Source organism: Solenopsis invicta, chromosome 5 (assembly GCF_016802725.1).
Source record: "Solenopsis invicta isolate M01_SB chromosome 5, UNIL_Sinv_3.0, whole genome shotgun sequence".
In the NCBI taxonomy this organism is placed as follows: domain Eukaryota; kingdom Metazoa; phylum Arthropoda; class Insecta; order Hymenoptera; family Formicidae; genus Solenopsis; species Solenopsis invicta.
The window spans coordinates 275,461-393,855 of record NC_052668.1 but is presented as its reverse complement, the minus strand read 5'-3'; the positions used below and the strand labels follow the sequence as shown (position 1 = coordinate 393,855).

Sequence of the window (118,395 nt, the reverse complement as noted above, 5' to 3'; positions counted from 1 at the left end):
GTGCAACATGAACCTTGAAATACCCAATACGATGCTGATGAATCAAATTTATTCCTAAAAAATGTTGGTTAATTTTACTTAAAACTAGAATGTAGTTACTACTTCCAGCCTCAACAACTCAGTATATAGTTACTGAAATAAATAACATTCATGAGAAAGGACATGAAATCGTTCAACAAAAATTACAAGAATCTTTTTTGGATGAAAAAATTTCATCTGATAAAATAAATCAAATTATCAAAAACGTTTTCAAATGTGATCCTTGAATTAAAAATAATAACATCTTTCAAACAGATTATAAGAGAAAAAATTTTTATAAAAAAAGAGTTTGATTATGTCGATCCAATCTTTATTGAAATCGATAAAGAAATCGGTAAACAAAAAAATATTTTGCTTACGTGCCTGTGCAAGAAACGTTAAACAATTTTTTCAAAAATAAATCGTTGCAAAATGTAATTGATCTTAGATTGCAACCCCAACACGATAAATTTTTACAAGATTTTACAGATGGAAAAGTTTTTAGAAGCAACTTGTTTTTCAAAGATAATCCAGAAGCGTTACAAATAATTCTTTACCAAGATGCATTTGAAGTCGTTAACCCAATAGGTTCAGCAAAGAAAAAACATAAATTGTTGGCCATTTATACGAGTTTGGGTAACGTACCAGACAACTTTCGTAGTCACATTAACTTCATTGAACTTGTTGCTCTATGTAAAGAAGCAGATTTTAATCATAAAAGTGTTTATGGAAAAATAGAAGATTTAAAAATTATTGAAAAAACAGAAATTGAAATTAATAGTAAATTTATTAAAGGCTGTCTTGTTTATCTAGAATATATTATATTTCTGAAGTTTATTGTTTATATTGATTTAATGGAAGAGAGAAACATTTTAACAAAAGAATTTTTATATTAATATAGAATAAGGATTTTTATTGAATACACATTTATTATTATTTACAATTCACAAATAATATAATGCATATGGCCTTTAAAAGATAAATTTACATGAATTCTAATTTAAATAGAATATACAATTATATTTGATTATAATATATAATTAGACAAATTTACATGAATCTTATTTACGTAGAATATATAATTAGTGAAGTATTTATTAAGATATTTATTTAGGACTCAGACTCGAAAATGTGACCAAGAATTTCAGCATTTATTTTATTCATCATTTTGTGATAATTGTCACAATATAATTAATAATAAATTTTAAGAAATAAAATTCCACTTTTTCAATAAAACTTTAAACAGAAACGTCGTATATATAAAACTTGACGTTACACTTTCGCGTTCTCCTTAATAAGCCTACACTTTACACTCTGAATTTACACGACGTTTCTTCCACTCACGAAAAATCAACGGTGTAAAAGTGTACAGTATACACACTTTACAGTTTTCGTGTAATCAAAAAGAATAAACCTATCGTACAAATATTATAATACGAGAACACCCTTGTAGAGCGAACAATAAGCGCACCTCTAATACCAAGAGAAAACTCAAGATAGAAAAGAGGATAGCACAAGTTAAAGCGAGAAAAACCGCTCGAGAGAGAAAAACTGGCAGCAATGCCACCAACCATACGCCACTGAGGGCAATAAATAATCGTAGCGTCGCGACTCTTATACTGTAGTCGCGGAATCTTAAACGCGAGTAACTATTCGTAGCTACGGCCATCTGTCGCTATGCGCGGTAATTAGCGCACCTGCGACGACCCTGTTGCTCTCGGTCTTGCCAGGCTGCCATTCGACAGGCGCTTGGTGTATGTATGTACAACTATCAGAAGCATTGCGACACTTTCTTTTTCAAAGAATTTAGAACACGCAATACAAATCAAGATGCGAATTCCTGTTATGCGCTTATGCGAATAATTATGATGATGTTAAATTTGTGTATACAATATGAAACAAATTTAAACAATGTCATGTGCTGCGCGCAAAATCTATAATAAATAAATATTAAGTTTATGAGTTTTGTACATTAAAAATTGTATATGTTAATAAAATTTTTTCATTTGTTTCCTTTTTAATTCTTTGAGATTAAATGTTATATATTTTTATTCATTAAAATTTTTTTAAATTAAATATATCCACTTAGATTAGAACAAAAAGATTTTTTAATACAAATACAAAGATATTACTTGAATTTTATTTAAAAAGAAATTAAAGATACCACTACTTGAATTTTATTAAAAAGGTAGATTACTACCACTTAGATTATTTATTAAAAGTACAACAGTTATTTTAAAAGTACAACAGTTATTTTAAAAAGCAACATATTTTCTTTATAATTGGCGCAATTTAAAAATTTCATACACTTTTTTGGAAAAATGTATATTATTGATTGCATTAAATTTTAAGATATTATTTATTTTCAATTAAATACCACTCGGGTTGGAATAAAAAGATTTTTCAATGATAATACAAAGATAGTACCGCATGGGTTTTGTACAAAAAATACAAATTTTGAAAGGTACACACATTTGGCGCCATCTTTTACTTTTTTTTCAAAGGTAAAATATAATCGCGAGTTTGCTTGTGAAAACCAAAAAAATTTGAATAATGAATGTTCTAAGCAGGCGGTTACTGTATGAAATACTTCACATTTGGTTGCACAATCTTAATTTGAAAATTGCTGTATTGATAACGAGTGCTGTATCATGCATACCTATCTTAATTGAAAAAATTATAAGAAATTTGTTCTATTTAATTGAACATTATGTAATTTATTTTAATTTTTAATGACTGACTTATCACTATTTTATTCACATTTTATTGTCTATCATTATACTTTTATATGTTTGTTATCTCTTTCAATTCTTATTTATTATTTATGTTTCGACATTTTTTTTTCTTGTGTTCTGTCAATTTAACTGGATTGACTCTATATTTAACGTTCAGTTATTAGTTTAGTTTGAGACAACAAGAACGTCTCTTTACGAAGCGTATAGTTTTTTATATCCACTTGAATCTTTAATAGAATATTTTTCGAAGATATTTATTATCCAAGATATTCACTAACTTTCATTTGGGTGAGCCACTTTGTGATAATCTTATATCATTATTTTCATGGTTATTTTGAGAACGGTACATACAAATTTACTGAAAAATTTTCAGTTCCTTCGTACCCGGATGTGTGAGAATGTCACTTCGGATTTGGGGAACCGTGTGACTATCTCGTTTTTTGAACTAATAATAGCTAAACAATTTTTTTGGAAATTTTGTTATTGAGTACGCTGAGAATGACTTCAAAACGTGTCAAAACATTCGTCTGTTTAATCAGATTAAAGATTAATAAACATTAATAAATTATTAATAATTTTGTTTCGCGCATCAATATGCGTGCTGTACTCTCATTAGTTTTTATTTAATTCTTTTGTTGTGTAAGAGTAAATTGCTTAGATCAAAATATAATTCGAATATGATTTGAGAGCAGAAATGAAATGTATATATTATATGTGTTATGAATGGGCACGTTCAGCAGACTTAACATGTTGAGATATTTTTCTAGATCATGCAATCAGATCTTTAGATCTAGAAGAATACACCAATAGCAGAGAACGCTTACTCAATTGTTGAGTGTGCTGAACACGCCCATTGTCGTACGTTCGGTTTTAAGAACTATTGTGACGTTACTTTGTAATTGCTACATATTGATATGCAATTTAATAAAATTAACTTAAAATAATTTTTGAGCCAAATAGAAAACGGCCGTCAAATTTTTTGTATTACTATGAAAAGTAATGTAAAACAGTCTGTATTTTGTTTTTATAATTTTGAAAATATCAGTAATATATGCTGTTTAAATAGTAATTAAAATAAGACTTGAATGATTTATAAGTCGCTTTAGGATCTTCAGAGATTTACTGTTGACTAATTTTTTTGTAAATTATTTTAATTCTCTTTCAAGCGGTATTTCGACGAGTTTAAATTTGAAAGGCTCTTTCAAATGTTGTTTAAATGCAACTGACAAAGATTGGTGAAGCGATAAGAGATGTTCATGAGATAGTTATGCGTTTCTTGCGTTTAACATCCGGTCAGCGTTCGTCCATTCGCGATCTCACTCTCTTCCCTCTTTTACCTTTCATCCTTTCGTCCAACGCGCCTTTTGCTCACGGTTCTTACTCTCGTCCATTTCAAATCAGATTTTTCGTTTTCGTCGCAGCTGTCGGCAGTAGACAAGAAACCTCGGACCAGCTGGTGCCAATGCAATGAAAGTTATCGAGACGGGCAGGTTTGCGATATTCGATTATTATTAGATTAGTATTTTCAAAATTCAAATTTCATGTAAATAATTTTGGTGATGATTGAACAACATAACTAAAAAGTAATCTATTTTGTAAAAGGAATTAGTTACAATTACAATTCTTTTTCTCTCAAAAAGTAGTTAACGTTACTACCCGAGTAAAAATTTTCATGTATAATCATGTATGAAATTTATCTCTATGTGACTATATTTATAATTATTTCTAATTCTATATTTTATATTATATATAATCATGTATGAATATGTGTAATCAAATTTATTCTGTCATGCGCCTTTAAAAAATATGCTTATCATTTCAATCTCCTACTAAACATGCATATGCATATGCATTAATCCCAAAAATAATTTTATATATAATTACATTATTGCATGTTATACCATTAGTAGTATAATTGTATAAATGTAGACATAGTATAAAGTCAAATGTGATCAAATATGACTATATAGAGATATTTTTATATGCATATAATATTGTAGAGCAGAAGAGTGTAACATGGCATCCATTTTCATTTTATTAAATAACTTTGTTTATAATCAATATTTTATATTTAAACTTGAAAAATTATATTTGTCAAAATGTTGTTTAACAGATCCTAGACTCAAAATATTGAAATATTTATTATTTAGAACGTAATTTATAAAAATATAACGCACTGCATAATCAGTGAAAGAAAAAAAGTGATGGTAATATGGTTAATCCAAAAATAATTTTAAAAAATTGGTTTAGTTTAAAAACTACACAGTATTTTGTTGCACAATTATATTTTTAATTTAATTTTGTTTAAAATTTTCTTGTGTTCAGAAACTTTAGAAGTATCATTAGAAATATTACTTTATTCATATTTTATATTAAACAACAACAGTAAACTGATATCTCTGATGTTTTTGAATACCGCTCTCTAGACTCTAGAGTAACGACTTAACGAAGAAATATTTCGATATAAAAATTTCGCTTAAAAGACAATATAGAAAAATCTATGTTATTGTTTAACTTTATATGACTTGAAATGTGTACAGTCGAATAAAATGTTAAGTAACAAAAAAGCACTCGATGGTACATACATTCTTGTAATAATACGCTTAAGTTTAAAAACGATGAGGAAGTATGTGTTATTAAATGTTAAAATGTATCTTGAAAAAGTTTAGAAATGCTCAAAAGTAAAAATGCCTTACAATTGATAACTATTATGTATTGGCATATAAGCGGCATATAATTAAAAAACGGCTACTGAATGAATAATTCTGTAAGTAATTGTTAAAATTCACCTAATATCGGAGATAATAGAAGCTGTAATGTCCACAATAGTTATAATACCCCCTTTTCTATTATTTTAAATTTTCGTAAGAATTTTATTGCGATGTTGTTATTTACAATTAGTATCAGACCACTTAATAATATTTATAAATTCAAACATTTTGTCTGAATTATTTTAGTCGTAAATGATATTAAAAAATAAAACAAAAAAATGCAAGATTAGAAACTTTATCGTTCTTCCTGACAAAAATAGAAAGCTTCTTAAAGCGTCATACAAGCATTTTACGTTTTGATGTTCCAAACTACGCTTTACCCTTGCTTTACGTTTTACTTTTGCCAATGATGAAATAAAAATAAAAAGTATTGTGCATCATAAGTGTCAAAGTTCATTTTTTTACATTTGTCTATCATCTAAGAGTTCGACTAATGTAACTTTAAATAGGAGGTAACTCTGGTATTTTTACTAGCGAGGATTTGCGCCGCAGAAAAAAATAAAATATAAATTGCTCAATTATACTTTTATGCTTTATTGGTATTATACTGTGATTTTTTGTGTTAATATTAACGAAAGTATCGTGTGTTAAATCAATTATTGTAGTAAGTAGTGCGAGCTTATATTACGACTTACGTAAAATCACTACTGAAAGAAATGTTGAAGGGTCAATGACTATTTCATGATACATTTAAAGATTTATAGATATAATTTATTTTTTTTTACACATAATAAATAATTGATAGAGAGATCTTCTCTTAAGAGGATGCTATAGTGACCGAAGAACTTCCTCGACGTCGGCATTGCAGATTATTTTTCGAGAGAGACCAGGCTATCGCTCTTTGTCCAACGCATAGATCTGTCTTTGTTTTTTGATTATTTCGCCATCTGCGAAAAGACCTATCAATTACAGCCGCTGCTCTTCTTGCCATCGTTTACGTGCGCTAAGCGAAAATTGGACACGTACAGCTGTTCACCTATTAAACTTTTTTGTTAGGTTGTTGACTGAAACGATATACAGTCAGTGTTGTTTGTTAGAGTTTTCTGAAGTCCGCCCTGGTCTCATTTTATATATACGAGCTACAGAACGTCAGTAAATAACAAAAATTAACCTTGGTTGACAGATCCATGAGTCGAAAATAAATGAATTTTTAACTTTTTAATCGATTTTCTCATAAAATTTACCAGAGCAGACTTTGTTGTGGTGTGTACTTTTATTTTGCTAAAAGATTTTGTGATCTGTAAAGCCAATTCGAAAATTAATGAACACTGTAATGGTCGGTAATTCCCGTCAGTATAGCATCCTCTTAAAGAAGAGAAAGATCATATAGACAGTTAAAAATTTTCAATATTCCGAAATTTATTGTAAAAAATATATTAAATCAACCTTCTTAAAACTTTTAATATACTTTATTACCTAATTGAAGATTTGAAAAATATTTTCGTTATTATAATATTCCATTAAATATTAGAATTAGAAAAACATACATCCAACTTAAGAAAAAATGGTGCTTTGTGTCGTGGATTGTAAAGTACGCTGCTTTTAATTGAAATTAGAAGTTTAAAATGGAAACTTTAGTTAATGAATATACGTTCAACATGAACCTGTTTTGAAGTTGAAAATGTGAAATTAAAAAAATAATTAATATGTATATAGTTAATTCAGGATTCTCTAAATTTAAACAATAAGAAGTTGGAAACAAAGTTAATGATAGTCAGCGCAGGTATAAATGCCCAATTACAAATATTGATATTGTAATAAATATTTATTCATCCTAAATTACAAAAGCGAACGAATGTTTCGATTCACTTTGGAGTCATCTTCAGTATATTAATGTAAAAGGTAACTCGACTATTTCCTCTTTTTGATGACTGATGACAGCTAGAACTCTATATTAATACGTTGAAGATGACTCTAAAGTGAGTTGAAATATTCGTTTATTTCTGTAATTTAAGATGAATAAATATTTATTATAATATCAATATTTATGATTGCGCATTTATACCCACGCTGACTCTCATTAGCCTTGTTACCAATTTTTTATTGTTGAGAAAATAATAACATTGGAAAGAAAAAATGCGTTTTTAAACAAATAGTGCTAAAAAATAAAAAAATCTTTATATATGTATTCTAATATATTCTATGATTTCTCATTCTTTAAATTCTCAAAAACCTTAATAAATCTGACAAATATGATTCTTTTTCAAAAATTTCTCTTCATAAATTTAGTACATAAAAATTTATTAAAAGTATTAAGAGACATTATAAGAAAAATTTTCGTCAGAAATATACTGTGGATTTCTAGTTTAATTCTTTGTCCATAAGCGACATTTTGATTTCCTTTAAATTAAAACTCCCATTGAGAATAATGATTTCCAACGGCGTCCTCTTCTTATACCTCTTACTGAAAAGGGCGCGGGCTGCTTAGAAACAATCGGGTATTCCGTCTGCATTGTCCAGTCTGCGCGCTAAGGTAGATGATGGCGAAACGGGAAAGAAAGAGATCGAAGATCTTGTCGGGATCGCGTCGCGATTCATTCATGAAGTCGTTCTTGCGCGAAATCGCACGTCTGATGAAAGAACCACTCTACCTGCGGACGGACGGAAGGCAACAAACAAGCAAGAATGCCATTAATTATACGCAATTGTGCAATCGTTCGTATTATTATAATTGGATGGTTTCTGTACAAAAGAAGTTGAGCGCCCCAGTTTCGGTGGTTTTAATGACGTTCGGTAAAATATAATTCTCGCCATGTACAAATTTAACGTTCCACACGCGTATTATCCGATGCAGGCAGATATCTCGGCGTGATACAGGCCCGTGCGAGACAAATTGAAGTTTTTCGCGAACGAACCTGTCCGTAGACCACCATGAACCCGTCTTCCTTCGCTTTAACTGGCTCCACTAGAAACGACGGGGACTACTTGATCCTGTTTATTCAACGCGTTTTGAAAATGCAGTGTAACCCTGCATAAAAAGGGAATTGCAAATTGATAAAAAAAACTTGATATTTTGCTGACTTTAATGTTTTTAGTCACTAACGCTTTTTTCTTTATTAAAAAATATATTTTGCTTTATCAAAGGGACTAATAAAGAGCTTGGCAAAGTCCGCAGTTTTATAAGATCATCAATACCGACATATTACTTTGTTTCCGACTTGTATTTCTTACACAAAAATTTAAAATAAAACTTTGAAAACCAATTAGAAAGTGTCTATCAGATAATATACCAATTGCCCGAAGAGAATTTCCTTCGGTGGAGAGTCGAGGTTCAGCAAGTGTACAAACACGCATTCTCTTTCGAAGAGGACGTTCCTCCACTCTCGCAGTCGCTGCCGTTAAATCTTCTGAGATATCCATGATCTTTCGTGGTCTGAAATCGGACGAGCCTCCAAAATGTTGTACTCGACGAGACGAGCACACAAAACCCTCGCGAAAGAAAGAACGAACGCACGACACGAAATGATTAGACACTCTTTTATAAAAAGGAACACTGACTTTAATCTAATGACTTTGTATAATAAAACCGTAGCGGAATTATTCAGAATATCTTGTGACAGCTCCGCGTCCCAGAACAGAACAAAAGCCGGCCGCGCTTCTTTTATCAAATCGATCGATCTTCCTTCGGCCAGCTTCTCAAGCTCAACCGAAAAGCTAACAATATAGTTCTTATATCATTTCGAATTTTGCAATAAAGTTTTTCATAAGATAAGCAAAAATAAGTGTTCAGCAAAATAAACATCAAAACCGACATAGAGAGTAGACATTTATACTTTTCTTTTTTCCCTTTCACATGAGTCATCAATCTAGAAAATCTATGAAACACAATTAAGATATATGAGGATTTCTGGAAGCCGTTCACTTCGATGTAAAACGTTTTACGTCGATTTATACAAATAATTTATGTGGGTAATTGAAAAGGAATGTAAAAAAATGCATAAAATTGTAATTCCTGAGAAGACATAAATGTTAGATGTATATATAAATATTTTTTTCCGTTCCGCACGACGCAATAAGTAGCGTGAAGATTAATAAACCGCTGTCCTAATAGTATATATCTTATTCTGCTCTATATAGATTTTACTATCTTATAGTCTCTGTCTTATTGACACACAGGGATCGGACAAAATAATATGAACACCTATTCTGACTCCGGAAAATAGGCGTAATTCAAGAGAGTGTAACTTTGTCAAAAATAATTGTAAAAAAATTAAAAAAAAACATTTTAAAGCTTGAAATCTCTAATTTTAAAATTGATAAGTCATTAGACGATTTGCAGATTGTTTACGAAGTCACGCGGATTTAAATGAGGATGCGTCAAATCTCAAAATATTTTACAAACTTTGCAAAGCTCCACGACGCGAAATAAAAATTGCACGCAAATGCGGTTTACAGCATTCGAAAACGTGGATTTTTACCTTTAATTTGCGTTTTTGATGAGCGTTGTACGATATTTTTTCACTGAGTTGGACAACACTGAATCAAAAATGGCCTCGTTTGCTTCAATGTTGTATAATTCAGTAAATAAAAATCGTACAACGCTCATCAAAAACGCAAATTAAAGGTAAAGGTCCACGCTTTCGAATGCTGTAAACCGCATTTGCGTGCAATTTTTATTCCGTCCAACCTCTGTATGTAATAGATGTGCCAGTTTATCCTCCCAGATAGCACAGAGAGTTCAAAAAGAACTTGGGCTTATGACGTTAATTCAGAATACACTTTCAGATGTAAAAAGAACTCTTTTTAGAAAAAACTTTTTTTGCATTACAAAGTGAACTCTAAATGGATGACATAAATCTGAATTCCTTCTTGATTCTTTGTGAATCTGTGTGCTATTTAAGTTGCCGCAATTGTACGTTTAATTAGTCGCATTATAAGAAGAATAAGGAAGTAAAAAATATAAATAAAAGAATTTTAGAACGATGCAAACATACAAAATGATGTAACATTATCAATAATATACCTATTTACTAACGTTTTAAACTATGCAAAAGAACATTGTAAATTTTATTTTTATTTTGGAGTTTGTTTTTAATAAATTTTATATAAAAGAACCGTAAATGTATAAACTATGAATTGTTTTACATGTTACACTTAATTATCTAAGCAGATCATGTTTTTATCACTGTTAATAAAGTACAATGTTCAGTTTCTGAGATGTTAAAAAGATCTATAAGGAGATATCGCTTTAAAAGATTTATATCGGTATTGACAATTTTCGTCTATTATAAAAAGTGTCAAATTGTAACTTACAGATTCTCTGATAGAATAATAAAATAACATTTACTAAATTGTATGACAAAATCTTCCGTAAAAAATTACTTTGGAATTATGTAGGTATATTAATGAAAATATAATAGATTTAGAAGTGTTGACCTTTTACAAAATATTGATAACTGTTTGCGCAATTAATTTCGAAATAGTAATTTAAAAATATTTTGATAAAATTATAACAAATTATCTTAGCGGTTGCAAAATTAAATAAATATACATGTATTAAATTATATATATTTGCAAAATTAAATTTGTAAAAAATTGTTCTACAATTAAGAATATTTTAACTATATTTTGTATAAAATGTTTAGAAATATAATTAATCCATACAAAAAAGCATTTCCTAAATAAAACTAACTATTCATAAATTATAATGTAGAAATATTGATATAAAATATTGTACATTTATCTCGGTAAAATTTTAAATAAAAACTTAAATGGTTTTTTAAATAATTATAAAATATTTACGATATCAATATCCCACTCGTTATTGCACTGAGAAACTTAATTATTATTGATAATAATAATTAAGTTTGGATGAAATAATTTCAATGAAACGTCTGACTAATATAATCAAATATTATATTTAATAATACTTATTAATTTTATTAATAGTAAACAAACATGATATTAGTAACTAATCGGCTATTAAACGATTATACGATCACTAAATATTACTAAATATTTGGTCTTATTAACTAACAATAAGTATTGACTTTTAGAGTGAAACAACTTAACATCAAAGTTATCACACTGATTTATAATTTGAATCGATTTTATATTAACAAACAATGTTTGAAGCAACGTCGCTGTATTGAATGATTTTTCCTTACCGGTCGCAATGACCATCAATAAAAAAAGATTTGATAAAATAAACGCATCTTCGATTCTGAAAAAAGTTTTAATAGTTGCAATGTTTTGATTAATATGTAAAAGACCGAGTTAAGTTGAAATTAAGAATGAGACTGAATATTTAATGAATGATGTAGAAAATATTAACTACATCCTTTGATTTGCCTGTCTTTGACCTTTCTTGACACTTTTCAAATATTTATATATTTCAAATTTGCATTTGTCTAATTTTTGACAAATGTTATTCAGAAATTTTATTTTGATAAAACTGCACTGAGAAAAATTGTTATTTTAACAAAACTTATTGCGTGTTTCTAGTGAAATTAAGTAGAATTTCTGGTTATAATATAAAAAGATTCTGGTTATTATAATTAAAACGTTTGATAGCTTTTACTATAATCTGGTAATTTCTACAAGATTTCTGATTCATCCATCTTTCAAACAGATGTTATTAATTGAATCTATTAGATATCTAAATGATAAAACAAAACTCTTTTTCCAGTGTGCTGCGTTACAATCATCTTACAATTACTGCGATTATTACGAAATTTTTATCAATTCATGATGCCATTATTATACAAAACTTGCCTATCGAAGTTTAACTCATACTGAAGAAAAGTTATATAAAATATATATTTAGGTATTGAGGAGTTAATAGAAATTATATACGACGCACAATATCTGAACAAATTGTATCGTAGATAATAAAGTTTATTTTTCTGAATTTGTCACATATTTTTCTTCTGAATACTAAAATGATATTATCAAGTTTGAAAGGAGAATGCAACATACGTCAAAATGTTTAAATAAATTTGCTTATCACGAGATTATTAGCGCGTTTTCTGCGAAGGTTGTCAGTGTCCTCGCGATTTTAGCATTACACACGTAGTTCGCCTGTCTTTTCCGGATACGCGAGATGGCAACCAGTTTGCCGGGCGCTCGGTGGTTAACAGCATCGTCTTTTTTCATCGAAGCATATGTCGAGACTATATTAGGAAACTTGCAGTCACGTGTAAGAGGAGATAGAGCGCGTAGGCGCGCGAGGAAGCAAAAAAAAAGACGAAAATTCGAATATGAACCTCAATTTAAATTGTACAAGGAGACATCAAGCGCATTCGTATGACGTCGTTACTCTTTCCTAAATTCGATCGATTACAATCGATCCTACCGTGATTATTAAATTTTTGCACGTAGTCTAAGGCGCATCTCCTTCCCATTCCTCTTGCCAGACTTCTCCTCGCGCTTGCCAAAATTCCTCTTTTTTTCGGCATGCATCGCGCCTGTGCCCGTATTAGGAAACTTGCAGGCATTGTGTCTGGCTCTCCTGACAGCGAACGAACAACGATGACTGCGAAGCAATGAACGCATCGTTCCCTCCTTCCCTTTCGCTTTTGCGATTCGTAACAATTGCAAAAGTGACGAAGTACGGAAATATCGATCTCGTCGATCGTGATTTCTTTCCGTCAAATATATTTTCTTATTTTAGAAGACAGAAAGAATTATCGAACGTTAGTGTCAAATTAAAGCTAATATTCTATTCAATAAATCATTGATTCACATATACACACGAAATTATATTCCCAGATAGCACAGGACGTTCGTTGGATATTTTAGAACATTCTATGAACTATGAACGTTCTATGAACATCTGAATATCCATAGAATATTATAGACATCCATAGAACGTTCTGTGCTATCTGGTTAAATAATGATATAGCTTATATATATAATAATTTAATATTTTGTAAAGAAAATGTGATAAATCTTATATTTTAACAAAATATTACATTTTTATATCAATATATTATAATCATCTAATTTATTTCCATATTACAGTTATTGAAAGGGCACAATACGTAATTGTTTTAATAATATTATTATTATTGTAAGTTTTAATTTTTAGCTTGAAGTCACCACTATTTTCTTTTTGTTGTTTTTTCTTATCATAAAAATATTATTATTAAATAATGAGAATGTATTTTTTTTTATATACAAAATTATACAAATTTCTTCGTGCATACAAGTTATATTTGTTTAATACTATATAATCTAATGTCAATATTCAACATTTTTTAAATTAAAATATTTTAAAAGCAAAAATGTTATTCTTTTCAGCGTATAAAAAATTATACTTTTTTTTATATGAAACAATTATAATGTTGCTTAAATATAAAAAATTAATCTTATGATTAAAAAATATAATAATTTAAAATTTTAACCTTTATTTCAATATTATAAGTCTAAATGATAATATAATCATTTCGACAATTGTGTAAAAAAATTCTAATTTTTAGTTTAAAGATATTAATATTTCCTATTTGATATTTTTCCTATCATGAAAATTATTAATATTGAATAATGAGAACGTATTTCAGCATCAAAATCATATGACCGTCTTCGCTAATCTTCTATTGAATTCAAGAATATATTTATTTGATTATATAACTATACATAGTTCTTCGTGTAAGAAAGTTATGTTTGTTTAATATTATATATTTCATTTCACTATTTTGAAAAATAAAGATCTCAAAATAAAAATGTTTTATTTATGAGTTAGAATGATACCGCATATTTCTTTAATAAATCATTCAGATGCAATTCGAAAAGAATGTCGAGCAATACATTCAAACAGGCGCAATTTTCACATCTTTGCGTTAAACGCAAATATGAAGAAAGATCTTACTTATACGGGCACAAAAATAATCAGCGAATTTTCGATTTGCCAATGCGTGCGTGTGACAATCGCCTCCGCGAGGAACGCGAGTAATTTTCTTTTTTCACGCACACGTGAATGCACGCATGCACTCGCGTAAGTGCGTGTGCGTGCGCGTGCATAGCACGTATACATCAATGATAAAAAGCATTCAAGGTGAGCCGGACCGACATATGAATGGCCGTATGCATGAATGGGTAGCTGTACGCACTCCGAAGGGACTAACCGGTGGATGCTGTGCTTGTTATGTGTCCGGCTAGTGTATACATACAGGGTGTCTCAACTTAATTTTAAAGACACATTTTCTCTTTAATTACGTTAGTACAAATTATTCAACGTGTCTTCTAACAATTAAACAAAGAATATTCTCGACTATCATTAATCAACTAAAGTCCGCACCTAATTGTGCCAAGTTCTTTTAACTTATTTGTTTGATTGGTAATTAAAAAAAAAAATCTCCTTTAAACACTTGATCAATTTTAAGTATTTCTGAAACTTTTCGAAGGTTCTGATCGTATAATTTTTTTTTAATTCAAAATATAACTTTTTAAAATAGCATTGAATATTATGGGAAGGTGGATTTTAAATAATTTAACTGTAAATAAAATATAAATTTTTTACATAAAAAAGAATAGAGTTTAAACATTTTGGAATTAAAAAAATAATGTTTTACCGTATCATTTTTTACGTGAGAGTATGAAATTTTCATGAATTATATAATTCTCCTTAAATTTGAAGTTATATCAGTAAAAATGTAGCATCAAGCCTGTTACTAAATTTTTTAAATTATTATTATAAATAATTTTTAATTTTTGCCACATCAATATATTTTAGTGTCACCAAGATAATCATTTTTATTATCATTAACATTATCTCCACCATTTATTTTTATTATTTTTATTACCAAAGAAAAATATTTGTAAATGACAAATTATTGTTTCTATTCCTTCAATTTCGTTCATTATTTATTATTTTGAAAATAGCAATGCCAAACATTTCTTCTTCAACAGATATATATGAACGAAAAGTCATGACCCCCCTCCACATTTTTAAATTGGAAAAATCTCTTGAAGAAAACACTAATTCATAGGCATCTACTATTTGAATTACAGTCGTCAATTGCGCGACACCCTATACGTATTCGTATATGTGTGCATGTCGTGTTTCGTGGCCTACGTGCGCGCCTCTTTCTCCGCCCCGTGCAACGAGATCACAAACGTGATCCGCGATCGCAACATCCCGGCCGCTGGCGTCGCATCAATGAAGCCGATACGGGAAGAAGTACTTCAAAGGGTTTAATTAAGATTCCCCATAAAGCCGGTTGTTTTTTTTAAATAAAACTCGAATTTGATAAAAAATTGTGAATACAGTAACTTCACGAGAGTGACGCTCGTTATTGAACGCCGTGTCTCGGTACAGCCAGAGTCGTTCATAAATTCATCTGCGCATGTTGAATTTTATTACGACGGCGCATCCTCTTCTCGACGCACACAGTCCTTTTATGACTGCGTGGCTTATTTCCTGCAACACGAAACTTTGAAAAAACTGCTTCAATTTGACGGAGATTGAAATCAAATCAATCGCAACAAAAAGTATCGTAACTGTGTGCGTAAGAGTAAAGCTGCAATTATTTAAAATTATTTATACAATAACTTTCTTCCCGAAAATAGAATTATAAAAGTTCAAAATTAAATCTGACCTAGGACATTTATTAAATTATTTACCGAAATCTTGTGTAAAAATTATAATTAGCAATTATGTAAATGCTACGTCTGGCGGATAAAAATTTTCTTTTCCTCGTGCCATCCGTCTTGAACTTATTCTAGAAAAGCAAATTAAATTTATAAACGTCTTTCAATCATTCAAATAAAAATTAAAATCATATAGATAAAAATACTTAAACATAAAAATTTTGATTACATAATAATTTAATGTATAAGCCACTATCATAAACCGCAATCACCAAATTTATAATAAATATTTTCTAATTAATATTAAGCGCGGACTTTGAGTAATTCACATCACGGCTCTCACTACCCCCGCGTCGCGCGACTCACGCGTTGAAATTCCCTCTATCTTCACGATGTAATAAAAAACAGTAAAAACAATAAAACATTAACTTTTAAATCATATAACAATTGCGTGTATATGCTGCTACCGCATAGTATACGTTAAATCAAAATAACTTAAAAATTAGAACTGTTAAAATTATCGGCAAATTTCGGAATAAAAAAGAATTAAATTATACAGAAATAATGGTAAAACATTGACTCTTAGATCGCATAACAATTGCGTGCACATGCTGCCACCGCACTGTACACGCCGAATTAAGATAACTTGAAAATCAGAGTTTGTAAAATTATTAGATTTCTTCCATCTGTCGAGGTAAACTGAAAATAAAGTTATATCGTCGTAACAGTGAAGCATTAACTTTTTCAATCACATAATGATTCTGTATGCAAGCCACTACCATGCCGTATATATCAAACCAAGATTTCATAAAGATTATAATTTATATTAATATATAAGGCATAAAAAATTCTCATTGCGAGATCACGCGCGCTATTCCCACGACTCGCGACCTCCGCGAGTATCTACGAATACCCGCAGTTATGGAACGGTGCGATGACCTAATGGTTTCGCGTAATGAAAAACCATGACGCCGAATTTTTCGCGAACTGAGGAATCATCTCTCAATACCTCTTGCCTACGTACTCGCTGGCTATATAAGGATTGATTATCGAATCCTACATCCAATTTCCCTCTTTTTTTCTTATACGCAATAAAGTTGTTATGTTCTTGGTATAGAACTTACGCACACTCCGAACGTAACTGGTGACAGCTGCCTTTAAATAATAAAAATTACGCCCCAGATTGAAAACCGCGGACGTAACAGTAAGTTACTTACAAGAATAAATGTAAGAAGAATTAACTTTTTTATAAATTATTGATAATAATTTGCTCAATTAACTTCGAAGTAGTATATAGCAATGATATGGTGAATCCTTAGTGATATATTAACAAAATTAAATTAGGAAAGAAATTGTTCAATAATTAAAAAAAAATATATTTGTTGCTGTGTTTTTGCGAAACATTTAAAAATATAATTAACCCAAATACATGCTTGCAAAAATAAACTATGTTCTTAAATTATAATATAGAAAAATTACAGTGTGAAATATTCAGCATGGTAATATTTTAAATAAAGAATTAAATAGTTTTTGGAATAATTTTAAAATATTTAGTATATTTCTTTGTGTTTCTCTGATTTTTGATAAATATATTACTTAAAGATATTATTTCGACAAAATTGTTGCGTTATAACATATCATTGTATAACAATTAATCCAAATTTTCGTCAATTCGTGATGCTATTTTGATATACAAAATATTTGCACAATGTGTTTATCGGAGGAATTAATATATAATATACACTTCTCTTTTTCTATCATTAGAATATTTATATACAGGGTGTTTATAAAATCTGTTTTTACTGCTTAATATTTCGGAAACGATTAAAAATTATAAAAAATCGCGAAGTATGTGTTGGATCATTTTGAAGGCTTTACTCTAGCCTCTCAACTCCCCTGAAAAACAACCTTTGAAATAATCAAACATATATTTTATTTCAAGTGAAAAAGAATTTGTCGAAAGATTAACTTAAACGTCGCTAAAAATTTTCTGAAATTATTTTACGTTCGTAAACATTTTTCAACACAATTTCAACATAATTTTAATATAACTCGAGTATAATTTTAATGAACATAGTCATAAAAATTTTAATTTATTTGAATTTTAATTAAATTTCAAAAAAACTGTCTTAAAATTGTTATATTTTCTTTTACTCTAGAGTCCAATTTTAAGAACTCTCTTTCAAAAAATCTTTAGATGGAATGGAATTATCAGTAAATCAGCATCATTCAACATATCGATAACAATTTGTTTTATTATATTACAGACTATAAGGATTTCGATACAATGAGCATAAGTATAAAATAATTTTACTTGTCGCCGCAAGAAGAACAACAGGCACGAATATAGGACGGTCAATTTGCAGGTATCCTGCTTAATGGAGCATAGATATCACGACATATTCAGTTCGATGAAAGAATCACGTCTTGTAGCATACTTGGAGTTGGAAATCGAATAATTGGAGAAAGATAATGAGATGCTGTCAAATTTAAATAAACGTAACAATTCTTACGTTTTTCGTAATACAGGTTGTTTACTCAAATTTCATTTAAAAAAATGAGAATTTTCTTGCGAATTCTCTTTCTCGTCTAATAATTCTCAGATTTTCCAGAAATTTTATTGAAAATTCCAAGTAAGATTACAGAACTTTTTAATGCAAATTTGAAATAAATTAATTTTATTATACAAGTTTCTTAATTATACAAAAATAGTTATTTCTTTAATTATACAAATCATGAACAACAGCCACTTCAATTTTAAATATTGTAAATTTGTCCGTGGTAAACCGATATAGCTCAGCGCAAATATAAAATTCAAAAGTGATTCAACAACGCTAATCTAGAATAATTGTATTGTCTTCTATCGCAATTGACATTTTTTATAAAAATTCACACAAATTACACAAAAAATTAAAGAAACAATTATCCGAAAAAAAGAGATAAAACTAAAATTTAAAAATAAAATCTCCATGGATAACAAAAAAATTCTATAAAAATCCACGATTTTAACGAGAAAAAAATTCCAGGTTTTCATGGTTTTTCCTGACAGTAAACACCCTATAATAATGTAGTTGTCACGATTATTATGGCTTTCAAATATCAGAAATAAAACACGCAAAAATATCGGTTTTGAATGTCATTTTTTGGACGGCTCACGATCAGTAGACACAACGAATGAGCAGTTATAAGTTTGATAAAATATTACTGCATTCTTCCGTAATCTGTAAAAACTATTTTCTTATTGAACTCTATTATTATACTTATTAAGTATAATATATAAACAAATTGTGTTTTTATAACATCGGTAAATGTGTTCGCATATTGCTCCAAAGCGCAAATCGAAGAAACGAAGAATCGACTGTGCATAATATCGATACAGAATTATGTCGATTGTTGCGTATAAGCTCGCGTTTCTTTATATTATATCTGCGATATTAGCCGAGCTGCCGCTGTACCCATTGCTCCATATAAATATCCGTCGAACTCAAAAAAACCCATGTTTACAATTTAAAAAGAGTATAAATAAGACTAGATTTCGTTAGAGATATTTCGACGATTCGCTTAGAGAAGTATGACGGTATCGTTACAAATCTTACTTTGATACCATCCCAAATGCATCGCAGTTCAATAATATTGTTTAATAACGAATTATCACCTTACACGCACAACTCTAACTCCAGTATGGCGAGAGCAAAACCACTCTTTGGTTATCTCGTTTTCTATTGCGACTTTATGTACATTCCAGTCTCTCATCTTTGGCACTAAGCTATGATCAAGATTTACTTTATTATCGTGAGGCACGTCATGACACGATACTACAATAATCAAAAAATTTGTTTATATCATGATGAAAGGGCTTTCTACAAAAATCGAACAAGTCCAGTAAGTTCATAAAACAAAAAAAAAAACTCATTTTCAAATCATTAAAACCAAATGATGTAATTTTGCTCCGGATATGATCAGTATAAGAACAAAATTGTTAGGCTTTGATTAATATTTTAGTATCCATTAAAAAAAATAAAAAATAAAAAACTTTTGGATTTGTTTGGCCCTTGAGGAAATTTTATATATATTTACTATTTATTTATTCTATAATATTATATTTAGCTTTTTGTTATATAATAATAATAGTAATAATAAAGATAAAAAGAAGGAAATATTGTTTAAGGTATAAAGTAACAATTTTTAAACTTTGCAAACTTTATATAAATTGTTCTTAGAAATATTCTATACTTCTTTTTGTATAAATTTTTAGCTAAATTTATAATAAAGATATAAGAACAACGTTTCAGGCTTTGATCAATGTTTTAAAAACCCATTTTTAAAAAATTAAAAGACTTCTGAACTTGTACGTTTGTTTCTTGCAAATATTTTATATTTACTACCAATTTATATTTATGTTTACCATTTTCTTTGACTTTTACCGGAACAAAATTGTTCGTGATGTAGTGCTACTGATAAATAATGATTTGACGTCAGATTTAAAAAGAAATGTTTGATTGAAACTAATAAACTTATGTGATTTTTGTAGAAAATCCTTCATTAACATACATATGTAATTTTATATACACACACACATATATACACACACACACACACATATATCACCGATTTGCCATGATGATTAATATCAGATTTCCGAGATCATTCGGAGGAAAATTTTAATATCAAAAATGTCGACGTAATAGTTTTTAAATAAGTAGTTTTGAAAGAAATTCTTTAGTGTGTATAAATGAATAATTCAAATTTTTTAAGCAATTTTAAAATTAATTTAAATTTAAATAATACCCTTGTTTTTTTTTTAAGATATGTAGTATTGATATAGCTATTAAAAGGACACTTAATTTGACGAAAAATTCAACATAATGTTAAAAAATGTTGAATTTAGTAGAATCAAAAATAACAGCAAATAAAGTATATGTCTAATACCGTATTCTTTATGAATTCCAGCAAGGAAAAAATACTGTAGAAGCGTGCGAATTGATCTGCTGTTCTCAACAACGGCATTGTATCAATATGTAAGCATTTTGATTTAAGAGATAATTTCAATGTGATTAACGAATATCACTTTTGAGATCCTTGGAAAAATCTGATCAAGGGCGTAATTTATTACGAGCTGTTAGAATTGAACAAAACATTGCGAATTGCACCAACGTCAATGTACCAATTGAACCATTTGAATCAGGAACGAAAACGTCCATATAGTGTCCAAAGGAAAATGATCTGTGAAATTGTTTCGTTACAACGCCAGACCACACGTGTCTTTTAAGACAAAAGCCATTATAATGAATCTTGGCTGGTACTCAACACTGAATGCATTCACCAGATATGGCTTCTTCGAATTAGCGCTTAGTCCAATCGATACAACACACCTTGTCTGACGCACTCTCAATGAATAAAATGCAAAAATAACTTTATCATGCTCAAAAACACAGCATTTTTCCGAGATGGAATTCGTAAGTCATCCAAAAGATGCCTTAAAATTATTAGAAAACAATGGCAAATATTTTGATGAAAAAATTTCTATTACTTTTTTTAAAATAATTAAATTTAATTGAAAAGTTTGGATTATTCATTTGTAGTACAGCTAATATTTATACATTTGATAGACACATTTCATGTGACACCTTTGACAGTTCAATTATTCAATGAAATTTCAGTTAAAGATTAAACAGAAAATTGTTAACTTTTGAATTTTAATTTTGAGGAGTCTTTCAATCGTCTTAAATCCAGATTTAGAACAGAAATTATTAAAGAAATTAGCGTGTAAAATTAATTGAGATAAAATAGAGAAATTAAATAAAAACTCTCAAACGATTTTCACTGTTTTAAAATATATGTAGGCTTTGAAAGAAATTTTAAAGATTTGAAAAATTTTTTCTTAAATTTATCAATACACACAATATAGGTTTGTGCAAAAAAGAAAATTAACAACTAAAAAGCAATGCGAATGGCATCGTGTCATGATTTCGACTCGTCGCGAATGCGATTCAGGTCTCACGTGATAGGTAAAGTCCGATGATCTTCCACAAAGTTATTCGGCACATCCAGCAAATTGTTACGGGGAAGCGGCGAGGGAACGAGAGCGGCGTCACCGTCGACCTCAACATCAGCAACATCGCTATCGATAGCAACGGCAGCACCGCTACCGCAGCCACTCAATTCGCGCACATTACCAGGCAAATAGTCCTTCCAGCTTCTGAACAGATATCTGGTGAATTTCCTGAGCTGCCGGAACTTGCAATAGGTAGCGCCTTCCGCGGATTCCAATTGTTGCGTCTGAATAAGGAAGCCTTTTTCTTTGAAGGTCTGTTCCAACTTTTCGCGCTGCAGGGACTTTCTGGTTTTCCTCTTTCGTCGACCGTCGTCCTGGCCGACCGGACTCCTCTGACACGCCGTTGGCGGTGGGATCCTCTCACCGGCGGCGTTGAGAAAAGCTCCGGCGGCGGAAGTGGATCCAGATTGTCCCGCCGGTTGCTGGAGAGCCTCTCTGGGAAAAAACTCGTAACCGCGCATGCTCTTATCACCGGTACCGCTGTAATAGCGGAAATTACCCCCTGAGTCCACAGAGAGACTCTTCTTTTCTTGTAAACTGGGTTTGGCGCCACCTGTAAATTTGAATTTACATATGCTCACTTCCGTCGCCGGATTATTGTTGTTCTCGGTTGGCATCGGTGGTATAAATATGGCAGAACGCTTCCGTTTGGTTGGTTGATTCTGCTGCTGACCCAAGGGCGCATTCCTCTTCGGTCTAGGTGAAGTGGATGTAGCAGTCGACACTGGTACCGTCGGAGCTGTAGGCAACGCCGACACTTGAGCCGTGCTTTTCGTCTCCAACATTGAGTATATCGATTTGGGAACGATCTTTTGCTCTTTCGGCAGTTGATCCGTTGCCGGCGGTGGACACTTGTCGTTCTGGGCGACTTTCTGATAATACAACAACTGGGACTGCAACGCCATTGGATGAATAAACACACCAGCGTTCGGCCAGTACATGAAGCCAGAGTTGTGACCGACCACAGGATCGATCACGTTGTTATTGTGATTGACAAAACTGTTATTCGACCGAGGACCAACTGGATCCGAATAGTTGGCTGGTTCCGACAGGAAGCCAGTACCCAAACACTCTACCTCTTCACCGTCGCTGGACGTTTCGCTCTTTACCTGGCCAGACTCGTACACGTTTCCATGTTTCCGCAGCAGTCGAATCTTCAGCTGGTTGAGATCTCTGATGCAGAGGTTCAATGGCTCGTCTTGCTCCCGCGAATTCTCAGACATCGCGAAGCTTCGCCGGTTCTCCTGAGTCAACCGTTTTTCCAACAAACTACTGATTCTATTCTGCACATCAGTCCTTTGGAAAGGCACTTGAGGCGACACACGCTCCCGGGGATCCTGTTTATCGCGAGGCGACAGTCTCCTTTCCTCGTGGCCAGGCGTACCCGGCAATATCGTGCCATAATTCTTGTAGATCAAATGGCATATATCAGCCTTCTTCGGTTTTCGGCCACGTCTAGGTTTGCTGTTGTCGAGAGTGATTTCACCCATATACGGCAGATCAGAATATTTCATGGGAGGTCTACTAGACGTTTGCGATTGCGACTGCTGGATATGATGACTGGGATAAGTTGTGTTGCAGGTTTGCGAAGACACAGACGTGATGACGGATCTCCTGGTGCCGGTGGCTTGATTATGACCGAGGGCCGTTGGACATTGAGGCGGCGCGACCTGCGGATAGAGTTCCTGCTGCATAGCCGCGATTCGTTGTAGCCAACCATGAACGTCGGAAACGGGACTTGGAGTAGACGTCGAGTTCGTCGGCGCTGGACTGGATGCTGCTGGCTCGATGATGCGTGGCGGCGATGAATTTAGACTTTCCTGGGCCAGCGACGCTTCGTAGTGATCCAAGTACTCTGGCGGTAATGCTTGGTGGTGGAATTTGAGCTTCCATCGCGATTTCCTACGGCCACGACTGGAATATACGAAATTTTATAATTTGATAAAATAAAATTTGACACTTTAACTGGTAAACCACATTTTTTTTCCATTATATAGAGCATTTTTGTGATAAACTGACTGAGCATTAAGAAAATTACAAAAAACAATTTCTTCCTGTATTTTCTCCTTTGTTAAATTACTGCTTATTGATAAAAATAAAAGATATTAATTTTGCAAAATTCTTTAATAAGTTGAAATAAGTAAGAAATAAAAATAAAGTGAAAAAGGGACTTTCTTCTAACGAAAGAACATTCGTAGTCAACTTATTATTATTTATTAAAATAAGAAAAGAATAATTATATTCTTTATCATGTTTCTTCATTTATTAAACAGTTAAACCATGCAACTGCTTACTAAAAATAAAAAATTCTGATTTTTATTCAAAATTCTTTGAAAAATTAAAATAAGTAAAAAATTTAAAATCAAATCAAATAAAAAATTGAAATTTTTTTTTAATAAAAGAAAATTTGTAGTCAACTTTCTATTTTCTATTAAAATAAAAGGGGGAAAAAAAGTAAAAACTGTACTTTTAGTGGTCTCACAGATTGATGTTATGTTAACACATTATCTGAAAAAAAAATTGAAACTAGCGTTATTATTATATCGGCGATATCGCTCTTTCATTAACGCCGGACTGCATTCCGAACCACACCTTAATAGCATTTTGCACCGCGCGGTACGGCGCCTTCGCTCGTATGCAGAGAGCGTGTGTCGCGCTTCTTCTTCTTCTCTAGTCGCGACCGGGCCGTTTAATGAAATTCAATAATAACGGTAATCGACTCTCTCGCGACGCGCGTTTCGCTGATGTATATCTGCAAATTTTTTTTCTTCACGTGTACTCGTGCGCGCGCGCATCGCTTTAGAAGACTCGCTCGGCACGAACCAGTTTCCTGGCGCCTATCCTTCTTGTCAACGCGACGACCGCACTTAAAGCACTTTCCTGGACATCGGCCGGTTTTACGTTAAAGACGTCGTTAGAGACACGACAAAAAAGATAAGAGATAGCTCGAGCCGCGTTGCCGCGGATCGCGCTACCTGACAATGTAAGCCGTCGCGAGCATGCTCATCACGCTCTTCAAACGCATGGTACGAGATCTATCTAATCTAAAGACGAAATCAAAAGCGTTCTACTTGACGGAAATATTGTTTAAAAATGTTATATGTATTTTTCACTTGTTGCACAAAATTAATATGAAAGTCGCGTAGACTTGAGAAGATAAATATGAAGGATTCCCTATGAAAAACCAAACAAATCTATTTCTTTAAATCTTTGAAAATTATGGCACTAAATCGTTCTCTGTCAGTAACGTCATGTTATGAACAATTTATTCTAGCAAAAATCAAACAAAATAAACGGGAAAAATAAATAGAAAATTTCCGCAAAACCCAAACAAGTCCAGAAGTTTTCTAAATTTGTTTTACATGTGTCCTCAAAATATTAATCAAAGTTTAAAATTTTATTCTGGTGTTACGTTTGCGGTTTAGGACCGGAGCGTAATTTTTGGTTTTCGGTTATTTTGACCGCTGTCACCAGTTGTTACGAGAGTGGGTGTTATGTCCATAAACATAACAAGAATTATTAAGAATAAAAAGAGGGAAATTTAGAAAAATGTAGAGATTTTGATCAATAATAAGTGATAAATTGAATATAATTTAGCGTTTATTTAAAAAAAAAGAAAGAAAGAGAGTTCATTGACAGGCGTGTACGAGTGAATTTGCGTGGGATTATGTTTTAATGTATGTGCTCGTATTGTGGTATGTATATGTATAATTGTAAGAAAGATACAAATGTGTGAATGCTCGTATGAATTAATTATAAATAAATGTGTGCGCTTGTGTAAATAAAATAGACGTGTGTGCGCTTGTATAAATGAAATAAGAAAGCTCTGCGACCGTCACGTTTGGCGCGGTGTGTTCTTTTTTTGCTCATATTCTCTTAAATGATTTATTTTTATAAGAAATGATTTTAAATAAGTTTGCCACGAGAATAGAATTTTTAAATTTTTTAGCGTTTTTTTTTAATTTTAGAGTCAATAATCAAGATGAGAAAAGGCTTGAGAAAAACTTTTTAATTTTCTTTTTTATAATAATAAGTATATCGTTGTTTCTAAAGAATTTTGAAAGTGTCGCATATGGAAGTCTATATCTTTCATAGATTTTTAAATATCAGAGTTTTTATCAGACATGTATATAGTAAATTATTTATTTAAGTCCAAACTTCCATATATGGGTCTTCTTCGAAACCACAGTGCCATTTTTGAGAGATTCAGATAACTTTCAGGAGATTTTTAGTGTGAATTTTTATTAGCACTAGAACTGCGGTAAAATCTCTACCGAAACCGCGACAGAGGTTAATTTAACTGCTCATTAAAAACATGTTGTAAAATTTTATAAATAAAAAGTGAAATATAATATTATAAAAAAAAATGGCAAATGTAAAATATTATAGGATAAACAAATAGTAAATATAAAATCACCGTAAAATCTAACAAACTTACAAGTTTTTCATTTTTTTTTTCTTTTAAATAAGTCCGCAAAATATTAAATAAAACTGTAACTTTCTTTTTCTCTATTATATGGAGAAAAATTATCACATTTATACAACAAATTGTTTAAAAATGAAATGTATTTTCTTTGTTCCCTAAAAATTTAACTTTTTGAACTTGTTTGGATTTTGTAGAGAACCCTTCATACGTTTAACATTTTGAAAGGAGCTTTAAATTACTGCTCTATTTTATTTAATTATTGATGCTACATGAAAAATAAATCAGATAAAGATTGATTACCTGGTTCGTCCTCGATTGCCAGCATCCGGAGCAGTTAATATCCGATTTTCGTCCAGTCCTTGAATTTGATTACCAACTTGTTGTCCATGTTTGCTGTCCACTGAACCTGCCACGTTACCTGCGTCCACTTGCGGGCTATCAAAAGTGACAAAAGTGACTTTCGTTCACGGGCGTATGCGTTCATTTCTGATACATATCTTTTCTCTATCAATTTCCATATACGGAAACAGATATGTAAATTCATAATTATACACTGTAAAAAAATTCAGTAAATTTACATATAATAGATGAAAAAGTTACACGATTAGACCCGTAAATATAAAAAAAAATCACGTAGGTTTATAGAAATTATGTAATTCCACAAAAAATATGTAAATTTGCTTTGAGTAAATACTAGAGTAAATATATCATATTTTATACGAAAAATTACATATGTACATGATAGGATATTTTAAATACTATATGTAAATATCAAAATTTTTATCATATTTCGTAATACAACAATATCCCATACTATATATCGCAATATAATGCGATCCGCGTTCACTGTACATGCGTGAAAATTTCGTCCCGCTTATGTTAGTATCAGTGTGTACGGATAGTCATTGTTTACAACATTGTATATTAGAGACAATACTTGAATATGTGATAATATAATTACTATAATATTGTTACATTATAATTTCTATATAATTTTTCATAAATATTGCAAATTTACTTCTGCAATTTCCATTTTGCTTAATTACCAGTAACGAAATTAAGTTTATCCTTGTATACTGCAAACTTACAAGCGCGTGGAAATTTACAACTATTTAGTAACTTTACATCTATTATAGTGGGTAACTTTGAGAAAAATTTTTTACAGTGTATATAATTAATACGCGAAAAAAGTTCAAAGTATTTATTTAAATTTTATGAAAAATTTCCTTATAAATTCCCGGATTTTCTAGAAATTTTATTCAAAATTCCAAGTAAGAAAATTTATTTAATGTAGCTTCAAAATAAATTTATTTTATTATATTTTTAATGTTCCTTAAGTAGAAAATTGAAAAGAAAACTCAATTAAGTCTTGAAATGTTAAATTTAAGAGAATAATAAGAATAAGTAACATGAATATATGGCGTGTAACGATTTATCTACAATACACGGATATAGCTAACCATAAGTACAGAAATCAAATGGCGATTAAACATGCAATGCTAATTTAGAATAGTGTATTGTCTTCTGTTGACCTTAATCTTTTATAAAAATTCGCGAGTCACACGAGAATGTATGTGGATATGTATATTTAATGTTAATCGATTGTCGACGTCTTACAAATGAGAAATATGATCAAAGAAACAATGTTGTCAGAAAAAGAGATAGAATTTAAATTTAAAAGTAAAATTCTTAAAATTTTCCTTGAATATCAATAAAATTTCATAAAAATCCATGCTTTTCAAGGATAAAAAATAAATTCCCCGAAAATTCCATGTTTTTCTAGTTTTTTTCCAGTAGTAAACGCTATGCAAAATTCACTTTATTATCTAACTCGATTTGATATTCGATCATGGCACAGTTGCATTGAAAAAAATAAAAAGATTTTGCTGCCAGTTCTCAACTCACCTCAACGTGCTAGCATCGCGACTTCGTTCTTCTTCCTCCTGAGGCTCCTGCTTGACGGCCATGTGGATCAGAGGCGATAGCGGGCAACGTAAATGTGCCGAGTGATGCAAATGATGCTGCAAACCAGCGCCGTCGGTGAAACTACTGTCTATGCCAATAGACTGTGTGCGCGACACGACTTCCTCGGTCTGCATAGTGCCCCCTGAAAATTCCAACATTACGGGACGCTATTATAAAGTTGATCCCTCTTCGAATGATCACATTCTTTCAATACATTATACCACACTCTTTAGATATAAATGAATCATTAAAAAAATAACATGAATTAAAAAATATATCTCACTTTTGGAGAATCAAAAAATTGTGTAGTTTTTACAACCGTAATACAACAAAGTAAATATAGTATATTTGTAGAGTTGATTAAATCATTATTAATGATGAACGAACGTAAATTGTGCATTTAATTGGGTAATTTTATGAGGACGAAATAAATCTGCAATAAAACAGAATTGTTTCAATGAGTTTTTCTACAAAGTAACGAGAACTCAATGAGTTGTTGATGGTAACAATGTCGGAATAAATTCAACACTCAAGCTTTAGCCTGAAGTCACTGAATAACTTGTAAAACAGAATAAAGAAGGTTTTTTCAACCTTCCTATTACTTAACGTGTCATCTCACAACATTACTTGTGAAACGAATTGTTTACTTTGCATAATAGACGTTGGGACGTCACGTCGGAAAGAATTTTTCTACTGTCTTACATCTTACCGTCGGCCGAATCTTTTTACGCAAGTTCCGACTTCTAGTTCTATCTACGGAGCACTGCACGAAACTCCGACGCGATGAGATTATGTATGATTATGTATAGTTAAATATACCTTGCGAGTTAAACGAGCACTTAATATTACACATTTGATTCAGTTTCCTCAATCTTTTAATGTTAACTTTATTTTTTAGTACAATTTACTACGTCAAATTATTTGTCTGGTTTGCGTTTTATTTATATTGATTCTTTCCACCCTGAATTTCTTTATACTGCAAATGACATAACGATCCGTTTGCAATAACATCAGCAGAAATACAAAATTCAAAAGTTGAATCACGCAACGCCAATTTGAAACGATGTATTGTCTTCTAGGGTAGACCGAGGCAAAACAATTTTCCTTTATAGGTAAAAAAAATACAATAAAGAGATTAATTTTGTTATTAAGTTTTATTATAAATTTTTAATCTTTACATCTTTGGCTTGAGTTTTACATAATGAAATAAAAATAGATAAACATGGTATTTCTTATTGCACAATGAAAAAATTAAGAAAAAGTAATTGTTTGATTTTTCGTATCAGCATTGGGGGCAAAAGCGGATCACCATTAAGATAACTAAAAATAAATAAATAAACTTTTTGAAAGAGAGGCTATTAAGCTTTTCCGTTACAAACTCGCAAAATTGAAATCACGATCTTATATGAGAGACAAAATTTCTTCGCACACTCGCGATCTCTGCGCTTGTGTCATCGACTGACACTAAATCACAAGCAGTACAGAATTGTTTATTATTGTTATTGCAGAGGTAGCGTGCGGAAGTAACCAGCATGATGAAATAAATCGCATATAATAAAAAACTAATGATAACTGTCTCAAAACTATAATGATCCGATTGGCTTTGTGATCCGATTTGCCTCGCTCCACCTTATTGTCACTATTTCTTTTCTAAAACTCGCGAGTCATAAGAAAATGTACGTAGATTATGTTTATCTAATCGATTTTGCATTAATGAGAAAAAATGATCAAAGGAACATACAAATAAAATTTCAAAAATTGCTCCGAGTGCCAACAAAATGTCATAAAAACTTATAGTTAAAAAAAAAATCAATAAAAAATTAATGCCCTAAAAATTTTAAGTTTATTTTGATAAACATCTTGTATTGGAATTTTCGAAATCTCGAAATGATCACATAAGTTGGCCATTAACAGTTATCGTGTGAGGTCTGTTACATGTATAATCTTGTTAACTCGCGGCTAAACGCTAATTCAATTTTCACTGAAGGTTTCGACGTTGCGCGTGAATTCGTGTGTTGGGGCATTGACAATCCTACATATGCAACCGTTTTCATTTTCTGTGACAGTCTAAGAAATTCTGGACACGCCTAAAGGTGGGTGTTTCGAAAGCTGTTTACTACAATTTGGTTCAAGTTTTAAAAGCAGTTCCAAGTCGAGCATTCATCTAATTAGTTATCAGTTATTGAAACGTTCGGCCACTCTCGATTAATGAAAAAAAAAAAATAAATAAATAAATCAGTTCGGAAGTAGCTGCCATGCAAACAGCTTCCACTTTCTTATTTCGGTGTGTGCGAGAGCAGCGCGAAAGGTCGCGCGTGGGCCGTCGTGGAAGCCGGAGATCGTTGCCGGTGTGTACGAGCGCGAATTGCGGAATATTCATAACCGCCGTATTAACGAGCGGATTAATGTGCGCGCGCGCAGCGCAGTGAGTTGCGTTGCGTGGATTTGACGGGCGTGAGAAATGGCAGAAATTAAACGAATGTCCGACGCGCAAATGGATAAACGATCAAGCATACCTATTGCCGTCGTTGCACCATCGAGCAAACCGCGTAGGCGACCGCGTGTCCGTTCAAGGCTTCGAAATTGTACAATGGCGAGCTGCGAGCACCGAACGTTACGTGATAGAGATCCGCTTGGGAACGTCTCGCGAGACAGCTCGCAATATTTAATAACAGTCACCTGTCGCACGCGAATAATTCACTGTCGAATTCTAGAGTCGACTGTGTCGTTGTTTACACTTGTGCTTACTTATATGTCATTTGCAGAGTTGGGGAAAAATTAAAATAGATTTAATAGAAATATTTGTTTAAAGGATGTATAAAAACCACTAATTGAAAGTATAGTGTTTTGTGTAGTAAATATGAAAAAAAGTTACAAAAACTATTTAACATTTACAACGTATATATATATATTTACTTGACATAAGATTTATTTATGACATATCGATGTGTTATGGATAAATACATTTTCTCTGTTTTCTATTGTTTATTTACTACTTCTTATTTTTTATAAGTACACAAGCAAAAAATATCAGAATAAAAAATATCCCATGTAGATAGATGTAACTCAATTTTTATAAATATTTTAAAATAAATTTACTTGTCATACTCACGAACTCATTGTCTAGTTATTTAATAAGAAAAATAAATTACATCTATATATCAGAAATATTATGCTCTTTTTTTTATTTTGATCTTACTATTTTCTACTTTGTACTTTTAGGAAATAGAAAATAGAAAATTTATTTATCTATAATGTATTGAAATGTAAAAGATAAACTTTTTTCATATTTATTTCACAAATAATTTTTCATACTTATTTCAAATAGTATTTTTTAATACATACATACTTTAATTATAATATTTTTATTACTATTTTCTATTTTAATTATTGTAGCACTAGTTATTTCCAAAACTCAGTATGAATACATAAATGTTATACACGGAGAAAAATTTCTTTTAGAATTTACCCTCAAAATCATGATAATCACAAGATAACGTAAATTTTGAAGAATGTTGCTATAACATTTAATAAAATTTGTTTAAATAATTTTACTACATAAAATTTTACTAACAATAAAGTTATAGTAAATTTTTTCAAGTTCATATTGCCTCACTCGCAGAAAAATATTATTATAGTTAAAAAAAAAAATTATTTTATTTTATTTTCCTTTTTTTAAGTAACGGTTAATCTTTACAAAAAATAATATTTTCTCAAAACACATTTATTATTTGCTTGAAAAAAGTAATATTTATTTAAAATTGTTTGTACGTATACATACTGTGAAAAATGCATACTGTAAATTACTGAGTGAGATAAATATTACTTGATTTACAAGTATTTCATAAATTCATCAAGTATCAAATTTATTTAAAATATTTTATAAATTCTAGCAATTTATCAATACATCAAACAAAAATATTAAAACAAAAATTTGATGTATTTATTATTTTACTGTCTTTTTCAATAAAATTTTGTAATTTTGTGTCTTTAGAGATAGAAGAGAGATAGATTCCTTTTCTGAGTAGATAATAATTTATTTTAATTTGTAAGGAGTATATTTTAAGACAATTACACAAAAAAGATTTTTTATTAAAAATAAAATAATAAGGTTATTAAAAAAGTAAAGTAAATAATCGTTTTTCTATATAAGCAGCAGATTTGATATTCTTCTATGTATACGACTACAATAATTTTAAGAAAGTAAATTCTAAAAAAAAATTCTCTATGTACATTATATAGAAATTTAAAAATATATTGTAAATTAGGCAAATATTAAAAATATATTTTTTATACTGGTATCCGAATTGGCAATACAACTAAAAAGAATTTATGATAATTAATATAATTTTATTAATAAATATATAAATACACAGAGAAAGAGAAAAAGAGAGAGAAAGAGAGAGAAATAGAGGGAGACAAATTTAATGAAAGATCAGCGAAGTAAAAATGTCAGCGACTAGCTCGACGATGTCGGAAAGTGAAGCGCACGAAAGAGGCTAAAACGGAGAAAGAAGGAGACGCGCAGAAGACGAAGAAGCGTATTATACATACTGTGACTTTGCAGAGCACCGTCGGATAAAAATATTCCTGCGCGAAAATAGAACCGGCAACACTCCGGCACGGCCCACCGAACACCCGCAATTCTTGAGCCATACTTGGCCTAGTCGATCGGGTTTCAACGCGCCTCGCGAGAATCCGCCTATGTATCGACTGTCATTTGGTTACTTCGATCTTGATACAAAGCTAAAGCTATTAAGGTCTCGAAAACAATCGGAAACACGATCGAAACGTACTTGAGCTCTCTGTATTCGCGTAACATCAGATGTATCAGCTGAATTTCAAAGCGACACTTTGAAACAAATTTCTGAAATTTGTTTTAAAGTGTCATAACAAATAAAAATAAAAATATAATAAATACACATTGAAGGCAAAGGATCTTTTATATATCGATAAACGTGAGATGAATTTATTAATCGTAATTAAATTGAACATTTTATTAAATCTTAATGTTTATACATTTATAGGAATATTCAATAAGCAACAGAAAAAATTAAAATTCACGGATTTAAGAAAAATCTAAAAAACTTCTGATTTCTTCGAGAAAATTTCCAAAAAGTTTTAAAAAGTTTTCATATTTTTTAAGATTCGAAAATGTTCAGAAGACAAAAATTTTTAAAAAGTAAAATTTTAAAATTTAAAAGAATCAAATCCAAATTTTCTACAAACTCCAAAATTTAGAATTCAGTAAATTTAAATTTTGAGATTTTACAAATATAAAATATAAGTTTCTCCGAATTCTTCAATTTGTGCAGTTTCAAGAATTTGCTTGTATTAATTAAATTACAAGACAGAGTCCAAAGATGCGAGAGCAAATTTTCCAAGTTGTTTTAAAAGTATCTGCTATTTAAAATTGCGGCCTTAAAATATAAAAAGTTTGACATAAACATGCTTGAAAAAGCGAAATCAGTGGAAGTTATTAATATCGACATGTGCGGGAGGTGGCTCGTTTTCATTGAAGACCAGTTATAGAATGATGCAGGCGGGCGCGTAACTACAATTTATTTTTTGGCTATTTTTAGCGTTTGGCGTAGCGCCACTATTTTCGGTTCTCTCAAATTTCTCACTCCATATTTAGGATTATGGCTGATGGTATCGCACCGCACTAGGCATTTATGATTGCCGTAGCGTGCCGCATTTACGCACCGTCGCATATCTAATTTTATTCAAAACGCTAATCAGATTAAAAGATCTGCAACAAGTGACGACCTCGCTCTAAAAAATTATAAATGTATCCAGCTGTTTATGAAAAGTATATTTCAAGAATCACAGATAATCTTTTATCCAACTTTCCCTTTTACAGCTCGACATTTATGATACGTAAGAAGGTACAGACATAACGATTAATTTTTCTTCTTTCTCATTCTTTCATTGATATTTAGACATATGTCAAACTTGACTTATTCGCAGGCAACAAGTGGACAGATCGGAGCGGACGTTTGTTCCGCGGGAGAGCATGTGGTCTTCCGCACTATTGGCAGAGGCGCAACTAGGTTAAAAACGGAGAGTCGGCCGCAGTGCTCGCGAACATGTCAAGGTGATGCAACGGCCGGGGAAAAAGAAAACCCCTTGGAAAAGGGCTTTTCTCTTATAAGTGGCGAACGATCGTCAAAATGTCCTTAAAGTCCATAAAGTCACCGATCGATTTGCTCGTGCGTTTCGACCTACTGAGGCAAACCGTGATCCACTGGCCTGATTACGATGGCCGCTGTGGATCGGTAATTATGCGCGGACACCCGCGCAAAACGTGCGGCGTAGCGACGGCGTCCCACGTGGAGAACAGAATGACCCATTGTGAGGCTGTTCGAAAGGTCTGTTCGATCGAAACGATCTCATTTCCCACCAGTTGTCTTCTCGCACATATTCAGATAACGCAACTGGAAATATTCGTTTACTCGACTAATAGAAGACACGGGATATCAATGTTTCGCGATTGCTGCCACCGCATTGTTCGACTGGGAAAAAGAAAAAGTTGTCGACCTGACTAAATTTTTCGACTTCTTTAAATTTCTTCAGTTCACGCGTTCATGTATGTAAGCGAAATGTAGTCATTGTAATACCAAATCTGCGAATCTGTTCACTGAGAAGAAATGGAATTAAATTGAAAATTTCTTCAGTTTAAATATGCAATTACTTAATCTAATTCAATTTTTTCTCAGTGAAAACACAGCAGTGTCTGTTTCAAAACAGACTTGCAAACTTGCAAGGATTTCAAAAGGGATTCCACGATTGCGCGATTAATACACCATACCAGAAACGTACACGCGCTGCCCCGCTCGAGATCTTAAACTCACTCACTATCAAACACTGCTGATTACCTGTAACGGGAAAGTTGCTTTCTGGCAACATGAACGTATCGTTCCTTGATGACGAGTCCTCTTCTTGAAAAAGATCGCGGCCGATAATTGTCTTCACACGCCGCGGACGTTTCCTAACGTTTACGTTAATCGAACGATTTTCACGCACGATCGATTTCTCGTCAAACTGAATGGCACGACGGTCATTGTTGAACACGAGCGATCGCACAAATCACAGGGCACGATTAATCACGGCTTCTTCCGAGCCGTTCAATGCATCGCGATCGCCCACGCAATCAGCTCTGACTCGCGTGATCCCTCGGCAAGCGGAATATCGAATGTTTCGAAGGCAAGACTGGGAGATACAAAAAGAAGGAGGAAAATGTGAGCACGTGGATGAACTTTCACCTGGTTAAAAAGAAGAAGGAACTGTATCGATCGCGATCTATCGATCGCGAGAGAAGTAGGAAGGCGGCGAGCAAATAGGTGAAAAAAGGGAGCGGAGAGAAGAAAATGGGACCGCGACTGAACGGAGCGGAGTGTTTTGAAGCACTTTTGGCACTGTTACGAGCGAGAGTGAAGTGGACAAGCGACAACTCCACCGAGAGCAACGTCTACATCTCCGTCGAAGGAGGACGGGGGGAGAGGAAACGTCGACGACGAAGACGACAACCGCGACAACGACCAACCCTCCGCGGGCCAAGAAGAGCGCGAGCGGAGGCGCGGGCGTATATTCTCGATTTGGGCGGATGGAAATCTGAGATTGCTCCATATTGGGCTGTGCGCCACGGAGGTGCTCTGTAATAGCAGAACCCGACTTCTTCCCTCTCTTTCGCGCCCCTCAGTGTCTCTCTTCTTCTTCCTTCCCTTCTTCTATTGCTACTACTACTACTACTACTTCTTCTTCTTCTTCTTCTTCTTCTTCTTCTTCTTCTTCTTCTCCCTCTTTCGTATTCCCTCCCGTTCTCACTTTGACGTATAAACGTGTGCATGTGTGCTTGAACGCCCATCTCTATTTTTCTCTCTTTAGTTTGTCTTTCTCGTACCTCCTCTTTCTTCCCTTCTTCTCTCTCTCTCTCTCTTTCTATGCATGATGAGACCAACGAGGGTATATTTAACCCCGCGAACCACGAACGAGGAATCGAGCCGCGCACAAGCCACTTCTCGTACTTTGGTCCTCCTCTTTTTCTTCGTTCCTCGTTTCGACCACTCGCGATACGAATAATCGAAGGAACTTCTCTTAGCAGTCGCTAAACTCCCGCCTTCCTTCTCTTTCACCCCCTTCCTTTCTCTCTCTCTCTCTTTCTCTCCTTCTTATCGCTTCAGATATTTATTTTTCTGTTAAGTTTAACGAACTTAAGATGTTGTGTCTTCGAAAAATAATTGACATAAATTGTCTCATTTAAAAAATTAAAAAAAAGTTTTATTTTAGGATATTTTGGTTAACGGATTGATAAGTTCCCCATTATTAAAACTTAAATTATATTTTACTTAAAGTTAATGCATAGATGTCATAAATAATAACGATTCCATTAAGTATTACCTACTTATTAAATAAGTAACGTTATAAATCTGTGATATTAAAGCCATGATCTCCACGGTAAATTTGATACAGAGTGTATCGCAAGCATTGTAATCGTGATAAATCTTAGAGGTACAATTATTCTACAGCACTCTTTGGAGTAGAAAAAAGGGGGGATAAGATAGCGATCTTAAAGCGATATTTTAGTCTAGAGGGAGCAAAAATAGTTTATTTTTAGAAATTTTTTAAAGAGAACTCTTACACATTTACTGGTATATATTTAACAAATATCAACAAATTTTTGTGTGAGTAAATGTTCATTAATTTTTATGTTATGTTTTAGTAACAACACATTCAAGTCGACACGAGTTTTCAAAAACTACTGAAGCTATCGACTGTTGCATAGAACACATTTTGTGTAAAACACACTCTTTAAGTCTAAATCAGTGGAATTTTACTGATCTTTTTGCTATACTTATAACAGTATCATCAGTGACTATTCAGTGTTTTTCAGTAATTTTGATTAAAATTACTGAAGGGGGGGTACTTTCACTGACCAAAGTGTATTGTCACTGAAAAACAGTGCATATATCACTGAATGAAATAACTATATCACTGAAAACAGACTATTCACTACCTTTTTTTGAACAATACACTGATTCCAATTTAGAGAGCATACCTATATCTGCTTATCATTCAAACTAAAATTAATACAAAAATTTACAATTTATTAAAATGACACGGTTTTAATAAAACAAGTATAATTTTTCTTAACATATTTATTGAATTTAATATGAAAAAATAATATTAAAATTTATAAATAATATACGATAATATTAGAGAAAGTGACAAATAAATATTTTACAGTAGTAGAGAGAGATATTTTGACCGTTGCTGTATCAATACGAATTGAACAAGAATGCCTTTTACGGTCGCAGCTAGGTCTTCGTGCTTGTATTGTTTATGTGATTTTATATACTTTCCTCAAGTTCAATGAACTGCGCGCCGAATTAATTTTCAGTCACAACGCAATTCTAAATTAAACAAGATTAAGTAATATTACGTATTATTAAATATTAATCCTTTTTCCCCCAGACAAAACTGTAAAGAAATATTTTACATATAAACAAAAACTTATGTCGATTGTTTCAATAATTTCTGAGAAATGATGTCAACTGACTCGAAAAATGTGTTTTTACATTTACATAAAATAAAATTTCATAGACATAGCTACTCTAACATTTGAAAAAAAAAACAGTTAAAGTAAAAAATGTTTTAATTTAGATTTTTAAGAATGTGTTAATTGTCATTTTGTCGCCATGTGCGGATCATTTTTATTGTTTTTATTTATTTAATATAAATATTGCAATACGAAAAATAAAAAATATTAACACGTTACTATATATGTTTTCAGCTATATTATCAGTTTTGAGGAAAATAGTTAAAACAAAAAATAGTAATAAAAATGTTTATTTAAAGAATATATAAAAAAACTATTTAAAATATTTTGTAGAGTAAATATAAAACGCAACTAGTTTATTAACTTATATACATATATATATATATATATATATATATATATATATATATATATATATATATATATATATATATATTTAAAATGATGTATTTATTTTACATTTCAATTTGTCATAAAAAAATAAGTTTTCACTGTTTGCTTATTTATTACTTTTTAAAAGTTTGAAATAAAAAATAATAATACTAAAATAAAAAACAACACATGTTTTATGAATAGATAGCTGTAATCTAGGTACTTGGAAAACAATGACAAGTGAGTTTATTTTAAAATTTGTTTATAAAAAAATAAATATTTTTTATACGTATATCCTTAAATATACTTCTATTGAATTTATTTAAATAGAAATATTTTTCTCCACCACTGTAACATTATATCATAATTTTATAAAGAAAACAAAAACTATTTACTATAATTATGTCATTTCTTTATAAACAAATGTTAAAAACTACATATGGGTGTATCCAAAACATATTTCTCATTACATTATTTATATTTGTTCTACAGATTTCAATAAAATTATTAATGATTTTGACTGAACGCACAAATGCGCAATAGTGCACATTAAAGCCATGTACAAATCGATATAAAGATACGTGATATGTAATATAGTATGTCACTTTTACACTTAAGTTAAATTGATGTACAGCGGCTTTTACGTGTACCAATGCATACTAATCCAATCGTATTCGCTATAATAGAGACTGTTTATTATCATATAAAGTCTTTAATAAGTTGAGCAGCTCGTTATTTGTTATTAGCTTATTGTTAAAAAAATTAGCAATTCGTTATCTTACCCCTCTACATTGTTTTCCGTTTCACCGTTAGAGTAAAGATAGAATAAACGGCTTGGAATAAATGGCTTCATTAACCGATGCGAATGCGAACCCGAAAGAAATCGTTTTCGGGACATCTCGCAATATCACTCAGCTACATCGAATCGCTTATCGCACGTGCATTCCGAATAACAGCCGGCGGGACCGACGCATCGACATTCGCGCGGCCAACGGCACCAGGACGATAAGTGAGCTAACGAAGGAACGGAGTAATCCGGCATAACGCGTTATCTCCCGTTTAATGAGCCTCGAAGGCTCTCCTCTCTGTTGCCGGAGCAGGAGACTTCAGGTTTCCCACAGTGGCTACGCCGCCGCACCGGATGACGCCCGGTGCTCCAGGGCCTTCCTCGTGCACCCCGTCCATCTCGTAATGTACGTAATTTATTGCGCGTCTGCGTTGCACAAAGTGGCAAATGCATTTCGACCGCCGGATCATTGCCATATACATCCCGACGCGATTTAACGCAACTCGAAGGAAGTACACTGCAGACCTGGGATTCAGGCGCGCACACGAAAAGGCGCGGACTATATTAATGAGAATGTTAAAAGTGGAGCGAAAAGTTTGATAAGAGGCTATTTAGTACTTTCCCGGAACTGTTTATACATCTCTCTTTTTAATGCGTACGCTTTCAAAGATTTAAATTATAACCTTCTGTAAGATAATCGCCCGTGGTTAAATCAATTTTAGATAAAAAAAGTATCGTATGCGAACGTTCGATTTCTCTAATAGGTATTAACATTAACACCATGGCACGCCTTCACTGAAAAAAATAATCTGATTATATTAACAAAACTTGTATGATTGAGTGTTTCTGGTGAAACCAAGCAGAATTTCTGGTTGTTATATTTGTAATAGGACTCTATTTATTATAATTAGAACATTTGATAAATTTTACAAGAATCTGGTAATTCTTACAAGATTTCTGATTCGTCTGTCTTTGTTACAGACGTGTTGGTTGAATCTAACAGATTTCTACAATAAATGACGCAACAAGACTCTTTTTCCAGTATTATAAATGAAAGTAGACTATATTTAAAATAGAAAAAGGATAAAATTTTGTGATACTTTTAAATAAAAGTATTTTTAGTGCATTAAACAAAAACATTGAAGGCTTTCCTACAAAAATCAAACAAATCTATTTCATTTAATCTGGTTTGTAACGCCAAATCATTCTCTCTTAATAGTGTGTATACTATACTTTTATGCCGACAATAATTAAACAAAACAAAAAATATAATAAGATATTAAATGTAAAATTTCCATAAAAACCAAACGCAAATTTAGAGATTTTTTTCAATAGATTCCTCAAAATATTGATCAAAGTCTAACAACTTTATTCTATATATTTATAATTTATTGTTCTATATATGTCTAAAGAAAAATTATCATATTTGTATACAAAAAAAATATAAAAGTAAATTTTTATTAAAAGTAATTCATAAAATTTTGTAAATAAAAAAATTGTTATTTTACATTTTAAATAATACTTTTTTTTCCTTTATTATTATTAATGTTATAAAAAATGAAAATATAAAATATAAAATAAATTGATGGTAAATAAAAAATTCCCGTAAGAACCAAATAAGTTCAAAAATTTTATTTTCTTATTTTTTAAATACGAGTATGTAAATTTTCAAAATATTCATCAAAAATCTAAATATAAAAGCTATGTTTTCATATTTATTATATACAAAGAAAAAATACATTTATACAATCAACGGCTTAATGATGAAAAGATTTTTGTTTTTTGAAAATTTAATTTTTGAATTTGTTTGGTTAAAGAATTTTTTAATTATATATAATACTGAGAAAAGTGTTTGGTACTTGTGACTGTAATTACATGACAAAATAATTGTGATTAGAAGCTCCACTTTTACAGTTACATTACTGCTATAACATAATAGTCTCTTTATGTTTAGATCTCTACTATTTAATATAAATTCTACTATTTAAAATTATTTAATTTTAAAAAGAAGTTTTACTATATATTATGATAAATAATATACTATAAATTTTAAATATTATAATAAAATATTAACTGAATATGACATAGATCAAATATCAAATTGACGATGAAAATAAAATAAACATTTCTATATACTTAATAAATTGAATCACAATTAACTAATGTAACTTCTTTTTACTATTTTTACAATCGTTTACTATTTACGTAACAACGATAACTAAAAACTGTAAGTTGCATGGTTAAAATAATTATAAATATATAGCTGATATCGAAAATAATAATGGATTATAGTTAAATTATGGTAGTTGCAACCATTTTTTTCTTTCAGTGTAGAATATGAATATAGATAAATGCATTCAATTATTCATTATTTTACAAAAAAAACCCGATGAAATAACATTTATTAAATTGTTTTGATGAAATCTTTATAATCTACAATTATGTATATTTATAAAATATTTAAAAGTATTAGCCTTTTATAAATTACAGGTAATTGTTTGCGCAATTAATTTCGAAATAGTGTTTCGGCAAAATTACAATAACATGATATATTATTTTAATAAATAGTATACATGCAAAATTAAATTTAGAAAAAAATTGTTCAATTATTGAAAAGAATATTTTAACTGTATTGTGTATAAAATATTTAAAATTTTTAAAAACATAATTATTCTACATATATGTTTACTGAAAAGTAATTATTTCTAAATTTTAATGCAGAAATGCTCCAACGTGAAATATAATATTACATATTCAACATGGCAACGGCATTTATTTTAAATAAATAATAAAACGGTTTTTGAAGTAATTGTAAAATAAAATATATAATTTAGCTCATATTTAAAAAGCAAAACGTATGGGTCAATAGACCGAGATAAACGAGCAAAAGAATGTTAACAATTAAAAAGCAAAACGATTCGATTTTACCTCTTTAGTCTCAATACAAAAATTATTGTTACAAAATTGTAAAATATTTATACCTCAAACTTAGATTTGTCTAATTTTTGACAAATATTATTTAGAAATTTTACTCCGGCAAAACTGCTGCGTTACATCGTACCATCCTATCGCAATTGTTGCGAAATTTTTGTCAAATCACGCCATTATTGTGCAATATTTGTATCATGTGCTTATCGGGGAAATGAGAAGAACTTATGGAAAGCATTGTTCAATTTTATCTTGTAACGCGGTTTTTGCTCCTAGAACACATCGTGTCGTCCCCAACGTACTCGTTTAACGAAAATTCAAGAGATTACTGTTCCTTCGCGGCGTTCTGGGAACTAACGTTACTAAAAATACCATTACTGTTGTGCCGTAAGAACGACGTATTGTCGGCAAGAGCGCGGTTCGATCGCGGGGATTTAAACGCCATTCCACGAACGCGTCGGATAAAATGCGCGAGCTGGCGGAACGCGGAGTTGAAAGTAGTTGTTGACATATCGCTGCCAGGTATTGGGACACATCGGGCAAGTAGGCGGGGTGGTTTAACCTATACAGGATATAATATACGCCTCCGCAGAATCGACGGAGATGACAGTCGCATAAAATATCAACGCGTATCGTCCATGCGCGATGCGGAGAGAATCTCGATACAATGGGCTACGTAAGGCTCCAACTGGCCGACCGCGTCTGCCATTTAAAACTTAACGCTTAGACATTGATTTTGTATTAGCCGGCGTATAATCATCAACAGTGTAAATGCCAGCTGTCCGTCTTGCGTAACGCGACCCAGATACGTCTGGGAACAGCCACCTGATTCTCGACGCGCGAGCGGAAGTACGCTCCGACGACGCTGACGAAATGTGTTGCCGCGCGTGGGTGACAATTTTGGTGCTAAGCGTTAGTTACCATAGACGTCGAGGGCGAGAGCTTCATCGGTCGTTCGTGTGAACGCGAATCGTAGAGACGTTGAAGGATATTTGTCAAACGGTGAAGAAAACACAGAAAAAAATTTTATGGAAATTAACAGTTATTGTCTCATATACATACAGTGTAAATAAATGTGAAATATTCTGAGGACGTATTGATCATACAATAAAAAAAGTTCATATAAATGCGTCTAGATACGTTTTAGTTTGTGAGATAAAAATAATGTCATTGTGAAACATTTTGAAATATGGAATATCTTGGAAACGAAGTAATTAAGATAAGAGGAATCTTATTGAAACAAAAGAATATCTTAAAAACCAAGCTATTAAAGTTGTGTCGAAATATGCCAGAATAAAGCTAAAATGTCTCGTAAACTACTGATTTTATACTTTTCTTATACCTCTACTTTTATATGCAGAATGACTGGATGAATCATACTATGTAAAAAAATCATACAACTCGATATTATTAAAACATAAAACCTTGAAAAATCGATACTTTCAAGAATTAGTTTTGTCCCTCTTCAGACCATACAATTATTGTGTAAAAATATATTTTTGTCAATTGTTTTGTTTTAAATATGTTGCAATGTTTCACAATAAAATTTCCTCCTACCTCAAAAACTAAGCGTTCCTAGATCCTAATATAAACTCTTTTTCATGTTTGAGGACAATGTATGTTTCAAAAATGTTGGACACTCATTAATTTACATCCTGTATAAGCAGAAATACAAAATCTTTAAATGATTTAAATCTCAAATTTTAGCAAAATATTGTGTTTTTCTATAACTATACTTATCTGTAGAGCACACAATATTATTGTTTTGGTAATAAAAAAGTTCTAATTCTCACTTTGAAGATATTATTTCTTATCCAATGTTTCTTTCCTCACAAAAATTATGATTAAATAAAAATGAATGTACTTTCTTGATGTGTGTGAAATTTGATGGATACATTTTCCTTGATGAACGATACAAAATTTTAAATTCTAAGCAAGTTACGTTTCCTTGAGCTTATCAAATTCTTTAAAAATTTTATATTTTTTTACTTTATAAGACAATGATATTGATATAATACTAATTTTGTTCTATGTGCAAGCGCGAAAAATTCCGGCTTTCCAAATCGATAATTAAATCGATACTCATTTTTCGGATCTTTCGATTTGATTCTTTATTCAAAAGAAGATCGACACTTTATCGACACTGTACTACTGATGTTGACATCTACGGTAAAAAAATAAAATATTAACTCTCTCTTGACTAAACTAAATAAATGAAATAGTTGAAATTCAGTTTAAGCATTTAACTTAAATACATGAATATTTGAACTAAAGAAATTTCATCACATTGAAAAATTTAGTCAATTTAACAACTTTTTTTTCTCAGTGTGTAGATGTATACTTATTGATTTGTTATACAGAAGATATCATATAAGTATTGACCAATTATTGATGATTGATTGATATCTAGTAGATATTTTCAAAATCTCATACAGTGAAACGTCACTCTAAGATAGTGAAAATTGAGCGTGTATAATTTTTCGAGTGATTTTTCGCTACGAGATTTAAAGAGTATCATATTCAAGTTCAGTCGGTATATGAAAATGTTGATTCCACTTCGGTATGTCGTTGATGATGACTACACCATCGACAACCATATATAATAATATTTTCCAGATATCGTAATAAAATCTTCGAAATATCAAATTAATTATTGATTTGTATACGATCTCATATTTGATTTTAATATGATACTAGATTCTTCATCGATTTGTAAACCTGAACTGGAAGACCGCGTTATATATCCTGGAAATGCATAATAAAACGATTAATCCTTGATGACGATACACAGATTATGCTCGTGGAATATCACTGCGATGATAAAATCAGCAATCAAAAACGAATGCTCCATTGATTATTAGCAATTAACAAGGTTGAGAAAGAAAGTCCCAATTTGACCGAACGATTGGAACTTGAATGTCCGACGATAATAACTTTCCCAAGTTTATCCCAAACTTCGTCCTCCTCGAAATGCATCTTCCAGTAACCAGCATCATCTTTAACATCGCTGCTTTTATAGGGTCGTTAATCACTGTCATTGCGTTCGTAGTAGGCGATAAATAATTACAAAATACGCAGCTCGATCTCGCTGCATAATGTGAGAGCCCCGACACCTGCGAGAGTGCCTTCGAAGGCGCGCACGTTGTTGGCTTTCGAAATATGAACGCGAAGTAATGTGATTCAGCTAAAAGTGAAGACTAGTGCAGTCCTCGTGGAGTCATTTGAAGAAGAGAAAACGAGAAAGAGATTTCTCGAGGCGATGATGGGCCACCTTACAGCTAGTCCAATTGGATCGCCCACGTGGTAGAAATCTGAAAGGAGGAATATGAGGCTGTCTACTGATACCGTTATTTGCCTAATGTTCTTTTCCATATAAATTGTTTGATAAACGTCGCCTTTAATTTGGCAATGGGGCAACTCGCAAGTAACACTGTGGGCGTTTCTTATCAAGAGAGAGAGAGAGAGAGAGAGAAAGGTACGTTTGCGTTTAAATTTATTCCTAAATCGTTCCCCACTGATTAAGATTTGATAAATGTGAAGTCGTTTTAGAGACACGTGTTCTCCTATCTCACATCAATCTACTGGCTCTGTAACTACGAATTTGTAAGTATAGAACCAAGCTTTCTTCTAAAAATTATAGATATTCATAATTTTTGACATAATATAATATAATATAAAATTTCATGATAATGAAAAACTATAAACAAAAAAGTAGAAAATAGAAACAGTAAAACAAAAGAGAAAGCAATCATATTCTTTAGACAATTTCGAGCATGTTACAGTAAAATTTTAGTTTAAATCTTATTTTTAGTTACAAATATACATGTATATGCTCTTCGATAATGAATCCAAAAAGTATAACAAATAATTTTGTCGACATTTTCATTGAAAAAAGCTGTTATTAAATTGATCTATGGATAGACAAAAATAATATCAAAATTAATGTATTCTGTTTCACATGTGTCGTGTTTCGTATGTAAGTAAGAAAGTAACATAAGCAGGAAATTACATTCTTGCTAATATGGGTATCCCTCTACTTACGACGAAATTGCATACCAAAACTCGATCGTAAATTCAATTGATCGTAAATAGATAACATTTATATTTCATATAAATGAAACATTATTTATGCAAAATAATTATTTCATTATTGAAAACAATTAGACTTTTATTTAAGAAATGACAAAACAAATTTATTTAAAGATTATAATTAAGATTATAATTTTTAATAATAGTATTATTGCAATATTTACTGCTGTAAAATTAATATTTAACTTGAACACGGATTAAGTTCAACAAATGATTAAAAAGCAATATTATTCTTTATTAAAATATAACTCTTAAAATAACATTTGGCTTTATAAAAATTAATTAATACTTAGTTTAGATTACTACATTGAAAAAAATGATCTGATTATATTAACAAATCGTGTATGATTGAGTGTTTCTGATGAAACCAAGCAGAATTTCCGATTATTATAATAGGAATCTGGTTAATATAATCAGAACATGTGATAAATTTTGCTAGAATCTGATAATTCCTACAAGATTTCTGATTCGTCCGCTTTTGTACAGACGTATTGGTTGAATCTACCAGATTTCTAAATGATGCAACAAGACTCTTTTTCCAGTGTAGTTAATAAGTGCTTAATCAGCGCGTCGATATAATGTATTATAATTGATTTTAGTCAATAACATGCTCGTAAGTTTGAAAACTCATTAGTCAAAATAGTCGTAAATAGAAAGACATTTGCATGAAGCAATGATGAAAGCTATAATACATAATTTAATTTTCTTTGAAAAATTTAATAACTTCTAATTTCAGTAAAATATTTTATATTTTTATTTCAATATTACAGAATACGATTATTTTTAATAATAATAATAATATTACACAATTTTATTAATTCTCTTAGAGAAAATAAAAATTGTATAGAAGATATTACTATTTAAAGATTTTTAGGTAAGATAATTTTTCTTGACATGAAGTTCTTCATATGTAAGTTATGTGTGTTTAATTTTATATAATTTTATTACAACATTTAACATTTCAAAAATAGAGAAATTCTTAAGGATTTCTTTGCAGTATAGAACTACAGATAAAACGATCTAACGAAACATCCTGCATAAATTAAAATTCTCCATGACACCTGGCAGCCGTTTCGCAACATCACCTGCATGCAACAAGCGCACGATCACAAGCGAGCAGAAGAAATTATCCGCGCGAGTCAAAGATGCTACGCAATCGCATGCATGTATAATGAGAACGTGGCGCCTTTCTCGCGTTACATATTTTTCTAGCTTGCCGATCCGAGTGCGCGAGTGAAAAAGAAGATCGTTAATTGAAAGCGAATCTGGCGGGTGCTGATAATGATCTCGCCCCGAAGAAATGCCCGCAAGAAGCAGTTCAGTAAACGCGGTCCGTACGTACGTTTCTCTCTCTTTCTTCCTCGTCAATCAGCTCTCTGGAACTTTGATTGGTCGATCGAGGACCGACCAGTCGTAAAACTTTTCTCAGCTAGTGCGTCCGAATACGAAACAGCACGCTTTGGCGCAATGGAAAACGCGCTCGCCCGTTATTCCCCACCTATTCTGCTCTCGCCATCGCTTTAACATCCGGCAATCATGATTGGCGGTAGCATGTTACCGCTAATGTAAAATTTCTTTCATCTTCTTGCTCAATCTTACCTCGCTAGATAATTCAATTCATCTCACAAGTATGTTTGATAAAAAAACAATCTTATTTTGCAGATTTAGCACGTCGACATAAAGTTAGGTGAAGTTTCTCTTTTAAGTAATTTTGGATATTTAAGAGGGTACTTCCGTTTTCAGTACTTTTTTTAAGGAACATTTTAGAAAAAATATAAAAGCTGCAAACTTAAAATTTGATATATTTATTTTTTGGGTATATGAATTTATTACAAATTTTTTGAAACATCAGGAAAAATATCTTTGGCAATTATTTGCAAATCTGTACAGACGTGTCAAAAAGTACCAACTCATTATTATCATAATTCAAGATACATAAATTATTTGAAATAATAAAGAATTAAAAAAGAAAAAAGAAAATACTCTATTATAGTTCTGGTCCGACATAAGCAAACTAGAAAATTAATTGCAGTAATAGCCAAGTTTTGAAAAAAAATCGAGTTTTCTGTTTCTTATTCGAGACGTTTTCTTTTACCGGTAAAAATAAAAATTTTTGTTTGATTATAGGTCAGATGAGAAAAACATGTCAATATCTTCTAAAAGTTTTAAATCAATCGGATTAAAACTAAATGAAAGTGTTAAAAACTGGCAACAGTTTCTCAAAATGTTATTTTAAAAAAGTGTAAAAAAGTTTAAAAACTGTTTATGTTAATAAAAACCTTTTCAAATTTAACCTTTTCGAATTTGTTGCCTCCTGCCGAAAATTCCGATTAAAACTACTAGAAAGCTCTATTCAGTCAGTGAGATTGAATTGTGTTTTTGAATTTGCGTTCTCCAGTAAAACAAAACAACTTTCAAATCAGTTGTTTGGTGTGTACAATGAATTGAACTCCATACAGCTCAATTGAGTTGTGTTCTTAAATTTTCCAGTTGAATTATGAATCTCTGAATTTTTCAGTAGAACATATAGTATACAACTAATACAATACAATTTGAAAGTAATTTTTACTGGAAAATGTAAATTCAAAAACACACACACACAAACAATTTAATTTTATTAGACCGAATAGCTTTCTAGTAGTTTTAATCAAACATTTTCAACAAGGTTCGAACTATTAAAATGTAACAAAAAAATTAATCGATGTTTTGTAGTCTAAAAACGAGAACACTTTCTTAAGATTAAAAAAATACTGTTTGTCGCAAAATACTGCGATGTAAACAAATGTTATAAATATCATAATGTACTTGAGCCGAAAGTCCAGCATTAAATAAGACTCACTTTTAAATTTACCACTTAAAAACGCACTTCATGCTTAGAATATATGTTTAAAAGATGTGTCATAGGACGTAGATAAAGAGGAGCTAAGAAATTAAAATCGGCAGTAACCGGTTTATTTAATGTAACAGAAACTTATGACGACAAATGGGCAAATACACCGTTTTTATAAAAAATTGCTGCAAATTTATTATACATTATTTTACGATTTATTACAAAATATTATAATATTGTTTAATTTCCTTATAATAAAAAAGAATAAATTTCTATATCAATTTTTTGGAATAAGTATTAATTAGGCCCGTTGTTATTACAGCCATTGTCATGTTTAGTTCCTTTATTATTTTCAATTTATTTTTGCTTCGAGCCTTATTAAAAATATAAACATTTAATAAAGCCCAATGTCAGAGTTAAAAACAAACCTTTTTGTTTATTTATAAATGTTCTATATGGAAAATAATTTTGTTTATTTCTGAGTGATTAAAATAAACATTCTTCTCATTTAGTTTATTTCAATATTTCCATAAATGGAGTATATAAAAAAATAAAATAAGTCAGGTGGGTCTTAAGCTCAATTTTAGAAATAGAACAATTTTGTTACCATTAATGTAATGTAGTGTACAAAAAAAAATCAATTAAATTAGAGAAAAGTGAGCTCAAGAGCCACGCAGGATGTCGGGTGCAAATAAATAACAAAAAACTCCAATGTCAGGCAAACGTTTCGACCTTTAATGACGGTCTTCCTCAGTGATAATACAAGTCTATAAAACAACAATCGCACTAATTAAGATATGAATTTATCACAATAAGCAAATAAAGAACAGAAATAAGAAATGAAAACAAGTTACCGAATAGATAGAGATTGTGCAAAACCGCGGTTTACATCTTACTACAACGTCTTAGAATAATAATATTATGAAAGACTTTACAGAGCGTTTGCCGAAACAAAAGTTTTGTGAAACCACATAGTTGGTTGCTAACAAATAAATAAATAAATAAGAGAAAGATATTCAAATGATGACTTTAAAACTTGTGGCAAACAACCATAAAAATTAAATAATTAAAAAGGGTGAATAAACAGAAAATCAATAAAAAATTAAATAAATAAATAAAAAGAATAAAAATAGAAGCTGTACAAGTCATTAGATGCCGAGAGCTTTACCGAGAGCCTACGGTTTGCCTAAGATCCATAAACCTAACAATCCCTTAAGAATTATAATTTCTTCCATAAATAGCCCTGTACACTCTCTAGCTTATTTTTTACATAACATAATTTATAACAGTATACCAGAGGCAGATAGTTTCGTTAAAAATAGTTTCCATTTGATTAATAAACTCAATGGTCCTCACGTGGAATCGGATCACGTCTTAGTGTCACTGGACGTCGTGTCTCTTTTCACCAATGTCCCAAAAAACTTAGCGATGGAAAGCGTCACGACCAGATGGGATCTGATTTCAAAACATACTACTATTCCGGTCAATGAATTTCTCAAAGCTTTAAATTTAATAATAGATTCTACGTATTTTAAATTTAATAATACTTGTTATAAACAGATCTTCGGTCTGCCGATGGAATCACTGTTGTCTCCTATCTTGGCAGATTTGGTCATGCAGGATTTGGAGTACAAGGCGTTAAAACTTCTTTCTTTTCATCTACTTTTTTACTGTAGATATGTAGATGATATTATATTAGCAGCCCCGGCCAACTCGCTATCGGGCATCCTTGACACGTTTAATTTTATGCATGACCGTTTACAATTCACCATGGAGAGAGAGATCGAGGGGAAAATCAGTTTTCTTGATGTTATGCCTTATAAATGTGAATAATAGAATTATTTTTGATCAATACCGCAAAACAACTTTCTCAGGAAGATACTTAAATAAATTTTTTCTCACACCATCCCCTGTGTCATAAAAAAGGTATTATTTTTGGTTGACAAATTACTGTTATTATCACATCCTCAATTCCACCGTAAGAACTTCACAATTTTAGTTAACATTTTATTGGAAAATAACTATCCTTTAAATTTTATCTTCTCTATGATAAATTTCAGACTCAAACATCTTTTTTATAAAGATGACACCTGCGTGGATGATAAACGTGTGAGAAGATTTTTTACGATCCCTTACATTGAGTCCGTATCAGAAAAATTTTTGTCTTTCTCATGTAAGTTTGACTGCAGTGTTGCGTTCACAATCCCTTCCAAACTGAACAAATTTATAACTATTGGCAAAGACCATACAGATCGTCTTTCTTGTAATGACGTAGTTTATAAAATTAACTGTAAGGACTGCGAGTCTTCTTATGTGGGACAGACGAAACGCCAATTAAAAACAAGAGCTAACGAACATAAAGCAGACATTAGGAAGGCCAGTTCTCTTTCAATTATTTCGCTACACCGCATCGGAGAAAATCACGAATTCGATTGGGAGAACGTGGAAATTTTAGACAAGGAACCATTTTATGTCAAAAGATCTATATCTGAGATGCTACACATCAAAAATCAAATGCACGAATTCAATAAACAAAGCGATATAGAACTTCTCTCGGATGCGTATCTTCCTATCCTCGAGCGTATTCCCCCTTCTTATCACCCCTCCTCCTTCTATTCTTTTCGTTCGGGCCATCGAGGCTATCTCGTTTCGGTCCTTTTTTTCGTATTATTCGTATCTATTCTCACCGAGATGTAACATCCCATGTCAAGGCTGTGACACGAGTTTTGGTGCTTAGAGGTATTTTGTATATAATTTTTACTTCGGCTTATTTCCTTTTTCCCCCTTTTTTTGAATTTACATTAATTTATAAGGCATTTTTTTACATCTATTTATATCTTTTTATATCTAATGACTTGTACAGCTTCTATTTTTATTCTTTTTATTTATTTATTTAATTTTTTATTCATTTTTTGTTTATTCACCCTTTTTAATTATTTAATTTTTATGGTTGTTTGCCACAAGTTTTAAAGTCATCATTTTAATATCTTTCTCTTATTTATTTATTTATTTGTTAGCAACCAACTATGTGGTTTCACAAAACTTTTGTTTCGGCACACGCTCTGTAAAGTCTTTTATAATATTATTATTCTAAGACGTTGTAGTAAGATGTAAACCGCGGTTTTGCACAATCTCTATCTATTCGGTAACTTGTTTTCATTTCTTATTTCTGTTCTTTATTTGCTTATTGTGATAAATTCATATCTTAATTAGTGCGATTGTTGTTTTATAGACTTGTATTATCATTGAGGAAGACAGTCATTAAAGGTCGAAATGTTTGCCACACATTGAAGTTTTTTGTTATTTATTTGCACCCGATATCCTGCGTGGCTCTTGAGCTCACTTTTCTCTAATTTAATTTATTTATAAGAGCCTTAACTTTTATTTTGTTTTGTTTGTTAAAAAAATCATTTTACTAGAATTAATATTTGTTTAACAAGAAAATAACATTAACGTACTTTTTTTCCTCATAAAATTGATTTTTTAATTATGTATACGAAATATAAATAAATGTAACACGTTATTAAAATTTCTTATACATAATAATATATGAATAATAAGCATCCCACAAATATTATCATTTTTGAAAAAACTTCGAATAAAATATAAAAATTAATTATGCCATGTTATTACATAATAATGACCTTTACGTTTGTTAATAGATTTAATTAATCATTCAGTGATAAATATTTCCACACATAGCTACAGTATAAACGATAACGTTATTTATGAGATGAGGCCATTAATCTCTCATTAAACATATTTTGTAAATATTTTGTAAACAAATCTAATCGCTGTCAGCTGATAATTTAATCGTATGATTTAATTGCTCGCGTGATTGCACTCACGGGTAACGGGGCAATCGTGATTGGCAGTTTCGCCGATGTGAAAATTCTCCCACTCGGCTATGAAGCCCTCCTCTCTTTCGTTTCCTCGTGTGCGCGGCGATTCCCCTCTTCCCTCACGATGACCTGAACCGATCGTTCGAGATCGAGGAGAAAACCCTCCTCCGATCGCCATATTCGCTAATTCGAGAAAATATGGCTGTCTGGATCGTTAGCCGATTGGATCATGTCTGGCAGCGCCGTCGTCTCATATAGGTAGCAATCGATCTCGATCAATCGCGCGCGCGCTCGCGGATATCAGATATATCGGATATTTAATTAATTCTTTTGACGAGCAGAAGCGTGTTGGAACACGCGTTCGATTAAAATATCGTTCCCAGTCGATCACCCCGGCCGGCGCAGTCATTACTCGATTATTAATGGCTGCATATCGGCTATGTATCGGCTAACCGAATGAAGCGTTACAGCATTTACAGGCAGGCGCGCGCTAGATTTTATATTTAGGATGGTACCATAGGATGTAACTCTAGAACTACTGAATTAGGTTGGAACGAAAATACCAGCACCCACGCCGATGACGCTCTTCAGTCTTCGTGTGTGTTTTATATATTTATTTATTACTGAATTCTTACCCGTCTCAACGCGTTCACGCTCGCGTCGGAAGTATTACATAAGAAACGAAATCCAGAGATTCGGGTAATTTAAGAAATTGTGAAACTTTGGCAATAGAAGCTATCTTGATTTGGAACAAACTATTTTTCTTTGCTGCCCGAATTTACACTGAAAGAATAAAATCAACCTCCGAAACTTTGTCCGTTTTTCTTTTTTATTTATTTTATTGTTCATAACTCAATAAAAGGAGATAGAAAAAAATTTCATAAAAACAATTTTTTTAATAAGATTCGCCGACGGAACTTATCGAAACCTATCGAATTTTAACCCTTTTTGTGCCTGATTTTCTTCTTGAAACAATTAGCATCTAATTCACATCTTAATAAAGATTATAAATTTGTGGTTAAAATTTCAAAAAGACGAGTCAAAATAAGTTTTACTCAAATCCAACAAAATTTAGGTCCGAACATTAAATCCGCCATTTTTAATTATGAAACTGCAGATTCGTCATCAGCAGCCTTAAAAATGTATTACTAAATTGCATGTAAATACAACAAAATTTAACATTTTGGTCCGCCACATTAAATTTGTCATTTTGAAATTAAACGATTTTTTCTCATATATCGTATATTCCTTTAAATATATAAGTTAATTTTTTAAATCAGCTTAACTCGACCTCGCTATCTTAGTTTATGTAGAAGATGTATTTTTCACTTTTATCTCATTTGACGTGGTAGATCGTGAAACTCACAATGGTGTTGATTTTTTTTGTGAAGAGTTTCCTATCCTTTAGCCTTAAAATATAAGCCCAGAAAGACGTCTCGGTATTTTTATCTTTGTGTGGATGACAGGAGTTTTTGAAAGACCAGAACATATATATCTCACACCATTCGACGCGAGAGGCACAATAACGAAACAAAAAAGAAAAACATAAACTAAGTGGTCAATTTTACCTTTTCAGGGCATTTTCTGAATTTGCGCGAGCAGCAAAAAAAATAATTTATATCACGATATCCTCAATATATTGTCAAAGTTCCATAATTTTTTGGAATTTTTGAAATAAGGACCTTCCTCTGTTTAAATTCACATTTTTTACAAAGCACGGAGAGAAAGAGAGAGAGAAAGAGAAAGAGAGATTAATGACTTGTGAGCGTAATTACGAACTCTACGACCTTGTGAGACGCCTTGGCGATAAGCAAATAAGCTCGGCTCTCTTAATTAAAAATGATGGAGCGGGAGCTTAAAGACAAGCGCGCGGATAAGCGTGCACCGATGCCATCGATCATCGGATCTGTAAACGACTTTCGACGCTCTCGCCGTATCTCATTATTTTGTACCTGAAGCGGGACGGAGCCTGCGGCTGGGAAGAACGGCTGCAATTAGCAACGGTATTGCGGACAAGGGGCGAATTGGCCGTGCCATTAATCAAAACGAAAGGCAGAAAACAATTTGGGGACGGCCACCGAGCGCTTACCGAATTATTAACCGAATTATTATATATCCATCAAATAGTGTGCCGCTTACGCAAAGTCGGGCAGGCGGGTCAATTGGCGTCGCAGGCGATCTACGTTACAGCGACACCAGTGATATCGGGCACGATCGAAATGGAATGATTGTTATGATTAAACGTTGCGGTCTCATCTCGCGCGCGGTCTTGTTAAACCGACCGAAACGATGACTTTACGTAGTCGCAAATCAAGGCGAGTCAACTTGCGGCCTTTTCGATAAGACATTGAAAAAGAGGTGAGGTCCTTCGAGGCGCTCGATTCGACAACGACCGACTGATTTTTTTTTCTCCCGCGATGACTAATGGCTCGGCATAAACGTGTTCGCCCACCCGTCGATACACCGTCATACGATTTTTCAAATCACATGTGTAAAGATGTCTAATGACATACTCTCGTGATACTATGTGTTAGCAAGTCATTATTTTCAGAGCAGAAAATTTATTTTAAACTTGGATTCCTAGATTTTCGTAAAACATTTTACATGAAAGTATCCTGATGATACATTTCGATTGAATATATGCGACATTCAAATTACTGGGAGAAAAACAGTGTTCGTGACTGTAATTATACGGTAAAATAATTATGACTATGAGCTCCACTTTTATAGTTATTACTGCTATAATGTTAGTAATAATAATATCATATTTACAGTTCTACCAATTATAATAAAATTTTATTAAAATGACAATTTCAGATATCAGTATAGTAAAATGTTAAAATAGAATAGTAAAAATAAAATACATATTTTTATATAATAAACACAATCAAAATATGGTAAAATATAATTATATTTTAATAATGTTCTCTCTCGCTATTTACTTACAATTAGTAAACAATAAAATTGATAATTGTAATTTGCATGGTTAAAACAACTGTAAATATACAGTTGGCACCGGAAATGATTATAAATTATAATAATTACAACAATCTTTTCTTCTCAGAGAAATTTATTTATTTAAACTGAATTATTGTGCCGGCCGGCGCGACAGTGTCAAGTTTCTAAGTAATGATATCCATGCAATGATCGCGACATAAGTTACGCGTCTGCTCTTTGTGCCAAAAATTCAGACTCAAATCCATCCAGAACATCAAAATTTTAATTAATTGCAAATCCTTACGCAAAAGGCAATGGCAAACCATCGAGAATACCACCTTTGCCAAGTCACCATAAAACATGCATTGTATGCAAGTAGAGACTACGATCTTTAGTCATGAAAGATCAATTTAAGAGGGAGAGAAGGGCAAAGCTAGCGAAGACGCGATATTTGTAAATCAATTTCCGTTCACGCAAATCCGGTAAAATTATATATCAGCTGCGTGCAGCTCCGCTTGAAACGTTTTCCATGAAATTATCTGGATAGAACGAAACTGGGCGTTGTCTTACGCCAATCCGCGAACATGCCTATTCTATTTTCAAGTTGACCACACCTGCTTTAGCTATATTTTCGGGAGCAAATTCGTGCTATCCATGCAGACGTAACAAGATGCCGTTTTGCGTTTACAAAGTGAGGAATTAATTCGTTATTCTGCAATAGGAGAGGATTTCCATTTTAGCATTGTAAAAATGTAATACGACACTTTTTTTATCGAAGTGCATAGAGTACATTTTTATTGCATTCATTAAACAACAAACAACGATAGTTTCTTGGATCGGAGGAGTCGATTAAATCACAGATATAAGAAGTATATCATAGACATGTATTTTATAATTGAATAATAATGGCAGTAATATTTTTTTACTAATATTACTATCTTATTTTCTCAGAATTTCATCACATTTGATCAGTTTCATCAGTTTATCAGTTTAAACGCCAACGTCGCGTCAAAGAATTACACATAATACGTAACATATCAAAGCATTACAAATTTAAAATTAAATCTTATAGAAATATCACAATGCAATATTTTCATAATGTTTGTATTATATTGCAGCGCAATATAATTTTGAAGTATTACAATGTAACGAAGCAGTACATGTCGATATATATGGTGTCCTTCTATTTCGCAAACTATATAGGATAAAATAAAAGACAGTATTATAACATTTCTCAGCTGTGTTCTGCAAATAATTTTGACCTTTAAAGATGAGTCCCAAATATTAAACTTTGAGATAAAAGTAAATAAATTATATACAATAATACAATTGCAATATATTTGAAATATTAAAATATTAAAATGTATAGTAGTTATATTTCCATTAAAATGTAATATTTGTATTATAAAAATAATAAAAATATAAAAATCAATCATTCGCATATTATACATATAAATATTACAATAATACAATTACGATATTTTAATGTTATATTAGTGCGACTGTTTTTGATAGACATTTTAATATTATTGTGATATCTTTGTATATTCCAGCAATATTCATCAATTTCAGCATTACTAAATCTTATTATAATATTACGACAAAAAAAATTATTATATGATATTGTTGTTATATTACGTGCTGAAGCCGTTGGAGAAGTTATTTTATTGTGTATTTTTCATATGTGGCTAAAGAGAAACGAGAAAAGTCGAATTCGCAAAAAAATCATTTTACAATTGTCCAAATCAAAACACTTTTCCTTTGCTATTTAGAGACTTTTGTTTTTATGACTTTTTGTCGTCTATTTGTGTGCATCACGATTTCAAATTAATACATTGCAGCGAGGATGGACTCGTGTATTCTGCGTACATTCTGCGCATTTTATGTCAAACAACGCTATATACTGTCGCTCGTTCATCTTTGGAAACATGTTTACGGCATTCAATTTGAGACATGGCGTTATTCCACGTTCCAACGTAAAAATAAATTCTTGCCTTGTCTAAGCACCTCGTCTGTCTACCAGTCGTTACTATCTCTGTAATGTTCAACTTTCAATGACGCTATTCTGGCAATGCATTATTTTGCATATGTTTTACATGTACCGAATTAGTATAATTATTATAAATATCAAATAATGTGTATATTTCTTCTAACATTTATCAATTTTTATATCAATATTTAATAATATTTATATGATTCTTGGTGACTATTTTTTTTAATTTCTATATAAATTTCAGAATTTTTCCAAGTTTATAATTTTATAATTTTTTAGAAAATTTCTCAAATTTTTAAAATTGATTTATGAATTAGTATACTTTTTGTAGAAATGCAAAAAAAAAATACTTTATTTCTTCTAGAATTCTTTATATGTATATGTGAGTTCTGAAAAATTCTACGATTTCTCATTTTATAATTTTCGAAGAAAATCTTATAAAATTTGAAGAAGTATAAGAGATTTTTTTCAGAAATCTTTATAAACTTAAAATATAAAAAATTTTTTAACCTTTTCAAGACTCCAGGTACATGTGTACCATCTATTTAATATAACTGTTTTGAAAGAGTAAAAAATTTAAAAAATACAAGATATAAAATTTTTGTTACCGGACGTTTATAATTTTTTCCTCCTATAACATTTGTTGATTACTTATATGTATAAGTTTCTTGTATAAAGGTTAAATATTTTCTCAAATTATTGTGTTATATCGCAATGCTTGCAATGGAACAGCTCGTTTTCGATATCCGCTGCCTTCGACGGATTACAGAGAGCTAGTGGCGGAATTACACTCGGACGAGGGAGAAGAACGAATTGATACGAGTGGTCGAGCCTGTTGCTAGTCCATATACGGATCTGAGTGCTAAAATGAATTACCCGAGCTGATACGAGACCCGCCTTCGAAAGACACTGGATGAACTGGTCCCATTCAGGGGGAGCCACTTCTCGTCTTGCTTCGCTGATCTCTCATATCTTTTTCACGTTCATTCATTCAAGTATCAACGTGCCGGACGTTATAAAATTTCAAATGATTTTATGATTTTTAAATTAAACGCGATAATCGCGCATTTTTAGCTCACAGTGTCTCACGTCGTTTAAATTAACGTAAATAAAATAAATTTTTTTAAGGAAATGTATACATTGAAAAAAAAGAGTTTGGTAATAGTCATTAAACCTAGATGATAGCTTTAATGAAATAATTTCTTCAAAAAATGTTTGATTAATAAAATATTTAGAAAATTAGTAATGTTTGGTATAATTATTTAGTAACACCGATTGCTTACTATTGTTATATGTTTCAGGAGTTATTATTAATATTATTAGTAAACATTTCGTTATATTAATTAAACATTTAATTGAAATTATTTTAAAGACGTATTATTATTACTGAACTTTTCTTCAATGTGGAAAATAAGATAATGTTGCGCTAGTGCTCTTAATTTTTTGGAAAATTAAAAAAAAACTCGGTTTTTTCCATTTTTCCAGAAAATGTGGAAAAATACAATTGTGACAATAACAGTATTTTATCGGGGAATTATTTAGTTATAGAAATCTTATTATAGAACTCTTAAATATTTAAAAAAAAATCATAAAACTCTATACCTACAGAACAATGAAAGTGACATTATCTTGAAAGAAAGTAAAAACCGAAAAAAAAAGTCATTTTTTCTCAAATTTCCGACAATTTTTCGAGGCTGATGACTCTAGGTTGCGCAATCGTTATAAGAAATGACAATTCAAGACAGCTTGCACCGCCTAAGCCACATCTGATAACTTTCTCTTCTTTATATTAAATCTGACGAAATTATCATCACTTCCCCCACGTTTTCTTAACTTTATGCAAATGCATTACCTTTCACGTGATCTTGTACGAGAAACGCATACGTTATCTTGAATTGAGTTACTTCCTTCGTCGAGCAGAAACGAATCCACAATGAAATACAGCGCAACTTCCCTTATCTACGATGCAACGCTCACGAGTTTTTATCGTTTAGATTTATGATCGGCATAAGTCAGGACGGATCGGTCGAATGTTCGGTCAACGATCGAGAGATCTCCATCGCACTCGGATTTTGTTGGATGAAGTTTGTTCAAGTCGGAGCTAAATTCTCCGTCTTGACCAAGAGAGAAAGAGAGAGAGAGAGAGAGAGAGAGAGAGAGAGAGGCAAAGGAGAGTAAATCGTAAAATGTAGATCGCACCGCGCGTTTCCTGTACCTCGCGCATTGCAAGAAATCTATGCGGCAAATCGCCCGTAATTCCACCCACGTGGCCTACGTACGTCGCGCGAGCTATTCATCAAACCGATCCGGTACTTAGGTCTCGCCCAACGACCGGCCGGTCGAGATAAACGCTAGAGAGAAAACCGATCCGATATGAATACCTGCGCTACATGCCGGCGCGTAAGCGGTCCTTACTCCTTATAAAGACGAGCCTTCGAGCGAGGAATAACGACCGGACGGACCGAGATCTGATATAAAATCGAACCCGCGATTGAGTATTTATGCTGTGTGGTGTACATCCCCGCCATCGCGAAAAAGGGACCACGATGATTTTATCTGCCGTACCGATCGCCGTCTCCGATTTGACCGATTCTCCGAGAGCGGAGAAACTCTCGGCATTAAAGAAACGTATAGAAGAAAACTTCAAAAATGTAGCTAAACGAATTATAAGATCTCGAGGCTATGCTACTGATTTCTCGAAAAAATTCTTTCTTTCGCAAATAATTTGTATAATGAAATGTATCATAAAAATGCGGTTCTTAATATTGAAAAGATTTTAAGAATATTTATTAGTTTGGTTCCATTTATTACTTTAAGCTGTCTTCAAACGATCGATATTATTGTATTTAAATGTTGCACAATATTTTTGATTGGCTAAAGACTATACTGAATTTGTCTTGCATTATTTAATATTATACAATATTATCGCATAATATTTGAACATTGCGCAATATTATTAACTGTCTGAAAACTATATTGAATTGTCTAGAAAAATATTACACAATATACGTTATTATACAATACCATGCAGAGTCGCTTAAAAAATCACTGTATGCTCAATATTATTGCATAATATTATTGATCACTAGAAGTTAGATTGTTTTATACTTTATGGGATCTAAAGGAATATTGTATAATATTATTGCACAATATTTGAACATTATGCAATATTATTTATTGTTTGAAAACAAATTTGAGTTTGTTTTGAATTATCTACAAAAATATGGTACAATATATATTATTGTATAATGTCATTGATAGTCCAAGAGCCGTTTTAAAATTATTTTACATGCTATTATTGCACAACATTATGATTGTCTACAAATTATAACATATTAAATTTGTTTTACATTTTCTGGAGGAATATTGTACCATATCATTGCACACTTTTTTAAATATTCTGCAATATTATTAACTGTCTGGAAACAAAATTAAGTTTGTTTTGAATTAAAATAACAAATAATAAAATATGACGGCTGGTGTATGCTAAAGCAAAATCATAACTAGAATAAAGGTCAATTAACCGAGCAAATATATTAAGATGGAATATTATTGAAAAAAGTATTGAATATATTGCTTAGAATCTTACGTAAACAAAGTCGTTTCAATATTTTTATAATATTCTATCTTAATTTGCTTGGTTAATTAACCTTTAGGTATGAGTTTGTTTTAAATTGTCTAAAAAATATTATACAATATTATTGAGTCAACGAGCTATTTTAAAATTGTTCCATAGGATATGGAAAATAAATAAAAGAGTTAAGCAGCCTTAAACGTTTAATATTATTGCACAATATTTGAGTATTGTACAATATTATTGACTGTCTGGAATTTGTTTATTATTGAGTTTGTTTTGAATTGTCTAAATCCAAGCAAAGCAACGAGTCACAATAACGTCAAAATAACATCTCTGAATCGTGATAGATCGAAAAATTACAATACTTCTAACAATCATTTTGCAGTAACTTTGAGTCATTTTGACGCTGTGATGATTTCCTGTTTTATTTCGGAAGTCTGGAGAAATATTGTGCAATATATTTGTACATTTATATAAATAATACACTATATTATTATCTGTCTAGAAGCTATATTGAATTTGCTTTGAATTGCCTAGAAAAATATTGTACAATGTTATTAAGCGTTTAGTTTAGCCGCTTTAAACGCAACCAACGCACGGTGAGCTCATCGCGAGGCGCTATAGTTCGCGCGGGCCAATTGCCCGATCATGCCGACGCGTCGGCCCTTTGTAACGTCCGGGCCATTGTTTGCGCGGGAGATACGCGAATAAAGTCGAAAGGTGGGACGCGCCGCGTGGTCATATGTTGCGAGCAGCGGCGGCCACGTGAATGAAGCTCCCATTCATACGGATCTGCTGTTCCCTTCAACCCCCTCGCCCGTCCACTGTCCAGGACGCTGCACAGAGCGCGAGCGACAAGAGGCTACGCACACGCGTACGACACATCCGCGCACGTATACACGTATCGCGTTGTGTGTAAGCGCCAACCCACACGTGATCGCCATTGTCGATCGTCTCGAGAAAAGACGCTTGCCATCGGCCTCGCGGCGGTGGACGCCGCTACTCTGCTGCTCTTCATCTTCCGCCTTTTTTGCGCCGATTGTCGCGTCGACCAGTCGCGCGCGCGTCCCGGGACTCGGTATACGCATAACACATACGTGTATGTACGCTCACGAGCCGCTCTCATTCAACTGATTCGCGACAATGGCTTAGTTTACACCGAGCGTTTAGCCCACCACTTATACCTTATATTTGAAACAAACACGATAACTCACGGCGATGTAAATAATTGTGAACTTGTTTGGGTCAGGTAACTTTTTCGCGATTCCTAACCTATTTTAGGTGCTCTCAGGCCGTCCGAAATAGCGCGTATAAACGGAGATAAAGTGTACCAGTAAATTCTGATAGATATAGCTCTGTTATATGCAGGATTGTACAGAATTTACACTTCATCCGACGTATGACAGTCGCTATCTGAATTATCTAAAACTGTGGTACTGCGAATCGGAAATCCAAAAGTTTACATGACGACACTACCTATATTAGAGCTAAAGGTAGTCATAGGTCTAAACACTTTAAACGTTGTAAACGTCTCATTATAGTGACCTACTTTAGGTCAGGATATAAGTTAATGCATTGGTCAGGTTACATGATGTAAACTAGGCCATTGTGGCCCGGTTTTTCATTACTTGATTAACTTGTGGTTAAACTTAACCTGATGTTTTAATCAATGAGCTTCACCTATGACATCATTATGGGTGAAGCTCAATGGATAAAACATCAGGTTAAGTTTAACCATAAATTAATCGGCTAATGAAAAACCGGGCCTGTAAGATACATTATAGCAGGACTTAAACTTAAATAGTTAAAAGATAAAAAGTTAACTTTATAACTTTGACTTAACATAATTTCAATTGAGTTAATTTTTTACTTTAAATTATTTTTAAGACAACCAAACTTTAACTTAATAATTTTCTATCCAAGTTACAAATTTATTTATGTAGAGGAAAACATTTATAAAAGGAAAAATATTCTCAAATAGAAAAAAATAATATTACTTTAAATTATTTTTAAGACAACCAAACTTTAACTTAATAATTTTCTATCCAAGTTACAAATTTATTTATGTAGAGGAAAACATTTATAAAAGGAAAAATATTCTCAAATAGAAAAAAATAATATTACTTTACTATTTCACATAAATTTTATTTACAAATAAAATATTAAATTTATTCATATTATATTTGTTTTAAGTAATCTGATTTTTAAAAAATTACAATTTTCTAATGTAATATAAATCATACTTTTTTATATTAACTTTTAATTTAATTTAATTTAATCTTGACATAACTTTTAAATAAGTTAGTTTTTGTTGATGTAATTTTTAACGTAACTAAAATTTTATAAGCCATTTATTATAATTTTATTTAAATTACATAAAAAGAAATATTAAAACTTATTTAATCTTAAATCACAGAGTTGTCAGATTGTAAATTTTATAATAAATATAATAAAAGTTAATATATTTTAAATTAATACAATTCCTAAAAAATTACAAATCTCTATTATTTATATATAATACGTAGGTTATTTGATATGTTTCGAGCCTGAACATAAAAATAACATTATTCGTTGGAGAACTGTTATAAGGTGTAAAACCTGTATCTTTAAATTTTAAAATAAAAGTCCAAAATTTTTCTACAAATAAAATCCCATAAAAATCCAGAATTTTTAAGAAAAAAAAATTTTTCTGAAAATTTTGAGTGTTTTTTAATCGTAAATATCCTGGTAATTTTCCTATTAAATTACTGTTAATAGATGCGAATCCCGTATACATTAATAATAAACAAACAGCACATATTTAGTAAATAAATGTATTGAAAAATGCCGTCTAAACAATAAATGGTGAATCCATTTTATCTCGGCTTTAAAGTTTATCATATCAACAATTATTATTATCAATTAGCAATAATAACAAAAATATTTAATCAAAGATTGTAAAAATAACTCGTTTATTTCAGTGGTATCCGATTCGTCATTGCTTGCGCAAGAGATGACGAATCGGATATACTATATGTATATCAAAGAGGCTGTATCAGTCTGGCTGTAGTTGATTTTCGAAGCACGATCTTGCCATTGTTATGGTATATGTGTCATTGTTTGATATTATCTTTGTTATCACAACACAATATAAATATTAAAGGTATAAGTTCCAAACAAGTAAAAGTCAATTTTAGTTTCCTCGAAACTACACAACATATAAAGAAACATGTATGGGATGGTGAAATACCATATCTTATATAATTCGCGATTCTAAAAAAGCAACCGTTAAAATTATAATAATTCGTTACAGTCTATTTAGACATTGTAGAATGGTTACTGACCATTACTGTTCACTGTATTTTTATAAAAACGGAATTCCAGTTTTGCAGGTAGTAGCGAATTTTCATAGGCATATGCTCTCTATGTAATTTTGAAAATTATGTGGGTGTGTGAAGTTGGCACCCCTATGGTACACAATCATAGTTCCGTTCAGAGTTCTGGATTATTTACAATAAAAGGAAGAGTTCTTGATAGTTTTTACAAATAGTTCTGCTATTATAACAAAAAAAATGAATTTTGAAAAATGGGGATGCTAACTTCACACCCAAAAGTAGCACCGCATAGTTCTGAATAATTAATTTGATGCTTTTTAAGGAGTACTAGAGTTCTCCGTATAAAAAAAACTTTTTTGATTAAAAGAAAAAAAAATAAAAAAAAGTAAAAAATGCATATCAAGTCCGAATAGTTCTGAATAGCGCATACGATTCCTTTCGATGAGTTCTAGAGTTAGGATTTTTGATAGAACCCATCGGGAACTACCTAGAACTCTAAACAGAACTACCAGAACTCTTAAAAAATTTTTCGCACTCGGAAAATATAAAATCGACACACCTGCGATCGTCCGTAACATTTTCGTTTTCAATTCTACAGATTTTTGTCATTAGGATTTTTGATAGAACTCATCGAGGACTACCCAGAACTCTCAACAGAACTATCAGAACTCTTAAAAAATTTTTCCAAATTTTAAAAATACAAGGTCGACATCGTGAAAAAATTTTTTAAGAGTTCTGGGAGTTCTGTTGAGAGTTCTGAATAGGCGTCGCGGAGTTCTATCAAAAATCTTAATGAGAAAATTATGTAAAACTGATACTTTTGAAGTTTCTTTCATTTTTTGATACCACTTTCGAGAATTCAATTGCGATTTTATTTACTTTTTTGAGCAGATCTGTTTCTAAAATGTATGGAGAACTCTAAAACTCATCGAAAGGAATTGTATGCGCTATTCAGAACTATTCGGACTTCATATGCATTTTTTAATTTTTTTTTCTTTTTTTTTTAATCAAAAAAGTTTTTTTTATACGGAGAACTCTAGTACTCCTTAAAAAGCATCAAATTAATTATTCAGAACTATGCGGTGCTACTTTTGGGTGTGAAGTTAGCACCCCCATTTTTCAAAATTCATTTTTTTTGTTATAATAGCAGAACTATTTGTAAAAACTATCAAGAACTCTTCCTTTTGTTGTAAATAATCCAGAACTCTGAACGGAACTACGATTGTGTACCATAGGGGTGCCAACTTCACACACCCAAATTATGTTAGATATTAATTTTTTTATCTTTAGTTTAGCTCTCTCTCTCTCTCTCTCTCTCTCTCGTGTGTGTGTGTGTGAACGCGCGCGCGTACACGTGCGTGTGCGTGCGTGTGCGTGCGTGTGCGTGCGTGCGCGTGTGCGTGCGTGCGCGTGTGCGTGCGTGTGCGTGAAAGCTTTAAACATGGCTTTCAAATAATGGCCTAGTTTACATCGCGCACTTGATACGCGTATTAAGCACTATATTCGTATCAAATTCGTATTAAATTTTTAGTACTCACGATGTAAACGCTGCCGGATCAATTTGGTACGAACGTATCAAGCAGGAGTATCGTACTATACTGATACGCGTACCAAATGATACAAATAATGATGTAAACACTGAAACGTATTTTGTAGGGGATTAGGCCTATTGAGTATAACCTTAATTGACCGGTTTTATGATAAGTAATCTTATTTGGTCTTTCTGAAACGATATTAAAAAATGTCTTGTAAGAAACGTTTAGTACGTTCGATGTAAACGAGCCTGTATTAAAGCATTGGTGCGCACCAAACTTAATACGAGTACCAAAGTTTTAACGATGTAAACTAAGTCAATATAATTTAATTTGAGGCTCTTATCTACTCGCCGCGGCCATATTGAAGTAGTAACGTCACAACCAAAAAATCACAAGTAAAAGTTTCCGTTGTGGCATTTGTAAATAAAGAGAATTTGGATAAAAGAGAATAACGAATTCGCTTTAAAACACTTACGAAAATGGACCTTGACTATCTTTTTTTCAAGTAAATGTTTATTACCTGGGGCTTACCTAAATGTATATGTAAGTAGACATAAGTAAAAAGAGTTTCTTAAGATATTAACTTTTTTATTAATACCTCTACAAAGTAATTGATAAACAACCTGTATGTTAAAAATATTACTTTTGTCCCCGGTCTGCCCTAATCAGAATACTTTCAAACTTTGTCTGGCTCATTTCTAATTATTTAATTTAAATTATACATAAAGATTAATATCAGTCTAATATTGTGAAATATCCAGTCATACATAGTAAACCGAACTGTCGAAACTGTTAAATGAAGTATATACGAGAAAAGCCACTAATTTATTCATGGCACTTACTGTTCATGGTACTTTAATTGACAGTTTTGACAGCTTGATTTATGTATGACTCGATATTCCATAATATTAAGCTAACGGAAATTCTTATGTCTAATTTAAGTTAAATAATCACAGATTAGCAGAATAAAGTTTAAAAGTGATTATCTTTATCATTCTATACAAAATTAAGTTAACAATTTAGAAAGTCAGTCAATTCATAAGAGTACTTTCAATACTGTGTCTGTGAGCCCGTATTCTAAGCGCTTGATCAACTTCAATCATTTATTAGTTTGAAAAGTATTAATATGAGAAGTACATAACCTCGATATATTCGTATTATGACTTTCGTTTTAGAATATTCCAAAGAATATTCCAAAGAATTTGCTCATAAAATTAAATAATTTTGAGACACTTTGTACGCATTATAAATAAAGTAATCTTTCTTTTGTATATAAACAAGAATATAATTTCTTGCTTATATATGAAACAATGACTGTTAAATGGAATATATCCATTTTAATTAGATATTAATGTTTTATATTGTGATTAGCTGTGTAATTGTACAAGATTAATTTAGTCACGTTAAAAATGCGCGCAAATAATTAATGTATAAATGCGCGCAAATAATTAATGAAAAGTTGTCTTTCATTATATTAATAGAATAAAGTAATTTTTTAATATATTACTCTAAATAACAAAACAATTTTATTTAATAAATCATCAAATAAATTTAATATTTTATTAATATATTAATTAAATTAGTGGCTCTTGAGCTCACTTTTCTTTAATTTAATTTATTTATAAGAGCCTTAACTTTTATTTTGTTTTGTTAATATATTAAGTTTATACAAAAAAAATTAACAAAGAAATATTGTTTTTCATATGGAAACTTTTTATTTTTTAATTTTTTTTACGTAGGTAAACTTTTAACTTTGAAAAAAAATTAATAATTGTAGTTTATATGTTTAAATATAATTAAATATAGTTAAAATTAAAAATTAACATATAAAATTTAAACACATAAACTATAACTTATTAACTTTTTTCCCAAGTTAAAAATTGGTTACTAACTTAAAAACTAAAAAATGACGTGATAAATAACAAAATTTAAAATTTAATCATTTTTAATTTAGCTTAATTAATTTCAAATGAGTTAATTTTTACAGTTATTAAATTTTTAATTTTGTTGTTTAACTATTACTTTTTTAACTCAGATTTTAGTTTTAAGTTAGTAACTAATTCTGCCATTAGCTCTGTAACTTAAAGACCTTATCAATGAAATAAAATACATACGAATAATATTTTCATATTACACCTATTGTGTAGTAGCACTATCATGATAATCATAATGCAATTTCTGTAAAATACTCTTACACATTGAAGGCCGTCAGCGCCGCGGGAGAAAAAATCTCATTCATCGAAGGATTTCCGTTGCAATCTCATCATGCGCGGCAAAGGTCTAGGATCATCAGAGAATTTCAAATCTAGCAAAAAACCAGCTGTTATGAAAGGTATAGCGTCCGAGCGGGCAATAAGAAGACTCGACTTTTTTGCGAGAGGAATAGCGCCAGCAAAATAGCATCGTTTCAAATCAGGCAGATATTTTTTTTAATTTTGGAATCTTCTTTATCCGACATAAAAATCATGCCACTTAAAACAAAGCAATTTTTATTTGAAATTTTCCATTGCATGCTTTGTTTTTGAAATATTTAAAATAGTCATTTAAAATTGAGTTATATTTGTATATAACAAGCAATTATCATTTACATAGTTATAATATGATTTAGAAAATGAAGTGATTAGGTATATTATCTTTTTATTTTTAAATTTTATTTAATAAACATATAAAAGTCGAATATTTATTTTATTTAAAAAGGTAAAAATTTTAAAATTTGAAGATAAATGCTTATATTTTTATATAAAGAAAAATAAATTAATAAAAAATCTATGTTGGATTCCGAAATATGATTTGTTGTACTAATGAAAGATAAATTTAATAATTTTCTATTAATATTTTAATGAATAAAGTCTACAAAATTATCTTTTTGCTGAAATAATTAATTTGTTTAAAAAACAAAATTTTTTGTTCTGTTATTCGTATCAAAATTTTGATTTTTTTTTCATTTTCTATATTGGATAAATAGAATGAGCGCTTTTTCCCTGTATAAAAAGATCTATACAGATCACTATGTCATCGTGAAAAAACGCAGCCTGGAACTAATATCATTACATCTATGAAGAATTTTTCTAAGATAACGATGCTTTTGTATTCAGTATGAATGAAACCAGAAGATAGTCTATAAATAATATTCGAGAAGTATATTATTGGTTCACGAATGATACATATGTATGGATAGGTACTGTTTTATTATACACGCGGTTGCATAATATTAATGGAGCTTTCGAAGCGTATTGTAGCTCTCAGGTGCAAATATAATGTTATTTAATGACATGCATACATGTATAAGCTTTAATTTATAATAAATATTTCCACTTACGTATCCTATTTCCTTCAATATTAAAACAAAATCGTGGGGGAGAAATCTATTTATATTTTTTTTACTAAAGTTTTAAAGATCATAACAAAATAATAAGCAATTAACTACTAAAAATTTGCAGATTTGAATATTCAACTAATGTACGATACATTATTTAACTGTACATTATTTAATGTACAATTTTTAATAGAATACATTAAAGCAGATTTAATCTAGGATTTTTTGTTTAAGTTGTAAAAAATTTGTTTAATTATTGTATTACTTTAATTATTATAATTTTAAATTTGAATTTTTGGCGAGTATCAATATTTTTAATAAGTATGTGCTGGACATTTTTTGTAAATGATTATTATAAATATTGTTTATATATTAATTATTAGTACTCTTTATTTTTTGATCTATCAATTTCAACATTCGCCGAATGCAAATTTCATAACTTGCTTGTCATAGGTTTTTTGTTTAGGTTTTTTCCTTCAAGGTGACGCCGATTTCGACGTTACCTTGAAGGAGATCCTTGAGCGTCTGTTGGTTTCTATGTATGAGTCCTTTGTATACGAGGATGACCATATTAGGCGTTTGCATATATATAGAACATTGTTGTACAATAAAAGAACAGTTCTATAAGACTAGAACAAGTTGTTACCTGGAGATCTTTTTTTTCGTTGTTTTTACGTGTAGATTGCAGATATAATTAAAAATTAAACAAAGATATAATTAACAGTTGTTATATTGATGTTTACAAATGCGTTGTTTTTTAACTTTAAATTTATGTAGATCAATAGGCGACAAAGATCGACATTTGAATAATTGGACGGTCAACAACTTTCCTTTACATCGAAAGGCCGCTTGGCCGCAATAACTGAATACTTGTTATGAAAATTTATTCACGAATAAAATTAAACATACATCCGGGTGAGAGAGCACCCGAAAATTTGTTATGCAATAATACTCGCGTTGCAAGATACGCTGCAGTCGGTTAAACGGCTCGACGCGGCCATTCAAGCTCTTCAAGCTTTTCATTATTTTGTAACAGTTTCGATGATAAACGCTTAAAAAAAAAACCGATTTTCTGCAAAGAGGTGTTTTACCCCCTAAAAGTGAAAACGGGCACGTATAAAAAATACGTGTCTTATTTTGATCTATACTACAAAGGCTCATCAAAATCCGAGGGGGACGCTTCCGTTCTTTTCATTGTGAAAAGCATTTAGCAATTGATATAAAAATATCATTAAGCACCAAGATCGTCTTCGACAAAGTAATGACATGTATTTTGTTTTATTTTTTATAGAATTTGCACGATTTAATATTCAACTTATTATTATTAAATATTATACAGCGTGGAACATATTGCAGCAACTTCGCAATGTTTCTGCAATGTTGTTAAATGTTGCAATGTTGTTGCAATATTGCTAAATTGTTATATTACACTGAGCTGTAAAAGTATAAACGTAATGGTACATGACATACGAATATTTATACGATGTTATGAATATTTTAAAATATTCATATGATGATATCTTGTGCTGTTAGGGAATATAATGCTATTATTACTAATATTTTGGCAGTAATAATTATAAAAATAAAGCTCCTAACTGTAACTATTTTACCATGCATTTATAGTCAGAAATACCAAACACTTTTCTCTTACAAGTAAAATCCCAGAAATGTTCAGCGAATGCTGAATTGTTTCGATGCTAATTCCGTTGGTGATTCTTGACTCTTAAAGAAAGTTTACGTGTCGCAACGGTTCTATCAACATACGACTTTGTTTTTGAGTTATGAATTTTTGAATCTGAAAAATTGAACAATCACTCTTGCGAATTGAGTTCGCATTTCAAATTCGGCAACTTGTCGCTTAGTTGTGTTCGTTACTTCTTTCAAACAGATTGATGTCTCAATGTATCAATGTCATAATAGCAGATATTGTTGCGAAATTAAATTCTTGATAGTATCTCCTTAAGGAAAAAAAGCTTGAGTTCTTTTTTTACAAAAAGTGAAATTGCAAAAAGTCCAAGTGTTAACTTTATCACCAAAAAATCGAGGTATTAGACTTTTTCGAGATCAAAATTAAATTAAAACAGCATTTTCAAAATCGCTGGCCAAAATATAAGATGAATCACGTTTATTTGTTGCTCATAAAACCTATTTTGCTACGTTTTACTACATATAAGATGTAGGTCACCGAACGATTTCGAATTTGTTAATGAGACTCAAGAATTCTTAAAATACTTCCATAAAACCTTGTAACTGAATTATAATTAAAATTTCGCACGTTCTTCTGTGCCTCTTTTAGACTGTCGCTCAGCTCGCGAATATAACTAAACATCCAAATCCGCGTCCCGCAGAATAAATGTAAAAATATTTCGGGTGTTTTATGCCGCTTAATATAAATTTCTGTAAATATGTATGTGCACGTGAGTGTGTATCGTCTTCATAAATTTATTTCAACATTTGATAGGCTTGTATCACGATTTTATAAAAATTGAAACAAAATTTAAAAATACACCGTTATATTTACCAATAAAGTGTTATAAAATATTACTTCTAGTAACATTATAATTTGTTTGATGCATATTTAATTTTTATTTATTTGTACAAAACATTCTAACAATGTTGAAGCAACATTGGAAAGTTTTTCCCAAGTTTTATTAGAAATTTAACGACGTATGATAAAGTTATGTTCTGACATTGCCATTTTCCAAAAATAATTATAGTAAAGATCTCTCTATACGCATGGTAGGCGCACCCGTCCGTGCACGAAGGAAAATGTGAATAAAATATTTTTTTAATGTTTTCTTTGTTACTGTCATAAAGTACTCTTCAAACTATTCAACTTTTAATTAGAATATTTTTTTCTATCTCGTATAGTTTTGACAATATACGCTTCGAATGAAAAAATCAATTTTCTTCAAAGGGATGTTTCACCCCCTAAAAGTGAGTGTTGGCAAGTATAAAGAAGTATGTGTCCCTTAAATTTTGATTTGTATTACATCATATTAAAGGCTTGTCAACATCGAACGGAGACACTTCCGTCTCTTTTCTTGTGAGTAAAAACTTGTTCGGAGCGTTCATATCTTCATATCTTTAAATTACGCTTGTAAGCATACCAAGGTTACCGGTTGCTGTTTTGCTTACATTTTCTATATACTTCGAACTTCTCAATCTCATTTCAATTCTTGAATGATCGATCTGTCGTAATAGATTCCCCCCTCTTCGATAAAAAGTTTGGGAATATAAGCCTAATCCTCCGCGCCAAAATCCGTTACTTTGTTGGGAGCCGCTGATTGTGAGCAAGATCGACGCTCTTTAATAACGACTCATTCTCAAAGTCAAACGTTATTCCGAGGCGGGAGTAAGATAACCGAAGTTTGCATTTTCCGCTGCATCACACGAAGCCATCGAGATTTCGAGCGTCGCTCGAATTGCAACCGTGATCTACGCATTGCGACGAGTTCTGTTCGTAGCATAAAATCGCGTAAAAGCGCTTAGTGAATCGCGTTCAATCGCTCGCGCGACGTTCGTGTTGTATTTTTCTGCACCTAGTGTTGTTGATCCCCGAAATTGTGGATTCGGCTCGCATAGCACGCAAACGTTTGTTTTTCTCGTTTTTGCTTGCGCTTTGCTCTCTTCGCACGAAGAATTCCAGTCCCCGTGCCGTCTCGTCCTGCTGAAAATTGCTTCACGCTGTCGCGGATCAAAATTGGCCCATCGGTAACTACAATGAACATTCTTTATTTCAGAAGACAGTTCTTTATTTCAAGTAGCTGTCATTTAAATTTATTTATTTTCCTAAAACTTTATTTTTTTCTTTATTTTAACATTCTATCCTTTATTTGTCCTTCATTTAACGGAATCTTTTTCAATTAGCGCTCAATATCTAAGATGATACTAATGAATAATTTTTTATAAAAACAGTCAATAAATTTAATCTTATGCAAGGGATATTAGTTATTTAGCGCTACCAAAGAGACCTACTGTTATCTTTTGTAAATCAGCCATCATATATATTTTTTGTACTGAAAACGATAAGTGTACATATGTAAGAATTTAACGAAAGCGCTTAAACAAAGTTTATCTCGAAAGAGGAAAAGTGAAGCTAATTCTGATACATTGAACTGCTACTGGCACAACTGTGAATTTATTCGACTAATTTTACTAGAGTTTGTTGAAAAATAATATTTAAAAAAATGTAAAATTTTGTTTATTTCTTCTTGATTCAAACGCTTCTATTAAATAAATGTTCTTAATAATAAATAATATCTGGAGTAGAGAAAAATTCCAACTTAAGGTTAATTTAATAACATTTTTAAAACTTGCATTTATACAAAATGCAATTATGAAATTGCTTAGAATTTTATGATCTTTTTAACAATAATTATAATCTTTTAAAATAAATACATTTTTCTCAGAAATACATTAAAAGATTTATAACTTTTAGATATATATATATATATATATATATATATATATATATATATACCCATGTGAGAAATGAATACCGGTAAGATACTGGCCCAGTACCATTTTTGAATACTGAGTACTGGCGTTGTACTAAGTGCCAGTACTAGTGCCAGTACTAGTATTGTTTGAATGCTGGGATGATAGCAACGGGCCAAGATTTGAATTACAGTACCACTACTGTACAAGAATACATTACCATAACAGTATCAAAAATTAATACCGATTTAGTATAAAAAATTAGTACCGATCTTCTGTAGTTTAACAGTACCATTACCGTATTACAAATTAGTATCAATATTCTGTACATTAACAGTATCATAACGGTATCAAAAAATAATATCGATTTTTGATACTTTAACAGTACTATTTCCGTATTACAAATCAGTATCGGTTTTCTATACTTTAACAGTACCATAACAATATCAAAATTTAGTTCCGAATTTTCGTATTAAAACAGTAACATAATCATATTAAAAATCAGTATCGATTTTCTATACTTTAACAGTACCATAGCAGTATTAAAAAAGACCGATTCTTTATATTTTAACTATACAGTAATAGTACGAAAAGTCAGTACTTACTTTTTGTTTTTGTGTATTGAGTTCCAATATCAATTTTTAATACAGTATAATAACCGTAATACTACTAGTATCAGTATTTGTTATTTGCAACAATACAAAATATCGATACTGATTCCTAATAATGTAATAGTAATTATACTGTATTAAAAATTGATAACGAATTTCAATATTGTAATAATCCTGTAACTAGTGTAAATTACTATATTATAATATCAATAATCATTACTTGTTTGCTAAATTTATATATGTAAGTATTATAATAATAATTTATTTATTACGTATATTTATTTAATGAATAGTTAATTTATAAAATTTAAATTTTATAAACATAATTATTTATGAAATAAACTACATTTTTAAGTTTACATTCTTAAAAAAATACTTAAAAATATAAAATTAAAACTACATATAAAACACATACACTATGCACTTATACTTGAATGTGCAGCAAATTTATTAAAAATTTAACATTTAACATTTAGCATTTAACATTTAACATTTTATTTTTTTTTTTATTATTATCATTTATTCATTTTCCCTCTCCTTTCGACCTCCACATCGATCCATTGCACCGGAGAACCACCGGCTCATTGAAGAATTTATATTTTTTTCTTCTCTAATGCCAAATTTACTGACAAGAATATCTATTAAATAATTAATGCATATTAATCTATTATTATTATTATTATTAATATATATTAATCTAATTGTCGCGAGTTTAAAAAATTAATTCAAAATACTTTAATAAGTACTTTTATATCAACACGTGATTATCATAACAAAAATTGTGCAGATCGTGTGCGTATTCATAGTCGTAGTTTGTGGGCATAGTTTTTCAGCAAGAAACAAGGAAGGACAGAGTGTAATACATTATTTCCTTGTTAATACTGACAAACAACAAGGATATAATGATTCACTTTGTTACACTATTTCAACCGTGTCGCTTGATGGAAAATACTCTTTATCAATAGATGGTGGAAAATATGTAATGTTTATATGTACGAGTAGTATACAGATGAGTAAAGATTTCTTTAGATTTAGTATTCTTATTTATTTGACTAAAAGTTATTTCAATGAAACAATATAAAGTTATTTCATTGAAACATACATAATATTTATACAAAATATTACTTGTTTGAATAAAAATTTTATTTTATTATATTTAAGAAATCTATTATTCGACGAAAGTAAAGTTACTATTAATCATGCTTATTGATTTTTAAAAATTAGTTGGGTTGAACTAATCCAAATAAATTTATTTGGCTACAATAAAATTTATTTTTCAAAAAAATTGTTTACTCTGTGTATATATAATGTACGTAATTAATAATATTATAAATAATATTAAGTTAAAATCTCAAATAACATACCCATAAGAAGTTTATAAATATTAGTCGTACTGAAATTTAGTTTTTTATGTTCTTTTTTTTCGACCGAAAGCAGTAAATTGGATCTGAACATTTTTAGACTTTATAGATGACAAAGCATCATGTATAGCCTTTTTATGCGTTTCAACATATTTCTCCAATAATGAACGCTATAAAAATAAAAAAATTATAAATTACTTAAGAAAAAATATTTATTATTTATTTAAGAGATTATCTGTAAATAGTGATGGCATTTAACCTTTATTTCAAGAAAAAATGCCAAAACTTAGATTACTTGCTGTACTTCTTGTATAATCAATTAGAGTCGATTGAACATTTTAAGGTTAAAAATTTAGTAATCTAGAAAAATTTCTACACAAGCAAGCATAAAGAATGTTTGAATTACAACAAGGTTTATACTGACTCATATTTGTGAAAACAAAACACGTTATCACTCAAAAAAGAGATTTTAAACGAGGAAGATCAAGGAAGGAAAAAAAGGTTTATTAGCGAGAACCGGCGATTTCTTGCTACTGGTATTTCACGTTTCTCAACATTCGCGCATAACGATTATTCCAGCAAATCGTTTGGCATCTCATGTGATGTCGCACGTTTGGTAATATTGTATATAATTTGTGCAACATTAACTCGAAAAATAGTCTTGCATGAATGACTTGTATCTCTTAATAGTCATAAAATTTTAAAATAAGCATGTTGTATTTAAAATTGTACTTTCTTGTACAAGTTTAAAATTTTTTTTTTAATTTAAGAAAAAAGAAAGAAATTATTTACCAAGGCATTCTTTTTTTCATCGTTGTCCATTACTGAATCCAAATTATCAAACTCTTCTAATGATGTTGGTAATTTGATTTCTATAATTTGTCTTAGAGCAGAAATTGGATTCATTTCTTCTTGTCTTGGCAAATTCAACAACAAATTATTTTGTAATTCTTGAAATCCTTTTCGGATATCATAAAGAATACTTCTTTTGATACTATCCATCTTTGGTTGTAAAAATGCTTTCATTTGCTCACAGCAGGCACTCTCCACTTCACTGGATTCTGATATGAAAAAATATATGTATATTCATCTCATATTTATTTTCTCAAAATGGATAAATAATTAAATAATTTTTTTAGAAGAGTAAAAATTTTATTTATAATATGTGTAGTATATATATATATGTATACACACATTATTTTTATATATTATTTATATATAGATTATTTTTATGTCATTTTTATATACTATATATATATATATATATATAATATTTATTAATCAATATTTAATTATTTTAAATTAAAAATAATATATAAACTAAAACATTTGGTTGAATTAGTATATAAATAAAAAAATTAAAAGGTTAAAAAGATAAATTGAAATTGAAAAAGGGGAATTATTTATATTTGAAGGTTATTAATAATTTTATTTTTATTAAAAACATATGAAGTGAATTTATATTAGTTCATGTTTATAGAAATGTTAAACATTTTATTATTAATAAAATATTTTAATATAATTTAAATATTAAATAAGAATTAGTAAATAAAATTTAAATTTATAAAATTTAATTTTTCTTTAAAAAAATTATTTTATAATTATAATATAAATAAAATTTTTAGATTAAAAAAATGTAAATAATACGTTTTTTCTTATGAAAATAAATACTACGCGTGCAAATGTGTGTGTGTGTGTGTGTGTGTGTGTGTGTGTGTGCGTGCGTGCGTGCGTGTGCGTGTGCGTGTGCTTGTATGTGTGTGTGTGTGATAGATTATCTAATAATAAATTTTTTTAAATAACTGTAACAAATTCTGAAAGCTTACAAAAATATCACTCACCATTATTTTCTATACGTATCATGCTTAATTTTGTTTGTTGCACTGTATTTAAATTTTTATCTGCTTTTTCACTAAATTTTTTACGTTTAATATTTTCTTTAAGTGTTAAACGTGCAGAAGGTAAACTTTTTTTATTTTTTAAAATACTGGGTGAATTATCCGATGAACAGGTTGAAACATCATCTGCAAAATAGCAGTTATAAATTTATAAATTTCAATTTAACTGATTTTAACAATGAATAAATGTATTTATAATGAATACTTTCCTCTATTTCTGTTATTTTTCTTTTTACAATTTTTAAATGTGAAAAAGTTTCCGTGTTGCTGAGTTCTAATACATCTGATCTATCTTCCGTGTCATTTTCACATTCTTCAGTACTTTCATCGCTTTCATCGGATAGTTCACTTGATAATATAACATTCCCTTCTGAGAAGCGTGCTACACGGCGTTGTCCTTCGTCAAAATTACCTAATATATAAATATAGATGGACATATGCACACAAAATATACACACACATACATATTATTTTTTTATAATGGTAAAAAGTAAAATATTAAAAAAGTTATATTAATTAAAGTTGTATTAATTCTGCATTAGCCTCTATACTTACTAGCTTCCTTTATTAATATAATTGGATAATATTTCCACGTTGATTCAGGAATTTTTCGTTCTTTACTCCACTCCTGTACTTTGTCATATTCAGATTTTGATGGATATTTGCAGTACCATGAACGTTTAATTTTTATTAACCACTCTCTTGGTACTAGGTCTATACACGATTTTTCATCTTTACGCCGAATATTATAAAACCACACGATAATATGCGTAGCATTGTCATCTAATTCGGTTCTATATAAGTTATTAATTACTTAATAATTAACCTTTATTTGACCCCGCAAGAAACAACCAATTCATAAAATTATTGTAAAAGGTGGGTAATCTGTATCAACTATTATTTGCATATTTTTTACGAAACAAACTCCATGTGAATTGATCGTTTCTTGCATTACTAAAGTCATTTATAAAAACACAAACCAAATATAAATGTACTTACAGATATGAGGAACTGTTCATTATTATTTCTACACAAAATTTAACTCGTAAATATCACAAATAAATATTTTTTCTTCTCACTTTCGGAATATTTACTCTATATCATCTGTTTTCGTAACGATAACTCGTTGATAAGGCTCGACTGTCATTTAAATTTATTGATTTTTGCTGCCATTAAATTTTTTTCCACTGCCCATATGACACGAAATTTTTTAGAATTATTTAAGAAACGTTTCAATTAAAATCTATTTAAAATATTACTAATAAGGGAACCTCTCGAAATGTCACATCCCGATTTTAATGAAACTTTACACACATTTAGGTAATATAAATAGATAATTTTAGAAAATATCAGTTGCGTCCATTATACAGTATCAAGAGGTAAAATCATCTCTTACATGTATAGCGGTTTCTTGTGGTCCTTGTCATGTCACCATGCCTGAGCGCGCGAAATGTCAGCTCTGTAATTCGTAAACTTTAATCGCGAATAATTTGAAAACCATTATGCCTTCGACATTTTTGTATTAGAATTTTGTTCTTACAGAATGTTTCAAAGAATTCGCTCTTAAGAGAGGATCCGAGCTTTTTGAGACACCTTTTACATAAAGTATAAAGATATATCGTAGTAAATATAATTATTATAATATTTTTATTATGATAATATAATTATTACAATATTTTTATGCATTAATATTAAGTATGTAATAATTGTACGCAATACGTATTATTTTTAACTTGTAAAAGTATGCACTTATGTTTAATTTTTTTAATTTGAAAAGTACGATGATGTTTGCTTAAAACTACTTGCTATAAGCCGATATCAGATGATTTATAAGGATACGTAAAAACATTTCTTTTATGATAGTACAAATATCCTTTTAATTCAATATTTTCTTTATTTGAAAAATTATATGAAAAAATTTTATTAATTTGAATAATTTCACCATTTTTAAGTTGTACAATATTATTAGGTAAAGTATTAGTAATAATTATTCCCTTCCATGTGACACTTGTAAATGTATTTTTTAATATATGATTTTCTAAATCAACAATTTTGGTTTTTACATAATCTGTTACTGGTACAATTCGTTGAATTTTAATATCAGTATTTAAATTAATTTCTCTTAAACGATTTGCAACTTGACTTAAAGGATTGTTTGGAGTACGAACTAGTTTTTTTAAAGTCATCAAAAAATTTTCGAATGGAAACGCCGAAATTGAAGTCAGTGAACAACCCATGTGAGTTACATCATCTGCTATATGAATCAAGTTATGGAAATTAATACTTTGTACATTGGGACCATAAAATCTCGGTAATAAACGAAAAAATAATATTAACAACTTTTTTATATTTTCTACGTTTGATACCGCAAAATTATCATTGCATAATAGTCGACATGCTACGTACAGTAGACAAAAATGCTTATATTTATCATTAGGCAGAACATGACGAAGTACTAATGCACTACCATACAAAAGAAAAAAACGAAATTGTGTAGCTTTCCAATTTTTTAAATCCATAATATCATTAACTTTTCTTTGAAATTCTACAGGAATTTGACTAGAAAAACTGCGAAGTAATTTACATAATACCAAACGATTTCGTGGACCAATTCCACCTATCTTGCGACCACCATATACAATATTGTTTAATAAAGTTTTTGTAACTCCTAGAAATAAAAGATGCATTGAATCTAAAACAACTGATTTTATCGGATCAAATTCTGGAATTTTCAATAATGGAGAGATTTCATTATTCAGATGATGCTCAGGTTGTTTACGGGTTTCAAATGATTGTTTACTGCGTTTTTCACAAGTAATGCTTGCATAAATGCGTTTATTCTTAAAAACGGTTTGGCCTTTTACTGTACAACGTTCGCATGCGTAAAAATCAACGTGAGACTTTACACATTTTATAAACGCTCTAGCCGGTGTATCACATACAAAACCTAATACTTTAATACTGTATAATTTATTTTCTATTGTAATTTTATTGGCCATTAAACTTAATAATTCTGTTATAAAATTATCTAGAAATTCCGTTGGTGATTTTGGTTTAGAGTCACCATGATATATAGCGACAACTTGAGGTTTGACAATATACTTTTTATTATGTAACATGATTAATATAGACCAAAATTGTTGTTTTGAACTTTTATAAATTTGTACACCGTCAATATTAACCAAAATTTCAATAAAGTCTTTCATATATATTTAGGAATTTATCATCAATTTAAGAACTTTTTCCAAACCGAAATAAACATAAGTACCGAAAGATCCATTAGCTCCTAACATAAACTTGACATTATTTTTTGCTTTTTTAGTTTGCAGAAATGTTGTAGCTGTCTGTGGAAATTCATTGTGTTCAGTTTTCAAAATACATAGTAATTCAGATAACATTTTGTTATTTAAAGTTGAAATATGTTTCATAGACCAATTACGTATTTTTTCTTTAAAAGAAATATTTTCGTTTAATTCTTCAAATGTAGACTGCACTTTGTCTGTCTCATGGTCTGTTTCATATGAACTTTCTTCGCTTGATGAAGATAATTTAACTTCACTGTTAAAAATTTTACAAAACTTTTAAATCTATAATTCCAGAGATTATAATTATTTTATATACCCCGATTTGACAATATTTATTAAATAATATCACAGGTCTACAAAATTAGTGGTGGGGGAAAGGGGTTCTTTGAACTTTAAATGACGTTTCTATAGAATTTTGATGCGCTGAAAACGACTACGTCGTCCGTTTTTCTCCATCACCCTCCATTTTTTAAATGATCGCAGAAACAGTTTTTTCGAATTTTACTACTTTATGAAATTTTTCTAGTTAAAGAAAAAATGATAGCGGGGTCAGCTTTACGGCATTGTATTGTGGTAACATTTTTGCGTAAAATGCCGTAAAGCTGACCTCGCTTTCATTTTTTCTTTAGCCAGAAAAAAATTCATAATTATACCGTAACAAATCTCAAAATTTAAAAAAAAGCTCGAAAATAATAAATAAATGAATAAACGCACAATCGATCCTTGGCAAAAGTTAATCTTTATCAAGAATTCTAAAAAAAAAAAAATAGTTAATTTAGGAAATAATACATCAAAAAATACATTTACAAGTGCCACATGGAAGGAAATGATTATTACTTTCTCTAATAACATCGTACTTAAAAATAGTGAAATTATTCAAATTGATAAAATTGTTTCATATAATTTTTTAAACAAAGAACATTGAATTAAACTATCACAAAAAAGATGCTATTACGTATCCTTATAAATCATCTGATATTGGCTTATGGCAAGTAGTAGTATAATTATATTATTAAATATTTATTTACGATATATCTTTATATTTTATGTAAAGGGTGTCCTAAAAAGCTCGGATTCTTTCTTAAGAGCGGATTCTTTGGAATATTCTCTAAGAAAAAAATTTTAATACAAAAATGTCGAAGGCATAATGGTTTTTAAATTATTCGCATTTAAAGTTTACAAATCACTGGTGACATGACACCAGTGATGAGTTCATGGTACTTTAATTGACAGTTTTGACAGCTTGATTTATGTATGACTCGATATTCCATAATATTAAGCTAACGGAAATTCTTATGTCTAATTTAAGTTAAATAATCACAGATTAGCAGAATAAAGTTTAAAAGTGATTATCTTTATCATTCTATACAAAATTAAGTTAACAATTTAGAAAGTCAGTCAATTCATAAGAGTACTTTCAATACTGTGTCTGTGAGCCCGTATTCTAAGCGCTTGATCAACTTCAATCATTTATTAGTTTGAAAAGTATTAATATGAGAAGTACATAACCTCGATATATTCGTATTATGACTTTCGTTTTAGAATATTCCAAAGAATTTGCTCATAAAATTAAATAATTTTGAGACACTTTGTACGCATTATAAATAAAGTAATCTTTCTTTTGTATATAAACAAGAATATAATTTCTTGCTTATATATGAAACAATGACTGTTAAATGGAATATATCCATTTTAATTAGATATTAATGTTTTATATTGTGATTAGCTGTGTAATTGTATAAGATTAATTTAGTCACGTTAAAAATGCGCGCAAATAATTAATGTATAAATGCGCGCAAATAATTAATGAAAAGTTGTCTTTCATTATATTAATAGAATAAAGTAATTTTTTAATATATTACTCTAAATAACAAAACAATTTTATTTAATAAATCATCAAATAAATTTAATATTTTATTAATATATTAATTAAATTAGTGGCTCTTGAGCTCACTTTTCTTTAATTTAATTTATTTATAAGAGCCTTAACTTTTATTTTGTTTTGTTAATATATTAAGTTTATACAAAAAAATTAACAAAGAAATATTGTTTTTCATATGGAAACTTTTTATTTTTTAATTTTTTTTACGTAGGTAAACTTTTAATTTTGAAAAAAAATTAATAAGTTGTAGTTTATATGTTTAAATATAATTAAATATAGTTAAAATTAAAAATTAACATATAAAATTTAAACACATAAACTATAACTTATTAACTTTTTACCCAAGTTAAAAATTGGTTACTAACTTAAAAACTAAAAAATGACGTGATAAATAACAAAATTTAAAATTTAATCATTTTTAATTTAGCTTAATTAATTTCAAATGAGTTAATTTTTACAGTTATTAAATTTTTAGTTTTGTTGTTTAACTATTACTTTTTTAACTCAGATTTTAGTTTTAAGTTAGTAACTAATTCTGCCATTAGCTCTGTAATTTAAAGACCTTATCAATGAAATAAAATACATACGAATAATATTTTCATATTACACCTATTGTGTAGTAGCACTATCATGTTAATCATAATGCAATTTCTGTAGAATACTCTTACACACTGAAGGCCGTCAGCGCCGCGGGAGAAAAAGTCTCATTCATCGAAGGATTTCCGTTGCAATCTCATCACGCGCGGCATAGGTCTAGGATCATCAGAGAATTTCAAATCTAGCAAAAAACCAGCTGGAAAGGTATAGCGTCCGAGCGGGCAATAAGAAGACTCGACTTTTTTGCGAGAGGAATAGCGCCAGCAAAGTAGCATCGTTTCAAATCAGGCTGCCATGCTTTCCTACCACCATTACAATTTACTATTAAACATTTCAACAATTTTTTTAATTCTTATTTATTTTGAAAATATCCAGATACGTAAAACGTTGCTGAACATGTACTGCTTACGTTATTTTTTATTATATTTCCCATTTGATACTGATTTGTTTGCATTCTTCGAATATATTTTTGCTCGTCGTGCGTAATCTTTTACCTTCTTTGTCATTTTAGCATTTGACAATTAAATCATTTAATCGTATAAACCATCGATAGTCTCACATGGTTATTCAAATATTACATTAGGATAGTTCGTATCAGGTTGCTCTTAACTTAAATGCAACATCCACAGTTACACCAGAGAATAGAGGATTACGCAAGACAAACGAAACAAGAAAATTATTAGGGTAAAAATTATAAGACGTTTGCACTTCGATTCTGAAAATCGCAGCTTTTTTACTTGATTATAATTGTTAATTTTAACACGTTAAAGTAGTATTATTATATTATGTTTATTGTTATATCTTTCACTTCACCACTTCATCACAATACATTTATTAAATTGAAACGGATTACTTAAGACATAATTAAGATTGGAAATTGCAATTGAAGAAGACTGTGTACAGTTGAAACCGGTTTCGCTATTTTTATAATACATTAACTTGAAAATAGAGAGAGATATTTTGACCGTTGCTGTATCAATACAAATTGAACAGGAATGCCTTTTACGGTCGCAGCTAGTATTGTTTAATGGGTTAATATTTAATAATACATGATATTACTTAATTTTGTTCAATTTAGAATTGTTATGACTGAAAATTAATTTGGCGCGCAGTTCATTGAACTTGAGGAAAGTAAATAAAATCACACAAACAATACAAGCACGAAGACCTAGCTGCGACCGTAAAAGGCATTCTTATTCAATTTGTATTGAAAAATTGTATTAAACAGATATTAAAAAATAAAATAAAATAAAATAAAGATAAAATAAGATAGATTTTATTTAGTTCAAGTCAATTATATTCATTATGTAACCGACACTTTTATATCTTAAAATGTATATAATGATTCACAACATAATTAAGTACACACTTTGTACGTTCCGTCTGATGTTAAAGATTGTAAATTAACAAGTTTATTCGAGATTACACGCGTAATCATTGGCGAAGTTTGATTTATCAGCACTAATTATCCCGCGCTGTTCCTCCGTTCCGCTTCTTTCGAAACATTACACTTTCTAAAGCAATCAATATTCGACTATGTGTCCATGAGATCTTACGATTTATAGATTATCCTTTGCATATTGCAAACTGATCGTTTGTTTAACTTTATTAAATTCGAACTTATTTGGGTTATCTAATTGATTGTAATGATTATCCGATACGAAGTCGTATTTCAAAATTTAGCACAGTCAAATTTTTCTTCGTTCAAATTTATTGCGTTGTTTTATCATTACTTTACTGCAGAATAGAAAGTTGAAGCAAAACTTTAAATTTCTTTGAATCAACTGAGAAAATTCATGTGCTTTCGATAAAAACCGTAAAATAAAGGTATTTTATGGCAACACATATTCTCATATGGCAACACATATTTGCAATAAATTAATACGCAAACCAACACGTACATTTTATTCTTGAAATTTTAATATTTATTTCTTACCCATCACACATAAATCTAATATTATACACGAGAAAAAATTTATTAAACCTTAAAAAAGAAATGCGTTTACAATCATATGCACACACATAATTTAGTAAAATTAAAGAAAATAAAAAAACATTTTCTTAATTTTACTAAATTATGTATTTGCTATACAACATGTGGTTTACGCGTTGTAAACGCATTTTTTTTTAATTTTAATAATTTTTTTCTCACTGTATATAATATTAGATAGAAGGTTTACGTGTGTTGAATAAGAAATAAATATTAGAAAATAAAGAACCAAATATGTTTTTTAATTTTAGTAAATTTTTTTCTTAGTATGAAGTCATCAATATAAACTTCCTAAAACAGCATTCGCTTATTTCTCGAAACATTGTACTGGATTAATATTGATAAACATGTGATCTGCTTGGATAATTAAAGAAACAAAAACCGTAATTTATAGCATTCATAGCTTTTATCTATATAAAATCTACTAAAAAACGAATTCTTGGAAAGTGCAAATAAAATTTGCATGATTTTCTCTTGCAAATTGCATAGTTCAAATAATAGTAAATATATCATTCATAATATCAGATCATTTTACGTACTTGTAACTTTCTAAAACTGTTTTGTTCATATTTTTCTTTTTCATACTCTTCTCGTAGTGCGATTTGGAACATAAAATCTCTGTGCAGTGATATATTTCCCCGCAAGTACAGATACGACGAAATTTTCAATTACAATATTGACAAATATTTTATGAACTTTTTTTTAAATTTTCTTTGATATCTTAGGATAGGAAAATTAGCATTGAGCGCGAAGGATCCACGTATACACTAATAACGTGCCAAAAAATGTATAAAGTGAGAGGGTTCAAATGTAACTACTTTTTAATTTTATAAACTTTGTTTCTATTATATATAAAAATGTTTTGTTATTTAGTTTATCAATTTATTTTATAGTTAACGCCTTCGGCTGTGAATTCTGCTATTACTACTTACTATACCAATTTTTGGCCTCAATTTTTCAAACGTTCTTTTTGGATTATGTTAAAAAAAACATTAATTATCACAAAATACGAAACAACATTATAAAAATTGCTATACCATCTAATAAAAGATACATTCTAATTTGTATTCCAAAGTTGTATTTCTAGCTATCATTTAAGAAATATACACGAAAACAAGTGGTATACATTCTTATTGCAGAAATTCCTCGACACGTCGCCTTCCATCAAGCATCTTCGTTCGAGTCATTGTGAGGTCAGGCTACATCAAACGACACTTTAGGTCTCATTACATTGGCGTGTCCACTTGTCGTTTCGATCATCGTAAATCTCCGAGGCACTACGGTATCCACGTTGCGTGTTTCGTATTTACGTCGCGTGTATACGAAGAACGCGATCTCGGGACGGGCAATCAGCGCGAAACCGACTTAAACAATCTCGTTCCTCTCGGGTGTTTATGCGCGCGCGCGCGAGACCATAATCAATTCTCATTTATTCGTTTGCTTCAGCGTTCGGGATCATCGTTTTAAGAAAGCAATCATAAATTATCCCAAGAGTTGGACATGTCCCGTATGACGGTAAGCCGTAAGTTTCCAGCCACGAGCGTCGCTCGAGGAAACGAATCGCGCCTTCGAGAGAGGCGACGGGGAACGACGACGAATGAGGATACAATGATAATCGACCACCCACACACGGAAATTAGAATATATCCGCGTTAATTTATGGAAGAGTTATACGCGCGTAAAACGCATTATTAAATGTTCCCCCGAGAAGTCCAAGAAAGAAGATATTTACATTGAATCATGGTCGAATAATTATTATGCACATGCATTTTAAATTGTACTGAGACTGGTAAGAATAATTTAAAATCGAGAATCGATTCACGAAGAGTAAAGTAGGTAAAGCCCGAGAGATATAAAATATTTTTAATCTCCAGTCTCAAGATATTAATCAATATTATGCCAACACATACGTTACTTACAATTAGTCACATAATAGTAATGATAAGTTAATTAATACCAAGCGATAAATGTTAGGTGAAATAATTGAAAAATATTTAAATGTTTTGTAAAAAATGCTCCATGATATTTCTACACTGAAAAAATAATATCAAACATTACTATATCAGATTAAAACTAATATATTCTTTGTAACAGTCATTATTTTATGTATATATGGAAGAAGGTCACTAATACTCTGACACAGATTTCCAAAAGCAATACACTCCCATTTTTCGGTAATTAATTACTACAGTTTATTAATAATGATAAAAACGTGATTTTACTTCTTTAGATAACTAAAAATGTAAAATCCCATATAGTTCATATACATATTCATAACTTTCTTCCACATAAAATCTGGTAAAAACAAATTCTTTAAAAGCGAGAATAACATTTACACTTTTTTCTTTGCAAATTGCATAGTTTAAATAATATTGTGTACATTACTGATAAATATTAAGTCATTTCACATATCTGTAACGTTCTAGAACTTTTATTTGTATTCTTGTTTTTCTTAATATTCTCTTAATATGGTTTTAAACATAAAATTGGGGTTAGCATAGATTGGCACACCCGTCGGTAAGACAGAGCTTATAAGATAGTAAAAACTAGAGTCCCTAGAAGTAGAGAGTCTGGACATCTGCCCCTAAAATGTCGGTGATGAATATGTCAGTGTATGTACGTGAGCTTTATGTGTGTATATGTTTATCATTGTGTGCACTTGACGTGTTTTATGCTGTTATCGCATTGGCTAAAGAGGATTAAACAGGGATCCGTATTGGTGCTGCCGTTTTAGGTGCACAATCACGTGCATCCAATCACGTGGAACCCCGAGATGTCCAGACTCTCTACTTCTAAGAACTCTAGTAAAACCTATATAAGGTAGAAGACACCTATATAACAAGAAAGATACAGCATCGGGAGAGCTATCTGTCAAGTTAATATTCTAATTTTTGTACATTATTGCGCTACTTTGTATAAATCGGCAGAAAACGTTTTACATCGAAGTGAAAGGCTTCTAAGAATCATATACATTACTTGTATTTTGTACAGATGACTCATGTTAAAGAAAAAGAAAAGGAAAATGTAGTAATACTGCATACTACGTCGGTTTAGAGTTTCATTTTGCCAGACGCTACTTTTGCTTATCTTACGAAAAACTTAACTATTGCAAAATTCAAAACGATATTATAAAAATTACTATTAGCTAATAGAAGATTTTCGATTTTGTAAAATAACCCGCGGAAGCAAAAATTACTCACGTGAATTCTATGTTGCTATCTCCTATTTTTATTTCCTTTAAACTTAATCAATAATTCTACGTGGGTTGTACAGGATAATTCGATGTGAGTTTATTCCCATGAAATCCACATTGATGTCTCCTACTTAATCTCCGTCAAATTTCATCAGTAATTCTATGTAGATGAAATGTATTGAAATCTACATGGAAGTGTCCTCGTAGAATTCATATGGATGTCAAGTTGATAAAGTCATAATCCACGTATTCTACATAATACACGTAGATAGAAAGTGTAATGCACGTACCTGTTTTCATCGGATTAATTCTAACGATTCAAGATTATTCATTCATTTATTCTACACCTGACTCTGCCCTCATTTCATATACATAACCTGTATAACGTTCCCACAAAGTAATATTTCGATGAATTAACGGTTTTGGTCGCCATATTAAAGTAAAAGTCGATAAGAAAATCTGTAATTTTTTTCAATTTTTCTTGTTTTTGGTCAAAATGAGTCAGAACCATACACATTAGCGTATGTATTTTAATTCTGTAAAAGAAATTATATTTTTGTAAAACCAATACAAAGTATAACTTGTTTAACAAAATGGTATTTTTGTCGGTAATACAAACAACTACTCCAGCGTCGCCTCGAAGTCAAAATTTATCATGTTCTTTTTCACCCATTGTACTTTTAATCCGTAAAGATCACACTTCCAAATAATAACAATCACATGGGGTCCACTGGATTCCCTGCACAAAATCAGTCGCTATTTGCTAGCTTTTTGATATTTCGTCGCAAAAATTTTATTGGATATACCTTGAGGTCTGTTCTTTATTATCCAATAATTTTTTTTTTATTAGAATTTAATATAATGAAAACATTCAAATAAAGAAATTTGACTTTTTTACGAAAATATTCATAAAATTTTTAATTTTTGAGATAATTCAACAAAAATTTAGGGGTGTATTCTCGAGATAATATACTTTCAGATAAAAATTAGTTTCATAGAAGGTTATTCGATTTTGAATGGTCTGTGTACCCTTAAAGTTAGCGTGGGGTTTTTGGACCCCAGGTAACCTTTACGGGTTAAAACCGTGCTAAACTCATTAAATGTGATACAAATAAAGATTGAAGAAAGGAGAGAGAGGATAGTGGAGATGTACATTATAAGATTCAAATAATCAATGATTGCAGACATAATTGCAGCATGTGATCGAACGAATCTTCACAATTAGCCACAACCCAAACCTAATATTAATTTTAAACGCACTCTCTGACACGGGGCTTTACAATTATCGTTACGATCATGTGTGCGAAACAACTCACATCGAACGCCGAGTAACGGCGTATGTAAGTATGTACATACATCGACAACAGAAAAAAAGCGAACGATTTCGCCGACGCAAAACTTTTCCCCTCCTCGAAATGACTTCATCTGCGATTCCAAGGACTTCGCCGCGAGAAGGAAGCAAAAACCAGGTAGTAATCGCGAAGAGGAATGTGCGTAAGGTCGAAATAATAGCCGACATGCCACAACGACGACGACGACGACGACGACGAGGACGATGGTGCACGCGTTAATGCGAATACGCAAGTAAAACTGCAAAGACGCGGACACTCCGCAACGCTCAAGCGAGTCCCCCTTCGAGAGACGAAAGCGCGCGTTAAAAGATTATGCTAATATCCGCGGTCGAGAGATCGCTATCCGCGATACTTAACCCAAAGACCTCATCGTCGACTCTCGGCAGCCTCGGTCGCGGTCTCTCTCGTACGGACTCAGACGGGCACGGACGGATGGACGGACGGATGGACGGACGCGGCAAAACGACGCGCGCGTTAAATTCCTGCGGGTTATTTCTGCGCGATTATGAGCGTCGCTCTACGTCCCGCGGACGTTATACGACGGGGCCGCGGCGATTAATTGCGGCGTTGCACGAGCGCGAGTTTCCATTTTCGAAAGTGAATAAGCCCGATCTTGACCTTCCACCCGTCCCGACGGCTGCTCCTTTGTTAAGCTGCGATCTGTCGTTACAGCGAATGCATACAAGACGATCCGTGTGCGCGAATCGTGCAATAATGAGCAAATTTACTTATCATTGAAAATGTTTCTCCTCTCTTTCGTGATTATTTCTACGAAAAAATGCGATGAAGAAAATATAGAAAAGAAGTGAGGGATTGTGCACGTGAGAAAGACCTTTGATTTCCATTTGCAATCTTCTTATATGTCATCAATATTTAATTAATGACATAAATTAATTACAAAAATTTAAGGAGCGCTTCTCCAGTCTTTTCACACAATCTAAAAATTTGCTCAAATTTTGAGAATAATATGATTAATTAAGCATTTCTGAATTTTTCTAAATTTTTTTCATTATATATTTTTTTAACAACTTTCTAAAATAGCGTTGAATTTTTATAAGACTTCTAAGTAATTTTAGCAAACAAAAGTAATGTAAAATATAGGATTTTTGAAAGATTGTATTTATAAGAATAAAATTTAAAAATCTTTTAAAATTAAAAAAATAAAGTTTTATTTTCATGTAAGAGAGTATTCATGAATTATACAATTCTCTTTAAATATGACGTCACACTAGCGAAAATGTGGCAGGACGTTTGTTCCTATTTAAATCATTATTATAAAAATTCTCTTTCGATTTTTTTCCATATTAATATTATAAAGAAAATATTTTTAAATAATAAATTATCGTTGTTATTGTTTAAATTTTATTCATTATTTATTATTTTGGAGATAACAATGCCAAAAGCTTCTTTGTTAAAAGATATAAGGGTAAACTTAGAGTATAATAAGATAGAGTATACTCGTAATAATTCCTTGAATCGGCTAGTGATCATATGTGGATCATATGTTTCATAACACATTGTTTAATGATTTTTTTTATTCATTATCGAATTTCTAACGTATTGTATTGAACACAATAAACCAAATTAGTTTTGCGATCACGATAAATTTTATGTTGTTATAATGTTTGTATTATATTAATTTTTTTTATTTTCTATTAATGGATTTTTTAAAATAACAATTTGAAAAAAAACATTTAACATTTAACATTAATAATTACTTTAGATTAATTAAAATGAAAATAATTTAAAAAAATATTAATCTAATGTCTATTTTTATTAATTATTTATCGTTAGAATCATGATTTAAAATAAACCAATAAAATTTTTTACGTTTAATTTAATTATTGCATCACATAATATAACTTTTTCTTTCTGGTTGTGTTCATCTTATTTATACGAATAACAGAAAAAATTATTCCAAATGATTTGCATATATAAAAATCAGTAAAGAAACTATAACTTTACATATATTTATAAAAAAAGTATACTTTAATTACATGTTGTATCTTTTTGACAACATATATAGTATTGATTAATCATTGATACATACGTATTAACATAAAGTGTTCACGGATCATCATATAGTATCAGTTTTTGCATGCAGAATTCAAGAAAGGTTAATAGCGGTTCTGACTTGGAAATTCAAGATTTCCGAGGAAAAAAATTCTTGTATACAACACTACAAACTACATTATTCTAAACTGTTAGTAAATATTCTAATAACATTGCTAAATTGATATTTTGCTTACTGGGAGTGGCTAGTCTTGTATCATCATTCACCATTCCGTTTGTTCAGTGTAATTGAGCGTATATATTCGAGAGAATCTTGGGACATCTTTCTCAGATTTACAAGTTCTCGCTTATTATCAACATTATGTGTGTGATATTTCTACTTCTCTCTTTTTTTTACTTTTTTTTTACTAAGAGCAGACAGCGTGCTGCTAAAAAATGTAAGAAAAACCATTTATCTTAATATCAAAGGTCAAATTATTAAAGTCGGAATGCAGTTATTAGCACATAATTACATCACTAATAATTATTCAGATATTTTGTATTTAGATTATAATTGACGTTCTCTTCAGAGCATACACATATCTCGTTGGTTTTTATCTCTTTTGTAGTAAATTCACCCAATCACGTAACATTGAATTTGTGCACTTTAAAAGCTGCTACGTATAAAATATCTACACAAAGTGACATAAATGTAATCAACAATGATATAATAATTGTATATTCTCATAAATAATGTGACATTATCATTATTGGATACTTAATCGTTTAAAATATTTATTTTTTAAATTTTAACTTGCTAAATTTTTAACTTGCTAACTTGATGTATAATTTTTAATGTGCATTAATCCGGTGTATTGCAAGTGTGACCGAATTCGTGCTATTAGTTAGTCATTAAAAAGGATCACAAGCGAATAGAAACATTTGACATTACTGTCTCTTTATCTAATTGTTATAGTCATCTAAATATTGCTAATCAATACAATTGTGTTCACTTATAATAGCTATAAGTTTCAATTTTCCATGTTATATAACGTGAAAATTGCAGCAATGTTGTAGTTACATTACAATTTCGCCTTTTTTAAATGTAACAATGATAGTATATTTATATCTCGTCTTACCATTTTTTTTTTATAAAGTCTATATAGTTCCCACATTTAAATTCTGTGCATAACATATATTTGTAATAACACGTAGCATTTGCACATTTACATTACACGAAAGAAAATAACAGATACAAATAATTATAATATAAATATTATTAAATATTTGTTATATAAAGCATTATTCCCAATTATATTAATTTGTACAATTTTTTCAGCCACTTGGTCTGATTCAATAGTGAAAAATGAAGTACTTGTACGTAGGTTCTATGTTTTTCGTATATAACTATTATGTAATATGGAGTCAGAACTCAACATTTCCAACTAACAAAGAGACTGCTTATGTCAGCGATGGTAACTACGGTAATACAAATATTAATATAAAATTATATCAAGTGCTATTATGTTTGGTTCTTATACAATGGTCGCAGGTGACGAAGCGTATACCCATCGTATTCCCAAATAAACGTTGTCCAAAAGATATGATGCTCTACTCAAGCGATAATGAGAAGAATGAATTGGTTTGCGATTGTAAACCTCGGTACTTGCCATTGAACGATTCTTACTATGAACTTTATAGACAAGCTCCATGTCCCCTCAACAACTATATCGTTTTTCTCGAGGATGAGACAGTTCTTCGTTACACGGAGAATTCTTGCTTGCAAGACAGCATGGTGCAGTATAGCAAGTGCTATCGTTTTAAAATGAAAGGACCGTGTGCGTCTGATGAGATATTAAGTATGAACTACCTACAAATTGGAATGTATAAAAAATTCTTGAAATAGTGTTTTAATCAATGTAATTAACGCTTCTTTAAGAAAATGTCCACCAGGCAGTAGTAAGAGTACACTTGGAAAATGCACACAAGTATGAATACATTTTTTATCTAATTTGATTTGTAACATGCTCTCTATTGCAATGCTTTACATAGATTTTATATGAGATATATTGTAATTATATATATATTCCAGGTTATACAGCGTAAAGTACATCAGGCTGCATCAGAAGAATAGAGAAGAAGGGAGTATTATGGCTACTGTGAAAATTACGCCTACTCGTGTTATCTCCATTATCAGGTGACGAATTCTACGCAGAGAAAAAGATTTTATTGGAATAATATTCCCATTTATTTGATTGAAAATTGTTTCATTGAAACAAGATATACTTATACAAAATATTTGTTTGAATAAAAATGTTGTTTCATTCAAACAATATCTATTATTTAACGAAAATAACATTATTGTCAGTCATACTTATTGATTTAAACATTGGTTTGGTTGGACCATTCCAAATAAGTTTATTTGGCTATCATAATATTTATTAAGTCCAAAGAAATCATTTTCTCTGTGTAACGATTGCTTACGGCTTTTGTTAATGTGATTTTTTCAAGTGAAATTTTCATTTCAAAATATTTTTTCGATAAATCGATTGTTACTTCCAGAGGATTGTTTTTAGGGCGTTTTTTTGTTTTAAATGTTTAATATTGTTTTCAAATAGTGAGCGTTAGAGTGAAGTTGTGAAGTATATCCGTAACTAAAAAATAAAATCAATCGATAGCTTGTTATCATCGGTACACGCGTGTTGTATTATAATAATAACGTATGCTTCTTCGAACGGTTTTCAGTCGCCGAATAATTAATTGAAAATGATAATTGTGATTCATAATGATTTTGTTAGTACAAGGAAGTTTCTTTAATAGGATGATTTTCGCTGCAAAAGCTGTTAATATAAATAAAATATTTTATTGTTTTCTGTGCGACTTATTTCAGGCCAAAAATTTACGTATTTACCAAAATTTTTTGTCGTTTATTAGGACAAAAAGAATAAACAAGAAAACCTGCAGTTTCTAATTCTTCGATAATTTCTAGCTGGTATTGTAGAGCTAAAACATCCTTGAAGAATGCATGTGATTAGACTGCCGACAGGCTGCAATTTTTCGAGAGTCAAATCGTTTTTGCGTAACGCTGATCGATATTGCGATAAACGGCGCACGAACGCGCCGTCCGCAATGATCTTTTCCAAGGATCGTAAATTACTGTGCGGCCATTATCATTCCGTCCGCGGTTATATGAGAGTACGAGAGAATCCGATACACGACGTCGGCCGATACTTGCGCATCCATTGTACGTATTAGTCTTGATGACATAATAGCGTCTGCAGACTCAATCGAATTCTTGCTCGCGATAATGACAAATGTCTTCATTGTCATGCTGGCTCATAAAGTAATTGACTTTGTAGAGTTACAACAACTTGTAGTTTAAAGTTTGTAAACGCAAGTAATTTTCAGCGATGCCCGAACGACATGAATATATGAACTAAAGATATACAAATCTTTCAAATACAAATCGAATCAGATAAGATTGGAATATATGATCTGAACTGTTCGACAATTTTAAACCTAAAAGCTTCGATTAAGATTTACATATATTGACAATTATATAAAATTATATCTAAAATGATTTTATATCATATAATCAGTATAATTTTTCTCTTAAACTGTGAAATATTAAAGAATCAAATTTAAATCAAATCCTTGAGTTAAATAATATTTTGTTATTTTTAATTTTTATGTGTCGAAATTTTATTTCAACACAAAAGATGTAATTAAAAGAACATCATCTAATCCATTTTTATGGCTTGATTGCTTCAAGTAAGCAGTTTCAAAGTAAGCAGCGTTACATCTATAAATGATAAATTAAATTTGAGTCAAATTTAACATTTTTTAAATTAAATTATTTAACTTTGTTGTTTCTCAATTTATTAACAATAAACAGTATAAGCAATGACAACTTATAAAAAGGATTAAATATAACTTAAGTCGAGTTGATCTAATTGATTAATAATTTAACACTACAAATTTAGTGGTACAATGAAAATCTTTGTTGTTGTGTATATATTAAAATTTAATCTAACAGTAATTATGTTGCTAATTAAAGGCTATATTTCAATGATTTAATTTAATTCGATTCGATGCAGATAAAAATTTGTCAATTTAGTTCAATTCAGATTCAAATAAAGAAATTAAATTTAAGTAATCCGATTAAATTTAACGTTAAAAAACTTTGATTAAACGTATCTAATATTAATTACAGAATGTTTAGACAAATTATATAAAATAATTTCTTAAAAATTCTTGAATTTTCTAGGAATTTTTTCAAAATCTTCAAATAAGATTAAAGAATTTTTTGTTGCGATTCTATAAATTTCTTTTATTATACCTTGTTCCTTAATTATACAATCATAAAGAAAAGCCATTTAAGAAGATGCTGCATTGACAGTTTTGTCAATTGAACACGTCTTACACACATGCGATTTAAGAAACCTCAACAGAGATCTCTACATACTATCTATAATTTAACATTATTCAATTATTGATTTTACACTTGAAGGTGTAAAATGCCATGACTTTGCCTTTGTTTCGCGAATATAATCAGCATAATTTTACCACAAAGTAAATGTTACAATAAATTAATACTTACTTTGAGGTAAAAGTTGATAGAAAAATGTATAATTTTTTTCTTCCTGTTTTTGGTCAAAAGCAGATTAGAACTGTATACATTAACACGTGTATTTTAATTGTGTTTAAAAAATAATTATAATTTGGTAAAACCGATATAATACAAAATAGTATTTTTGTCAGTGAAACAGATGACATGCCAGCATGCTTTAAATTTTGAATATTAAATTTGAGAAAATACTATAAAGAAATAATATAATATGTCTTAATAATATGTCCGCAACACGGATCTGACTGATCAAAAGTGCAGAATTCAAAAAATAATTAAATACATAACATTAATTTAGGACGATGTATCTATTGTTGTATCTTTTGTTATCACTAGTTTTTTATAAAAATTTACAAATCATACTTGAATGTACACATGGATATATTTTTTCTAATAGCAAATATCCTGGAACTAAAGTTCTTTACTAATGATACTTAAAACGGGTATGCTATTGTTCAAAATAATAGTTTGAATATCGTTCATTCTAATAATGTTGGAAAAAATCGATTGTTAATCGAATGTCCATATAATCGATTACTAAACAATCGATTAAATAAGTAATTGATCATGTACAATCGACTGTGTCTCAATGGGAAAATAATCGATTATTTTGTAAAACATCGAAGAAAATCAATTATTGAGTAATCAATTATTATTTAATTAACATCGTGTAACGATAGAAAGTGCAATGCTGCATAGCAAAAGTCTTGCTTTCAAATTTTAGTTACTTATATGCTATTTTTTTCAGTTTCAGGAGAATGTATATTTAATTATATGATTCATTATATGATTATTTATAAAAAGTCTAACAAATGCTTGCGTTCAGCACACAAAACAGATAAGTAAGTTAATGACTTTTTATTTATAAGAAATAATTGCTACATTTAGAAGAACTAAAGGAAAGAACTAATCATTATTAAGAAATCCCTAAGTGATAATCTACTTTGTCTGTTGATCAGCCAGTAAACTTACATGGAAAAATCGATTAATCGAATCTAAACACGTTGAATAATTAATTAATCACAATAAAAAAAAGAAATGGACAAAAATAATCTATTATCTCTGAAAGAACATCGAACACTAATTAATCAAACTAGCATCGCTTATCATCAATTCATTCAACACTAAATCGATGGACACGGTGAATGATTCGGAGTCCATTTACGAGGAATCACGTTCGAATGGATCAGATTTCGTGGAACGAGCCGCATGATCGAGTTATGACTCAGTGACTTCAACGACTTGCATTTCTCATCGCAGTACCAACGTATGCAAATCCGGGACAATTAATATGCAGAGAACGCGCATTCTCAAAGCGCGTGCGGTTTTGTACAATCGCGCATCGGTATAATTGAAAGTAATTTGCATAATAAAAAAAAACATTGCAAAATATTGCGCAATGTTTCAGCGATATTGCCGCAATAGTAATGTCCAGAAATATTGATACGTAACGTTGCAGCAACAATGCAGCAATCAATATAATATATATAAAATATTGCGTTAATGTTGCTGCAATCTTGCTGAAACATTGCGCAATGTTTTTTTTTTTCTATTCCGTGCTGTACGAGAAGTATCGAGAGAGAGAGAGAGAGAGAGAGAGAGAGAGAGAAGGAGCGACGTTGATTACATTAATAAGCGCTCACCATCGGGTGGAAATCCATAACGAGCGTCTCGTCAAGGTATTCCTCGCGGCTGCGAACGGAGGCCGCTCGCTCGTCCTCAACGGGCGGCTCGGCTGTCGTCGACGTGTCGCGTCGCGCAAACTCGGCGTCGCGACGCGCCACGCTCACTCGAGGGATGCCGCGCGCACGGGTTTGCGCCTCCTCGCGGCCGGTCCATCCGACGCGACGCCTCGGGCGCCCTCGAAGGTCCGGCTCCCAGCCGGCTCCTGGATATCGATAGATCGCGCGCCGACAGTTAAAACACTTTGCACTCTTGCGGCAGTCCGCGCGACACCTCCTCCTCCCGCACAACGAGGGACGATACGTTCCCTTGCAAAACGACTTATATTCTCACTGAGATCCCGTGGCTCTGTGTCCGAGTCGTTGGGACAGCGCGCGTATTTTTGAAAACGCGCTCGCGCGCGACGGCGACGCCTCGGTAAATCCCCGGGCGCGTATTCTCGTACACCGAACACCCTCTCGGTGAACGACGATCGCGCGCGTCCGCGATCGATTCGGAGGGCGACGACGATACCGCGGTTTGTGGGTCCGATTCGTAGGAACGACGACGACGACGATGACGACGAAGTATCTCGCGGCGCGCGCGCAAGCGGAACGCGGGTTGTACCGAGCGCGCGGCCGAGCCGATGCGTCGCGCGAGCGTGATACGACTGCTCGTGCGCCTCCGCCGGCTCTCGGGCTCGGTCGCCGCCGCGCGTCTCGCGTCTCTCATTCGTTCGGTCCAGTGCGCGGGCGGATGCGGCCTGAAGCGGCCTACCACAAATCGAAGAGATGTATCTACAGCGAGAGTTGAGTCGTCGTCTCGCCCGCGTGACTTGGTTCATGCTCCACGCTAATCCCCCGCGCCTTGCGCTCCGGCGCGTTTTCATTTTGCGCCTGTTGACCGAGCAACTAAATCAATATCTGTACGATTTCTGTTTCAACTTTGCCGTGTTACCTAATTCGAAGCCTGCTTCTCACGTTTCCGATTAGTTGTAGATTTGATATTTTCATAATTGTTTAATTAATATAAATATAATAATTGGGTAATTGGTTAATTATCCTATCTGAAAAAGTGCATTGCATCGGTACGCTAATCTTTCAAAGTTTATTGTTGTCGCTTTCTATGGTACCGATTGGTTCTCATTCAGCGTTTACTTCGTGGCTGTCATCGTGAAGATGGCATCATATTTTGGTTATGTGTACTGAAGGGTTAATAGAGTAATATTCAATTTGTAATTTGTATGAAGTTATGTAATATTAGAAACTTTGTAACGCGCGCCGTTTCGTCTGGTAGTTATTAAATTAAATAATTATATAATTGGTAAATTATTATAAATGTTTGTTAAATTTGTAAAATAATTGCAGTGGAAGAAAGAAATCACACACGCAGCACGCGCTATTATGTAGGGTCACTGCACCAGTCAATGAACAAATAAGAAATTAGACCAGTCAATGAACAAACACAAAATAATTTAATACAATTACATTTTTAAATGAAAAATTACATTTTAATAAAATCTACATGAAAATTAGATTTCAACAATATCAATTAATTTTGCAGTTTATTATTTTAAAGTTTTATTATTTTAATAGTTTTTCTAAACAATCATTTATTGGTGACTGTTCAGTGATTGGTGCAACGACCCTATAGTGATCTAAAGAATTACATTATTACATATTTAATACAAGAGTTGGATAGTAACCAGCTAAAAAGTGAAGAGTTAAATAACAAAATTAAAAGTCAATTTTTAACTCAATTTAACTTTTAACGATTTAATTTTTAACTTTAACTATTTGTTTTTGAAACACATAAATAACTTTAATTTATTCACTTTTTCTCGAAATTAAAAATGTAACAATGTAAAAGAAAAAATACGTTTCTACATATAAATTAAATATTTCTTTGTTATTTTATGAAAACTTACAAATGAAATATTAAATTTGATCCATATTATAATTGATTTGAGTAATCAACAATAAGAGAATAAATAGATGAGGGCCATTGTACGAGCTAAAATTAAAACGGTGAAATTAAATCAATATATATTGTATATATTTCAAAAAAACGTTGCATAGATTAAGCATAATTAATAAAATAAATGTGAATAATTAATTTGCAACATAACTTTAAACGCGTTTTGTGCTACACTGAGCGTTCATCAATAATTACAAACAATGTTAACCGAAATGAAAGACTATGTGAAAAACATTTTAAATTTAGAGTGACGTCTTTAATATTTCCGCGAATTAGCAAAATTCACAAGAGTCAAGAAAACGAAGCGACAGGCAAATACAAAAATAAATAATTAAATAAATAAATGCAATATTAAACTCTATGTTGTCCAATCCAATAAAAAATTAAAAGTAATTAAATGTAAAAATAGAACTAAAGAGATAGATATTAACTGAAGTCTAAAAAAAAAAAAGAAATTAATCTGAAAGAATTTGAGAATAAATAAAAGTCGAAATGTTCACTATGTCGTTCATCAAAAGGTTAATTAGATGGAGATCGGAAAGAACACTTTTGACCAGAAAATACTAATTTTAGAAGGTAAAAATGAGCCTGTGTGTAAAAAGATTGATGACTTGTTAAATTATAAAAAAAACAACTGTTTTTTACACTTACGTCAATAGATTAAACTCAATAGATTAAAAGGAGGCCCTAAATACAATACAAAAAAAAAACAGAAAAAAATGTTTGTCGTGTCAAACTTCAAATCGAGAATAGCTCTTGCCTATGCGACTTACAAAAAGTCTGATGGATATAGAGATATGTATAAGACAGTATAAGAGAGGCGAATAACAATATATATAAACATAAGGATCTGCGTACATGTAAGATCATTTAACAATTATTTTTGTAAAATTACTTAATAAGATGAAATATATGCTATTCAGCAATTTAGTGTCTTTCTTCAAATTAATGTCATTTTTTTGTTCTTTGATATGAATCATTTTCGAGATGAGCCTTTTACGAAAACTAGACAAAACAGGCGCGCGCTACAATGCTTTCAATATTATATAATTTTTCATACAAATTACAAATTTAATATTACGCTATTAACCCCTCAATACACATACGTAATCAAAATGCGCGATCTCCGCGATGGCAGCCACTCACGAAGTTAACGCAGCGAGAGAACCAATCGGCATCGCGGAAAAGCGACAACAATAACTTTGATATATTCGATATATTCTTTACATGCCGTTTTTTAGAAAGGATTAGATTCAAAGTTAACAATAGTGACTTTTTTCAACTCGAACGTATGGTTGAATTTTGTCATCTGTTCAGAGACAACTAAATGTTGATTTTGATTTAAACTTTTGTTATTTGTTTACAGAATTCTTTAATTCTTGTTCCCACTTGTTTCTTATAATTAGTCTATTTGTCTTGAGTAATCTAACTTTTAAAAAATTATGAATTTCTAATTTAATATGAACAATGATTTCCAAAATTAACTTTTAATTTAATTTAGGTTAATTTAATCTTAACGTATAGTAATTTTCAATTGAGTTAGTTTTTTGTTTATGTAACAGTTTTAAGTTAAAACTGTTATATAAATTCATTCATCTGTTCAGAAAGGTTGGTTAAATTAACATATTTTTTAAACTAATTGTTAATTGAGCCAAAATTAATAGGGTATAAAAGTAATTCAATTATGTTAAAAGTTTTAACTTACAATTAATTAATATTCACTGTGTTTTTATAAAAACTGAATTTCAGTCTTTCAGCGATTTTTACAAGTATATACTCTGTATGTGATTTTAAAAAGTATGTTAGATATTAATCTTTTAACTCTAGTCTAGCTTGTGAAGGCCTTGAATGTTACTTTCCAATAATATAATTGAATTTAATAGGTGTATGCATTCAACATATAAAGTTGTATCATGTAGTGAGAAGAGTCGTGAGATAATCGTGAATCATTTGCTTTACGAGCGTTACGAGCATCGCAAGTGAACGAATATTTGTGTGATATTATGAATATTCATACAGAAATATTCATACAATATCTTGTGTCACTATAGGGAATCTTTTTTCACGCAGCGTGGAAGATTCTAAAAGAAATATTCATAAAACTTTGTTGTGACACTTAAGTTTTTCAATTCTAGTATTTATGTATTTAAGTTAAATATATAATTGTTTATAAACTGAAGTTCAAGATTACGTTATATTTTAAGTCAAAAATATGAATGCTTGAGCTAAAAAAATTTAATTGAGTTGAAAAATTTAGTCAAGTTAACAACTTTGTTTTCTCAGTGTGCGTAAGTTTTACTATTAGATATTTATTGTCGTTTATATATTTAATTATTAATTTGTGATTTTTTAAAATTAAAAGTATCTTTTATGACATTAGTTATTAGTACACGGAAAGAACAATTTTGTTGAATTTAAAAAATTGTATATTATGTTTAACTTGCAATGGTTTGCTAGAATGTCAAAACGTTTTGCAGCAGTCCCATCATGCTTGAGTGTCTTACAGAATAATTTTAATAGTTCAACATAGAATTATTTTCTGATCTGAATTTAGCTAAATTTTTAGGTACTACATTGAAATTGCATTCTTTTCGTGTATGCCGCCCTCCTATTTTATAAACGCATTCTCTTTTTTCTCTTCAGTAAATTGTAAATTATACTCATTCTCATATGCCTGATGAATTTCTACCTGTAGGGCGATTGGTAGAATAGTTTGTTAGCTGTATGGCTGTGGTATTGATAAGACTTGTGTCGTGGTAATATTTATTGAGTTATTTTAAGAAAACGAAATGATATTTCATCACTTCCTCCTTTCTCTAGTATTAAAAAATTTTAATTCTTATTTTGAAGATATCGTTATTTTCTACACTATATTTTATCTTTTCATTAAAATTATTATTATTGAATAATAAAAATTTTCTTTAAGCTACACAAAATTTCATGCAATCAAGTGGTGTCTGTTTAATATATGTAATTTTATAATCAATTAAAATTTCGAAGATGAAGATTTTCTCGAAACAAAAATAATCTTTTTTTCTGTGTAATCTTTCTTATTTATAACACTCTATTTGTTACCTCTAAATATTACCTCTAAATCTATTACCTATTTGTTACCTCTAAATGTTACCTCTAAATATAAATGTTAATTTATTTACATTATATTCTTATCTTTAAACGTATGTGTATATATATTACTGCATTAAAAAAAATTAATATCTAATAATAAATATTGATAAAGATGACAATAATGTATGAAAAGTTACGCACATTATAGTATTGTAACACACAATCTTTATTTTTTTTAATGTGGGATTTAAGGAAACTTACGGAAGAAAGAATTTTTTAAATCGCTCATCGAATAACGCGAGAAAAATCCATGTGTCATCGGATCTGTGAAAACTACAGTAACCAAGAGGCAACAAACAGTAGTGCTTTACGTAACTTTTTGTGGGCTGTTAGCGGCCGCCGTATTCGTTCGGTTCTCCAGACGCGTTTCGCAAAGCTGCTCGATAATGAGTTAATCGGCGTGCCGCTGGTCGTCGCTCAATACGTAGCATAAATCAGCAAGGCTGCAATTATATCCCTCGAATGTAGCAACGACGTGCAGTCAGTGATCGTTAATACCGCGGCTTCCTGAGACACAACCTACTTTCGATTCACGGATAATGTAATCAAATGTATGATTGATTGCAAAAGAGTTACTATGCACACCGCGCCCAGTCCGGTCGCCAAACTGCTCACCTGTTCTTGTACCATTCTCCATTTGTAATATTAATGATTTTCCATAAGAAATCATAAAACGATCAACCACAACGACTGCGTGTAAAAAGATTTTATTTCTTTAATATAAGTTGTATTTGAAGGGTTTTTCAACAGAAATCAAATAAATCCAGAAAGTTAAATTTTCGACAAACAGAAAACTTTTTTGTTCAAATCGTTTATTGCGTAAATCCGGTAATTTTTTTCTAAACGTATAGTAGGTATGAGAACAAAAGCTTTGATTATTATTTTGCAGTTTTATTTAAAACAAAAAAAAAATTAAAAACTTTTAGGCTTGTTTGGTTCCTACTGTATTTATAATATATCTACTATCTATTTATTCTATAATATTTTTAATGTATCTTCTTTTATAACATTAACAATGCTAAAAATGAAAAACAAAATATTGTTTAAAACGCAAAGCAATATATTTTATTTTTTATTTATACAATTTAACAAATTGCTTTTAACCAAAACACTTTTTTTATATTTCTGCTTTTATAAATATGGTAATATTTCTCCGGACATAATACATATAACAGATACAAAAACAAATTTTTGACTTTGATTAAAATTTTGAAGGTCCCTTTAAAAAGAAAAAAATAAAATAAAATACCTCTAAACTTATATGGTTCTTTGTTTTGAAATTTTACATTTATTATTTATATTTTCTGTTTTCCGTTTAATTCTTGTTAAATACAATTGTTCACGATGTGATGTTACAGATAAAAAATAATTTGGCGCCATTACTCAGATTCCTTTAATGGAACTTATTTGGGGTATGTAAGTATGTGTGCATGTGAGACAAAGAGAGAAAAGGAAAAATAAGAACTCTTCCATTATATAAAGAGGAAGAACATTTACTAGTACATATTAAAGTGCCGTGATACGTTTTGTCAATTATTATACAAACAATAGAAAGATCGTTGGAGATACTACTTTTATTCTTTTAAACGATTTTATAAAATCTGCAAGTTATTTCATCATATCGTTCTCATTTCATTATTGAAACAGTAAAAGTTTTGATGCAAGAGTAAGATATTTAAAATATTTACGCTATCTTATTTTAGCAAAATGGGAAAACCTGACTTAATAGAAAATTTATATTTCAACGATAACCTTGTTCGACAAAATTTTCCTATCTTATTAACAAAACAGGTTCCACTGTGATATTAAATAGTTGCTAATAATAACGAAGTGTGTTCACTTTCATATTAAATATATATTTTAAATTTAAATATTAATTACGGTTTCCATGTTTTATTCCACAGATATATAGAAGCCTCTTTCGTCAAAAAATACTAATTCAAAATATACGCTGTTTTGCAGACGCGTCTTGCAAGTATATACAATTACCGTACGTCTCATAGTGAAATCTTTTAGTGAAATCTTATTTGCTAACCATAATCAGTCAGATATGAGACAGAAAAGCAAAATATAAACGTTTGTTGGAGATAAGTAAAACGCTCACTGATCGCAGTGAAATCCTGTCATTTTAATCAATAAAGTTTTCACCGATTTAGCTTGAGAAAATATGTACCATATTCTATAATGTATGATACTATCGCAGCGCTATAAAGAGTTAAGGTTTTGTTTGTTTATTTCTATCTATCTAAGAAATTCTGCCTATATATAATATATATTTATGTAGTTTATTTTGAGTGCATACGTTTCGCACGTCGGATACGTAGGAGCTACATCTCGAGAGTAATTTTTTGGAAAGCGACAGTTCTCGTTACGAATTGCCGGATGTAAATTCTCGGCGGCACTTCCGGTCGCCGAGACATCGGCCGGAGATGCGGCGACGTGAGCGTAATTATATAAACCAGATGGTTTGCGATAGCGTTTCGCTCACACTAAAACGATCGACTTGAGATAGAGTAAGCGCGGACTGTAATTCCGTGCGAGGTAAATGCGCCCACGTCATCGCGCCAAACAAGGCCACAACCGAAGCGTGGATTTGTCCCGTCTGCGCGAGAAATGTTAGAACTCTTGTTCGACGCGCTCGCATATAACCCCAGGGGTTACAGCAAAACCACTACACCAAGTATCGGCCTGCGCAGCGTGTTCCGTCGAATTAAAAGATGAAACAACGCACAATGGATTGAACTATGTGTTATACATGCGTTTCCGCTTAGCAGAAATCGCGCCACAAGTGCTTCGGAAATGCAAGCTGGCAGAATTCGGCTGTCGCGCGAGCGGCCTAAGCCGAACTCAACGATAACCATATATGGTTATATCGAACTGCGCGACACCAACGATAACACCGAGACGATAAGACTCGGGCGTTTGTCTGTAAGAAGCGCGAAGAGGGTAAAAGCTGCTCAACGGTACAATCATCGAAATATATCTGACAATGGAACAAGTAAAAGAGAGTTTGAGTCATTATCCGACCACATCCTAAAGTCCTTACGCTGACATCTTCCTCGTGAGTTCTAACTTAAAGACGACGACCATGAATCCCGAACATTAATAATATTTTGATTGGCACCTCCTCGCATGGACACAACATACGGATGTAGGAAAATGTTCAAAATCTGTTAAATTTTTTATTTTTTACTCTGTTAAATTTTGTTGTGATTTAAATTAATAATTAATTTAAGTTAATTTAATCTTAATGCAATTTTTAACAGAGTTTTTCATTCTTGCAATTTTTAACATAATTAAATTATAAATGTAATTTATAAACCATTAATTTTAATTTAGCTTAAAAAAGTATTAACTTTTTTAACTCTTTTTTTTAACTAAATTAAAATTAATAGCTTATAAAGTATATTATAATTTAGTTATATTAAAAATTACATGAATGAAAAATAAACTCAGTTAAAATTTGCAGTAAGATTAAATTAACTTAAAGTAATTATTAATTTTTAAAAATATTATTTATGTTAAATTAGAATATCGTAATTTTTTGTACTAGTCATAATGTAATTTATCGTGGAAGAAAAGAGAGTAATATGCCACTCATTTTCATTTTATTCAATACCTTTGTTTATAAATCAATCAACAATATTTTATATTAAAACTGAACAGTTACATTTGTCAAAGTATTGTATATCAGATTCTAGACTCAAGTACTGAAATATATTTATTACCTAGGTTATGACTTTTGAAAAATATAATGCACTGCATAATCGGTGGAAAAAAAAAGTGGCTGTAATACGGTTAGCCCAAAAATAATTTTTAAAAATTGATTTAGTTTAAAAACACATAGTATTTTGTTAAACAATTATATACATTTAATTTTCCATTGCTTAAAACTATCCTGATTTAAAAACTTCAGGAATATCATTAGAAATATCATTTTGTTTTTGATTAAACATTAAACAACAAACATAAAATAATATTTCCAATATTTCTGAATATCATCCTCTAGAAGAATAATCGATTTATCGAAGAAATATTTCAATGTAAAAATTTTGCTTAAAAAATCATATTAACAAAATGTCAAGTTATTGTTCAACTTTACATAACTTCAAATGCGTACAGTCGAATAAAAAGTTAAACAACAATAAAACATTCGAGTGTATTGTACATACATTCGTGTGATAATACGCTCAAGTTTGAAAATAATGAGGAAGCATGCGTAAGTGCTAAAATGTATTATGAAGAAGTTTAAAAATGTTCAAAAGTAAAAATACTCGGCTCGATGAAAAGACCGAGTATCTCTACTTACGAAGAATTTATCAAGCCATTTGTTTACTTCTTCGATTTTTATAAATGTTTTGTCAAACGAAATGTGCTTATTGAATGATACAAATGGTGACATAGTCCAACACTGTAGATAAGAATAATCAAAGGCATTTGTTTTTAGTGACAAAAATTATCAGAAAATTATTTTCTGATAATTTTTATCACTGAAAACGAATCCACCGGCGAAATTATCCTATCACGCCAAGTTTTCGAAAATGTTGTACCAAAATTAGTGTTTTTGATCATTTTAATAATGTTGTTGCCAAAATAAACTTCTTTCAATTTTATTTATAATACGTTATTTTAAAGTGCTACTTTTTACAATATGAATTTGTAATATCAATTTATTTTAGTACGATTTTTTAATATAAATAATCAGCATATTATAAATAATAAAATTAAATAAATAATTATCTGTTCTAAAATCTGATGTGATAGACCACTTTCGTCACCGGATTCGTTTTTAGCAACTAAAAATTCATCAAAAACACTTTGTTTAAATCCTAAAGAAAAGTCTTAAAGAAATTTTTGTATAATTAAACTTGTAATATATATAACAAAAAGCGCTATATTCGGTGAATATATCAGTCTGATCAGGCATCCAGCAAAGTTGAAATATCTGCAACTTGCGATAAGAGAAAAAAGTCATTATCTAATCAAATTGCTGCATGGCAATGCTCGGTCTCTTATGACAAAATTGATCAAAAATACACTATAATTGCAAATTGTCTAGAATGTTTTATCGTATTCACTGAACATATCTTTTAGATTATTATTTGTTTTGTTCGATGTAGCATACTTTATCTATTACAAATTATTTAGAAAGAAGTAAATCGAAGAAGTAAGAAAATGACTTGATAAAGTCATCGTGATAAAATACCAGACTTTATGCCGAATAACTTGCTTGAAGGCAGACGAAAGTATTGAAAAATAATGGGAATTACTTTCATCATTGAACTATGGTACATTATGAAAATAAATACTGAAAATGTTTCATAAGGAATAGTGGATTATTTATTCGTACCCCTAATACGATTACATATTTCGATTATATGTAAATAATCTTTAGTTTTACATATTGTATATGCAATTTTTAGAAAGAGAAAGATACATGGCATTTGTTCGCCTTTTTTACGTTTCGATTCACTGTCCATTGCTAATTACAATTTTACAGTTGATGTGACACTTTTGTTATCTCAAAAGTGCAAATTTTACATTAAAACAACAGCAGTACGCGAGCAAGGATGTGCAATTTGTAATGAAGATATTTAATATTTAATATTGTATTTCTTCTGTATTTGATACAAAATATAAAATAGACAAAATATCTGAAAATAAAATGTTGATGAAATACTTTTAAATTATTCGTAGAATGATTATTTTAAAAAAAGATTAGTGTACATATATATATGCACTTATAATACTTTTCATATTAATATTATAATTGTGATTATTTTATTATAAGTATACTACCCCAATCGATACATATAGATTTAAAAAGAATTAAGAAAGAATTCAGGCCTATGTTATCAATTTAGAGTTCATTTTTAGATGCAAAAAGAATTTTTTTTTATAAAAAGACTTCTTTTTGCATCTGAAAATGAATTCTAAAGTGATGACATAAGCTAGAATTTAGCTCTAACTTTTTGAATTCTCAATGCCGACTGGGATAATATAATTTGTTAGTTGGAATTAGTATCAGAATCATATGTAACATGAGTACGAGAATATATATCTGCCACAATATTATACGTTGAGAGAAAGAAATAGTTGCAATTACCATAATTTAATAATAAACAATCATTTTCTATGCCAACTATGTATTTATAGTTTAGAAGTATTCAAATTATAATCTTTAGTTATTATTACGTAATTGTAAGAAAATGTTAAAAAACATAATTGCAATCGCTGTAATTGTGTTAACACTTATTACAGAAATGTCCATTTTATTTTTACCATTCGCATATTTTGATATTTTATATTAATATTTGAAACTTATAGCAAAAATGTTTCATAGATGGTAGAACAATAAACACAAGGTTATAATTACATTATAGTTAAATATTATTACATTACGGCAGTAATAACTAGAAAAATAAAGCTCTTAACCATAATTATTTTACCATGCAATTGTAGTCACGAATACCGAACACTTCTCAGTGTATAAGTCTCGCGCGGAACGTCGTTATAATAAAATCCTTTTCTTAACTCTTATTAGAAACTATTCGACACATTGCCTACTCGTCCATACGGATACTTTCTAAATTGACAAATGCATTCATATTCGATACTGACATTTCTAACTTGTAATCCTTGGTGCACGTGGATTGCAGATACGCGTTAGCTATCGGTAATTCTCAAACCACGAAAACAAATTTGATCGCATCGTATGCCGTACCTGCATCTACATGTATTAAACCGTTACACAACGATCTCATTTCTGTGAGCAGACGACGTTGGACGTTCTAGAAACGCGGTTTATCGTCCTCGCAGAAAGCGCACTCTCGTCCGAGCGTATATGCTACAATATTTCGTGCGCAATTACGATTCAGACGTCAGCGACAAAACTCGCGGCGCACTCGCTCACTCGTTCGCTCCTACGATCGCGAGATACGCGTTTATTCCATATTTGGCGGACGCCGTATAACGCGAGCGTTCGTAACGTAAACGCGATATGCACGCGTCTCTTGCCGCTGTTAACGGACGAGGTGAATTTATAATTTTATTGTCACCGTCTCCCCACTTCCGTGTTTTTATCGTTGCGTAATGAACGATCTACCGTCGCACTTGTTCTCGCGACGGGTGAGATTCCTGCACTCTTGGGAAACGATATTTTTAATTCGACGCAAAATTATTTAAGAATATCCAAACTTTTTTGTATTTTAATGCGTAAGAGGGCTTCTAACAATAAGCTATGGAGGAAGCATTGTCGGTAATGCAATGACATAACAAACGAAATGCTTATCTTTCAGTGCATTTACTAAAATAATTTTAGAATTTAGCTTAAGATGACATGAATTTTAAAGACTTTTACTGTACTTCAGTTAAATTTAATAAAAAAATAAAAATTTAGTAAAGGTAAATGAAAAATTGAATCAAGAGAGAGAGTTTTAGTAAAATTTATTAAATTTTAATAAACATTAATCAAACTATTTTATATTGTGGACAAAATTGAATAATTAGTTAAAAAGTTAAATAATAAAATTAAAAGGTAATGCATTTTAAGTTAATTAATTTCAAATGATTTAATTAATTTTAACTAATTATGTTTGAAACACAAACTTTAATTTGTTAATTCTATTTTTAAGTAAAATTTTTATCTATATAAACAAAATAAATTATAAAAAAAGAATATTTTTACATAAATAATATTTTATTGTGATTTCATATAAACTTTATGAATAAAATATTAAATTTGTTCGATGATCTGTATTACAATTGTTTTAAGTAATTAATTTTCAAAACTTGCAAATTTTTTATTTAATAATATTCTTTGAAATTAACTTAATTCAACTTAATTTAATTTTAACGTACGTTTAATTATAATAGTTAATTTTTTTTATGTAACTTTTGACGTAACTAAATTTATTTGTAAGCCATTAGCTTTAACTTAATTTTGTTTGAAAAATATATTAACTTACTAAACCTTGATTATATACGACATGAGTAATATAAAAAATATACAATTTACAAAAATTTACCAAAAATGTACTAAAATTTAACCAAATTTTAATAAAATTTTATAAAAGTACTCAGAAAAAATTTTTTTATATGTAATTATGTATAATTATACATAGTTTTATATATAATTATATAAAATTTTATATAACCACATATAATTATATGTAATTGTACATAATTATATATAATAATTATATATTAAAATGTATTTAAATACATATATTTATATATGATTATATATAAAATGTGTCCATATATATTAACCCTCACAATGTACTCATTTCAAAGAAGTCCCACTCGGTACACATTGGTTAACTTTCATCCGGCGTTTTCTATTGTTTATACCTCAATTCGTAATGCATCGATTTTAATTAATTTTTTTTAGTCAATTGTTTAAAAACTAAAAGAAAATAATTTTTCGGTGCAAACAATGGAAAAGTGGTGGAAAAGCACAAAAAATATTTTGCAATAATTATTTAAAGTCGTATTTAAATGTCACAACTTTGAAAATCGGACCGGGTGACTTTAAACCAGTGTATACACTGATTGTGAGTTAAAATATATATAATTATACATAATTATACATTATTTTATACATTTATAACTATACATAATTATGTATAATTATGTGTAAAAAAATTTTTCCCAGATGTTTATAATAAAATTCTTCGAAATCCGTGTAGTTTCTCCTATCATAATTTTCTAAATAAATTTAGAGAATATTTCTAGATAAATTCAAATAGAAAAGTTCTCTTTGTGTAATCTCTAATCATTAGAGTCCAATGTATAATAATAATAATAGTGATAATAATAAATTGCTGTTTTGACAAAATTCAGCGACATTGATCAATCTAATTAAACCGGGTAAATTACGTGAGTATTTAAGGTAATTCATAAGTGAGCAGAAACGTGTTGATGATTCGTGAGCAGATTGTGGCATGCAGCTATTGTATGCACACGCGTAACTACGGGGAAAATCACGTTAGACCTGTTGGCCCGCGCCCTTTGCCAACCAGATGTCATTACTCATTACGCACGCCGTCGCTACGCAATCCCTTCATCTCGATTAAAAGGCCGCGTAAAATCGCTCGCGTGATCGACTTCGGCTCGCGCGTCCGGCGCGTCTTATCCATTTATCCTGCCTTCTCACTGCAACAGATGCAATGGAACGATAAAGTGAACATTTATTAGAAGAGCGGCCTCTCCACATTCGTTCTCGAAACTTGAATGTAACTTCCGATGATGGAGCAAGTTCTAAACTCTCCGTAACAGGTTTTAAACCTCGTGTAGGATTTCGAGAGAAAATTATGGAAATAGCGGACGCACTCTTCAGTTGAAAGCGAATTCTTGCTTAGAAAGGACTGCATGCTTGACCGAAGAATGAAATGAATAATTGATACAATATTTTATCATGAATAATACAAATAAATATATAAATCAAAATACGTGCTATCTATACAACCCTAAAATTTTTACAATAATTTGTAAAAGTATTAAAAAGAACTAATCCACAGACATAAAAATATTAAGAGTTATAACAGTAATATTTCATTTCGTAGTTCTGGAAACGAGTCAGTAGTTAATGAAAATTAAAGGATTAGGGATGTATGATCAAAAGCATCTCAGCAAAAAGTGACTTATATTATAACAACTTTTACAATAAAACAACTTTAAAATGTAACAACTTTTGAAGTTTTAGTACGTAATTGGATTCCATGAAATCATTATTGGTTTTAATTGCGTAAAATTAAATTAATGAAATGTTTTTGATAACCATTAAGAAAGTTTTCTTCATTATGCCAAATGTATTCTTCGTTAAGTCAAAAATGTCAATATAACTTTACAATTAGAAAATTAACCTGCGACATTTCAATAAAAAAAAAATGACATTTCTGTCTTAAGAATATCTTTATTTTCGAAATGTTAAATATTCAAATGAGATATGAGCGTTAGACTATATATAACTTTTGAAGAAGTTTGTATGAAGCAAGTGAAGTATCCTGGAAAAATTTTGTATATATAATTATAAATAAAAAATAAGTATAATTGTATATAATTATAAAAGATTATAAATAATTGTATTTGATCATGTATAAAAATCATTCATAATTATATATTATTATATACTTTTTAATATATATGAATATATTTCATGTATAATTTTATATATTTATATACAAAATTTTTTTTGCTGATAAAATTGCCAATCAGAGTTAACGCTGGATATTCATGGGTATTTATAAATTTATTATATCCAAAAAGAAAAACTCATATGTTTGAACTCTAGTTTTGAGTCATCTTCAGCGTCAAAAATTAAATTACATTATTCTTTGATAATTAGCAGTTGAAATTTCCTTTGTGATAGATAAAAAATATCGCTTCGCCGATCAAATGGAACAAATTTTAAGATTGGACACATCAAGCATAATAAATATATAAATGTCGAAATTATCGTGTATCCGCAACTCAAAGTGACTTTTACACAACATGTCGCATTCCCGTAAAAATGGAATTTTTCCATGTGAATGTATAATATCTCCACAGCGAGATCTACAAAAATTCATGCAATTTTTGCGAAATCGCTGAGCGCCACGCATGTAATAAAATCACAATTTGCAATCGGTAATAATTCATTTACCCTGTTCCCTTCCCCCTTTCCCACTTCCTCGTCGTTGCTCGCACTACGTCGACACAGGCACACGCATCTACAACATGAGCGAGCCAGATTATCCGCATTTAAATGCAGCAGGTATAACACCTGTTGCGCGCTTCAATGCACCGGGTGCTCCTTTCGCATCTTTTTTCCTTTTCTCACTGCGCTAGAACTTTTTCCTCTCGAGTCTCGCAAAAAGTAGTGATTGAAGTGACCGCTGAATGCAGACAGAATCCTCCTTGCATGATGCATCGCAAAGAAAAGGAGGTGCGAACGACGCGCCTGCAGCGGCATATCGGTTTAGAACGTGATGCGTGGGCGAAGAGCCCGTTTCAACCGTTCATTCCATGATTTGACACGCTTAAGAGGATCGGGTGAAAGCGACGAAAACGTATTTGTGAGGACTTGACATAAAAAGGGCTATAAGTGTCGAAAAGAAAAATTTCACTAAAGATTGCTCTTCTCAAATACCCTAGCAGCACAGTGCGTTGGCTTTACATTGGTTTACATTGGCGAAACATTGGTTATGTTGAAAGTGCATTGGCCAATATTTCCCGATCTAATACGATTATTGGTTATAAAAGAAACGTTAATATGCTGCCAATGTTACGGTTAATAATTGCACGGTATTGCACTTACATTAGAAGTGCATTGGCCAAGGTTTCTCTGCAATCGACTGCAAATATTGGTTATAAATGAAAACAATGCACAACCAACATATAACAACATTTAACCAATATTGTAACTCCAATATTGGCTAAATAAGAGTAGATATCTACCTTTTAATATTGGACCAATATTGAAGTCAATTCACACCCAATATGTAATGTTGGGTTTACATTATTTTTAAATATTGCACCAATACTTTGTACTATTAGGGTACATTAGATTTATATGTGAGTATGCACATATGCGTAAAATAAAAGTTGTTTCTCCATAAAAATGCAGTAGAACCCTGTATAATGCAATATTCCTAATAAAGCACTCTGAAAATTGCGCTACTGCCCGAGTATAACGCGATTAGAAAGAAAAGAGTATATATTCAGCTCTAATACGTTGTTTAAAATAGAATAAATTGCATACCATTTTCTGTTATGCATATTAAAAAAGAGTATTTATAGAGTTCTAACTTTTTGCGCTCTTAATTTCGTATAACGCGAGATTCCTCTAATGTACGGTTTAATAGCTGGGCCAACGTCGGCCATCAACTCGAATCCCGACTGTCGGTCCAGTATTGGCTGCGATGTCGCACCGACATAATATCCAAATGATAAGATCAGCCCGATATTGCATGCCAATGTTGAGCCGACATTGGTAACCGACGTTGACCCAATGTTGTATGCCAGAGTTGAACCGATATTGATATCAAAAATATTTAAAAAAGAAATTTTTTTTTAGTTTTTTAACAGATCTTATTATTCTTATAGCTTCATCTGTATTCACTGTTTCGCATATTAAAATTCTATTTTAATAATTACAATTACGTATTATTTTACAATTTTTGAAAATGCATTGCCGAGATTTGAATCTAAGATCTTCGGAACCATAACCTAATACGCTAACACTGAGCTAATCGCACACTTGTGATATTATTAATAAAAAGTTATATTTGAAGTAAAGCTGATTTGAACAGGAAGAAACTTACGTGTTGAGTATTGCGCAAACACTCTCTTTAGTTTTTTGATTATTTATTCTTAGGTATTTTAAAAATGAACTATGTAACCAGTATAAATAATTAAAATCTATTTTTATCCATGGCCAAACCAATAAAGATAATAAAAAAATAACAATTGAAAATAATATTGGAGCATGAAAACACATTACTATCGTAAAAAGCACGTTGCAAAAATCTATTTTGCAACTAATTGTTATTAACAAATTATTAAAAATTGATTGTAAAAGAAAATTGATTCCGCCAATCGATTCTACGGGAAAAAATCACTAACGAAACAGATATGACGCTTTCTTAATTGTTATAGATGTATAATTGTTATAAACAAATCAGTTGCAAAATTGATTTTTGCAACGTGCTTTTATGTCAATATTGTTTTTTTTTACGTTTCAATTTTATTTCCAATTGTTATGTTTTAGCTATCTTAGCTAATATAAATTTAGCTAATATAAACTATATAAATAATTAAAATCTATTCCTGCCTATGTTGGCCCAATGTTAACCCAATGTTGGCTCAAGAGTCGTCGTCAAGCAAATATCGGCCAATGTTGTCTGGGCCGACGTTGTGTCGCGGTCAGATTGAAAATTAGTTGCCATCGTAATACCAATGTTGGGGCAACATTAGCCCAAGAGTCGTCTTCAAGTCAAAAATTTGGCTAACGTTGTCTGGACTGACGTCGCACCGCCGTCGGATTGAGAGTCAGTTGCTGTCATAATACCAGTGTTGATCCAATGTTGGCCCAAAAGTCGTCGTTAAGCAAAAGTCGGCCAATGTTGTCTGGGCCGACGTTGTGCCGCGGTCGAATTGAAAGTCAGTTACTGTTATAATGCCAATGTTGGCCCAATGTTGGCCCAAGAGTCGTCGTCAAGCAAGAGTCTGGGCTAATGTTGTCTGGGCCAACGTTGCGCCGCGATCGGCTAACAGTCGGCTTGCCGTCACGTCGCGAGTGTCAGCCTGACAATCAGCATCGGGCAAGAGTCGGCAAACCCTATCTGGCACAAAACGCATCTTTTCGCGTTACACGGGGTTCTACTGTAATTACTCAAAAGTTATATTCTATTCAACAATCTTTATCTCACATAAGTATAAGCAAGAATATAAATCTTCTTAAGAATTTAATAATTAATTATAGCAAAATGTTATTCTTTTTTAAGCACTGTATTATTTATTCAAAGAGCACAATGATTGTTCTGATAATATAATAGATAGAAGCGAATCGGGTCACAGAGCGAATCAAATCATTATAAGTTTTGAGAGAATTATCATTAGTTTTTTATTTCATAGGATCCGTTTTATCATGCTAGTTACTTCCGCTCGCTTACTCTGTAGCGGAAATAATAGACAACAATTTGTGATACAATGTATTGCGTGATACAATGTCAGTGAACGATACTAGTGCAGAGATCGTGAGTGTGCAAAGAAATTTTGTCTCTCCTATAAATTACGGTCTCAATTTTGTGAGATTCTAACGTTTTTCAAAAGGTATATTTATTTACTCGTATTTTTTTTAGATTTTAAATATTTCATTTAAACTGTGATTCGCTTTGCCCCCAATGTTGACATGAATAAGACAAAATGTTCAATTTCCTTTTCTTGATCTTTTTGTTGTGCAATAAGAAATATTATATTTATGTATTACATAACTTAAGCCAAAAATGTAAAGATTAAAAATCTAGAGTACAGCTTAATAATAAAATTAGTTTTTTTTATTATTTTTTTATCTATAAAGAAAAATTGATCCGATTTACTTTGGTCTACTCTGGAAGGAAAATCATCAAACTAGCGTACCACTTTGTTTTCGAATAATATTTTGTATATAAAATCTAAAAATAATATATTTAAAAAAACATGAATACAAACTTCTTCATGAATACAAAATTTTTTACCAGATAGTACAACAGTTTTTATTATACTGTTTTGTAATTTGTAATAAGTAAATTCGTATTGTATTTGTAACAGAACCTAAAGAAAGCATTTGAAAAATTGAGCCTCAGAGCCAAGCACGGTAAGCAGTAATAGCAGAATTCACATGGTCCTATATATATAGGAAAAGAATTATATATACATATACATACATACATACATACATACATACATACATACATATATATATATATATATATATATATATATATATATATAACTTTAAAATAAATTAATAAACCAAGTAATAAAATATATTTTTATAAAGAATAGATCTCTGAGGCAAATTAAATCAATTTTTCTTCATAGATTAAAAGTAGTGAGAAAATAAATAATTTTGTTATTAAGTTTTTGTATAATCTTAATCTTCACACCGTAGCTTGAATTTCATATAAATTGTATAAAAAAAAATCACAAAATAGATATTGTCCAATTTGCCCCAATATTGGGGCCGGGGGGGAGGGTGGCCAAAGTGGATTACATTTTTCTATTAAAGGAATAAGACGTTACCGTTTTAAAAAGTTCATGCTAATATTGATGACTTTCC

The 118,395-nt window shown here is 30.6% G+C and overlaps 2 protein-coding genes across 9 annotated transcripts; both read right to left on the bottom strand.

Moving 5' to 3' along the window:
• Nucleotides 1-18,289: 18,289 nt before the first annotated feature.
• On the bottom strand, nucleotides 18,290-98,649 carry LOC105197599. Of its 2 annotated transcripts, none has more exons than XM_026140180.2 (4): nucleotides 98,471-98,649; nucleotides 28,441-28,642; nucleotides 26,836-26,970; nucleotides 18,290-24,023 (listed from the first exon to the last, which is right to left on the bottom strand). In XM_026140180.2, the coding sequence occupies exons 2-4, from the start codon at nucleotides 28,632-28,634 to the stop codon at nucleotides 22,052-22,054; spliced, it is 2,301 nt and encodes a 766-aa protein (XP_025995965.1). In that variant the 5' UTR covers nucleotides 28,635-28,642; nucleotides 98,471-98,649; the 3' UTR covers nucleotides 18,290-22,051. The 2 variants fall into 2 exon arrangements, with proteins under 2 accessions (XP_025995965.1, XP_011162360.1); XM_011164058.3 differs by lacking the exon at nucleotides 98,471-98,649 and adding an exon at nucleotides 35,379-35,933.
• Nucleotides 75,055-81,791, bottom strand: LOC105194077. Of its 7 annotated transcripts, none has more exons than XR_005574747.1 (4): nucleotides 77,833-81,791; nucleotides 76,784-77,052; nucleotides 75,995-76,161; nucleotides 75,055-75,268 (listed from the first exon to the last, which is right to left on the bottom strand). XR_005574747.1 is itself a non-coding variant. In XM_039449042.1 (4 exons), exons 1-3 carry the CDS (start codon nucleotides 77,852-77,854, stop codon nucleotides 76,039-76,041), a joined length of 414 nt encoding a protein of 137 aa, XP_039304976.1. In that variant the 5' UTR covers nucleotides 77,855-81,789; the 3' UTR covers nucleotides 75,055-75,268; nucleotides 75,995-76,038. The 7 variants fall into 7 exon arrangements, 2 of the variants coding, with proteins under 2 accessions (XP_039304976.1, XP_039304975.1); XM_039449042.1 differs by having other exon boundaries at nucleotides 77,833-81,789; XR_005574746.1 differs by having other exon boundaries at nucleotides 75,995-77,052.
• Nucleotides 98,650-118,395: the final 19,746 nt, after the last annotated feature.

Coding starts and splice junctions, on each gene's coding strand:
- LOC105197599 (XM_011164058.3), bottom strand. CDS start 35,409: ATGTTGCCAGAAAGCAACTTTCCCGTTACAG. Junction 26,971..28,440: donor CGCGATGCTAGCACGTTGAG/GTGAGTTGAGAA, acceptor CACTTTTGATAG/CCCGCAAGTGGACGCAGGTA. Junction 24,024..26,835: donor GGCAATCGAGGACGAACCAG/GTAATCAATCTT, acceptor CGTATATTCCAG/TCGTGGCCGTAGGAAATCGC.
- LOC105194077 (XM_039449041.1), bottom strand. CDS start 77,854: ATGATACGTATAGAAAATAATG. Junction 77,053..77,832: donor GATACGTATAGAAAATAATG/GTGAGTGATATT, acceptor TTTTCATATCAG/AATCCAGTGAAGTGGAGAGT. Junction 76,162..76,783: donor ATGAAAAAAAGAATGCCTTG/GTAAATAATTTC, acceptor TTATTTTTATAG/CGTTCATTATTGGAGAAATA.